Source organism: Antennarius striatus, chromosome 10 (genome assembly GCF_040054535.1).
Source record: "Antennarius striatus isolate MH-2024 chromosome 10, ASM4005453v1, whole genome shotgun sequence".
NCBI lineage: Eukaryota > Metazoa > Chordata > Actinopteri > Lophiiformes > Antennariidae > Antennarius > Antennarius striatus.
In genome coordinates, this window is record NC_090785.1 from 230,001 (window position 1) to 355,000 (window position 125,000).

The window sequence follows — 125,000 nt, forward strand, 5'->3', positions numbered from 1 at the left end:
TCTGCTGTGCTTGTTTTTACAGCAACACACAACCTGTGTGTCACCCTCCTCACCCCCTCACCCTCCTCACCCCCTCACCTTCCTCACCCCCTCACCCCCTCACCTTCCTCACCCCCTCACCCTCCTCACCTTACTCTCCCCCTCACCCTCCTCACCTTACTCTCCCCCTCACCCTCCTCACCTTCCTCACCCCCTCATCCTCCTCACCCCCTCACCTTCCTCACCCCCTCACCCTCCTCACCCCCTCACCCCGTCACCTTCCTCTCCCCCTCACCCTCCTCACCTTCCTCACCCCCTCATCCTCCTCACCTTCCTCACCCCGTCACCTTCCTCACCCCCTCACCTTCCTCACACCCTCGTCTTCCTCACCCCCTCACCTTCCTCACACCCTCACCTTCCTCACCCCCTCACCTTCCTCACCCCCTCACCTTCCTCACACCCTCACCTTCCTCACCCCCTCACCTTCCTCACACCCTCACCTTCCTCACCCCCTCACCTTCCTCACCCCCTCACCTTCCTCATCATCAGACTCGTCCCCCAGACTTCCTCCTCCTCTTCATCACCCGTCTGAATCTCAGATCTTCTCCATGACCCCCCCCCTCGCTCCAGCTGCTCCGCTGAGCGTGATTACCCATGATTCATTGCCCCATCGCTGCACGGTGGAATAATGAATATGGAGCGACTGGTTCCAGATCCTGTCTGTCTGCAGAGCGCCGTCGTCACGACGACAGGGGCCGTCTGACTGGAGCTGATGCTGACACGTCCAATCAGATGTCAGATGGGTCATGTGGTCCTGCAGAGAGGGAGGGGCTCCTCAGGGGCTCCAGAGTGACTCTAGAGGGGCTCTAGGGGGGCTCTAGGGGGGTCCAAGGGGGGCTTCAGAGGGGTTCTAGAGGGGCTCCAGAGGGCCGACAGGGGGACTCCAGAGGGGCGGGTTCTAGAGGGGCTCCAGAGTGACTCTAGAGGGGCTCTAGGGGGGCTCTAGGGGGGTCCAAGGGGGGCTCCAGAGGGGTTCTAGAGGTGCTCCAGAGGGGCTCAAGGGGGGCGACAGGGGGGCTCCAGAGGGGCTCTAGCAGGGCTCCAGAGGGGCTCCAGAGGGGCTCCAGAGGGGCGACAGGGGGGCTCCAGAGGGGCTCCAGAGGGGCGACAGGGGGGCTCCAGAGGGGCTCCAGAGGGGCGACAGGGGGGCTCCAGAGTGGTTCTGCTCAGGATGTTCTTTTGATTTGTGTGTGTATGGGGGGGGGGGGGCTGTGTGTGTGTGTGTGTGTGTGTGTGTGTGGGGGGGGGGGGCTGTGTGTGTGTGTGTGTGTGGGGGGGGGGGGGCTGTGTGTGTGTGGGAGGGGGCTGTGTGTGTGTGTGTTTGTGTGTGTGGGGGGGGCTGTGTGTGTGTGTGGGGGGGAATGTGTGTGTGTGGGGGGGTGTGAACAATGTCTCCACTGGTCGGGGGGACGTGAGCGGGACGCCCCTCCCCGTGTGAGCCCCTCCCATCATGTTGTGAACGGTAACCCCGCCCCCCCATCTCCTCCTCCCTCCTAGGCGCGTGCGTGTCTGAGTGTGTGCGCGTGCAGGAGGCGGCAGCAGCGGGGGGGGGCACCAAGGACGTCCTCTCAGCCCCGCGAACCGGAGATGCGACGGAGCGGTTAGAGCCGCCGCTGCCGTTACCGGGACTTCATCGGTGTCTCCGCTCCGGTCCGCTCGGCGCGCGTGAGGACGAGGTAACCGGAGCTCGATGCGGGGGGGGGGGGGGGGCTCTCCAGCCGCCGCGGTGCTGGAACCGGTCGCACCGGGACGCGCATCCCGGTGCAGCCCGTTCGCGCTACCGGAGGCTGTCCGTGACAAACTGCCGCAGCGGGACCGGAGCGGGACGGCTCGGGCCCCCCCGCGGGGGGCGGAAAGTTTGATCCGGGATCCGGTCCGGTCCGGTCCGGTCCGGTGCTGACCGACCGGACCGGACCGGACCGGACCACTTTATGAAAAGTCGCCGCTCGCGCGTCTGCCGGTGCCGGTGACAGGGACCACCGGGACCACCGGGACCACCGGGACCACCGGGACCACCGGGACCACCGGGACCACCGGGACCACCGGGGCTACCGCGGGGGGTCTGCGGTGAACTGTAGTGACCTTGGTGTCCTTCAGTTGACGCATTGACGGAACCCCCCCCCCCCCCGGAACGTGACCGGTCCCGCTCCTCCGATGTGTTGTGACTGTTTGACAGTTTGTGTGTTACCGTACCGGAACCGGTCCGGTCGGTGCTGATCGGTGTTCTGCCCCCCCCCAGATCCACAAAGGACTTCCACTTCCGCCTCCACCGAATGTGACATCGCTCCGACCGGAAGGAGGAATCAAAGCCATCAGCATGAATTTCGTGATGAAACAGGCGCTGGGAGGTAAGACCGACCGGGACACGCTCCGGTGCCCCGCCCCCCTCCCGTCCTCCGGTTCTCCTCTGGTTCTCCTCCGGTTCTCCTCTGGTTCTCCTCCGGTTCTCCTCCGGTTCTCCTCCGCTCCGCCGCAACTCAAATAGTTGTCAGAGGGGCTCCATCAATCATCCATCCATCATCCATCCATCATCCATCATCCATCCATCATCCATCATCCATCCATCATCCATTCATCCATCCATCATCCATCCATCCATCCATCCATCATCCATCCATCATCCATTCATCATCCATCCATCCATTCATCATCCATCCATCATCCATCCATCCATCATCCATCCATCATCCATCCATCATCCATTCATCCATCCATCCACCATCCATCCATCATCCATCCATCATCCATCCATCCATCATCCATCCATCATCCAACGATCATCAGGTCAATCTAATTGTGATACAGACTACCCAAACAGGTGGGGGGGTTCTGCTGCTGTCACGGTGGTCCAGTCTGGTCCTCCTCCTTCCTTTGGGGCTTCTGATTGGTCCATCCAGCCCATCTGGTCAGTAGAAACAACATCATCCCATCTGCCCTCGATGCTGGTCGTGTAACGGTCGTGTAATGATCGTGATGCAGGTCGTGTAATGGTTGGATGCTGGTGGTGTAACGGTTGGATGCTGGTTGTGTAACAGTTGGATGATGTTCGTGTAACAGTCGGATGCTGGCCGTGTGACGGTGGATGCTGGTCGTGTGACGGTTGGATGCTGGTCGTGTAACAGTTGGATGCTGGTCGTGTGACAGTTGGATGCTGGTTGTGTGACGGTTGGATGATGTTCGTGTAACAGTCGGATGCTGGTCGTGTGACGGTTGGATGCTGGTCATGTAAAAGTTGGATGCTGGTCGTGTAACAGTTGGATGCTGGTCGTTTGACGGTTGGATGCTGGTCGTGTGACAGTTGGATGCTGGTCATGTAACAGTCGGATGCTGGTTGTGTGACGGTTGGATGCTTGTATGTGTGACGGATGCTGGTTGTTTACACTCCACTCAGGAGTGGAATCAATAACTGCTATTGATCGGTCGACAGGAAGCAGCTAAACGCTGGTCACACACTTTGTTGATGCTCCATGATGTACTGAGGTGTGTGTGTGTGTGTGTGTGTGTGTGTGTGTGTGTGTGTGTGTGTGTGTGTGTGTGTGTGCGTGTAGGTGTGTGTGTGTGTAGGTGTGTGTGTGTGTGTGTGTGTGTGTGTAGGTCTGTGTGTGTGTGTGTGTGTGTGTGTGTGTGTGTAGGTCTGTGTGTGTGTGTGTGTGTGTGTGTGAGGGTCTCACTTTGTCAGGGGGCGGAGTCTCTTCTGCTCTTGATCTCCTGCCGGCTTCAAACAGTCAGGAAGTCACCCTCCTCTTCATCACTGAATAAAACTCTGAGGAAGAGGAGCAGAGTCGTGGTGGTGTGGGGTCCATCACCCCCCCCCCTTCTCTCCACTCCCTAGATTACAGTAAATCTAAAGGGTGAGGCTCAGCCAGGCTGTCAGGGGAGTGTGTGTGTGTGTGTGTGTGTGTGTGTGTGTGTGTGTGTGTGTGTGTGTGTGTGTGTGTGTGTGTGTGGGATGGAGGACTGGTGGTTTTTTTTGGTCAGTTTTCTTTTTTAAGGAAAGACAGAAACTTGTGCACGCTGACATTCTGATATCCAACACACACACACACACACACACACACACACACACACACACACACACACACACACACACACACACACACACGCAGGAGCTTCTACGGACGGGGTCTAAACAGTTAAATTAATCTATAATAATCATGAGCTCTAAATATCATTTAAATCATTAAAATCTCATCAATCAGAATTCATCAATATATCAATGTAGCAAAACTACAGCTCCCAAGATGCCCAGCGGTGAACCAGGAAGTACAGTGTCAATTCAAACCAATCAAACATGATTTAACCAGACGGTGACGGGTCGCGTGTTCGGTGTCTTGAACCGGTACGAGTTTACCGGAACAACGCGTTATGACGTCACAGACGACTGACGACCGGAAGCAGATGTAGCAGCGACAGACATGACGTAAACAAACAACGAGCAGCACTCACCGGCCACCTGCAACCTTACAGCCAAACCGCTTCCTGGTGACGTGACAGGGATCACGTGACATAGCCTCACTGCGCACCGCTGTCTTAAAGGGACAGTACCTAAACTACTAAATCACCGCTCACGCATGCTGATTGGTCAGTCATGGATTCCCAACTGAGAGCCCCTCCCCTCGGGTTTTTAATATTTTTTTATCAATACTTTCCTTTGTGAAGTATTTTTAGAACCTTTTTTTAGAATCACAAACAGCTCCGCTCTCTGAAGCGTCTCTTTTGTAGATGGTCTATTATTTATATCTCATGTACGTCCAACCGCTAGCCCCGAAAGTCTTTATGCCCCGCCCCCAATGGGGTGTGTCATCAATGTTGTAGTCATGGCAACATGACAGCCGTCAGCTCGCAGCAATATGGGTCAAGTCTGGGTTAGGTTAGAGTTAGGGTTAGGATTAGGCTTTAGGTTAGGATAGGGTTAGGGTTAGGATTAGATTAGAGTTAGAGTTAGGATTAGGCTAGGTTAGAGTTAGGGTTAGGCTTCAGGTTAGGGTTAGGTTAGAGTTAGGGTTAGGATTAGGCTTTAGGTTAGGATTAGGTTAGGGTTAGGATTAGATTAGAGTTAGGGTTAGGATTAGGCTAGGTTAGAGTTAGGGTTAGGGTTCGGCTTTAGGTTAGGGTTAGGTTAGGGTTAGGATTAGATTAGAGTTAGGGTTAGGATTAGGCTAGGTTAGAGTTAGGGTTAGGTTAAATTAGGATTAGGTTAGGTTAGAGTTGGGGTTAGGATTAGGCTTTAGGTTAGGGTTAGGTTAGGGTTAGGTTTAGGATTAGGATTAGATTAGGTTAGAGTTAGGGTTAGGATTACGATAGGTTAGAGTTAGGGTTAGGTTAAATTAGGATTAGGTTAGGTTAGAGTTAGGGTTAGGCTTTAGGTTAGGATAGGGTTAGGGTTAGGATTAGATTAGAGTTAGGGTTAGGATTAGGCTAGATTAGAGTTAGGGTTAGGGTTAGGCTTTAGGTTAGGGTTAGGATTAGGCTAGGTTAGAGTTAGGGTTAGGCTTTGGGTTAGGATTAGGTTATGTTACAATTAGGTTTAGGATTAGGTTAGAGTTAGGGTTAGGTTAAATTAGGATTAGGTTAGGTTAGAGTTAGGTTAGGGTTAGGACCTCTGACTGAACCGGACCAGCACCCTCGTGGTGGAGCTGGACTGGAGGAGATGAGACGATCAAGAGATGTTGACACCGAGCAGACACTAGCAGCACACACACACACACACACACACACACACACACACACACACACACACACACACACACACACACACACACACACACACACACACACACACACACACACACACACACACTCCTCCTGGGGGGTTGAGGGAACCTTGACGGTCTACCGACACCGCCGGCTGCTGAGCGGCGGTGTGCTGCTCATGTCATCACACATTCACGCCTGTGACCTAGAAAGCAGCAGCTTCACACACACACACACACACACACACACACACACACACACACACACACACACACACACACACACACACACACACACACATAAACACACACACACACACACACACACACACACACACACCCACACACACACACACACACACACACACACAGACACATAAACACACACACACACACACACACACACACACACACACACACACACACACACACACACACACACACATAAACACACATAAACACACACACACACACACACACACACAGACACATAAACACACACATAAACACACACACACACACAGACACATAAACACACACACACACACACAGACACATAAACACACACATAAACACACACACACACACAGACACATAAACATACACACACACACACACACACACACACACACACACACACACACACACACACACACACACACATAAACACACACACACACACACACACACACACCCACACACACACACACACACACACACAGACACATAAACACACACATAAACACACACACAGACACATAAACACACACACACACACACACACACACACACTCCGGTGAGAGGGTTGACTGGATAGCACACATTAGCATCATGGAGTACCCTCTGCTGTTGTTACTCTGTGTGTGTGTGTGTGTGTGTGTGTGTGTCTGTGTGTGTGTTTATGTGTCTGTGTGTGTGTGTGTTTATGTGTCTGTGTGTGTGTGTGTGTTTATGTGTCTGTGTGTGTGTGTGTGTTTATGTGTCTGTGTGTGTGTGTGTGTGTGTGTTTATGTGTCTGTGTGTGTGTGTGTGTTTATGTGTCTGTGTGTGTGTGTGTGTTTATGTGTGTGTGTGTGTGTGTGTGTGTGTGTGTGTGTGTGAGTGTTTTATTTGCTCCGGGTCTCAGCAGACTGTTTTAATAGAAAGCACGTCCATAAATGTACTTCCTGCGTGTGTACACAATTCTGTGCTCTGTGTGTGTGTGTGTGGGGTGTTCCTCCAGCCACGCCCACCATATGGGTGGGCGTGGCCAATGGGAAGATGGGAAGTGCTTGAAGATACATGGGTTGGCTGGTTTTTAATGATGCTGGTGTGAACCTGTTTGTAGGATCATTAATCACCGATCAATACAGCTACTGGGATCAGATCAATAACACACACACACACACACTCACACACACTAACACACACACACACACACCAGTGTGAGGGATCATTGATTGGCTCCTGAGCCATTGGGCGGATCGGATTCAGAGACTCCACCCCCTGCTTTGACACCTGACCACCTGTCCCAGGTGTGAATTAGCCTGTGGGTGTGGGGGGCGGGGCCACGGTCTGGTACGGCCCCTACCGATCAGGTGTTTGTGTCTCTCCAATCCGGGCCCAGCCCCCCGCCCCACCCCGCTGGTTCTGATTGGCTCAGGTTCTGTTCACCCTGGAACCCAGACGCTGCCAAGGTTTCCATGGCGACATCCCCGCTGGGCCAAGCCAAGGTGAAAACAAGCTCGGTCACGATGCTGGGGGGGTCGCTGGACTACTGGCTCTGGGTGTAGGTCCCCGTGTCCCTCAACATCCGGGGGGGGGACTTGTCCGGGGGCGGGGCTCAGCTCAGGGGTCAGGACCACGCCGTGCAGCACCTGCCTCAGGCCCCGCCCACACGCTGACGGATCTTTTTGAGAGTTTTCAAAATGATCTGGCAGCGTGTGGGCGGGGCCTCAGGGCAGGACCCCCGCTAACATGCTAATGGTAGCTGCTAGCGGTTTGGCTGGGATCCTGTTCGGCAGGTGATCAAACAGGAGGAGATAACCCCTCCCCTGTTCTGAACCCCCCCCCCCCCCGGTAGAACGCTGAGCTAACAGATCATCATCACTCTATGTGTGATGGTGAGCCGGAGCTACGGTTGCCATGGTTACCGGATTCTAATATTTGGGTTATTTGTTTGTTCATCCGTCATTCAGGCTGCTGGTTGGGCTGCGTTCCATTTCGCTTCCAGCAGCTTCCTGTGTGAAGGCTTTCCCTCTGGGCTTCAGGACCTTCAGCCACGTCCTCGTTAGGCCACGTCCTTGTTAGGCCCCGCCTCCTGTCTCACCTGATTGGACCCATTTTATCATTAAGCAGAAAACAGGAAGTCAGTGCCGCGTGAAAGCAGAATGTGTTCTCAAACATGCTAATGTAGCTTAACACCCAGACAGCTAGCCTGCCGTTAGCCTCGTTGCTAGCATTAGCGCTGCTTCTGCTTCCATACCTGTCGGTGCTCAACTTCCTGCTGCAGCCCTGCTGGTTGCCTGGCAACAGGAGATGTGACAGAACATGTTGAGAGTGTTGGTGATGAAACACTGCTGATGTTCATCACGTGTGTGCGTGTGCATGTATGTGCGTGTGTGTGTGTGTGTGTGTCTGTGTGTGTGTCCAGCTTCTGTTGGGCTCCAAACAGGCTTCTAGGTCCTTGAATGAAGCTCCGCCCCCCACGCCTTTTGAATAAAAAGAAAGAAATCAGATCAGAGCTTCTCCACGCCGCCGAGGTTAACCGTACTGCTAATAGAACGCTAACTGAACGCTAACAAAACGCTAATGTTAGCTAACAAGAGCGGGAGTCACACCAGTCCCAACCACAGGTGGCGCCACTGATGTCGACGCAGACGTACACTTAGTGATTGTGTGAATCAGACCCCATGTGATCAATGGCCACCCCATGTGATCGATGCCCCCCCCATGTGCTTGATGCCCCCCATGTGATCGATGAGCTCGTGGAGGAGAGGCTGATGATGCGCAGCAGGAAGCCGTGGATCCTCTGATCCAAACGCCTCGGGGCAGGTGGGGGGGGGGGGGGCATGATGCTGGGAAAAAACACCAGAGAGGATCTCAGCCAGCTTTGCTGGGGGGGGGGGGGGGCAGAGGGGGCTGTTCACCTCTTCTGGTTGAAGTAAAAATCCATCCTGAGGCTCCTCAGTTCACTTCCTGTGATGAGTGGGGCTCCACCTACAGCATCCAATCAGATCATTGATTCTGAGATGATGAACATCAGGCTCAGGTTTAGGTTCTGGCTCAGGTTCAGGTTCAGGTTCAGGGTTCAGGCTCAGGTTTAGGTTCTGGCTCAGGTTCAGGTTTAGGTTCAGGGTTCAGGCTCAGGTTTAGGTTCTGGCTCGGGTTCAGGCTCAGGTTCAGGTTCAGGTTCGGGTTCAGGCTCAGGTTCAGGTTTAGGTTCAAGCTCAGGTTTAGGTTCAAGCTCAGGTTCAGGTTTAGGTTTAGGCTCAGGTTCAGGTTTAGGTTAAGGCTCAGGTTCAGGTTTAGGTTCAGGGTTCAGGCTCAGGCTCAGGCTCAGGTTCGGGTTCAGGCTCAGGTTCAGGTTCAGGTTTAGGTTCAAGCTCAGGTTTAGGTTCAAGCTCAGGTTCAGGTTTAGGTTTAGGCTCAGGTTTAGGTTAAGGCTCAGGTTCAGGTTTAGGTTCAGGGTTCAGGCTCAGGTTTAGGTTCTGGCTCAGGTTCAGGTTTAGGTTCAGGGTTCAGGGTTCAGGCTCAGGTTTAGGTTCTGGCTCGGGTTCAGGCTCAGGTTCAGGCTCAGGTTCAGGCTCAGGCTCAGGCTCAGGCTCAGGTTCAGGTTCAGGTTCAGGTTCAGGTTCAGGCTCAGGTTCAGGTTTAGGTTCAAGTTCAGGTTTAGGTTCAGGCTCAGGTTTAGGTTCAGGTTTAGGTCCAGGCTCAGGTTCAGGTGCAGGCTCAGGTTTAGGTTCAAGCTCAGGTTCAGGTTTAGGTTTAGGCTCAGGTTCAGGTTTAGGTTAAGGCTCAGGTTCAGGCTCAGGTTTAGGTGCAGGTTTAGGTTCAGGCTCAGCTTTAGGTTTAGGTTCAGGCTCAGGTTCAAGTAGACCTGACCCGTGTTCAGACTGTCCTCTTGTGCGTCAGGAGGAGACGTGGTGTCCTGCTTCCTGTGTCGGCGGCGGTTCGTGTTTCAGCCTCAGTGGTGATGAATGTTTCGTGTCCCAGCATGCTCAGCGGCGGGGCCAGGCTGTCCTCCAGTGATAATGGGTCCCAGCAGGAGATAACGCCGTGATGGATGGAGCTCTGCCCCCCCAGACCCTCCCCCATCCCATCAAGTCCTCCAGAGAGAACGTCCAAACACCTGGAGCTGCTGTTTGCTCTGCCACACACACACACACACACACACACACACACACACACACACACACACACACACACACACACACACACACACACACACACACACACAAACACACACATACACACACACACACACACACACACACACACACACACACACACACAAACACACACATACACACACACACACACACACACAGACACACACACACACACACACACACATACAAATACACACACACACAGACACACACACACACACACACACACACACACACACACACACACACACACACACACACACACACACACACACACACACACACAGACACACACACACACACACACACACACACACATACAAATACACACACACACAGACACACACACACACACACACACACACACACACACACACAAACTGTTCAGTCATTTCTGTCCACGTCAGTAACTCAGACAGACGTCGGTGTCAGTGGTTTCTACGGTAACGACCTTCAGGGGTTTTAGAACGCAGACGAGAAAGAAAAACATTGAGGACGAAGCAGCAGCTCCACACCATCATCATCATCATCATCTGGTGTGTGTGTGTGTGTGTGTGTGGGGGGGGGGGGGCTGAGGGGTGCAGCTCCATAGGCTCAGGACTCGTCGGGGTCACGTCCACATTTGACCTTTGTCACCTGTTGTCTTGGGTTCACACCCCCCCTTCACCTTGTTTTTTCAGGTGCCACCAAAGACATGGGGAAGATGCTGGGGGGGGAGGAGGAGAAGGACCCCGACGCCCAGAAGAAGGAGGAGGAGCGGCAGGAGGCGCTGAGGCAGCAGGAGGAGGAGAGGAAGGCCAAGTACGCCAAGATGGAGGCCGAGAGGGAGAACATCCGCCAGGGAATCAGGGACAAGGTACCCCACACCAGGTCACAGCCAGAACACGAGTCACAACCAGAACCGGGGTCAGATCCAGAACCCAGGTCAGAACCAGCACTAAACCACATCCCATCAGAACCAAATCAGAACCAGCATCCGTCAGCTCTGTTCAGGGCACACATCGAACCGCGTTGGTTTCTGTTCTCATTCTAACTCCAGTCTAACTCCAGTCTAACTACAGACTAACTCCAGTCTAACTCCAGTCTAACTCCCGTCTAACTCCCGTCTAACTCCAGTGTAACTCCAGGCTAACTCCAGGCTAACTCCAGTCTTAGTCCAGGCTAACTCCAGTCTAACTCCAGGCTATCTCCAGTCTAACACCAGTCTAACTCCAGGCTAACTCCAGTCTAACTCCGGTCTAACTCCGGTCTAACTCTTGGCTAACTCCAGTCTAACTCCAGGCTAACTCCAGTCTAACTCCAGGCTAACTCCAGTCTAGCTCCAGTCTAACTCCAGGCTAACTCCAGTCTAACTCCAGTCTAACTCCAGTCTAACTCCAGGCTATCTCCAGTCTAACTCCGGTCTAACTCCGGTCTAACTCTTGGCTAACTCCAGGCTAACTCCAGTCTAACTCCAGGCTAACTCCAGTCTAACTCCAGTCTAACTCCAGTCTAACTCCAGGCTAACTCCAGGCTAACTCCAGTCTAACTCCAGGCTAACTCCAGGCTAACTCCAGTCTAACTCCAGTCTAACTCCAGGCTAACTCCAGTCTAACTCCAGTCTAACTCCAGTCTAACTCCGGTCTAACTCCGGTCTAACTCCAGGCTAACTCCAGTCTAACTCCAGGCTAACTCCAGTCTAACTCCAGGCTAACTCCAGTCTAACTCCAGGCGAACTCCTGGCTAACTCCAGTCTAACTCTTGGCTAACTCCTGGCTAACTCTAGTCTAACTCTAGTCTAACTCCAGTCTAACTCCAGTCTAATTCACTGGGAACAATTGTTTTTGCAGTGGCTGATCAAGCTGCATCCAAACGTTCCTCTGGAGAACATTTGATGGAGCTGATTAAAACCTGTTTTTGGGGATCAGCTATTCCCACAAACATTCCTGGAACAAATGTGATGAAACTGAGAGGAAGCAGGCGGTGCCAGAGGCGGAGCCAGAGGCGGAGCCAGAAGACGTAAGAGGAAGTAGCTCAGACAGTTTGTAGAAGAAGACACGACGTCTAAGAAGCTGCAACTTCCTGTTGACCAGGAATGACTTCCTGTGACTCTGTTCTGTTCACCAAAGTGGACAACAGTCCTCTGACCCTAACCTAACCCAATCTAACCCTAACCTAAACCTAAACCTAACCCTAAACTAACCTAAACCTAAACTAACCTAAACCTAAACTAACCCTAACTTAACCTAACCCTAACCTAGACCTAACCTAAACCTAACCTCTAACCCCTAACCTAAACCTACCCTCTAAACCTAATCACTAACCTAAACCGAACCTAAACCTAACCTAACAGTTTGGACAGCCAATCAATGAGGTTCCATTTTCTGGTGATCACTAAACAGATTTTGCATCCTTCCTGGTCAATGTTTAGAATTTATAGCGACAGGCCACGCCCCCTAAAGGATGCGCGTCAGGTTGTCAGAGGAGGTGTGTTGTTGCCGTGGAAACACAGACAGATGGGTGGAGTGGTGATGACCTTCCTCTTGATGAGGAGTCAGAAGGTGTTTCAGGTAGAAGCTCTGAGGTGGAAACCGTTGGCGTGACCGAACCCCCGGGGGGGCCTCACACCCCCCTCCTCTCTCTTCCAGTACGGCATCAAGAAGAAGGAGGAGAAGGAGGCGGAGGCAGCAGCGGCGATGGAGCAGGCGTCGGAGGGCAGCCTGACGCGGCCCAAGAAGGCGGTTCCCACCGGCTGCGGCGACGAGGAGGAGGAGGAGAGCATCGTGGACACGGTGATGAAGTTCATCCCCACCCCCCTGATGGATATGTTCAACAAGAAGTAACGGCGTGACCCCCATCCAGCCACACATCGCTCCGCCCACGACTCCGCCCACCCGTCGGCCCGTCTTCTACGTGTTGGGACCTGAGCGGCGGCGTCCGGTCGGCCTCCATCGTGGGGGTGTGTCCGCTGGCGCGCGCTGGGGGTGTTCCCTTCATGTCTGACACCTGGAAGACAAGCCGACGCCCCCCTCATCCTCACCTCTGATTGGTTAACAGCCTCTGGATATTAAAGAGGATTATTTAGAGTAACATGTGACCAAGAGTATAAGCCATATTTTTATCCAATCATATCAGAGTTTAGACTTCCTGTTGTGTTCTTGATCTGTGATCAGCTGTACAGGAACCTGTCTGTCTGTCACACGCAGGGCGACGGGTTCACGTGTTGGTGTTCTTTACTTTAGCATGCAGTAACGTGACGTGACGTTCGCTCACGGGTCCGTGTTTGAGGCCAAAACCGCTTCCCATTGGTTCAAACAATGTTTGTTCTGATTGGCTCAAAGCAGTGTGACTTCATTTAGGCTCATGAACGGTCGGCGCCCCAAACCGTGTTGTGATCATACGTGAACAGACGTGACGATAGTGCAATATACCCCGTGTGAAGTTGTCCTGACGGGAACAAAGTCCCGACTCAGCAATAACAGACAATCTTCATCGTTGTGTGTTCACACTTACTCTATCTGTGTCGCCTTAGCAACAGTGTAAATCCAACACTTTTGATTTAAATAGAGACGAGGGGGAACAATTTGTTCCACGTTGTAAAAACACGTTTCACGTTGCTTAAAACAGGAAGTAGAAGGAAATCAGCTGTCAGCACAGGAAGTGACACGAGGGAACCTTTGACCCGAACCCAACGGCACAAATTTACACGGATGGAATCACGTTTTACAGTCTTTCCAAACATTCCAGAGATTCCAGACATTCCACCAGACGCGTCGCTAATGCTAAACGTGACGCAGAAGCGAGTCTGTTAGCCTAGCCTACGACTGCATCACTAGTAGACACAAAAATATTAATAAATATATTACAGAAACATTTAAAGCTCATCAAACTCATGATGCTGCTAATGACGCTAGCTAAATGCTAAATCTAAACCTGTTCCTGTTAGCGCCGCTTCTTGAGCTCAGACTAGTGGTGGAGATAGTTAGACCACCTCCTGTAATCTGAATGTGCTTCTGGATGGCTAATGCTAGCCAGCTTTCAAACTCTGTGTTAGCTTAAAAGTTAGCACCTGAAGTTTACTGTCGTGGTGCCGCACAGACAACCATCAGAGCAGTCGTCCAATCAAACCAGTCGTCCAATCAAACCAGTCGTCCAATCAAACCAAAGACTCGTGTTGGCGTCCATCCACTCACACAGGAAGTGTCGTTCTATCTTAATTTGAGATTCTCAGGTGTTATTTAGGTAGAACCCAAACCCACACGTCGTCTTAGCATCACTAGCCTTCTCTGCCAAAACCTGACCAATCTCCTTCCCGGCAACGCCGACCTCCTGCTGGGGCCAATGATATTCCAGAAGCTACGGTTACTGCCCAGTCCGCTCAGCGCGACGCGTTCTTAGTAAATATTAACATTAATGTCATCAGGAACATCCTCCACCATCAGACCCTCCATCAGCTCCATCAGCTCCATCAGACCCTCCATCAGCTCCATCAGACCCTCCATCAGCTCCATCAGACCCACCATCAGACCCTCCAGCTCCATCAGACCCTCCATCAGACCCTCCATCAGCTCCATCAGAACCTCCATCAGCTCCATCAGACCCTCCATCAGCTCCATCAGACCCTCCATCAGCTCCATCAGAACCTCCATCAGCTCCATCAGACCCTCCATCAGCTCCATCAGACCCTCCATCAGACCCTCCAGCTCCATCAGACCCTCCATCAGACCCTCCATCAGCTCCATCAGCCCCATCAGATCCTCCATCAGCTCCTAAATGCCAGGATGATGGCGCTCTAAACGTTTCCAGACCACTGCACCAACAAACTACCCAGTTCCTGGTGGTCCTGGTGGTGCTGGTGGACCTGGTGGTTTTAGTGGTCCTGGTGGTCCTTTTGGTGCTGATGGTCCTGGTGGTTTTAGTGGTCCTGGTGGTTTTAGTGGTCCTGGTGGTCCTGGTGGTCCTGGTGGTGCTGGTGGTGCTGGTGGTCCTGGTGGTGCTGGTGGTCCTGGTGGTGCTGGTGGTCCTGGTGGTGCTGGTGGTCCTGGTGTTGCTGGTGGTCCTGGTGGTGCTGGTGGTCCTGGTGGTCCTGGTGGTGCTGGTGGTCCTGGTGGTCCTGGTGGTGCTGGTGGTCCTGGTGGTCCTGGTGGTGCTGGTGGTCCTGGTGGTGCTGGTGGTCCTGGTGGTGCTGGTGGTCCTGGTGGTGCTGGTGGTCCTGGTGGTGCTGGTGGTCCTGGTGGTCCTGGTGGTGCTGGTGGTCCTGGTGGTCCTGGTGGTGCTGGTGGTCCTGGTGGTTTTAGTGGTCCTGTTGGCTGATGGAGCGTTTGCTGGAAGCGGCTCATCTGTGCTGATGCTAAACTGCCTAATGGTTCTAACGAGCTCCTTCGATGTTCGTCTCGTCCTCGGTCCGTTCTCCGGTGTCGTGTTGGTGTCCCCCCCCCGTCTGGTCCGTAGCGTCCTGTCCCGTCCCGGTGGGGTAATGTTTTAATATTCTGTGCTTTCTTCCTCCTTGTTGTTTGCATGCTGGTGGCGTGTCGTCTCCGTGTTCAGAGCTCCACCTGTTAGCGTGTTAGCTCCACCTGTTAGCCTCACTGTTAGCCTCACTGCATGCCGTTGGACAGATGTCCCGTCTGTAAATGGAATCACCAAACACTGAATAAAGTGATTTCATACGATTTCTGCTCGTCTTGTGTTTCTGCATTCGAGCTGCGGCTGGAATGCGTTTCCTGATGGGGGGGCGTCATGGCCGACGCGTGACCGTGTGCATCACGTGCTGCTGCTGCCATCAGTCAATCCTGCGTCTCACTGATTGTTTCTCTCTGGATGAGAGCGAACGGCGCTGCAAACACTCGGCGCCGTGTCTCCCGTCCTGATTGGAGCGTTTCTCTGAAGCTCCGCCGGGACATGAAAGCAATGCAAACAGCGTCTCTCTGGCGGCCCCGGGGCCCCGAGTGCTGCTGTGATTTCTGCACCAACAAACCTTTTACATGGAGAGGATGGAGCGACGCCAGCAGAGGATTACTGGCAGCGACTTCAGAGCCGATCCCAGCTTCCAACCAAAGAGCCTCATTGTGTGACTTCTGGCTTCTTAAATGATCCACCTTCAAGGGGCTCCCCCCCCCCCTTTTATTTACCGTCAGCTCATTCATCACCAGAATCCACTTTCAACGCGTCGCTGCCAGATCCTGTTTGCAGAGCAGCTCAAAGATGAACGGCTTGTTTTTTATGAATAATTGAACATAACAATTTATTTAGAGAGGCAGCCGGCGCATGAAGGAGTGTTCCCTTCACTGGGTGGTGTGCCGTCACGCTGCAATGAGCTCATGTGCTATAGACCTGGGGGGAGGAGGGTAGCATCTTTCTCACTGTGTTGCAACAGATGTTGATTTACGTTCCGCAAGCTCCGAGGAAACGCCGACGTCTGAGACTCATGTTATTTACCAGGAGCTAAAGCAGAAGCAGAGCGTCAGAACCAGAACCCTAACCCTAGACCTAACCCCGACCTAACCCCAAACCCTAAACCTAACCCTAACCAGTGACAGAGCGTCAGGACTGTAGAACCAGAGCCCAAACCCTAAGCTGTAATCCTTAAACTAACCCAAACCAGAGGCAGAGCATCAATACTGTAGCTATAACCAACCCTAACCCTAACCAGTCCAGTCTCTGCTCTAACCACTGGTTTCTCTCCGTTGAACTGGTTCAGGTTCTGGTCTTCTCAAAGCTCTGCAGGCTCCCTGTGAATCGATGCCATTAGCATTCATGCTCTGAGCTAGCCTTTTCATACACACCGTCTTTGTTCTCTCTGAAAGCCGCTCGGCCTTCTGGAGGCGTTGGCTCTGCTGGTGTCCTGCAGACGCGATGCAGTCGATGTCAATTACCCAGCATGCACTGGGCAGCGAACCCACCACCAGCCGGTCCGCTCAGCAGAGCAGAGGAGTCTGGTGCTCAAAGGCGGACAGACTGGTTTATTTTTGGAGGATGTGGAAAATCTGGAACGACTGAAGGAACGACTGTTCTGTCAGACCGACTGAAGGAACGACTGTTCTGTCAGACCGACTGATGGAACGACTGTTCTGTCAGACCGACTGATGGAACGACTGTTCTGTCAGACCGACAGTAGAACGACTGTTCTGTTAGACCGACTGAAGGAACGACTGTTCTGTCAGACCGACAGTAGAACGACTGTTCTGTTAGACCGACTGATGGAACGACTGTTCTGTTAGACCGACAGTAGAACGACTGTTCTGTCAGACCGACTGAAGGAACGACTGTTCTGTTAGACCGACTGAAGGAACGACTGTTCTGTCAGACCGACTAAAAGAACGACTGTTCTGTCAGACCGACTGATGGAACGACTGTTCTGTTAGACCGACTGAAGGAACGACTGTTCTGTTAGACCGACAGTAGAACGACTGTTCTGTCAGACCGACTGAAGGAACGACTGTTCTGTTAGACCGACTGAAGGAACGACTGTTCTGTCAGACCGACTAAAAGAACGACTGTTCTGTCAGACCGACTGATGGAACGACTGTTCTGTTAGACCGACTGAAGGAACGACTGTTCTGTTAGACCGACAGTAGAACGACTGTTCTGTCAGACCGATTGATGGAACGACTGTTCTGTCAGACCGACTGATGGAACGACTGTTCTGTCAGACCGACTGAAGGAACGACTGTTCTGTCAGACCGACTGATGGAACGACTGTTCTGTCAGACCGACTGAAGGAACGACTGTTCTGTCAGACCGACTGATGGAACGACTGTTCTGTCAGACCGACTGATGGAACGACTGTTCTGTCAGACCGACTGATGGAACGACTGTTCTGTCAGACCGACTGAAGGAACGACTGTTCTGTCAGACCGACTGAAGGAACGACTGTTCTGTCAGACCGACTGATGGAACGACTGTTCTGTCAGACCGACTGATGGAACGACTGTTCTGTCAGACCGACTGATGGAACGACTGTTCTGTCAGACCGACTGATGGAACGACTGTTCTGTTAGACCGACTGAAGGAACGACTGTTCTGTTAGACCGACAGTAGAACGACTGTTCTGTTAGACCGACAGTAGAACGACTGTTCTGTTAGACCGACAGTAGAACGACTGTTCTGTCAGACCGACTGATGGAACGACTGTTCTGTCAGACCGACTGAAGGAACGACTGTTCTGTCTGGGGGGGGGTATCACCGGCCCGTTTAATGAATAAAAATCGCCCTGAGAGCGACTGGAGGACGAGGGGGCCCCCGCCGACCTCCTGGCCTATTATACGGCGTTTAATTTGAGCGCGGGACTCCGATGGGACGCTCCTCCATTTCAGCGCGTTCAAAGGAGCAAACGGATGGGGGGGGTGAGGAGCGCTGCTGACCTCCATTAGTGCTGGGGGCCCCGCCCAGGCGATGAAGATCCATTTCTGAGCTTCATCTTGCAGTCAGGAGCAGCTGGGCTGTGACTACTTCCTGTTCCTCCGGATTGAAGGGAATAAACAGGAAGTCTGGCTCCGTCTATAAATAGAAACACTTCCTGCACCGCGCCGTTCCTACAGGTGTGAAGAGACACCGTCACCGCATCATCACGCCCAGATTATTAATAGATACGACTAACGCATTCAGATTATTATAGATACGACTAACGCATTCAGATTATTATAGATACGACTAACGCATTCAGATTATTATAGATACGACTAACGCAATCAGATTATTATAGATACGACTAACGCAATCAGATTATTATAGATACGACTAACGCAATCAGATTATTATAGATACGACTAACGCAATCAGATTATTATAGATACGACTAACGCAATCAGATTATTATAGATACGACTAACGCAATCAGATTATTATAGATACGACTAACGCAATCAGATTATTATAGATACGACTAACGCAATCAGATTATTATAGATACGACTAACGCAATCAGATTATTATAGATACGACTAACGCAATCAGATTATTATAGATACGACTAACGCAATCAGATTATTATAGATACGACTAACGCATTCAGATTATTAATAGATACGACTAACGCATTCAGATTATTATAGATACGACTAAGGCAATCAGATTATTATAGATATGACTAAAACATTCAGATTATTAAATACGACTAATGTCTGGGGGCCCCAGGGTCGAGGCCCCCACCCCAATCCGCTCGTCTCCTCTCGTCCTGCGACCGTCTGAAAACCAATGACATCCAGGAGGCGTCTGATCTTCTCCGTCTAATTTAAGGAACTCGTTTGTTCCAGAGAGATTTATGCAAATGAGGCGTTTCTGCTTCAGACCGACGGCGCTTTGAAGTCCAAACGGGCGTCGCCACGTTTACTGGAGCTGGAAGAGGAGCTAATTTAATTTATCAGCCCCCCCACCGCCGCTCAGCAAAGCGCTCCAGTCAATTAGCTGGAGAGAGATAGCGTTAGCGCCGCGTTAGCGCCGCGTTAGCGCCGCGTTAGCGCCGCGTTAGCGCCGCGGCTACATCCCTACAAACCTTCAGGCTCTCAGAACTTGAACCGGGTTCAGGAATGGGACGGACCAATCGGAGCGGCTCTGGTGTGATGACGGATCCCCACCTGATCCAGGCGTCACACGGACACAAACGCTGGACGGACCAATCAGGTCCCCCCAGAGCGACGCCACACACCAGATGAGGGACCTGAACCAGTGGAACCAGAACCAGGGGTGTGGGTGGGCACGTGTTGGGCGGGGTGGGGGTGGATCGGGGGTAAAGACGCTTCAGCAGCTGAACCGACGGTGTGGTGGAAGGAAGTGGAGATGGTTGTAATTGGGGGGTGGGGTGGGGGGGCAGAGGTGAGACAGAACATGAGATTAAACCCAGAGGGAACGAGGGGATTGGATGTTAGTGTGAACTCATTAGCATAAAGACCTGACGGTCCACTTCCTTCTCCTGTCATGGGGGGTGGATTTGCTGTTTCCAGAACCCCCTCCATGGACAGAACCATGGGGGGTGGGGGGGTTGGGGGGACAGGGTCTGGTGTGGGATCCTCCAGGTGAGTTTCTACTCTTTGCAGGTGAGGTGCTGCTATTGGCTCCGTCAGTCGGAGGGCGGGGGGCGGAGCCTCCTGCTCAGACGCCTCACTGCCCCCCGGTGGTCGAGTCCGTGTCAGCACAGAGGACAGAACCCGTTCAATACGCTCCTTAAGCTGCAGCCTTCCTGTCGTTAGCGACATGTTACCATGACGACAGAGCTGTAGTCTTTCTGCACGCAGTTCCCTGATGAAGACGGGCCTTCTGGGTATTTAATGGACGCGTGGAGCTGAACCTCATTGGCTGCTGCTGAGCGCCGCGTTCCATTTCTGAGGCCTTAAATAGTTCATCCTGATCATTGTGATTATGAACAACGGATGTAATTAAAGCTGCAGCGACGGTAATAACATAATCTCTGCTGCACGCCTCTGGATTAACGCCGCAACGCCTCGGCTCAGTCACATGATCTGGAGGCCGCGCCTCGGCTCACGTGTAGAACTTCATTTACAGTTCTGGTGGTTCTGTCAGAACACACACGGACCACACACACAACACACACACAACACACACGGAACACACACGGAACACACACGGAACACACACGGAACACACACGGAACATACACGGAACACACACGGAACATACACGGAACACACACACAACACACACGGAACACACACACAACACACACGGAACACACACACAACACACACGGAACACACACGGAACACACACGGAACACACACACAACACACACGGAACACACACACAACACACATGGAACACACACGGAACACACACGGAACACACACGGAACACACACGGAACACACACGGAACACATGTCTTTAATCTGCCTCGTCTGTTGACTCACAAAATTCAGATTTATTGTTTTAACTTTTTGTAAAAACAGAGAAAACGTTTCCCTCCAGATTAAAACGTTTCCCTCCAGATTAAAACGTTCCCTCCAGATTAAAACGTTTACCTCCAGATTAAAACGTTTACCTCCAGATTAAAACGTTTACCTCCAGATTAAAACGTTTCCCTCCAGATTAAAACGTTCCCTCCAGATTAAAACGTTTCCCTCCAGATTAAAACGTTTCCCTCCAGATTAAAACGTTTCCCTCCAGATTAAAACGTTCCCTCCAGATTAAAATGTTTACCTCCAGATTAAAACGTTTACCTCCAGATTAAAACGTTTACCTCCAGATTAAAACGTTTCCCTCCAGATTAAAACGTTTCCCTCCAGATTAAAACGTTTACCTCCAGATTAAAACGTTTCCCTCCAGATTAAAACGTTTCCCTCCAGATTAAAACGTTTCCCTCCAGATTAAATGGCATTAACTCATCTCATTAACGGATGAAGGTCTTTAAGCGTCTCATTAAATCTAATGTTTATTATTTCTAGTCTTCATCAGAATAAAGAAACTCGTGTCATCGTTCTTGTGATTCCTGTGGCGTGTTTTAATCTGGCGGGGGTTTGATCCAATCACAGTCCCTTGGGGATTATCTTAATGGTGTTAAAATCTTTTCCCGCCCACTGACGCCATCATGACACCATCAACAGCTTGAAGCAGGAACTATTAACCCTCATGAACCGCAGAACGTCTGGTTTGTGGCTCCGCCTCCTAAAAATAGTTCTTTCATCATCACGCCATCCTGAGGACATGCCTTCTCCATCATCACGCCGTCCTGAGGACACGCCTCCTCCATCAGGACACGCCTCCTCCATCATCACGCCGTCCTTGGGTGAAGCCGACATCAAAGTCGCGCCTCAGGTGGGAGGGGCTCCATGTTGGCCTACTTAAAGCCCCCCCAGGAAATAGGAGAAATCAATTATTCAGCAGACGGCTGCAGTGGAAGGAAGCCACACCCACTGCTGAGCGCCCCAGTTCCCTGGATCACCCCAGAAATCAAACCACGCCCACTCCTCCAGTCCTAATCGATCCATCTCCTCCAGGTGTGCAATCATCAGCTCCGCCTCCTCACCTGTGCCCCGCCCACTCCTCTCAGTGTTCATTGGGGGTCTTCACCTCCCTTTGTGTTTACTCCCAGTGATGATGTCATGGAATCAGTGATGATGTCATCAGACTCTAATCCTGAATGTTTATTACAGATGAAGGTGGCGACGACGGCCCAACACACGAAAAACCCTGAGGATCAAAGCCACTTCCTGTTCATCAAAGGGTGGCGACAGAATTCAGAGGCGAGACTCAGGAATGGGAGGAACCTGGTTCTCATCTACCCACAATGCTTTGCACCAGGTGTCACACTCAGACAGGAAGCTTCAATTATTCATGAAGCCGTGAGGAGATAATGAGGAAGAGATGAATGATCAGCACCTTCATCTTCATCACTTTGTCCCCATCAATAATGAACCAACCCCCCCAGAGGCGTTCAGGGTGGGGGGGGGGGAAATGAACGCTCCGCCGCCTCCAAGTGTGTGTGTCAAGTGTGTGTGTGTGTGTGTGTGTGTGTGTGTGTGTCAAGTGTGTGTGTGTGTGTGTGTGTGTGTGTGTGTGTGTGTGTGTGTGTGTGTGTGTGTCAAGTGTGTGTGTGTGTGTGTGTGTGTGTGTGTGTGTGTGTGTGTGTGTCAAGTGTGTGTGTCAAGTGTGTGTGTGTGTGTGTGTGTGTGTCAAGTGTGTGTGTGTGTCAAGTGTGTGTGTGTGTGTGTGTGTGTGTGTGTGAAATGTGTGTGTGTCAAGTGTGTGTGTGTGTGTGTGTGTGTGTGTGTGTGTGTGTGTGTGTGTGTGTGTGTGTGTGTGTGTGTGTGAAATGTGTGTGTGTCAAGTGTGTGTGTCAAGTGTGTGTGTGTGTGTGTGTGTCAAGTGTGTGTGTGTGTGTGTGTGTGAAATGTGTGTGTGTCAAGTGTGTGTGTCAAGTGTGTGTGTGTGTCAAGTGTGTCAAGTGTGTGCGTGTGTCAAGTGTGTGTGTGTGTCAAGTGTGTCAAGTGTGTGTGTGTGTCAAGTGTGTGTGTGTGTGTGTGTGTGTGTGTGTGTGTGTGTGTGTGTGTGTGTGTGTGTGTGTGTGTGTGTGTGTGTGTCAAGTGTGTGTGTGTGTGTGTGTGTGTGTGTGTGTGTGTGTGTGTGTGTGTCAAGTGTGTGTGTGTGTGTGTGTCAAGTGCGTGTGTGTCAAGTGTGTGTGTGTGTGTGTGTGTGTGTGTGTGTGTGTCAAGTGTGTGTGTCAAGTGTGTGTGTGTGTGTGTGTGTGTGTCAAGTGTGTGTGTGTGTCAAGTGTGTGTGTGTGTGTGTGTGTGTGTGTGAAATGTGTGTGTGTCAAGTGTGTGTGTGTGTGTGTGTGTGTGTGTGTGTGTGTGTGTGTGTGTGTGTGTGTGTGTGTGAAATGTGTGTGTGTCAAGTGTGTGTGTGTGTGTGTGTGTGTGTGTGTGTGTGTGTGTGTGTGTGTGTGTGTGTGTGTGTGTGTGTGTGTGTGTGTGTTGTGAAGTAAGGTTTAGTTAGGGTTAGGTTAGGTTAGGGTTAGATTAGGGTTAGGGTCCTTGTCCAACACGTCTTGGATTAAACCCCTGAGGAGCTGGGATTGATCTCCTGTGGTCCATCGGGTCAGAAGATCATGTAGAGGATCTGGATCAGAGCAGTGGCTGAGGGGGGAATGGCTGAGGGGGGGTTATGGCTGAGGGGGGTATGGATTTAAATTTTAATGTGTTCATTAGGCTCCTAAAATAGTCTGAGAGCTTCAGGCAGTCTGCCCCCCCCCAGGACTCTTCTTTCTTCTCCTTCCTCTCCTGAACACCGGATCAGCCAGAGGCGGAGGGGGCAGTGGTGGAGGGGGGGGGGTTGTTCTGCCTCGTCTTTGTGCTTCTGGTAAATAACGTCAGAAAAATTTCTCCTGGGGGGGCAGAACCAGGAAGTAACGGGAGGGGTTCTCATTGGTGGTGGGTCTATCATTGGTGGGGGGGCCACTCACTGGTGGGGGGGCCGCTCACTGGTGGGGGGGCCGCTCATTGGTGGGGGGTTGTCTGCCCCCTGGGGGGGCAGCTTCTGACTGTCGAACTTGTAAACATAACGTCTCCCTGACGACTGGATGCTGATGGCCATCAGAAGCTCCCCCCTCCCCGCCCAGTTGAATTATGGGTAATTATGGCGCTGCTCACTGAGATGGTTCTGGTCTGGCTCTGGTCTGGTTCTGATCTGGTTCTGGACTGGTTCTGGTCTGGTTCTGGTCTGGTTCTGAACTGGTTCTGGTCCTGAACTGGTTCTGGTCTGGTTCTGGTCCTGAACTGGTTCTGGTCTGGTTCTGAACTGGTTCTGGTCCTGAACTGGTCCTGAACTGGTTCTGGACAGGTTCTGGACTGGTTCTGGTCTGGTTCTGGTCCTGAACTGGTTCTGGTCTGGTTCTGGTCCTGAACTGGTTGTGGTCTGGTTCTGGTCCTGAACTGGTTCTGGTCTGGTTCTGGTCCTGAACTGGTTCTGGTCTGGTTCTGGTCCTGAACTGGTTGTGGTCTGGTTCTGGACCGGTCACTGGTTGGTAACCAGGATCAGGAGAAGTGTTGGTGTTGATGAAGCGGCGCAGGAGGAGGAGTGTTCCCTGTGTTGTGTGTGTGGGTGGGGTGACGTGTGGCCCCTGAGGGCCCCGCAGCCGTTAGCATTAGCATCATTCCAGCAGCAGAACTTCCTGCAGGAGCCGGATGCTGATTGGACCAGAGAAGCATCCCAGTCAAAGACCACGCCACCTGTTGCCCCTCTGCGGGGGCAGTTCTTCCTGACACCTCCTGTTGCCCTTCTGGGGGTGCAGTTGTTGCTGATGCCTCCTGCTGCCCCTCTGCGGGGCAGTTGTTGCTGATGCGGCCTGCTGCCCCTCTGTGGGGCAGTTGTTGCTGATGCCTCCTCATTCACAGCTGATGGGGTAACTGGAGCTGCTGACGCTCGGCTCTGCCTGTCACGAGCACTGGGAGCTAATTTGACCCCCTGCTGATGATGATGGGGTGGGGGTGGGGGGGCACTGAGGACCTGATTATGACAGCACATTAGCACATTAGCGCTAGCGGCTAGCGCCCAGCGCCCAGAGCTACTTCATTAGCGGTCATTAAATGTGCTGAAACCATGGCGACGCAGACGGAACCTCGTCAGCGAATCAGATCAGATCATTAAGACATTCAGACCCGACAGGAAAGTCAACCGAAAACGAGAGAATTCATCGGTTTGTTTTGATTGATTTAATTTATTCATTTTCGGACATGTTACTATAACAGACGTCACTCCATCACTTCAACATCCCATAATAAGGGGCTGACGGTAGAGGACATTAGGTTAGTGAAATCCCCCCAGAACCAACAACCATCTCTCGTCACGACATGTCAACCAATCAGACGTTAGACGTCTTCGACCAGTTTAGTTCATAGTCTGATCCACTTCCAGACATTAGCCTCGTCCCGGATAGGACCTGGAGCAGATCCACGTTCACGTTCTTCCTGGAACGAGAAGGTTTGTTAACAGAGAAGTCAGACAGGAAGTTGATCTAACGATCGTCTGAACCTCAGCAGACAGTTTCTCCTAGAAGGAACCAGTTAGTCAGACGTTCTGTTCTATTAACAGATTCCTTCAGCACCACTTTTAGCTCTTCTGCCAACTTTTATGGACGTCACTCCTTAACTTAACAAAGTCACTCCTTAACTTAACAAAGTCACTCCTTAACTTAACAAAGTCACTCCTTAACTTAACAAAGTCACTCTTTAACTCCTTCAGGGACGAGACCGTCTGGTCCAGAGTTCCTCCTTCACTTTCCCTCTTCCTGGTTTTGCAGAGAATCAGTGAGATTCAGCATCCGTTTAGTTATCCAACTACCTACCCCGACTAATGAAATACACTAACACAAGTACAAATACTAGTGTTAATACCAATACTAGTACTAACACTAGTATTAACACTAACACTGGTACTAATACTAACACCAATACTAACACTACTACCAATACTAGCACTAATACTAATAAAACTAACACTGACACTAGTAGTAGTACGAACACTAGCTCTTATACTAATACTAGTATGAATACTAGGAGGCGGGGCTTCTGCTTTGACAGATAGGAGCCCAGAATGAGAGGAGATCAAGGAGCCGTGATCCTGGCTTCCTCCCGCGGGGGTGGGGGGGCTGCGTTAAATCACAGGGGGGTTTTACTGGTTCTATCTCCTCCTCCTCTCGGCTGGTGTCGCATTGGGGATCCTGTTTGTCTCCTTGAATAAACTAAAGAGTCTCTGTGGCTGTTTGCTGTCCAATCAGAGCTCGTCTGTCTGTTCCAATCACCTCCTGCACCTCCTTAGATCTCCCTCCGTTACATCACTTCCTGTCTGCAGCTGGTGCTGAGACGCTGCTGGAAGAATCCTGTTTCACATGAAAGCAGCGTCCATCAATCTGGACCAATCAGCTCTGGTCCTGGACGGACCAATCAGCTCTGGTCCTGGACGGACCAATCAGCTCTGGTCCTGGACGGACCAATCAGCTCTGGTCCTGGACGGACCAATCAGCTGCGGTCCTGGACGGACCAATCAGCTGCGGTCCTGGACGGACCAATCAGCTGCGGTCCTGTCTGGCAGCTGCTTCCTGCAGGTCCCCATTACAGGAAATGAACGTCCATTAAGTCGCGTCACAAACAATTATGTTCAGCATCATCGCCTCTAATTGCATTCTGCCCGGCAACATCCTGCCCCCTCCTGCGCCCCCCCATCATGAGCATCACAGCTCATTTGATCAGTGGGGCCCAGAATGAAGGTTCTAAAAGCAGCCCCCCCCTGGGGGGGGGGTTCTGGTGAACTGAGTTCCATCACCGGACCTCTGGTGGTCTCTGTGTGAGGACGCGTTCTCTAGGTTCAACCGGTGACGTCTGCACTTAGTTAGTAGTTTAACTAGTAGTAGTGTAGTTTAACTAGCTGTAGTTTACTTTACCGGTGATAGTTTAGTTTAACTAGTTGTCGTTTAGTTTAACCAGTAGTAGCTTACTTTAATGAGTATTAGTTTAGTATTAACTAGTAGTAGTTCAGTCTAGCTAGCTGTAGTTTAGTTTAACCAACACTAGTTTAGTTAACTAGTGTTCCAGCGTTGCAGGTCTCCACTGGTCCTTACACACGCTCTGAGTTGCGTCTCCCTGACGGCTCGTCAGATTTCCCAGCATGCTCTCTGGTCCGTGGACCATCTGCTGTTGGACGAGTCGCTGGAACAGAACATCTCTGATTGGCCGTCCCTCCGTCTATTAACGCAGAACCAGAAGTCGTCCTGCAGTGGGGGCTGAACGGCGTCTCCAAATAGAAGCTCCAGGATCCCTGAAGGCCCCCACCATCTGCATCACCCCCCAGCACCCGCCAGAGGGGCGGGGCCTCCTTAATGCAGCCCAGAATAGCCACGCATGCATTAATCATCTCATCTATATTTAATATGCAATCACACACCCCCCATGCAAAGCAACAACACCACAAACACCTGTTGGGGCACCTGCTGTCGGGGTGACTCGACTCCGCCCCTGGCTGTGGGCGTGGCAGTCAGGTGACATCACTGACCTCTCTGACGAGCTCTGACCGCTAACGACACACAGGGGTCACCATGGTGTGGTGTGGTGGTGCTAGGGGGTAAATCACGAGGGGGGGTTCGTGGTGCTTGGGGGTAAATCACGAGGGGGGGTTCGTGGTGCTTGGGGGTAAATAACGAGGGGGGTCTTCGGAGCGGATCAGCGCCGGAGGACTCTCCGTTTAATCGGGGGGGGTTCTTTCCGATCCGGCCCCCGCTTCCTGTCATGTTTCCTGTGAGGAGCCTTCTGAGGATTGAGGGATTAGCGACCCCCCCCCCCCGCCCCCGGGAACGTCTCCCCGCCGGTAGACAGGGCTCTCATCTCAGGAAAACACGTCCGCACTCGGCGCCCCCTCCCTGGGGAATTCCTCCTGGGGGGCTGACGAGCGGCAAACGAGACCCGACGAGCCGATCAGGATTTACGGAGCGTCTCGTTGATCTGGGATCAGCTCTGCTCACGCGTTCCCATGGCGACGCCTCACAAGGTGTGAAAGGTCCCCAGGTCGTCTGAAGACGCACGTCCACCAAGAAACAAACAATACCATCACTCAGGGAGGGGGTTAGACGTGAGATCAGCTCCACCGGTTCCCTCCATCGCGCTTCAGGCGGGTTCTTCTCGCCGCCGCCCCCTGCTGTCAGGAGGCTCTCAGGAGGCCCAGGGGACAGGAAGCCGGGGTGTCAGGTGACCTCCAAGAGACGTCTGGATTGGCCAGACCCGCCGTGTTCCACCGTGTGGTTCTACATCCCCGTGTGCGCCGGTGCGATCAGGCTGAACGAACGAAGCCCACCCGACGCCGGTCACCGCCAGAGGTGAGTCGACCTCCTGCAGCCTATTACAGAGATAATGAGGGGGGGGGCGTGTTCAGAACCCCCCCCCCCGTGAGCAGTGGAATACAAACCGCTGCTGGTAAAGATAAAAGTCAAGGCATCGCCCCCAGGACAAGGAACCGCCCCCAGGAAGAGGAACTGCCCCCAGGTCAAAAGACCGCCCCAGGATGAGGGACCACCCCCAGGACCTGTGGCGCCGCCCTCCTCGTCCAGCGGGGCGTCATTGATCATCAAGGAGCGCCAGGATCACAGTCTGTGTGAATGCACTACATGTTTTACACACCGCGTGTGAATGCACCGCATGAATTACACACACCGCGTGTGAATGCACTACATGAAACACACATCGCGTGTGAACGCACCGCATGAAATACACACTTTGTGAATGCACCGCATGAAATACACACTGCGTATGAATGCACCGTGTGAAATACACACTGCATGTGGATCTTCTTCTTTTCCTTTCGGCTTTTCCCTTCAGGGGTCTCCACAGCGAATCAATTTCCTCCGTCTAACCCTGTCTTCTCATCCTCTTCTCTCACACCAACTACCTTCATGTCCTCTTTCACTACATCCATAAACCTCCTCTTTGGTCTTCCTCTAGGCCTCCTGCCTGGCAGTTCAGAACTCAGCATCCTTCTACCAATATATTCACTATCTCTCCTCTGGACATGTCCAAACCATCTCAGTCTGGCCTCTCTGACTTTATCTCCAGAACCTCTAACATGTGCTGTCCCTCTGATGTACTCATTCCTGATCCTATCCATCCTGGTCACTCCCAGAGAGAACCTCAGCATCTTCATCTCTGCTACCTCCAGCTCTGTCTCCTGTCTTTTCCTCAGGGACACTGTCTCTAGACCAAACAGCATCGCTGGTCTCACCACAGTTTTGTACACCTTTCCTTTCATTTTAGCTGAAACTCTTCTATCACACATCACACCTGACACTTTGCTCTGCCCTTAGTCTAGCTTCCACTACTCTTTCCCATAACTTCATTGTATGGCTCATCAGCTTTATTCCTCTGTAGTTGCCACAACTCTGCACATCTCCCTTGTTCTTAAAAATGGGCACCAGCACACTTCTCCTCCATTCCTCAGGCATCTTCTCACTATCTAAGATCCTGTTGAACAACCCAGTCAGAAACTCTACTCCACCTCTCCTAGACACTTCCATACCTCTACAGGTATATCATCAGGACCGACTGCCTTTCCACTCTTCATCCTCTTCAGTGCCCTCCTCACTTCATCCTGACTAATCTTTGCTACTTCCTGGTCCACAACAGTCACATCTTCTAGTCTTTGTTCTCTCTCATTTTCCACATTCATCAACTCTTCAAAGTACTCTTTCCAGATGCACCGCATGAAAATACACCACATAAAATACACACTGCGTGTGAAAGCACCGCATGAAATACACACTGCATGTGGATGCACCGCATGAAATACACCACATAAAATACACACTGTGTGAATGCACCGCATGAAATACACACTGCATGTGGATGCACCGCATGAAATACACCACATAAAATACACTGTGTGTGAATGCACCGCATGAATTACACACTGCGTGTGAATGCACAACATGGAATACACACTGTGTGTGAATGCACCACAACAAATGCACACTGCATGTGAATGCACCACATGAAATACACAACATGAAATACACACTGCATGTAGATGCACCGCATGAAACACACCACATAAAATACACTCCGTGTGAATGTACCACATGAAATACACATTGCATGTGAATGCACCGCATGAAATACACACTACGTGTGAATACACCGCATGACATACACAATATGTGTAAATGAACCACACGAAATACACGCTGCGTGTTAATACATCACATGAAATACACGCTGCATGTTAATACATCACATGAAATACACGCTGCATGTTAATACATCACATGAAATACACACTGCGTGTTAATACATCACATGAAATACACGCTGCATGTTAATACATCACATGAAATACACACTGCGTATTAATACATCACATAAAATACACACTGCGTGTTAATACACCACATGAAATACACCACATGACATACACACTGCATGTGAATGCAACACATGAAATACACCACATGAAATACACACTGCGTGCTAATACGCCAAATGAAATACACCACATGAAATACAAACTGCGTGTGAATGCACCACATGAAATACTCACTGCGTGTTAATACATCACATGAAATAAACACTGCCTGTTAATACAACACATGAAATACACACTGCGTGTTAATACACCACATGAATTACATACTGCATGTGAATGCACTGCATGAAATACACCACATAAAACACTCTCCGTGTGAATGCACCACATGAGAAACACACTGTGTGTGAATGCACCGCATGAAAAACACACTGCATGTTAATACACCACATGAAATACACACTGCGTGTTAATACACAACATGAAATACACACTGCGTGTTAATACACCACATGAAATACACACTGTGTGTAAATGAAAAACATGAAATACACACTAAATGTGAATGCACAACATGAAATACACACTGTGTGTGAATGAAAAACATGAAATACACACTAAATGTGAATGCACAACATGAAATACACACTAAATGTGAATGCAACGCATAAAATACACACTGCGTGTGAATGCACCACATGAAATACAAACTGTGTGTTAATACACCACATAAAATACACACTGCGTGTTAATACACCACATGAAATACACCACATGAAATACACACTGCGTGCTAATACGCCAAATGAAATACACCACATGAAATACACACTGCGTGTGAATGAAAAACATGAAATACACACTAAATGTGAATGCACAACATGAAATACACACTAAATGTGAATGCAACGCATAAAGTACACACTGCATGTGAATGCACCACATGAAATACACACTGTGTGTTAATACACCACATGACATACACACTGCATGTGAATGCAACACATGAAATACACCACATGAAATACACACTGCGTGCTAATACGCCAAATGAAATACACCACATGAAATACACACTGCGTGTGAATGCACCACATGAAATACTCCATGCGTGTTAATACATCACATGAAATAAACACTGCGTGTTAATACAACACATGAAATACACACTGCGTGTTAATACACCACATGAAATACACACTGTGTGTAAATGAAAAACATGAAATACACACTAAATGTGAATGCACAACATGAAATACACACTGTGTGTAAATGAAAAACATGAAATACACACTAAATGTGAATGCACAACATGAAATACACACTGCGTGTGAATGCAACGCATAAAATACACACTGCCTGTGAATGCACTGCATGACATACACACTACGTGTGAATGAACCACATGAAATGCACAATGCATGTTAATACACCACATGAAATGCACTGTGTGTGAATGAAAAACATGAAATACACACTAAATGTGAATGCACAACATGAAATACACACTAAATGTGAATGCAATGCATAAAATACACACTGCGTGTGAATGCACCACATGAAATACAAACTGTGTGTTAATACACCACATAAAATACACACTGCGTCTTAATACACCACATGAAATACACCACATGAAATACACACTGCGTGCTAATACGCCAAATGAAATACACCACATGAAATACACACTGCGTGTGAATGCACCACATGCAATACTCACTGCGTGTTAATACACATCACATGAAATACACACTGCGTGTTAATACACCACATGAATTACACACTGCATGTGAATGCACTGCATGAAATACACCACATAAAAGACACTCCATGTGAATGCACCACATGAGAAAAACACTGTGTGTAAATGTACCGCATGAAAAACACACTGCATGTGAATACACCGCATGAAATACACACTACGTGTGAATGCGCTGCATAAACTACACACTACGTGTGAATGGAAAACATGAAATACACACTAAATGTGAAGGCACAACATGAAATACACACTAAATGTGAATGCAACGCCTAAAATACACACTGCGTGTGAATGCACCACATGAAATACACACTGTGTGTTAATACACCACATAAAATACACACTGCGTGTTAATACACCACATGAAATACACCACATGACATACACACTGCATGTGAATGCACCACATGAAATACACCACATGAAATACACACTGCGTGATAATACGCCAAATGAAATACACCACACGAAATACACACTGCGTGTGAATGCACCACGTGAAATACTCACTGCGTGTTAATACACATCACATGAAATACACACTGCGTGTTAATACATCACATGAAATACACCACATGAAATACCTACTGCGTGCTAATATGCCAAATGAAATACACCACATGAAATACACACTGCGTGTGAATGCACCACATGAAATACACATTGCGTGTTAATACATCACATGAAATACACGCTGCGTGTTAATACATCACATGAAATACACACTGCGTGTTAATACATCACATGAAATACACAATGCGTGTTAATACATCACATGAAATACACACTGCGTGTTAATACACCACATGAATTACACACTGCATGTGAATGCACTGCATGAAATACACCTCATAAAACACACTCCGTGTGAGTGCACCACATGAGAAACATACTGTGTGTGAATGCACCGCATGAAATACACACTACATGTGAATGCACTGCATGAAATACACACTACGTGTAAATGGAAAACATGAAATACACATTAAATGTGAATGCACAACATGAAATACACACTAAATGTGAATGCAACGCATAAAATACACACTGCATGTGAATGCACCACATGAAATACACACTGTGTGTTAATACACCACATAAAATACACACTGCGTGTTAATACACCACATGAAATACACCACATGACATACACACTGCATGTGAATGCACCACATGAAATACACCACATGAAATACACACTGCATGCTAATACGCAAAATGAAATACACCACATGAAATACACACTGCGTGTGAATGCACCACATGAAATACTCACTGCGTGTTAATACACATCACATGAAATACACACTGCATGTTAATACATCACATGAAATACACCACATGAAATACCCACTGCGTGCTAATATGCCAAATGAAATACACCACATGAAATACACACTGCGTGTGAATGCACCACATGAAATACACACTGCGTGTTAATACATCACATGAAATACACGCTGCGTGTTAATACATCACATGAAATACACACTGCGTGTTAATACATCACATGAAATACACACTGCGTGTTAATACATCACATGAAATACACACTGCGTGTTAATACACCACATGAATTACACAGTGCATGTGAATGCACTGCATGAAATACACCTCATAAAACACACTCCGTGTGAGTGCACCACATGAGAAACATACTGTGTGTGAATGCACCGCGTGAAAAACACACTGTATGTGAATACACCGCATGAAATACACACTACGTGTGAATGCACTGCATGAAATACACACTACGTGTAAATGGAAAACATGAAATACACACTAAATGTGAATGCACAACATGAAATACACACTAAATGTGAATGCAACGCATAAAATACACACTGCATGTGAATGCACCACATGAAATACACACTGTGTGTTAATACACCACATAAAATACACACTGCGTGTTAATACACCACATGAAATACACCACATCACATACACACTGCATGTGAATGCACCACATGAAATACACCACATGAAATACACACTGCGTGCTAATACGCCAAATGAAATACACCACATGAAATACATACTGCATGTGAATGCACTGCATGAAATACACCACATAAAACACACTCCGTGTGAATGCACCACATGAGAAACACACTGTGTGTGAATGCACCGCATGAAAAACACACTGCATGTTAATACACCACATGAAATACACACTGCGTGTTAATACACAACATGAAATACACACTGCGTGTTAATACACCACATGAAATACACACTGTGTGTAAATGAAAAACATGAAATACACACTAAATGTGAATGCACAACATGAAATACACACTGCGTGTGAATGCACCGTATAAAATACACACTGCCTGTGAATGCACTGCATGACATACACACTACGTGTGAATGAACCACATGAAATGCACAATGCATGTTAATACACCACATGAAATGCACTGTGTGTGAATGAAAAACATGAAATACACACTAAATGTGAATGCACAACCTGAAATACACACTAAATGTGAATGCAACGCATAAAATACACACTGCGTGTGAATGCACCACATGAAATACAAACTGTGTGTTAATACACCACATAAAATACACACTGCGTGTTAATACACCACATGAAATACACCACATGAAATACACACTGCGTGCTAATACGCCAAATGAAATACACCACATGAAATACACACTGCTTGTGAATGCACCACATGAAATACTCACTGCGTGTTAATACACATCACATGAAATACACACTGCGTGTTAATACACCACATGAATTACACACTGCATGTGAATGCACTGCATGAAATACACCACATAAAAGACACTCCATGTGAATGCACCACATGAGAAAAACACTGTGTGTAAATGTACCGCATGAAAAACACACTGCATGTGAATACACCGCATGAAATACACACTACGTGTGAATGCGCTGCATGAACTACACACTACGTGTGAATGGAAAACATGAAATACACACTAAATGTGAAGGCACAACATGAAATACACCCAAAATATGAATGCAACGCCTAAAATACACACTGCGTGTGAATGCACCACATGAAATACACACTGTGTGTTAATACACCACATAAAATACACACTGCGTGTTAATACACCACATGAAATACACCACATGACATACACACTGCATGTGAATGCACCACATGAAATACACCACATGAAATACACACTGCGTGCTAATACGCCAAATGAAATACACCACATGAAATACACACTGCGTGTGAATGCACCACGTGAAATACTCACTGCGTGTTAATACACATCACATGAAATACACACTGCGTGTTAATACATCACATGAAATACACCACATGAAATACACACTGTGTGCTAATACGCCAAATGAAATACACCACATGAAATACACATTGCGTGTGAATGCACCACGTGAAATACTCACTGCGTGTTAACACACATTACATGAAATACACACTGCGTGTTAATACATCACATGAAATACACCACATGAAATACCCACTGCATGCTAATATGCCAAATGAAATACACCACATGAAATACACACTGCATGTGAATGCACTGCATGAAATACACACTACGTGTAAATGGAAAACATGAAATACACACTAAATGTGAATGCACAACATGAAATACACACTAAATGTGAATGCAACGCATTAAATACACACTGCATGTGAATGCACCACATGAAATACACACTGTGTGTTAATACACCACATAAAATACACACTGCGTGTTAATACACCACATGAAATACACCACATGACATACACACTGCATGTGAATGCACCACATGAAATACACCACATGAAATACACACTGCGTGCTAATACGCCAAATGAAATACACCACATGAAATACACACTGCGTGTGAATGCACCACATGAAATACTCACTGCGTGTTAATACACATCACATGAAATACACACTGCGTGTTAATACATCACATGAAATACACCACATGAAATACCCACTGCGTGCTAATATGCCAAATGAAATACACCACATGAAATACACACTGCTCGTGAATGCACCACATGAAATACACACTGCGTGTTAATACATCACATGAAATACACGCTGCGTGTTAATACATCACATGAAATACACACTGCGTGTTAATACATCACATGAAATACACACTGCGTGTAAATACATCACATGAAATACACACTGCGTGTTAATACACCACATGAATTACACACTGCATGTGAATGCACTGCATGAAATACACCTCATAAAACACACTCCGTGTGAGTGCACCACATGAGAAACATACTGTGTGTGAATGCACCGCGTGAAAAACACACTGCATGTGAATACACCGCATGAAATACACACTACGTGTGAATGCACTGCATGAAATACACACTACGTGTAAATGGAAAACATGAAATACACACTAAATGTGAATGCACAACATGAAATACACACTAAATGTGAATGCAACGCATAAAATACACACTGCATGTGAATGCACCACATGAAATACACACTGTGTGTTAATACACCACATAAAATACACACTGCGTGTTAATACGCCACATGACATACACACTGCATGTGAATGCACCACATGAAATACACCACATGAAATACACACTGCGTGCTAATACGCCAAATGAAATACACCACACGAAATACACACTGCGTGTGAATGCACCACATGAAATACTCACTGCGTGTTAATACATCACATGAAATAAACACTGCGTGTTAATACATCACATGAACTACACACTGCGTGTTAATACACAACATGAAATACACACTGCGTGTTAATACACCACATGAAATACACAGTGTGTAAATGAAAAACATGAAATACACACTAAATGTGAATGCACAACATGAAATACACACTGCGTGTGAATGCACCGCATAAAATACACATTGCGTGTGCATGCACCGCATGACATACACACTACGTGTGAATGAACCACATGAAATACACACTGCGTGTTAATATATCACATGAAATACACCACATGAAATACCCACTGCGTGCTAATATGCCAAATGAAATACACCTCATGAAATACACACTGCGTGTGAATGCACTACATGAAATACACACTGCGTGTTAATACATCACATGAAATACACACTGCGTGTTAATACACCACATGAATTACACACTGCATGTGAATGCACTGCATGAAATACACCTCATAAAACACACTCCGTGTGAGTGCACCACATGAGAAACATACTGTGTGTGAATGCACCGCGTGAAAAACACACTGCATGTGAATACACCGCATGAAATACACACTACGTGTGAATGCACTGCATGAAATACACACTACGTGTAAATGGAAAACATGAAATACACACTAAATGTGAATGCACAACATGAAATACACACTAAATGTGAATGCAACGCATAAAATACACACTGCATGTGAATGCACCACATGAAATACACACTGTGTGTTAATACACCACATAAAATACACACTGCGTGTTAATACGCCACATGACATACACACTGCATGTGAATGCACCACATGAAATACACCACATGAAATACACACTGCGTGCTAATACGCCAAATGAAATACACCACACGAAATACACACTGCGTGTGAATGCACCACATGAAATACTCACTGCGTGTTAATACATCACATGAAATAAACACTGCGTGTTAATACATCACATGAACTACACACTGCGTGTTAATACACAACATGAAATACACACTGCGTGTTAATACACCACATGAAATACACAGTGTGTAAATGAAAAACATGAAATACACACTAAATGTGAATGCACAACATGAAATACACACTGCGTGTGAATGCACCGCATAAAATACACATTGCGTGTGCATGCACCGCATGACATACACACTACGTGTGAATGAACCACATGAAATACACACTGCGTGTTAATATATCACATGAAATACACCACATGAAATACCCACTGCGTGCTAATATGCCAAATGAAATACACCTCATGAAATACACACTGCGTGTGAATGCACTACATGAAATACACACTGCGTGTTAATACATCACATGAAATACACGCTGCGTGTTAATACATCACATGAAATACACACTGCGTGTTAATACATCACATGAAATACACACTGCGTGTTAATACATCACATGAAATACACACTGCGTGTTAATACACCACATGAATTACACACTGCATGTGAATGCACTGCATGAAATACACCTCATAAAACACACTCCGTGTGAGTGCACCACATGAGAAACATACTGTGTGTGAATGCCCCGCGTGAAAAACACACTGTATGTGAATACACCGCATGAAATACACACTACGTGTGAATCCACTGCATGAAATACACACTACGTGTAAATGGAAAACATGAAATACACACTAAATGTGAATGCACAACATGAAATACACACTAAATGTGAATGCAACGCATAAAATACACACTGCATGTGAATGCACCACATGAAATACACACTGTGTGTTAATACACCACATAAAATACACACTGCGTGTTAATACACCACATGAAATACACCACATGACATACACACTGCATGTGAATGCACCACATGAAATACACCACATGAAATACACACTGCGTGCTAATACGCCAAATGAAATACACCACATGAAATACAACTCACTTCGTGTTAATACATCACATGAAATAAACACTTCGTGTTAATACATCACATGAAATAAACACTTCGTGTTAATACATCACATGAAATACACACTGCGTGTGAATGCACCGCATAAAATACACATTGCGTGTGCATGCACCGCATGACATAGACACTACGTGTGAATGAACCACATGAAATGCACACTGCATGTTAATACACCACATGAAATACACACTATGTGTGAATGAAAAACATGAAATACACACTAAATGTGAAAGCACAACATGAAATACACACTGCGTGTTAATACATCACGTGAAATACTCACTGCGTGTTAATACACATCACATGAAATACACACTGCGTGTTAATACATCACATGAAATACACCACATGAAATACCCACTGCATGCTAATATGCCAAATGAAATACACCACATGAAATACACACTGCATGTGAATGCACTGCATGAAATACAAACTACGTGTAAATGGAAAACATGAAATACACACTAAATGTGAATGCACAACATGAAATACACACTAAATGTGAATGCAACGCATTAAATACACACTGCATGTGAATGCACCACATGAAATACACACTGTGTGTTAATACACCACATAAAATACACACTGCGTGTTAATACACCACATGAAATACACCACATGACATACACACTGCATGTGAATGCACCACATGAAATACACCACATGAAATACACACTGCGTGCTAATACGCCAAATGAAATACACCACATGAAATACACACTGCGTGTGAATGCACCACATGAAATACTCACTGCGTGTTAATACACATCACATGAAATACACACTGCGTGTTAATACATCACATGAAATACACCACATGAAATACCCACTGCGTGCTAATATGCCAAATGAAATACACCACATGAAATACACACTGCGTGTGAATGCACCACATGAAATACACACTGCGTGTTAATACATCACATGAAATACACGCTGCGTGTTAATACATCACATGAAATACACACTGCGTGTTAATACATCACATGAAATACACACTGCGTGTAAATACATCACATGAAATACACACTGCGTGTTAATACACCACATGAATTACACACTGCATGTGAATGCACTGCATGAAATACACCTCATAAAACACACTCCGTGTGAGTGCACCACATGAGAAACATACTGTGTGTGAATGCACCGCGTGAAAAACACACTGCATGTGAATACACCGCATGAAATACACACTACGTGTGAATGCACTGCATGAAATACACACTACGTGTAAATGGAAAACATGAAATACACACTAAATGTGAATGCACAACATGAAATACACACTAAATGTGAATGCAACGCATAAAATACACACTGCATGTGAATGCACCACATGAAATACACACTGTGTGTTAATACACCACATAAAATACACACTGCGTGTTAATACGCCACATGACATACACACTGCATGTGAATGCACCACATGAAATACACCACATGAAATACACACTGCGTGCTAATACGCCAAATGAAATACACCACACGAAATACACACTGCGTGTGAATGCACCACATGAAATACTCACTGCGTGTTAATACATCACATGAAATAAACACTGCGTGTTAATACATCACATGAAATACACACTGCGTGTGAATGCACCACATGAAATACACACTGCGTGTTAATACATCACATGAAATACACGCTGCGTGTTAATACATCACATGAAATACACACTGCGTGTTAATACATCACATGAAATACACACTGCGTGTAAATACATCACATGAAATACACACTGCGTGTTAATACACCACATGAATTACACACTGCATGTGAATGCACTGCATGAAATACACCTCATAAAACACACTCCGTGTGAGTGCACCACATGAGAAACATACTGTGTGTGAATGCACCGCGTGAAAAACACACTGTATGTGAATACACCGCATGAAATACACACTACGTGTGAATGCACTGCATGAAATACACACTACGTGTAAATGGAAAACATGAAATACACACTAAATGTGAATGCACAACATGAAATACACACTAAATGTGAATGCAACGCATAAAATACACACTGCATGTGAATGCACCACATGAAATACACACTGTGTGTTAATACACCACATAAAATACACACTGCGTGTTAATACACCACATGAAATACACCACATCACATACACACTGCATGTGAATGCACCACATGAAATACACCACATGAAATACACACTGCGTGTTAATACATCACATGAACTACACACTGCGTGTTAATACACAACATGAAATACACACTGCGTGTTAATACACCACATGAAATACACAGTGTGTAAATGAAAAACATGAAATACACACTAAATGTGAATGCACAACATGAAATACACACTGCGTGTGAATGCACCGCATAAAATACACATTGCGTGTGCATGCACCGCATGACATACACACTACGTGTGAATGAACCACATGAAATACACACTGCGTGTTAATATATCACATGAAATACACCACATGAAATACCCACTGCGTGCTAATATGCCAAATGAAATACACCTCATGAAATACACACTGCGTGTGAATGCACTACATGAAATACACACTGCGTGTTAATACATCACATGAAATACACGCTGCGTGTTAATACATCACATGAAATACACACTGCGTGTTAATACATCACATGAAATACACACTGCGTGTTAATACATCACATGAAATACACACTGCGTGTTAATACACCACATGAATTACACACTGCATGTGAATGCACTGCATGAAATACACCTCATAAAACACACTCCGTGTGAGTGCACCACATGAGAAACATACTGTGTGTGAATGCCCCGCGTGAAAAACACACTGTATGTGAATACACCGCATGAAATACACACTACGTGTGAATCCACTGCATGAAATACACACTACGTGTAAATGGAAAACATGAAATACACACTAAATGTGAATGCACAACATGAAATACACACTAAATGTGAATGCAACGCATAAAATACACACTGCATGTGAATGCACCACATGAAATACACACTGTGTGTTAATACACCACATAAAATACACACTGCGTGTTAATACACCACATGAAATACACCACATGACATACACACTGCATGTGAATGCACCACATGAAATACACCACATGAAATACACACTGCGTGCTAATACGCCAAATGAAATACACCACATGAAATACACACTGCGTGTGAATGCACCACATGAAATACTCACTTCGTGTTAATACATCACATGAAATAAACACTTCTTGTTAATACATCACATGAAATACACACTGCGTGTTATTACACAACATGAAATACACACTGCGTGTTAATACAGCACATGAAATACACAGTGTGTAAATGAAAAACATGAAATACACACTAAATGTGAATGCACAACATGAAATACACACTGCGTGTGAATGCACCGCATAAAATACACATTGCGTGTGCATGCACCGCATGACATAGACACTACGTGTGAACCACATGAAATGCACACTGCATGTTAATACACCACATGAAATACACACTATGTGTGAATGAAAAACATGAAATACACACTAAATGTGAAAGCACAACATGAAATACACACTGCGTGTTAATACATCACATGAAATACACACTGCGTGTTAATACATCACATGAAATACACACTGCGAGTTAATACACCACATGAAAAACACCACATGACATACACACTGCATGTGAATGCACCACATGAAATACACCACATGAAATACACACTGGGTGCTAATACGCCAAAAGAAATACACCACATGAAATACACCATGCCTGTGAATGCACCACATGAAATACTCACTGCGTGTTAATACATCACATGAAATACACACTGCGAGTTAATACACCACATGAATTACATACTGCATGTGAATGCACTGCATGAAATACACCACATAAAACACACTCCGTGTGAATGCACCACATGAGAAACACACTGTGTGTGAATGCACCGCATGAAAAACACAATACGTGTGAATGCACTGCATGAAATACACACTACGTGTGAATGAACTGCATGAAATACACACTACGTGTGAATGCACCGCATGACATACACACTGTGTGAATGAACCACATGAATACACCACATGAAATACACACTGTATGTGAATGGAAAACATGAAATACACACTAAATGTGAATGCACAACATGAAATACACACTAAATGTGAATGCAACGCATGAAATACACACTGTGTGTTAATACATCACATGAAATACACACTGCGTGTTAATACACAACATGAAATACACACTGCGTGTTAATACACCACATGAAATACACAGTGTGTAAATGAAAAACATGAAATACACACTAAATGTGAATGCACAACATGAAATACACACTAAATGTGAATGCACAACATGAAATACACACTAAATGTGAATGCAACGCATGAAATACACACTGCGTGTTAATACATAACATGAAATACACACTGCGTGTTAATACACAACATGAAATACACACTGCGAGTTAATACACACATGAAATACACACTGCGTGTTAATACACCACATGAAATACACAGTGTGTAAATGAAAAACATGAAATACACACTAAATGTGATTGCACAACATGAAATACACACTAAATGTGAATGCACAATATGAAATACACACTAAATGTGAATGCAACGCATGAAATACACACTGCGTGTTAATACATCACATGAAATACACACTGCGTGTTAATACACAACATGAAATACACACTGCGAGTTAATACACCACATGAATTACATACTGCATGTGAATGCACTGCATGAAATACACCACATAAAACACACTCCGTGTGAATGCACCACATGAGAAACACACTGTGTGTGAATGCACCGCATGAAAAACACAATACGTGTGAATGCACTGCATGAAATACACACTACGTGTGAATAAACTGCATGAAATACACACTACGTGTGAATGCACCGCATGACATACACACTATGTGTGAATGAACCACATGAATACACCACATGAAATACACACTGTATGTGAATGGAAAACATGAAATACACACTAAATGTGAATGCACAACATGAAATACACACTAAATGTGAATGCAACGCATGAAATACACACTGTGTGTTAATACACCACATAAAATACGCACCGCGTGTTAATACACCACATGAAATACACCACATGACATACACACTGCATGTGAATGCACCACATGAAATACACACTATGTGTGAATGAACCACATGAATACACCACATGAAATACACACTGTATGTGAATGGAAAAGATGAAATACACACTGTGTGTTAATACACCACATAAAATACACACTGCGTTTTAATACACCACATCAAGTACACCACATGAAATACACCACATAAAACACACTCCGTGTGAATGCACCACATGAAATACACACTGCGTGTGAATGCACCACATGAAGTACACCACATGAAATACACCCTGCATGTTATTACACCACATGAAGTACACCACATGAAATACACACTGTGTGTGAATGTACCACAAGAAATACACCACATGAAATACACAATATGACATAACCACTCTGTGTTATGCACCACATGAAATGTACACTGTTAATACACCACATGAAATACAAACTGCCTGTGAATGCACCAAAAGCAGACCAGAGCTGCTATCAGGTGAAACAAACCTCAGGTGTCAGGTAGTCTGGGATCTGTGGTCCTGAGAGTGGAGTGAGTCTTGAATATCGAGGAGGAACCAGGTGCAGAGGCTGGAGACCAGGTCTAGCTGAAGACCAGGTCTAGCTGAAGACCAGGTCTAGCTGAAGACCAGGTCTAGCTGAAGACCAGGACTAGCTGAAGACCAGGTCTAGCTGAAGACCAGGTCTAGCTGAAGACCAGGTCTAGCTGAAGACCAGGACTAGCTGGAGAACAGGACCAGCTGGAGGACAGGTCCATTGACCACAGATTGGTGACAGGTGTGAAGGGAGGCGGAGTGACAACCCTCCACAGCAAAGCCACGCCCAGAACAGAGACACGTTCCCACAGGAAACACAGGCCCTTCCATAATAAAACGAGGAAGCCAGCACAAACCACAGTCAGGGCTTCAAAATAAAAGTCACATGATCACCAGAGTGAATGCACCACATGGAAACCAGGGTTCATGTGACTGAACACGCGTGTTTGTTGTTTGATGTTCTCTGTGTGTGTGTGTGTGTGTGTGTGTGTGTGTGTGTGCGTGCGTGTGGGTGTGCGTGCGTGCGTGCGTGTGCGTGTGTGTGTGTGTGTGTGTGTGTGTGTGTGCGTGTGCGTGTGCGTGTGCGTGTGCGTGTGCGTGTGCGTGTGTGTGTGTGTGTGTGTGTAGGGGAGGGTAGAACAGGGTTTGGTTCTGCTTCAGAAGCAATTCGGAAACTGCATACTGAATATTAAACCCCCCCCCCTTCCGGATCCGTCCGTGTTGAGCGAGCGTTGATGTGTAGATACAAGGGGGGGGAGGACTCCGGGGGGGGCTCCTCTTCATCATGCAGCCAGCGGTTCACCGGGGGCGGGGCAGCGGCGCACATCAAACACTGGACAAGCATGAACAGCTCCAATCCCAGGGTTTATGCAAATCAGCCCTCAAGGCTTTACGCCCCCCTCCACCCCCACCCCAGAACGCCAGAGAAGATGTGAGCAGGACGACGGAACATTTGGAGGAAAACCCACGCTTGAAAAGACGGGTTTCAGTCCCACGGGTCCAAACGTCCTCAGAACCACCGCCTTGGTCCTGAACTTTGACATTTAAACTGGGACTGTGAGACGATCTGATTGGTTCTGGTGATGATGACCAGGTGGACCCCTGGACTCCGGGGACTTGAGCCTGGCTGCTGGGTCGGAGCCCGTCATGATGCTCGGGTCAAATTGTGTTCCATTCCAAGTGGTTGCTAGGCAACCGGATGATCGGATGCCTGAAGACCTGAAGAAAACAAGCTGCATCCCATCTTCCAGTGATGGGTCTGAGGAGCTGGAGCGTCAGGAGAACCAGGAGAACTCCACCAGAACCTTCACGGGGCGACACAAAAAGCCTCCTGAGAGCAGAGACCCGCCTCCTGGCACCCCCTAGTGGAACGCCGGCTCCAGGTCCTGCTGGTGAGTCAGGATCTGATTCTGGTCTGGTTTCACACTCCGCCCACAGACCGGACTGAAATAGCTGCTTGGAACCGACCTGAGAAACAAACACATCAAAAATTCTCCTCCAACGCTGAGCAGCAGAGAAAACCAGGAGAACCTGGAGAAGAGAACCTGAGGCCTGTTCCATGAAGCTGGATCCCAGTTTAGCCAGATAACTTCAGGCTTAACCCTGGCTTTTCGGTACCATAAAGGTGGCTGACTTTCTATCAGGCTGCGTTGTCGCGGTAACCTATGCTGAACACCTAACCTGCTCCAGAGCAGGATAAGTTCAGGATAAGAGCTCAGCAGGTATAACAGCCCCACCTACTGACCAATCAGAGCTCAGCAGGTATAACAGCCCCACCTACTGACCAATCAGAGCTCAGCAGGTATAACAGCCCCACCTACTGACCAATCAGAGCTCAGCAGGTATAACAGCCCCACCTACTGACCAATCAGAGCTCAGCAGGTATAACAGCCCCACCTACTGACCAATCAGAGCTCAGCAGGTATAACAGCCCCACCTACTGACCAATCAGAGCTCAGCAGGTATAACAGCCCCACCTACTGACCAATCGGTTCTCCTGAAAACGGGCCGTCCGTTCCCTGAGAACCCGGTGGATCTCGGGTCACAGCTTGTGTGCAGAGCGCTCAGGCAGAGAGAATATTTAGGGATGGCTGTAATCCGGTGGGATTGGCTGAACAATGACTGTAGAAAGGTAGAGGTTTTGGGGGGAGGGGTTACATTACATCTGTCAGCTGCTGGAGCCTCACATCAGGAATGGAACGCACCCCAACCCCGCGCTGACAGCCCCCCACAGTGTGCATTGACCTGAGGGTCTTTGAGACAGTTCATATATTTCTGAGTGATGTTGGTAATTATTATGATGTCCTGAAATCCCTCGTTGGACGGGTTACAAGCAAGACAGATAGAATGTCATTGATCAATGATTTGTTTCAGTAAATCATGGATTGATTGATTGATTGATTGATTGATCGGTACTTTAATGTATTGTGTTGGCGATGCTGAAAACCTGTGAAGAACACAGTACGTAGAGCTGTTCATAAGGTCACGGGGCTACGATCACATGTCATAACCAAACATGTGGTTCACACACACATGTATGAACACACACATGTTACTGTAGTCAGATACACAAGTGCATCATAGTGGGGCAGTAATATTATAATGAACACTAACTTCCTCATTGACGCAGTCGGCCATGTTTTCCCAGAGATCCTTGCTCCGTTTGGCAGCTGCAGCTGTGTTGCTGATTGCTGGATTATTGATTTGTATTGATCGTATTTATAGATTATTATTGTTTGCTCCTCCGTTGTGAAATATGCGTCTCGGGCCGGTTTGTTGCATGTTTGTGATTGGTCGCATGCAGCAAACTCCGCCCTTTTTATGTGAGTGCGCACAGATCTAGAGTGGACAAGTCTGGATTGAATTAGTGAGTTGATAGCCGGCTTTATGGGACCGAAAATCTGGAGGGTGGATGTCTGGGTAAGTGAAGCCAGATAAGTAGGAGGAAGCCTGACTAGGTTAATCCAGCTTTGTGGGACAGGACTCGGGGCTTCACTCATTTGGCTTCGGGTTTGGTTACGGGTAAAGTTTAGGGTTGGGATAGAGGTTTAGGTTTGGGTCAGGGATTGGTTAAAGTTTCAGTTTGGTTTTGGGTAGATTTTGGGTTGGTCTTGGTTTAGGGTTAGTTTTAGTTTGGTTTAGTTTTGGGTTTAGTTCTGGCTTAGGATTAGGTTTTGATTTGGGTCAGAGTGTGGGTTTAGTTTTGGGATAGCCCGGCTTGAATCAGCGTCACAGGAAGGTTTCGACAGCATCTTTTTCACACATAACAGCCACGGAAGAGATTCTATGTGATCCTGTGGAGAACCGCCCACGTGTCCAGGGAGACCCTGCCCCTCTGGGATAGGCTCCACCCCCAGGACGCAGTGCAGAAGCAGAACACGTGAGCTGGGTTGAAGAAACGAGTGGCGGCTCCAGAGCTTTTAAAGGCATTTATTGATGAAATACACACTTAAGTCTTGACAAAAGCTTCTGTAGTTTGTAGGTAAGAAAATTCCAGCCCCCCCCAGACACAAAAACGCCTTGACTTCAATGTGGATGGACCCGGTTCAGTTCATGTGCAATAAATAACAATACAAAAGTAGGCAAGGAGACGGCTCTGGAGACCTGGTAACCTGAAAATGAAACGCCGTCAGACTCCAGACGGGCGGTAAGGGACGCCTAAACAGAGTCCAGTCACTGTGGGCTGGGGGGGGGCATTAGTGTGTCTGAGGTTCTGGTCGCCTCAGGACCAGAAGAACCAGAAGGACCAGAAGGCAGTGAGTGACCTGAGGACCGACTGGAACCCGGAACCGTCTGAGAACCGTATATTGCACGTTTAACGATGAACACACAGCTGTCCGTTAGCGTGATCAGAGATAGAGACGCCTCGCTGCACGGGGGCGGAGCTTAGTGACCACATGAAGGTCCACACGTTCAGGCCGTGTGAAGAAGAGTTCGTCTCAACGATACAAAACGAAACGCGAATCTCTTTGAAAAAGCCGAGTTGAGAAAATACTGGAGGTAAAAAACCAGCTTGTCCAGCGGTTCTGCTTGGCCCCGCCCTCTACTGGCCCCGCCCTCTGCTGGCCCCGCCCCTGCCAGGAGCACAAGTAGTTCACGGTCAACACAGACGAGGCTGGGAAGAGCTGCCCCCCCCCGCCTCAGAGTGGTGTCACTGACCCCTGACCTGCAGCGGGGTGGGGCAGCATCAGGAGGCGGGGTTTAGTAATGACACGCCCCCTGCGTCGCTCACAGCTGGTTAGCACCATAGAGAGCTCCGGGAGACCAGCATTCTAGCATCACCATGGAAACACGAACCCACCTCCACCCACCCCCAACAGATCCAGGCGGCTAAGAGGTCACAGTTCTGTCTACCCAGGATGCATTGAGGCGCGGCGTCCAGAACAAGTCAGGTTCTCAGGGTTGATCATGAAAGTATGGGTCACATGACTGACAGTAAAGTAGCACCTTGTTGGGGGGGGGGCTACATCACCTGAGGAAAAGCTTCTTTATTCACAGGCAGCGCGTCAGAACCAGTTCTGAGCTAACGGCTAACAGCTGAGCTAACAGCTGAGCTAACAGTTGAACTAACAGCTAACAGCTGAGCTAATAGCTAACGCTGGTTTTGTTGAGTGGGTGTCGGTCTGCGTCGTCATAGTAACAGCAGAATCGTTTAGAAGCACCAAAAACAACGAGGTCTCCGCCTCACGCAGGTGAGAGAAGACTCCACCCCCCGGCAGTAAGACCACACCCCCTGGCTCTGAATGCTGGACGGAGTCAAGAACTACAACTACCAGACACCCTCTGTAGTTTGTCCCGTGTTTGGACAACGGGCGACAGGATTGGTTGGTGGTTAAACAATGAAATAAAAGGCGGGATGAGGAGCGTGGGGGCGGGGCTTGGAAGCTGTGTCTGTCCACTCTGGTGGCGTGGAGGCGGGGCCTACATTCAGTCAGGATGTGTGTGACGCTCTAACAGTCTGCACGCCGCTCTGTACAACATCAAGTAACACACACACGTTCAGCCTCACACACCCGACGGGAACGCCATGACATCATCAGGAACCAGATGACATCATCGTTAACCGCTAACAGAATGCAGACGTGTTGATCGATAGATTTCTTTCTCTTATAGAACTTTTCATAAACTTTCTGTTCTCCCTCTGGGGGGAGTGTCTTCTGGGGGGCGGGGCTCCTCCTCCTGGCGCCGCGTTGGGGGTGTAGCACCTGTAGCGTCTTCTGTACAAAAGTATAAATATATGTTCTCTGTTCACATGAGGAGGAACAACCAGACGTCGTTCAGTCTGTGTGTGTGTGTGTGTGTGTGTGTCTGTCTGTGTGTGTGTGTGTGTGTGTGTGTGTGTGTGTGTCTGTGTGTGTGTGTCTGTGTGTGTGTGTCTGTGTGTGTGTGTCTGTGTGTGTGTGTCTGTGTGTGTGTGTCTGTGTGTGTGTGTGTGTGTGTGTGTCTGTGTGTGTGTGTCTGTGTGTGTGTGTGTGTGTGTGTGTGTCTGTGTGTGTGTGTGTGTGTGTGTGTGATGGGGGCCGAGCCGGTCCCTCCCTGGAACCCGTGCTGCTGGCTGTGTGGGCGTGGCCTCCTGCTGGCTGTGTGGGCGTGGCCTCCTGCTGGCTGTGTGGGCGTGGCCTCCAGCTTGTCTTTGCATAAATCAAAGGTTCAGCGGTCCGAAGGCTCCCCAGGAGCTACAGGAGGTCCAGGAGCTACAGGAGGTCCATCTTGGGTCTGTAGTGGAGCAGGAGGGGCGACTTCTGGGGGGGGGGGGCAGAGTGGAGCACCATCAGGGCAACAGCATAGCGTTTAGCTTAGCATTTAGCCTCAGAACAAGAGTGGGCAGGGTTTTGTGAGGCGTGGGGGGGAGTTTGGGGTAATGGGTCTCAGTTGACACACCCATCCAGGGTGTGACGTGGGGGGAGGGGCAGCGGTGATGTCATCACTCACCTTGAATCTCCATCGGGTCACCACCACGAACTTCAGCGTGTGGTCCTTCCCCAGGATCTCCTCGTTGCATAAGATGTCCAGCTGTGGAGAGGGAGAGGGTGAACACAGGTGGCCCCGCCCCGCCCCGCCCCGCCCCCATCACTCATACGGATCAGCATGGTGAGCAGCGAGGCGTTCTGGCAGATGGACGGCGCCACACTGCCCCCTGCTGGCAGTGACTGGAAGGACGTGTAGCTGCTAAAAACAACCTGACCAGGTAGTCACCGCCAGCAGGGGGCAGTGTGGCCCCATCCGTCTGCTCCAGAACCCGTGTGTTCAGGACCGGTCCTGGACGCCACTCTGATGGACAGGAAGTGTCCTGGACGCCACTCTGATGGACAGGAAGTGTCCTGGACGAACCTATTGTGATGACTGCCATGCGGCTGCTTGCAGTGCAGCGGGTTGCTAGGCGTTAGCGTGTCAGGCTAGCTGCTGGCATGTGCTCAGCGCGACACACGCATGTCTTTACCTCGTTGAAGGACGTCAGGTTGAGCTTCTTGGCGATGAACTTCTTGAGGTGCAGGACGGTGGCCTGAGCCGAGCAGCGGATCCACTTACGCTTCAGGCCGCGCAGCTTGCTGCTGTTGCACTCCAGGCAGATGCTAACCTGTTAGCCACGACACAGCATGAGCAGTCACATGTTCATCACAGGTTCATCACAGGTTCTGTCACAAGAGCTCCGCCCCAAACACCTGGCAGAGCTCCGTGACCCGCTGACGCCCTGCGGGCCTGAACGCATCAGCGCCGGTCGCTAACGCTCACCTGCTCGTCGCTACGGTGATAGTCGTTGTCCTCCTCTGGCTTCTCCTCTCCTGCCTCCTTATTGGTCACCTCCTCTGATTTGGCGTCGCCTGTGCAGAGACCAAAAAGGGGAGGAGTCAGCGTGGAGAACGCTCAGAGGCTTCACCCGGGGGCAGCTGTGAAAAGGGGCGTGGCACGGAGGAGAACCTGGAGGGTAATCCAGTCCGTGGAACTCCGCCCCCTTATAGCCTCAGATAGCTGATAGCATCTTAGCACGTCGCTGCCTGGTTATGTGCGTGGCCCTGTTGCTAGGTTACCTGATGCTACTAGGTGACGAGTATGGTGACTAGTGATCAGTAACTTGTGACTAGTGACCAGTTACTAGTGACTATTAATTATTAACAAGTGACTAGTGACCAGTTTCTAATGACTAGTGGTCAGTGACTAGTGACCAGTAACTAGTTTCTAGATAAGATAAACCTTAAATAGTCCCACAGTGGGGGAATTCGTAGTGACCAGTAACTACTGACTAGTGACCAGTTACTAGTGATCAGTAACTAGTGACTAGTGGTCAGTGACTAGTAACTACTGGTCGGGGGCCAGTCTCTAGCGGTTGTTTGAGGTGTGTTGGTTGGGGGTTAGTTAGTTAGTTGGTTGGAGTTGTGTTGGTTAGTTAGGAGCGTGTTGGTTGGCTGGGGTCTGTTGGTTGGGGGTTAGTCGGTTGGGGGTTAGGGTTGGTTGGGGGTACGTGGGGTGGTACCATTGCGTTGGTCCAGGTGGGTCTTCATGCTGCACAGCTCTCCTTTAACGTCTCCAGGAACCTCCATCCCCAACTTCTGGTAGAACTCCCTCTGCTTCTTTATCTCCGCTGCAGGAGGACAACAGCAATTAGTCAGGGCCTGAGTCCCCGGGTCAGGGCCCCGCTCAGGGCCCGGGTCAGGGCCCAGGTCAAGACCCAAGGCTGGGCCCAGGTCATGTCCCTGGTCTGGGTCCAGGTCAATGGAGGAAGTGATTATTTGGGGTCAGAGTGAGTTGGAGTGAGTGAGTTGGGGTTAGGGTTGAGCTTATGTTTAACATTAAGTCAGGTGTAGGTTTAGGTTCAGGTTCAGGGGTCGGATTTGGGGTTAAGGTTAGTGGCTAGGGGTTCAGGACGGTGTAAGGTTCAGGGTTAGGGTTATAGTTAGGGTTAAGGTCAGGTTTGGATTCAGGGTTAGGTGTTAGAGGTGGGGTTAGAGATTAGAGTTAGGGGTGGAGTTAGGGGTTAGAGTTAGGGTTGGGGTCAGGTTAGGGTTATAGTTTGGGTTAGGCTTATGGGATAGGGGTCAGGGGTCAGGGTGGGGTCCCACACACTCACCCTCCTGCAGTCCCGGCACCAGCTTGTAGACAATGTCCTGCATTGTTCTGTCATGACTGCAGGTTAGAGAAAACCAGACGTTAGTGAACACAACTAGTGATCAGCTGAGGAGTCCCAGTGTCACGTCATTCACTAGTGAATCACTAGTGAATCACTAGTGATTCACTAGTGATTCACTAGTGATTCACTAGTGAATCAGGAGGAGCTTTGGTCCCAGAATGCTGCCCTCTGCTGGACAGGCTGGACTAGTTAAATCTGACCCGTAGTGTGTGTGTGTGTGTGTGTGTGTGTGTGTGTGTGTGTGTGTGTGTGTGTGTGTGTGTGTGTGTGTGTGTGTGTGTGTGTGTGTGTGTGTGTGTGTCTCACCCTATGTACTGCAGGGGGTGACTCTGGTGGATGACGATCCTACAGGTGGGACAGGTGTTGTTCTCCTCCAGGTATTTCACCAGACAGCTCCTGCAGACTGGAGGGAGAACGGGTGAGACTAGAACCAATGACCTACAAGCAGACCCTAACCCTAACACTGACCCCTAACCCTAACCCCTGACCTCTAAACCTGAGTCTGGGTGGACTCAAACCCTGTTCCTGTCCTTCTGGGTCTGGTTGTTTGTAGATTCTGCTTCTGGAGTTGGGATGAAAGCTGACTTCAATGTTCTGACAGAAATAAAGACACTACAACCACATTAGAACCACATTAGAACCAAACTAAACTAGAACCAAACTACAACCACATTAGAACCAAACTACAACCATATTAGAACCACATTAGAACCAAACTAGAACAACATTAGAACCAAACTAGAACCACATTAGAACCAAACTAGAACCACATTAGAACCATATTAAACGTCTGTTCATCTGCAAGAAACCATCACAACCCACTGTCCAACCCATCACTCTGTCACGGTGTGACCTTTCACCTCTGGAAACACACACACACACAGGGGTCGTGACCCCTCCTCCTCTCTGTCTCACTGCAGCAGCTCAGACGTGATGTGAATGTCTGTCCTCATTGAGCCTCCCCAGTGCAACAGCCCCCCCCGGTGGAGGCAGGAGGCTCCGTCCCTAGTGGAACACCCCCCCCTGGTGGAGACAGGGGGGCTGCACCCTCCCCTCTGGGAGCAGGAACATGTTCCTCTGCTCCAGAGGTTTAAAGGAAACCACTCCACACACGAGTGGAGCCCCTGGGAGCACTGGTGGGGGCCCCGTTGGACAGATTCTAGAGGAGGGACTCCTGACAAACTTCCTCTGTTGATCGTCATGAAGCAGCTCTGGTTTCATGTCGCTGTCCATCATCTGACCTCTGGTAGTCACCACACACACACACACACACACACACACACACACCCACCCACACACACACACACACACACACACACACACACACACACACACACACACACACACTTCAGACATCCACCAACACACACTACGAGTAGAAATGAATCCACGGTGACCCCAAGCATGAGAATTCAATAATAATACTATTAATAATAACAATATTAATAATAATAATCATAAATAATCATAAATAACAACAATAATCCATAATGATCATAATTAATAATAATAATAATAATATAATAATACTCATCCATAATTCCAGGTGCTGTGGAGCCGCTGCTGGTCTGACATGAACCAATGAGCTCCTGTTTGACTCAAACCCAGCAGGTGTCACACCACGACCTGAACCTCATGTCGACCTGGTTCCAGGTGGTGACCTTTGACCTCACCGTGTCTCTACCTCTGACCCCTCAAGACAGATTTACATGACCGCGCGTGTGTGTGTGTGTGTGGACCTACAGGTGTGTAAGCACTCGGTGACGGTGGTGGCGTCGATCAGGTAGCCCTCACACAGGCGACAGGTGATGTGGGCGTTGATGTGACACAGCTTGATCTTCCTCGTCAGCATGTCGGGGTTCTGAGGGGAGACCACACCATGAGTCAGCACGTTTCACCGTCACATGACCACGACAGCACGCACACGCCGTCCTGCACACGTGTGCTAAACAAAACTGTTAGCATGTTGCTAAGCTACAGCATTAGCATGTAACACTCTCTTGATGACAGCCACACCCAGTGAAACCATACAGCCTATTGAAGGTAAAAGGGGGCGTGGCTCTCACCCCTAATACCGCCATGCGTCGACTGTGGGTGGAGCAGCAGCCACGTTTCTTCCTGTGGGGGTGTGGCCAACAGCGTCAGCGCCGCATCACGGAGAGCCTCTCATCGGAGCCTGCAGACAGAAACATTCAGACGTCAAGACGATCAGGAGACGTTCAGGAGACGTTCAGGAGACGATCAGGAGACGTTCAGGAGACGTTTAGGAGACGTTCAGGAGACGTTCAGGAGACGTTTAGGAGACGATCAGGAGACGTTCAGGAGACGATCAGGAGACGTTCAGGAGACGTTTAGGAGACGATCAGGAGACGTTTAGGAGACGATCAGGAGACGTTCAGGAGACGTTTAGGAGACGATCAGGAGACGATCAGGAGACGTTCAGGAGACATTTAGGAGACGATCAGGAGACGTTCAGGAGACGTTTAGGAGACGATCAGGAGACGATCAGGAGACGATCAGGAGACGTTCAGGAGACGTTCAGGAGACGTTCAGGAGACGTTCAGGAGACGTTCAGGAGACGTTTAGGAGACGATTAGGAGACGTTCAGGAGACGTTTAGGAGACGATTAGGAGACGTTCAGGAGACGTTTAGGAGATGATCAGGAGACGTTCAGGAGACGATCGGAGACGTTCAGGAGACGATCAGGAGACGTTTAGGAGACGTTCAGGAGACGTTTAGGAGACAATCAGGAGACGTTCAGGAGACGTTTAGGAGACGATCAGGAGACGTTCAGGAGACGATCAGGAGACGTTTAGGAGACGATCAGGAGACGTTCAGGAGACGATCAGGAGACGTTCAGGAGACGTTTAGGAGACGATCAGGAGACGTTCAGGAGACGTTTAGGAGACGATCAGGAGACGATCAGGAGACGTTTAGGAGACGTTTAGGAGACGTTCAGGAGACGTTCAGGAGACGATCAGGAGATGTTTAGGAGATGTTTAGGAGACGATCAGGAGACGATCAGGAGACGTTTAGGAGACGTTTAGGAGACGTGTAGGAGACGATCAGGAGACGATCAGGAGATGTTTAGGAGACGTTTAGGAGACGATCAGGAGACGATCAGGAGATGTTTAGGAGACGTTTAGGAGACGATCAGGAGACGATCAGGAGACGTTTAGGAGACGTTTAGGAGACGTTCAGGAGACGTTCAGGAGACAATCAGGAGACGATCAGGAGATGTTTAGGAGACGATCAGGAGACGTTCTCCAGAGGAAGATCACAGCCATTAGCTTTAGCTTAGCAGACAGAGCGGCGTCACTGCAGGTGCAGTTCCTTCATCGGCCACTAGGGGCAGCTCAGTGGTGTTTAACACAGAGGGTAAAACCGTAAAGGAACGACCCAGAAGCAGCGGCGCTCTGATCCACAGCTGATGCATTCTGGGTCGTCTGAGGACACCAGACGGCTGAAACCCACTGCAGCGCGTCTGCTGCTCCCTCTGATTATTACCCACAATCCTCTAGTCCCACCCTCAACTAACGTCAGACGTCAAGACGTTCTGGAGACGTTCAGGAGACGTTCTGGAGACGTTCAGGAGACGTTTAGGAGACGATCAGGAGACGTTCAGGAGACGATCAGGAGACGTTCAGGAGACGTTCAGGAGACGTTCAGGAGACGTTTAGGAGACGATCAGGAGACGTTCAGGAGACGTTTAGGAGACGTTTAGGAGACGATCAGGAGACGTTTAGGAGACGTTCAGGAGACGTTCAGGAGACGTTCAGGAGACGTTTAGGAGACGATTAGGAGACGTTCAGGAGACGTTTAGGAGACGATCAGGAGACGTTCAGGAGACGATCAGGAGACGTTCAGGAGACGATCAGGAGACGTTTAGGAGACGTTCAGGAGACGTTTAGGAGACAATCAGGAGACGTTCAGGAGACGTTTAGGAGACGATCAGGAGACGTTCAGGAGACGATCAGGAGACGTTTAGGAGACGATCAGGAGACGTTCAGGAGACGATCAGGAGACGTTCAGGAGACGTTTAGGAGACGATCAGGAGACGTTCAGGAGACGTTTAGGAGACGATCAGGAGACGATCAGGAGACGTTTAGGAGACGTTTAGGAGACGATCAGGAGACGTTCAGGAGACGTTTAGGAGACGATCAGGAGACGTTCAGGAGACGATCAGGAGACGTTTAGGAGACGATCAGGAGACGTTCAGGAGACGATCAGGAGACGTTCAGGAGACGTTTAGGAGACGATCAGGAGACGTTCAGGAGACGTTTAGGAGACGATCAGGAGACGATCAGGAGACGTTTAGGAGACGTTTAGGAGACGATCAGGAGACGTTCAGGAGACGTTCAGGAGACGATCAGGAGATGTTTAGGAGACGTTTAGGAGACGATCAGGAGACGATCAGGAGACGTTTAGGAGACGTTTAGGAGACGTTTAGGAGACGATCAGGAGACGATCAGGAGACGTTTAGGAGACGTTTAGGAGACGATCGGGAGACGTTTAGGAGACGATCGGGAGATGTTTAGGAGACGATCAGGAGACATTCTCCAGAGGAAGATCACAGCCATTAGCTTTAGCTTAGCAGACAGAGCGGCGTCACTGCAGGTGCAGTTCCTTCATCGGCCACTAGGGGCAGCTCAGTGGTGTTTAACACAGAGGGTAAAACCGTAAAGGAACGACCCAGAAGCAGCGGCGCTCTGATCCACAGCTGATGCATTCTGGGTCGTCTGAGGACACCAGACGGCTGAAACCCACTGCAGCGCGTCTGCTGCTCCCTCTGATTATTACCCACAATCCTCTAGTCCCACCCTCAACTAACATCTGTCAAAGGAATCCTCCATCCATCAGCCAATGGATGACACACACACACCACACACACACACACACACCACACACACACACACACACCACACACACACACACACACACACACACACCACACACACACACACACACACACACACACACACACACACACACACCACACACACACACACACACACACACACGTGTGTTTGCTAACCAGACATGACATGAGTGTGTAAACTGCGTGGGGACCTTCTAGCGTGACGATTACTCCGTGCTAGCAGGGTGGGCCGCGGGTCAATCGTAGCTTTAGCGTGTTAGCAGCGTGTTAGTTTGTGTTTGGTGTCACATCACACCAAACACAAACATGCTTCTCAAGCTAACCAGTTGCCCCGGGACTCCTGCTGCTAGCCACATGCTATCGCTTCAGCTAACCTGAATAACATGCGGTTCAGTTCCTTGAGCAGAACCCAGAGCCAACCAATGGGAACCCAGGAGCTGCCACACGATCACCTGACCCGTCATGTGATCCATGATCACCAGGTTGGCCCCAGAGGCCCCCAGACGGGGCCGGATGACGGCCGTCAGGCTGGAAGGGGATTAGCAGCAGGAGATTAGCCAATCAGCAAACGTCCACAGATAACCCCAGTAAAAACACCTGAAAACCCATCCGACGGGGTAAAACCCATCCGACGGGGTAAAACCCATCCGACGGGGTAAAACCCATCCGACGGGGTAAAACCCATCCGACGAGTAAAACCCATCAGACGGGGTAAAACCCATCCGATGGGGTAAAACCCATCCGATGGAGTAAAAACCCATCCGACGAGTAAAACCTATCCGACGGGGTAAAACCCATCCGACAGGTTAAACTCCATCCGACAGGGAAAATCCATCCGACGGGGTAAAACCCATCCAACTGGGTAAAACCCATCCGACGGGGTAAAACCCATCCGACGGGGTAAAACCCATCCGACGGGGTAAAACCCATCCGACGAGTAAAACCCGTCCGACGGGGTAAAACCCATCCGACGGGGTAAAAACCCATCCGACGGGGTAAAAACCATCCGACGGGGTAAAACCGATCCGAAGAGTAAAACCCATCCGACGGGGCGAAAACCCATCCGACGGGTTAAAAACCATCCGACGGGGTGAAAACCAAGCCGACGGGGCGAAAACCCATCCGATGGGGCGAAAACCCATCCGACGGGGTAAAACCCATCCGACGGGGTAAAACCCATCCGACGGGGCAAAACCCATCCGACGGGGTAAAACCGATCCGAAGAGTAAAACCCATCCGACGGGGTAAACACCCATCCGACGGGTAAAACCCATCCGACGGGGTAAAAACCCGTCCGACGGGGTAAAACCCATCCGACAGGGTATAACCCATCCGACGGGTTAAACTCCATCCGACAGGGAAAACCCATCCGACGGGGTAAAACCCATCCGACGGGGTAAAACCCATCCGACGGGGTAAAAACCCATCCAACGGGGTAAAAACCCATCCGACGGAGCGAAAACCCCTCCGACGGGGCGAAAACCCATCCGACGGGGCGACAAAACCCATCCAACGGGGTAAAAACCATCCGACGGGGTAAAACCGATCCGAAGAGTAAAACCCATCCGACGGGGTAAACACCCATCCGACGGGGTGAAAACCCATCCGACGGGGCGAAAACCCATCCGACGGGGTAAAACCCATCCGTCGGGGTAAAACCGATCCGAAGAGTAAAACCCATCCGACGGGGTAAACACCCATCCGACGGGGTGAAAACCCATCCGACGGGGCGAAAACCCATCCGACAGGGGTAAAACCCATCCGACGGGGTAAAACCCATCCGACGAGTAAAACACATCCAACGGGGTAAAGCCCATCCGACGAGTAAAACCCATCCGACGGGGTGAAATCCATGCGACGGAGTAAAATCCATCCGACGGAGTAAAAACCCATCCGACGGGGTAAAAACCCATCCGACGGGGTAAAAACCCATCTGACTGAGTTAAACCCATCCGACGGGGTAAAACCCATCCGACGGGGTAAAACCCATCCGACGGGGTAAAACCCATCCGACGGGGTGAAAACCCATCCGACGGGGCGAAAACCCATCCGACGGGGCGAAAACCCATCCGACGGGTAAAACCCATCCGACGGGGTAAAAACCCGTCCGACGGGGTAAAACCCATCCGACGGGGTATAACCCATCCGACGGGTTAAACTCCAGCCGACAGGGAAAACCCATCCGACGGGGTAAAACCCATCCGACGGGGTGAAAACCCATCCGACGGGGCGAAAACCCATCCGACGGGGCGAAAACCCATCCGACGGGTAAAACCCATCCGACGGGGTAAAAACCCGTCCGACGGGGTAAAACCCATCCGACGGGGTATAACCCATCCGACGGGTTAAACTCCAGCCGACAGGGAAAACCCATCCGACGGGGTAAAACCCATCCGACGGAGCGAAAACCCCTCCGACGGGGCGAAAACCCATCCGACGGGGCGAAAACCCATCCGACGGGGCGAAAACCCATCCGACGGGGCGAAAACCCATCCGATGGGGCGAAAACCCATCCGACGGGGTAAAAACCCGTCCGACGGGGTAAAACCCATCCGACAGGGTATAACCCATCCGACGGGTTAAACTCCATCCGACAGGGAAAACACATCCGACGGGGTAAAACCCATCCGACGGGGTGAAAACCCATCCGATGGGGTGAAAACCCATCCGACGGGGTAAAACCCATCTGTCGGGGTAAAACCGATCCGAAGAGTAAAACCCATCCGACGGGGTAAACACCCATCCGACGGGGTGAAAACCCATCCGACGGGGCGAAAACCCATCCGGCAGGGGTAAAACCCATCCGACGGGGTAAAACCCATCCGACGAGTAAAACCCATCCAACGGGGTAAAGCCCATCCGACGAGTAAAACCCATCCGACGGGGTGAAATCCATCCGACGGAGTAAAATCCATCCGACGGAGTAAAAACCCATCCGACGGGGTAAAAACCCATCCGACGGGGTAAAAACCCATCTGACTGAGTTAAACCCATCCGACGGGGTAAAACCCATCCGACGAGTAAAACCCATCCGACGGGGTAAAACCCATCCGACGGGGCGAAAACCCATCCGATGGGGCGAAAACCCATCCGACGGGGTAAAACCCATCCGACGGGGTAAAACCCATCCGACGGGGCAAAACCCATCCGACGGGGTAAAACCGATCCGAAGAGTAAAACCCATCCGACGGGGTAAACACCCATCCGACGGGTAAAACCCATCCGACGGGGTAAAAACCCGTCCGACGGGGTAAAACCCATCCGACAGGGTATAACCCATCCGACGGGTTAAACTCCATCCGACAGGGAAAACCCATCCGACGGGGTAAAACCCATCCGACGGGGTAAAACCCATCCGACGGGGTAAAAACCCATCCAACGGGGTAAAAACCCATCCGACGGAGCGAAAACCCCTCCGACGGGGCGAAAACCCATCCGACAGGGCGAAAACCCATCCGACGGGGCGAAAACCCATCCGACAGGGTAAAACCGATCCGAAGAGTAAAACCCATCCGACGGGGTAAACACCCATCCGACGGGGTGAAAACCCATCCGACGGGGCGAAAACCCATCCGACAGGGGTAAAACCCATCCGACGGGGTAAAACCCCTCCGACGGGGTAAAACCCATCCGACGAGTAAAACCCATCCGACGGGGTAAAACCGATCCGAAGAGTAAAACCCATCCGACGGGGTAAACACCCATCCGACGGGGTGAAAACCCATCCATCGGGGTAAAATCCATCCGACGGGGTAAAAACCCATCCGACGGGGTAAAACCCATCCAACGGGGTAAAACCCATCCGACGAGTAAAACCCATCCGACGGGGTGAAATCCATCCGACGGAGTAAAATCCATCCGACGGAGTAAAAACCCATCCGACGGGGTAAAAACCCATCTGACTGAGTTAAACCCATCCGACGGGGTAAAATCCATCCGACGGGGTAAAATCCATCCGACGGGGTAAAATCCATCCGACGGGGTAAAATCCATCCGACGGGCTAAAAACCCATCCGACGGGGTAAAAACCCATCCGACGGGGTGAAACCCATCCGATGGGGTAAAACCCATCCTACGGGGCAAAAACCCATCTGGTGGGGCAAAAACCCATCCGATGGGGCAAAAAACCTCATCTGACCCCTGTCTGCTGATCAGCAGGAATTTCAGGACTTCCTGTTTGCAGCGGCTGGAGTAGGGTGTTGAAATCGAGCTGACAGTTAGCGCATATGATCACATGACTACATGATCACATGATCACATGACTACATGATCATATGACTACATGATCACATGACCACGTGACCACATGACCAGCCGTCACTGCACTTCTCACTTCCTGGTTCTGGCTCCACAGTCGTTCAGGATGTTCTGTTTTCTCCTACGACCCTGAAGCGTCTCCAGGTTGTCATCATCCGACCACTAGCGTCATCATCCAACCATCGGCGTTATCATCCGACCACTAGTGTCATCATCCAACCATCGGCGTTATCATCCGACCACTAGCGTCATCATCCAACCATCGGCGTTATCATCCGACCACTAGCGTCATCATCCAACCATCGGCGTTATCATCCGACCATCAGCATCATCATCCGTCAGGCGTTCCTCCTGACTTCCTGTCCCGGTCGCACACCGTCCTGACGCTGGTCCTCCGGGCGCTAGGGGGCGCCGGCGTCACACAGAGGTCTGACCAGTCAGAACCACCAGAACCTCAGTCCGTTTGCTCCTGAGGTCCAGAAACGCCTCCTGGAGAGACGCAGGAACGGGGGCTGCCCAGCAGCTGCCTGACATCACTTCCTGTCCCACAGGAAGTCCAGTGTGTCTCCAGGCTCCTGATCCATCATGAAGCAGCGTCCGTCCTCCAGAGGTCCTCCAGAGGTCCACCAGAGCTCCCATCAGAGCCCCGCCGCATCCTGGTGGTCATGGGATGAACGAAACGAGAACCTCCTGAACGTTCTCCAGGTCCTCCAGGATGGAGATCTGATAGAGCTGGAGGAGAACCAGGAGGAGAACCAGGAGGAGAACCAGGAGGAGAACCAGGAGGAGAACCAGGAGGAGAACCAGGAGAACCAGGGGGAGAACCCCACCCAGACCAGTCGGGTGTTGTTAGCGTGTCGCTAGCCTGTGTTAGCGACATGCTAAACAATTCATGGCCTGCCACCAGATCAACAAGCCTCCTGCTCGTTGTCACGGAGATTCCCGTGTGCCTGCCAACACGCACCTGATGTCACCTGCGTTAATGCTGGTTTCCCAGCATTCAAAGGGTGTTCCAGTGGCGTGTTAGCAGCATTTAACGTGTGCTTCACATGTTCTCCTGGCATGACCTCACCTGGTGCTGCTGGACTCCACCAGTGTTCTACTGACATGATCCCAGTCCATCAAGGACTCAATTACATACATGAGCGACGAACATGTGACTGATGCATGTTTATAGTATGGAGACGACCAGAGGAGCTCCCACACCTCCTTCAACCACTAATGTGTTACCGGTTACCTGTCACACTGTAGCGTGTTACCGGTTACCTGTCACACTGTAGCGTGTTACCGGTTACCTGTCACACTGTAGCGTGTTACCGGTTACCTGTCACACTGTAGCGTGTTACCGGTTACCTGTCACACTGTAGCGTGTTACCGGTTACCTGTCACACTGTAGCGTGTTACCGGTTACCTGTCACACTGTAGCGTGTTACCGGTTACCTGTCACACTGTAGCGTGTTACCGGTTACCTGTCACACTGTAGCGTGTTACCGGTTACCTGTCACACTGTAGCGTGTTACCGGTTACCTGTCACACTGTAGCGTGTTACCGGTTACCTGTCACACTGTAGCGTGTTACCGGTTACCTGTCACACTGTAGCGTGTTACCGGTTACCTGTCACACTGTAGCGTGTTACCGGTTACCTGTCACACTGTAGCGTGTTACCGGTTACCTGTCACACTGTAGCGTGTTACCGGTTACCTGTCACACTGTAGCGTGTTACCGGTTACCTGTCACACTGTAGCGTGTTACCGGTTACCTGTCACACTGTAGCGTGTTACCGGTTACCTGTCACACTGTAGCGTGTTACCGGTTACCTGTCACACTGTAGCGTGTTACCGGTTACCTGTCACACTGTAGCGTGTTACCGGTTACCTGTCACACTGTAGCGTGTTACCGGTTACCTGTCACACTGTAGCGTGTTACCGGTTACCTGTCACACTGTAGCGTGTTACCGGTTACCTGTCACACTGTAGCGTGTTACCGGTTACCTGTCACACTGTAGCGTGTTACCGGTTACCTGTCACACTGTAGCGTGTTACCGGTTACCTGTCACACTGTAGCGTGTTACCGGTTACCTGTCACACTGTAGCGTGTTACCGGTTACCTGTCACACTGTAGCGTGTTACCGGTTACCTGTCACACTGTAGCGTGTTACCGGTTACCTGTCACACTGTAGCGTGTTACCGGTTCCGTGTTACCGGCTGTCACACGGTAACATCCTCCCTGAAAAAAATGCAACAACTTTCTGTCTTCATTTAATTCAAACACACACACCTACACACACACACACACACAGAACTTCGGAGCTGGAGCCTCGTGGACCGGGAGACTTTCTAGAGATCGTCCCGGTTGGACGGGGGACCCGTTCGGTAACCGGAACGGCAGCCGTTAAACACACATGTGACGCGGGGGGCGCGCGGCACCGGAGCCCCCCCGGTTCACCGAGTGCAGCCCGGTGTCCACCGACACACGAGCCGGTGTCCACCGCAGGGCCCGGTGCCGCCACCCAACACACACACACACACACACACACACACACACACACACACACACACACACACACACACACACACACACACACACACACACACACACACACACACACACACACACACACACACACACACACACACACACACACACACACACACACACAGCCCCGTAGCAGCAGCGGAACGACAGGCGAACAACGAGGGGGGGGGCGCCGACCGGGCCGGTAGACCGGCGGCGGGCAGCGGGCGGACGGCCGCCCGGTGCCGGGAACACACTCACCGTGGCGGGAGCCGCGCGGTCCGGTGGTCGTGGGGTCGAATCCGAGTTAAATCCACTCGCAGTAAAACAAAGAGGCGAAGATGACCGAGCGGCCGCGGAACAGGCCGAAGCACACTCCTGGAGCGCTGCTGCGCATGCGCACAGCAGAACCGGAGGTGGTGGGAAACGGCGGGGCGGGGCGAGGCGGTGACGTTTACAACCGACCCGAGTGTCGTTATTCACCGGAGGAGGGGGCAGGACTCACCGGTGTGACGTGGTTGTGTTACTGTTAAGTAACTGTCGTTGTGTTACTGTTGTGTTGTTGTGTTGTCGTTGTGTTACTGTTGTCTTTTTGTTGTGTTGTTGTTGTGTTGTTGTTGTGTTGTTGTTGTGTTGTTGTTGTGTTGTTGTTGTGTTGTTGTTGTCTTTTTGTTGTGTTGTTGTTGTGTTGTTGTTGTGTTGTTGTTGTGTTACTGTTGTCTTTTTGTTGTGTTACTGTTGTGTTGTTGTGTTGTTGTTGTGTTGTTGTTGTGTTGTTGTTGTGTTGTTGTTGTGTTTCTGTTGTCTTTTTGTTGTGTTACTGTTGTGTTGTTGTGTTGTTGTTGTGTTTCTGTTGTGTTGTTGTTGTGTTGTTGTTGTGTTACTGTGGGTTACTGTGGATTTAACTTTATCTCATTAGTGATACTAGTTGAATGTTAACCCCTGACCTCTGACCCTGTAGGGATCTTCAGGGTCAGATGTCAGAGACCAGGGTTAAACGAGTCTTCAGTGAATTAACTAACATAATAAACAACTAGATCAACAAGATCTAGATCATCTAGACCAGCGTTCCCCAACCCCCGGGTCGAAGGGCATCAGGGACCGGGTCGAGGGGCATCAGGGACCGGGTCGAGGGGCATCAGGGACCGGGTCGAGGGGCATCAGGGACCGGGTCGAGGGGCATCAGGTACCGGGTCGAGGGGCATCAGGGACCGGGTCGAGGGGCATCAGGGACCGGGTCGAGGGGCATCAGGGACCGGGTCGAGGGGCATCAGGGACCGGGTCGAGGGGCATCAGGGACCGGGTCGAGGGGCATCAGGGACCGGGTCGAGGGGCATCAGGGACCGGGTCGAGGGGCATCAGGGACCAGGTGACACAGACAGTTTGACTTTCTTTTTTATTGATTACCAGACTAAAGATGTTTTATTTTTTAAAATGGCGTCTGTGCTGAAGGACACACAGACTAATGCTTCGTCTGTCCCACTGGACAGGTCTGGGTCACGTGACAGGTCACCAGCCGTTACCCCTAAACGAAGCGCCCACAACTGCCCCAGTGTTCTGGATTAGAGTCAAGACAGATTATCCTGAGATCGCCCTAAAAGTGTCTTAATCCCTGCTTCCATTTCCACCTCCTGTCTTTGTGACCGTAAAGAAATCCAACCCGGAGTAGACCGGACGTCTGAACACGCTTCAGACGTGTCAGTTCTGTGTAACTGTAATGTTTGTAACTCGCATAAGTAATAAATTCAGTTATTCAACATTAAGGACTAGTTACATTTAGTTACAGTTATTAGTTACATCTGGCCCTCTGAGTTCAGCCGGGATGCTGATGTGGCCCCCAGTAGGAATGAGTTTGACCCCCCTGATCTAGATCATCTAGATCAACCAGACAAAACAGAGCAGCAGGACAGTAGAACCAGTCCAGGAGCTGTAGTGGTTTGAAGCAGCAATGCTTTAGAACAGTGGTCCCCAACCCCCGGGCCGCGGACCGGTACCGGTCCGTGGGTCATTTGGTACCGGGCCGCTCAGAAAGAAGAACTTATTTAGTTCCGTTTTATTTATTTCGGAGTCTGAAAGACGTTAAATTTGAAAAGTGACGTCTGTGTGGAATGACCTACTGACCCTCTTGACGGGTCTCGGTCACGTGACAGGTCATCAACACACACACAATGAAGGCCCATAAACGCACCAGAGTTCTGGATTAAAGTCCAGGCAGATTATCCTGAGATCGCCCAAAAAGGATGGAAAACCCTGCTTCCATTTCAACCTCCTGTCTTTGTGAAGCGATTTTCTGCTGTGACCGAAAACCAAACCAAACTGGAGTAGAGCAGACCTATGGAACACACCTCAGGGGTCATTGTCTCCGTTACCCCTAGACCAGCGGTCCCCATCCACTAATTCTCATTAGTGTAATTACTATTATTTGATTGACTTGTTCACCTTTCTATTGGAAATGATCAATATTTCTCCTGCGTTGAATGAACTGATTGTAAGTCGCGAAATTTCTAAATAACCTCATCAGTGCCGTCACTTGAATCGAGTTTTTAATGTAATCATTTCTTATAATTATTTAGTTTACAGAGACGAAATAGAGATGTTGATTATCAATTTGTGAAAAAAGTTTGTTTATTGTCTGTTGATGTCTACATTTTACATAAAACCACTGATTTATTATTAGACTACAGCTGTCCTGGTGTCATTAACCATTATCCAGCAAATGAAGACCGGACCGTTAAATACTGTCTGAGATGAAACCGGTCCGTGGAGATAAAAAGGTTGGGGACCGCTGTTCTAGAAGACAGATGCTCCAGCTGATTGTCTAGAAGACAGATGCTCCAGCTGATGTTCTAGAAGACAGATGCTCCAGCTGATGTTCTAGAAGACAGATGCTCCAGCTGATTCTCTAGAAGACAGATGATCCAGCTGATGTTCTAGAAGACAGATGCTCCAGCTGATGTTCTAGAAGACAGATGCTCCAGCTGATGTTCTAGAAGACAGATGCTCCAGCTGATGTTCTAGAAGACAGATGCTCCAGCTGATGTTCTAGAAGACAGATGCTCCAGCTGATGTTCTAGAAGACAGATGCTCCAGCTGATGTTCTAGAAGACAGATGCTCCAGCTGATGTTCTAGAAGACAGATGCTCCAGCTGATGTTCTAGAAGACAGATGCTCCAGCTGATGTTCTAGAAGACAGATGCTCCAGCTGATGTTCTAGAAGACAGATGCTCCAGCTGATGTTCTAGAAGACAGATGCTCCAGCTGATGTTCTAGAAGACAGATGCTCCAGCGCCGCCCGTGGGCCTCTTTTCGTCAGAGTGTGAGTCCTGTCGGGAGAAGATCTTTGGAACACCCCCCGTCGGTGAAGGCGGTGCCCTCTGGATCGGTTCCCGGTGTTCATCCCGGATGAACGCGGCTCTGGAGCCGGTTCTGGAGCCAGAACCTCGGGGTTCGTGTCTTTAACGTCCAGACATGCTGTCGGTGTTTTACCGAACCCGGTTATAACGCGTTAGCTGCTTGCGGTTGTCGGTAACGTCACTGGTCAGACTGGTTGAACCGGTAATGGAGACGGACGGCGGGGACTCCGCCGCTCCTCCGCCCGCGGACGGGAGGAGGCTGCTGGGCTTTACCGTCTACCGGAGGCGGTGGTTCGTTCTGCTGCTGCTGTGTCTGCTCAACTGCTCCAACGCCACGGTGAGTGAGCCGGTTTACCGGTTTACCGGGGTCACCGGAGCCACCGGGACTGGAGTCACCGCTCCGGGTCAAACCAAGTGTTCAGAAGTAGAAGAAAAGTCTGAAACAGAAAAGCAGAAGTTCCTCACGTCCAGAAACCCTTAATAACCCTTATTAACCATTAATAACCCTTATTAACCCTTAATAACACTTAATAACAGCTATAAATAAATAAATGAAATCTTTAGTATTATTAGTAATAGTTATTAAAACTATTAGTATTATTAACCCTCACTAAGATTAAATTGTTATGGAAACAGTTTGATTCACTGCAGTTGGTTTAATCCATGGAATAGTTATAGTTATAATTATAGTTAAAGTTATAGTTATAAAGTTAAAGTTATAGTTATAATTATAGTTAAAGTTATAGTTATAAAGTTAAAGTTATAGTTATAATTATAGTTAAAGTTATAGTTAAAGTTATATAATCAACAACCCCTGAGCACACGAATGATCACAGCTCACAGCTGATTGGTTGAACTAGTTAACTAGTATCTGATTGGTTGCTAAAGTTGAACGTCTGTTTGGGTCAGGAAGACGGAAACTAGTACAGGAAATGAGGTCATCCTTATGACAGGACAGGTTAGGGGTTAAGGGGTGGGTTCAGGGGTTACAGGACTAGTTCTCCTGTTGGTTCTCTGTCCTCCAGCTAGTTTTGCTCTACTTTCCTGTTTCGTTGCTGCTCTACCAACAGGACTCTGGTCTCCCAGAATGCTTTGCAGTTTGACAAAATGACTGTTGGAATTTGGGTCACTGGTTTAACCCACTAGTAATCAGATTACTGAACAAATACTGAACACACAGGTTCACGACCCAACGGGTTCTCATTCTAGAACGTGTTAACAGACAGTCAGAGGGTTCTCATTCTAGAACATGTTGACAGACGGTCACAGGGTTCTCATTCTAGAACGTGTTAACAGACGGTCACAGGGTTCTCATTCTAGAACATGTTGACAGACAGTCAGAGGGTTCTCATTCTAGAACGGGTGAACAGACGGTCAGAGGGTTCTCATTCTAGAACGGGTGAACAGACGGTCAGAGGGTTCTCATTCTAGAACATGTTGACAGACAGTCAGAGGGTTCTCATTCTAGAACATGTTGACAGACGGTCAGAGGGTTCTCATTCTAGAACATGTTGACAGACGGTCAGAGGGTTCTCATTCTAGAACGGGTGAACAGATGGTCAGAGGGTTCTCATTCTAGAACGGGTGAACAGACGGTCACAGGGTTCTCATTCTAGAACATGTTGACAGACGGTCAGAGGGTTCTCATTCTAGAACGGGTGAACAGACGGTCAGAGGGTTCTCATTCTAGAACATGTTGACAGACGGTCACAGGGTTCTCATTCTAGAACATGTTGACAGACGGTCACAGGGTTCTCATTCTAGAACGTGTTAACAGAGGGTCACAGGGTTCTCATTCTAGAACGTGTTGACAGATGGTCAGAGGGTTCTCATTCTAGAACATGTTGACAGACGGTCACAGGGTTCTCATTCTAGAACATGTTGACAGACGGTCACAGGGTTCTCATTCTAGAACGTGTTAACAGATGGTCAGAGGGTTCTCATTCTAGAATGTGTTGACAGATGGTCACAGGGTTCTCATTCTAGAACATGTTGACAGACGGTCACAGGGTTCTCATTCTAGAACGTGTTAACAGACGGTCACAGGGTTCTCATTCTAGAACATGTTGACAGACGGTCACAGGGTTCTCATTCTAGAACGTGTTGACAGACGGTCACAGGGTTCTCATTCTAGAACGTGTTAACAGACGGTCACAGGGTTCTCATTCTAGAACATGTTGACAGACGATCACAGGGTTCTCATTCTAGAACATGTTGACAGAGGGTCACAGGGTTCTCATTCTAGAACATGTTGACAGAGGGTCAGAGGGTTCTCATTCTAGAACATGTTGACAGACGGTCACAGGGTTCTCATTCTAGAACGTGTTAACAGACGGTCACAGGGTTCTCATTCTAGAACATGTTGACAGACAGTCAGAGGGTTCTCATTCTAGAACGGGTGAACAGACGGTCAGAGGGTTCTCATTCTAGAACGGGTGAACAGACGGTCAGAGGGTTCTCATTCTAGAACATGTTGACAGACAGTCAGAGGGTTCTCATTCTAGAACATGTTGACAGACGGTCAGAGGGTTCTCATTCTAGAACATGTTGACAGACGGTCAGAGGGTTCTCATTCTAGAACGGGTGAACAGATGGTCAGAGGGTTCTCATTCTAGAACGGGTGAACAGACGGTCACAGGGTTCTCATTCTAGAACATGTTGACAGACGGTCAGAGGGTTCTCATTCTAGAACGGGTGAACAGACGGTCAGAGGGTTCTCATTCTAGAACATGTTGACAGACGGTCACAGGGTTCTCATTCTAGAACATGTTGACAGACGGTCACAGGGTTCTCATTCTAGAACGTGTTAACAGAGGGTCACAGGGTTCTCATTCTAGAACGTGTTGACAGATGGTCAGAGGGTTCTCATTCTAGAACATGTTGACAGACGGTCACAGGGTTCTCATTCTAGAACATGTTGACAGACGGTCACAGGGTTCTCATTCTAGAACGTGTTAACAGATGGTCAGAGGGTTCTCATTCTAGAATGTGTTGACAGATGGTCACAGGGTTCTCATTCTAGAACATGTTGACAGACGGTCACAGGGTTCTCATTCTAGAACGTGTTAACAGACGGTCACAGGGTTCTCATTCTAGAACATGTTGACAGACGGTCACAGGGTTCTCATTCTAGAACGTGTTGACAGACGGTCACAGGGTTCTCATTCTAGAACGTGTTAACAGACGGTCACAGGGTTCTCATTCTAGAACATGTTGACAGACGATCACAGGGTTCTCATTCTAGAACATGTTGACAGAGGGTCACAGGGTTCTCATTCTAGAACATGTTGACAGAGGGTCACAGGGTTCTCATTCTAGAACATGTTGACAGACGGTCACAGTGTTCTCATTCTAGAACATGTTGACAGACGGTCACAGGGTTCTCATTCTAGAACATGTTGACAGACGGTCACAGGGTTCTCATTCTAGAACGTGTTAACAGACGGTCACAGGGTTCTCATTCTAGAACATGTTGACAGACGGTCACAGGGTTCTCATTCTAGAACATGTTGACAGAGGGTCACAGGGTTCTCATTCTAGAACATGTTGACAGAGGATCACAGGGTTCTCATTCTAGAACGTGTTGACAGACGGTCACAGGGTTCTCATTCTAGAACGTGTTGACAGAGGGTCACAGGGTTCTCATTCTAGAACGTGTTGACAGAGGGTCACAGGGTTCTCATTCTAGAACGTGTTGACAGAGGGTCAGAGGGTTCTCATTCTAGAACGTGTTGACAGACGGTCACAGGGTTCTCATTCTAGAACATGTTGACAGAGGGTCACAGGGTTCTCATTCTAGAACATGTTGACAGAGGGTCACAGGGTTCTCATTCTAGAACGTGTTGACAGACGGTCACAGGGTTCTCATTCTAGAACGTGTTGACAGATGGTCAAAGGTTCTCATTCTAGAACATGTTGACAGAGGGTCACAGGGTTCTCATTCTAGAACATGTTGACAGAGGGTCACAGGGTTCTCATTCTAGAACGTGTTGACAGACGGTCACAGGGTTCTCATTCTAGAACATGTTGACAGACGGTCACAGGGTTCTCATTCTAGAACATGTTGACAGACGGTCACAGGGTTCTCATTCTAGAACGTGTTGACAGAGGGTCACAGGGTTCTCATTCTAGAACATGTTGACAGACGGTCACAGGGTTCTCATTCTAGAACATGTTGACAGAGGGTCAGAGGGTTCTCATTCTAGAACGTGTTGACAGAGGGTCAGAGGGTTCTCATTCTAGAACATGTTGACAGACGGTCACAGGGTTCTCATTCTAGAACATGTTGACAGATGGTCACAGGGTTCTCATTCTAGAACGTGTTGACAGACGGTCACAGGGTTCTCATTCTAGAACATGTTGACAGAGGGTCACAGGGTTCTCATTCTAGAACGTGTTGACAGACGGTCACAGGGTTCTCATTCTAGAACATGTTGACAGAGGGTCACAGGGTTCTCATTCTAGAACATGTTGACAGACGGTCACAGGGTTCTCATTCTAGAACGTGTTGACAGATGGTCACAGGGTTCTCATTCTAGAACATGTTGACAGAGGGTCACAGGGTTCTCATTCTAGAACGTGTTGACAGACGGTCACAGGGTTCTCATTCTAGAACATGTTGACAGAGGGTCACAGGGTTCTCATTCTAGAACGTGTTGACAGACGGTCACAGGGTTCTCATTCTAGAACATGTTGACAGAGGGTCACAGGGTTCTCATTCTAGAACATGTTGACAGACGGTCACAGGGTTCTCATTCTAGAACGTGTTGACAGAGGGTCACAGGGTTCTCATTCTAGAACATGTTGACAGACGGTCACAGGGTTCTCATTCTAGAACATGTTGACAGACGGTCACAGGGTTCTCATTCTAGAACATGTTGACAGACGGTCACAGGGTTCTCATTCTAGAACGTGTTGACAGACGGTCACAGGGTTCTCATTCTAGAACGGGTTAATGTGCTTTACTGGTGTTGAAGCTGCTGACAGGGAGACACGTTGACCTCGTTGTTGGCGTGTCCGTCGTCACATGATACACAAACACACAGATAAGCCACACAGTCGGTGCTGGGTCATGTGACCTGAGCCCCTTGGACCATTTCCCCTTTTTGAAGCGTCAGGTCACGTGACCCAAAGTCAGGAGGAGCCCGGTTCTGACAGACAGGAAGGAGGATAGATGAACGTCCTCTCCTCAGACGTTGACATGTGACCTTTGACCCTGTCCGTTGGTCTCCCCAGGTGTGGCTGACCTTTGCCCCCGTGGCAGTCCAGTCGGCCCAGTACCTGCAGGTGGGGCTGGAGGCCATCAACTGGTTGTCTCTGGTCTTCGTGGTGGTGGCCATCCCACTCAGCTTTGCCACCACGTGGATGCTGGACACCCTGGGGTTAAAGTTCACGGTAAGGTCGTGCTGCTGCAGGGCGAGGCTAGCATTAGCGCTGCGGGGCGGCGGCTGACGTCTGCTTTGGTCACCCCTCTGCAGCTGATCCTGGGCTCCTGGCTCAACATGCTGGGGGCCGTGACCCGGTTCTGTGGGACGCTGGGGGGCCAGCAGGGGGCGCTGTTTCCCGTCGTCATGCTGGGCCAGACGCTCGGGGCACTTGCTCAGCCGTTCATCATCTTCGCCCCCACCAAGATGGCCGCCCTGTGGTTCCATGACCAGCAGCGTGCCACAGCCAACATGATCGCCTCCATGTGTGAGTGGGAGTGGAGCGTCACGTGACGTGTGGTGTCACGTGACGTGTGGTGTCACGTGACACCACACGTCACGTGACACCACACGTCACGTGATGTATGATGTGTTGTGTCGTGACTTCAAGTGGTACTGACTGCTAGCTAATGCTGGTAGCTAACAGCTGCTAGCTAAGGGCTGCTAGCTAAGGGCTGCTAGCTAGCAGCTGCTAGCTAAGGGCTGCTAGCTAACAGCTAGCCCGTGCGTCTCCCCAGCTAACCCCCTGGGCCTCCTCCTGGCTAACATCGTGTCCCCGGCGGTGGTCCAGACGTCGGCTCAGATCCCGTCTCTGGTAGGTGACCCACAGAATGTCTTCTGTCATATGGGGGGGGGGGCACCAGGGGGGTCCCGTGGCGTGTGACGTGACATGTGACCACTGAGGTTTGCACCACTCCTTTATTTCAGCTGCTTTCCTACGCCGTCCCAACATGCATCATCTGTCTCCTAGCAACCGTGGGGATGCGCAGCAGCGTCCCCCCCACGCCGCCGTCGGCCAGCGCCGAGGCGTCCGGCTCGGAGCCGTTCCTCCAGGGGCTCAAACTGGTCAGACCTGGTCTTCAGTGCCCGTCCACACTGAGACGCCGCCGCTTCCTGTCTTGTCCACCCCCAGAGGACGCTACTTCCTGTCTGTCAGCTGACGTCCGTCTGTCCGTCTGTCCCACAGCTGCTGCGGAACAAGGCCTACCTGCTGCTGCTGCTGTGCTTCGGCGCCGGCGTCGCCCTGTTCACCGCCTTCTCCACACTGCTGGAGCAGATCCTGTGTGTCCGGGGCTACTCCAACGCAAGTACTCCCCCCAGTGCCCCGCTGGAGCCCCCTGGGTTGACCGACGGTCACAGGGGGCTCCCCTGGTGGTGACCGCGTGTGAATAAACCTAATGATCCCCGCAGGACTTCGTGGGCCTCTGCGGCGCCCTATTCATCGTGTTCGGCGTAGTGGGGGCGGGACTCGTCGGCGTCTACGTCGACAAGACCAAGAAGTTCATGGAGGTCATCAAGGTCAACTTCAGCCTGTCTGCTCTGGCCTGCATCGCCTTCTCCGTGGTGAGGAGAACATCTAGAGGAACCGTATGGTCCCTGTGGGGCTAGGGTTAGGTTAGGGTTAGGTTTAGGCTTAACCTAACCTCACTCTGTGTTAAGTCAGGTTATCTTTAGCGTTCGGTTAGGTTTATGTTAACATTAAGTTAGGGTTATGGTAGGTTTAGGTTAGGTTAGGTTTAGGTTTAGGTTAATGTTAGGTTAGGTTTAGGTTAAAATTAGGTTAGGGTTAGGTTAACGTTAGGTTAACATTAGGTTAGGGTTAGGTTAATGTTAGGTAAGGTTTAGGTTAATGTTAGGTTAGGTTTAGGTTAACGTTAGGTTAGGGTTAGGTTAACGTTAGGTTAGGGTTAGGTTAACGTTAGGTTTAGGTTAACTTTAGGTTAGTGTTAGGTTAACGTTAGGTTAGGTTTAGGTTTAGGTTTAGGTTAACGTTAGGTTAGGTTTAGGTTAACGTTAGGTTAGGTTTAGGTTAACGTTAGGTTAGGTTTAGGTTAACGTTAGGTTAGGTTTAGGTTATTAGCTTAGGCTTCATCTCTACCTGCATATTTTTTAAAGGGGGGCTGTCGTTGGAACTGGTTCTTGGTTCCAGGTCACAGCCGTGAGTCGTTGATGCTGTTTGGTCGATGTTCTCCTCTCAGGTGTCTCAGGTTCCGCATCAGAACGTTGCCGTGGCGACTGTCAGCTCTCTCTTCGGGTTGTTCGGCTTCTCCATCTATCCCGTCGCCATGGAGCTGTCGGTGGAGTGTTCCTACCCCGTGGGGGAGGCCACGTCCGCCGGGCTGGTGTTCGTGTCAGGGTAGGGGCCGCTTCCACAGACCCTCAGGGGGGGTCCAGGGTAGTCCCTCAGGGGGTCCAGGATGACCGTTGGGGGGGTCCAGGTGGATGTGACTCTTCTTGTGGTCTCCCCAGGCAGGTCCAGTCCCTCGTCTACATCGTCCTCCTGCAGGCTTTGACCACGCCCCTGGCCGACGCCCCCCTGTCCACCTGTGGGAACACAGTGAGCTGGAGGGGTAGGTCACATGACCGTTGTGTGAAAGCGTTGACGTGAGCCGTGCTCCCCCCTGATGTGGGCGTGTCCTTGCAGTGCCCATGATGGTGATGGGGGGGCTCTGCAGCGCCTTCTCCTGCTGCTTCGTCCTCTTCTTCCACACGCCGTACCGCCGGCTGGAGGCCGAGCAGCGGGCGGCGCTCCACACACGGTACGGGGCGGCGTGTGGTGGCAACACCACCATCTGTGGGGGCGTGGCCCCAGAGCAGCCAATCACAACCCAAAGGACTGGAGAGGATGAGCGAGAACCACACCCCAACAGGAAGTGAAGGACCAGAGGGTCTGATTTAGAACTATGACTCCCACCAGCTGGGGGGGGGCTTCAGGCCACGCCCCCATGTTTTGAACCTGACTCCTGCTGTGGCCTCAGACAGGAGGTTGTGGGTTCGAGTGCCGCCGGTGTGGAGCGTGTGTTCTGTCGTGTTCCAAACATGGACTGTTAGTGAATTGATCGGTTCTGATCGGTGAATTGATCGGTTCTGAATTGCCCCAAGAGCGGTTCTTTTACACTGGCGACGCGCCCGGGGTGTAGCCCGCCTCTCGACCGTAGTCAGCTGGGATTTGCTCCAGCAACGCCACCGCCGTGACCCGCAAGGCTGCAGACGAGATCGTGTGGTCGTCAGGGAGGTGGGTGTTGTTGACCATCTCAAGATCTTGAGTCTTCTACTTCATAAATTTGATTTACGTTGAAAAAATTCCAGATTTAGCAAAAAAAATTAAAGGAATTAAAGCCGATATTTACAAATTTATTTTCTTTATAAAGTTTATTGAGATGTTTCTGGTGATGACTTCATAATTCAGGCTGTAAAGGGTTAAAACCAACAGTTACTGCAGTTTGTCCAGAAGATCAATAAAACATTGGTTCACGTCCTGGTTCTGGATCTGTTGGAACAGAATCTGGAACCTTGTCACGCTACGTTCACGTCCCCTCGGGTCATGTGACCTCCCTCCCGGCGTGAAGGAGAGGTTGACACAGGAAGTAGAAGAACAGGCGACAACAGTAAGTAAAGTCTGACAGGTTTACTTCTCTCCACACAGAACAAAATAAAAGAGAAGGTTCTGGAGGCGCTGGAACCAGAACCAGAACCTCCTGGAGCCATTCTCAGCTCTGCTTTAAAAAAGACGCTTCGTACGAAAAAATAAAACAAACAAAAAAACAAGGAAACTAAAGCCCCGCCCACTCAGGAGCGCTGGAAGGACGTGGGTTCAAGTCCCGCCAAATACAAAACATTAAACCAGAGTGTGTGTGTGTGTGTGTGTGTGTGTGTGTGTGACGCGTGTCTCAGAGCTGCAGGGCACAGAACTGCTGGTAGACGTTCAGGATGTGGGGGTCCAGTTCCGCCGTGAACAGAAGGTTCTCCAGGGTCCCCATGTACTGCTGGATGATCACATGATGCTGGGGGGGCATGACATCATCAATCAATCAATCAATCAACTTTGATTTGTACAGTGATTAATCATATCTGCAAATACAGCGGTACCTCTACTGACCAAACGCCTCAACAGGAAAATATTACCTCTAGTTACGAAAGAAATTAGGCTTACGAAAGGTAAAAATACAGTATGGGCTGATACTCTCAGCTCCCACAGGTTCCTGAACGCAACATTCTCATAGCTGCTCTGCCATTGGCTGTTACCTAGCATCCTGGCATCCCATTGGCTCAGAGGGACCTCTGTGTGGAGCTAGATAGGTGTCTATGCAGCGTCCTCGTCATTCACCCCTCGACCCCTGAGGTGTTCTGATAGTTTTAGGTAAATATATTAACTTTTAGAGTATTCACTATGGACCCCAAGAAAGTGACGGAGAAAAGAGGAAAAGAAAAGATGAAGAAAAGAGTTTTTTTGTCCGTACAAACAAAGCAAGAGATGATAGAAAAGCCTGAAAAAGGGATGCGTTTGGTTGATCTCTCCAAAGAATATGGCCGTAATGCATCTACAATCACCACGTTATTAAAACTAAAGGAAGTTTAAGGAGTTTAAGGCGTCGCGTGGGTGGTTGGAGAAGTTCAGAAGGAGGACTGGAATTCACTCTGTTGTTCATGGTGGGGCAAGAGGGCATGAACCAAAGAGGGCAAAAAACAATGAGGACAGCAGTTAAAAGGAAAATGACCGTCATTATTATTCTTTGTTTTTTACGTTATACACAACTCTCATTTATTGTGTAATAATCTAATCGTAACATGTATTTGTTACATGTTTTGATGCATTTTTATGTTTTATAAAACATTTAAGTCTGAATGTTGGGGGGCTTGGGACGGATCAGGGTGTTTGGATGGAAAACGTGTCTCTACTACAAAATTTTCTACTTAGGTAAGTTCTTCTGAAACCAATTAATTTAGTAAGTAGAGGTACCGCTGTACTTGGATCAGAGTGTGTGTGTGTGTGTGTGTGTGTGTGTGTGTGTGTGTGTGTGTGTGTGTGTACCGTCAGGAACACCTGCTGCAGTCTCTCGGTACAGTTCTTGTACCAGGGCGTCCTGAAGTCCAGACTGCTGGTCTCACAGCGAACCAGATGCTCCGTCAGCAGCATGATGAACCGCTGTGGGGGGGACAGCGGTGAGTCTGGGTCCACGCCCCTAACCCCTCCCCCTAACCCCACCCCCCCCACCTGGAAGATGACCAGGAACAGGTTCTTCTGCTGGCTCTGGGCGGCCTCCACCTTCTCCTGCAGCCGGTCGATCTGCTCCTCCAGCCCCTCCTCCTCCTCGCTGCTCCTCTTGGCTCTGGAGCGGCTCTTGGCCCCGCCCCCCTCCTCGTCCTCCTCACTGCTCCTGTCCCCGTCCTCCTCGTCCTCACTGGCCTTCTCCATGTCCTCCTCGTTCCCGCTGTTCCTCTGCAGGGGGAAGCAGCACCGTGAAGACCCAGCAGAACCCCCCAGGCCCAGCGTTTGGTGCGCTGTGATTGGACGGCTCACCCTGCGGTGCTGCTGCTTCTCCAGACGGTCCTTGGCCCGCTCCAGCTCCTCCTGGATCTTCTGGACATGTTTGTCCATCTTCCTGACGGTGGAGTGGAGCACCTCCCACACGAACAGCCTGGAGGGGGGGGACAGTGTTGCTGAGGGTCGTCATGGAGACAGGGGTCGCGGTGATGGGGGGGGGGGCCCACCTGGTGAACTCGTGGGCCAGGTCCTGGGAGAAGAGCCAGTTGGCCACGGTGGCACAGTCCACGATCTGGGTCCGGATCAGCTTGTCCACCAGAACCGCCATCATCTGGGGGGTGGGGGGAACGGGGTTAACGGCTGACGTCCTCCCCGTCGGGCTGACGACAGGCGGGTCGCCCTGATGGGCAGGGTCACCTCACCTGTGGGTGGTTCCTCCACACCTCGTACACCACCTTTAGGACGTGCAGCTTCCCCTCGTCGCTCTCCGTCAGGTTCTTCAGGATCTCGTGGAACCTGGGGGGGGGTGTTCATTAGTCACGTGGTCCACCTGGGGGGGGTCAAACCAACCTCCACCTGGTCTTACTTTCCCAGGGCGCTGAAGGAGTGGCTGAAGGACTTGGCCGCCAGGTGGAGCAACGTCTGGAGGAAGACGTCCACCTTCAGGGGGTTGAAGGTCTCGCCTTCATCTAGAGGTGTGGGGGGGCATCATCATCATCATCATCATCAAAGGGAACAGATCAAAGGGAGCAGATCAAAGGGAACAGGATCAGAGAGAACAGATCAAAGGTGACAGATCAAAGGGAACAGATCAAAGGGAACAGATCAAAGGGAACAGATCAAAGGGAACAGGATCAGAGAGAACAGATCAAAGGTGACAGATCAAAGGGAACAGATCAAAGGTGACAGATCAAAGGGAACAGATCAAAGGGGAAAGATCAAAGAACAGATCAGAGAGGACAGATCAAAGGGGACAGATCAAAGGGGACGGGGGAACTGGGGGGACAGACCGTCGTCGTCCTCCTGGTTGGGGTTGGGGACGTCCTTCAGGATGGTCAGGATCTCCTCATTGGACGCTCGGTTCTTGATGGCGTTTCCTATGGTGATGGACATGGCGTAACCCGGCAACGAGGCTGGGGGGGGGGAGAGAGGGGGGTCAGTGCCCACACACAGAGACACACACACACACACACACACACACACACTCACAGTTCTCCTCGGTGTACTTGTAGATGAAGATGGGGGGGGCTGGGATGAGACCAGAGAAGGTGGGGGGAACCAGATCCACGATCCTCTGGTGGTATGACAGTCTGGACCAGAAGAGAACAGTCAACCGGAACCCCCCCAAGACCCCCAACCAGAACCCCCCAGGACCCCTGACCCCCCAGGACCCCTGACCCCCCAGGACCCCTGACCCCCCAGGACCCCTGACCCCCCAGGACCCGCCCTCACCTCATGCATTTCTCCAGAACCTCTTTGACAAACTTGGGTTTGGGTTTCTCTGGATCCCCAGCCAGACAGTCCGACCTGGAACCAGAACACCAGTAACACCAGTCAGACTGGGACCAGTCACCACTGGCACCAGGCTGGACCGGCACCGAAATGTCACCGGTACCAGTCCAACCAGCACCCTGACGTCACCGGCACCCGTGACATGAGGGTGCTGGTTGGACTGGTACCGGTCTGTTGAGGACAAACCCTACCAGTCGTCCCAGCTCCAGCGGAACTGGAAGTTACTCAGATGGTGAGAAAACCAGTTGATCAACCTGGAAGAGAAGCAGAGGAGTCGGGTCAGAACCAGGTCAGAACCGGGTCAGAACCAGGTCAGAACCAGGTCAGAACCAGGTCAGAACCTGGTCAGAACCCCCCGTTGCTCACCTGTCTACACAGGTGGTGTTCATGGAGTCCAGCCTCATGTAGAGCATCTCTGTGGCCTGGGCCAGCTGTCAGGGGGTCAAGGCTAACTCCACGGGGGGGCCACAGAGGGGGGTCACCCCACTGACTGGCACCTGACCTGAACACATCCCCCCCCCCCCCGTGGCTCTGATTGGACCAGACATGAAGGATACGACCTGAGGCAGGGAGCCGGGCTGCAGCTTGCAGAGCTCGATCAGGAGGGTGGTGTACAGAACGTCAATGTGGGGGGGCGCCGGCAGGCGGAACAGCTCCCCAAAGATCACCTGACACGAACACAGGTAGTGAGTGGGTGTGGCTGCGTGAGTGGGCGTGGCTGCGTGAGTGGGCGTGGCCTTACCTCCACAATGTGGTAGTTGAGAGGGATGTTGTTCTTCCCCGGGTAGCTGAGCAGCTGGGCGGCGCTGGGGGGGAAACAACACAGGTCAGACATGGGGCTTCAGGGCCACGCCCCCACGGGGCCACGCCCCCACGGGGCCACGCCCCCACACCCACCAGGTCTTCCTCTCCCTCCAGTGGGTCTTGATGATGCAGTGCAGGTTCTCCTCTATGACGAACCTCTCCACTGAGTGGCTGCCGGGCATCACGGGGCCCTGGGGGGGCAGGGGGGTAAGAGAGGAGGGGTTACTGAGGGGGAGGGGTCAGAGGCCGGGCATCTCTCCCCGTAGCACGGCGCCAGTGCCAACGTACCTCGGGGGCGTCGGTGTAGTCGAAAATGCGGAACACCACCTGTGGCATGGGGTAGTTCGCGTGGGGCATGTGACCTGGGGGGGTGAAGGGGGGCAGGTTGTGCTGCAGCGCCTCACACAGGACGCTGTCGAAGGCGATGTAGGGGCGCAGGATGTGGCGCTCCTGCCAGCGGTCCTTCTTCAGCTTCTGCACCTGAGCCCACAGGCAGTCCAGGTACTGGGGGGACACAACCAGTCAGTCATATGGGGGGTGGGGGGCAAACCAGGGTCAGAGCGGTCATACGGGGGGGGGGGTCTTACCTCTTCCTGGGGGTGTGGCTTCTCTGCTGTCCACACCTGCAGCATGGGAACGTGTGTCTTTACCCGCCTCCTGGAAACAACAGCAGGATTACAACACGCAACAGAACACGGAAACATGAAACAGGAACAGAAACAGGAACATGGAACAGAAACACGAAACAGAAACACGAAACACGGAACAGAAACATGGAACAGAAACACGAAACAGAAACATGGAACAGAAACATGGAACAGAAACAGAAACATGGAACAGAAACACAAAAACATGAAAAAGGAACAGAAACAAACAGGAAAAGGACCACTGAACAGAAACACGGAACACAAACAGGAAAAGGAAGAGGAAAACAGAACAGAAACATGGAACAGGAACAGAAACATGGAACAAAAACAGGAACACTGAACAGCAAAATGGAACAGAAACACGAAACACAAAAATGGAACAGAAACAGGACCAAAAACAGGAAGAGGAACACTGAACAGAAACATGGAACAGAAACATGGAAACATGAAACAGGAACAGAAACATGGAACAGAAACAGGAACACTGAACAGAAACACGGAACAGAAACAGGAACACGGAAGAGAAACAGGAAGAGAAACAGGAACAAAAACAGGAACAAAAACAGGAACATGGAACAGAAACACGAAACAGAAACAGCAACAGAAACATGAAACAGAAACATGGAACATAAACATGGAACAGAAACATAAACATGGAACAGGAACATGGAACAGAAACAGAAATATGGAACAGAAACATGAAACAAACATGGAACAGAAACATGGAACAGAAACAGGAACAGAAACATGAAACAGAAACGTGGAACAGAAACATGGAACAGAAACAGGAACAGGAACAGAAACATGGAACAGGAAGACGGAACAGAAACGGTAACACGGAACACAAACACGGAACAGGAACACGTCTGACTTGAGGTAGCCGTCGATCTGGCTGAGCAGACGCTCCATCTCCACATCCTTCTTCTCGTGGAGCTCCTTCCCCACCCAGGGCAGACAGGACAGCACCACGTACACGAACCAATCAGAGCGCACCTGAGGACACACGCCCCCTCCTAGAGATTAACCAATGACTGGCCCCTGCTAAATGTGTAGGTGGGGGAGCGTAGATTCACATGTTCACAGCCCCGGGTTCAGCCCTCATGGGGGCACCAGCCAGTCCCAAACTTGGGGCAATGAAGAGGGGCGTGGCAGGGAGGGCATCCAGCACACAAAACTTAAAAAAAACAACCCAGCCTTCATCTAAAATGGAAACAAGATGAGAAGCTGTGGCGACGCCTACCAAGACACGCCCACAGGAAGTAGTCCTTTTAGAGCCACACCCCCTTCCTTTACATGAACAGGTTTCACCAGAATGTGGGGAGGTCACATGTCCTCTACCTGAGGCACGTCTTCCTCCTGAGTAACACTGATGAAGTTCTCGAACATGGCCACCATGGAAGGAGCAGCGATCACATGACAGTTCACCAGGTCCGACAGGAAACGCACCTACACAAACAAACCACACGGGGTTAAACAACCAGCGCCCCCAGCTGGACCTCCTGCTACTGCTGGACCCACCAGGTAGACGGCCTCCTGGTACAGGTTGTTCTTCAGCGTCTCCTTCAGCTGGCGGATCATGGCCTCCACAAACTCCCCGCCAAAGTTGTAGTTCCTGGCGTTGAGGAGGCCGACCAGCGTGGTGTAGACCGTCAGCTTCTCCGGCAGCAGGCGGGCGCTGTGGAGACATGCCCAAGTCAGAACGCAGCACAGCACAACACAGCAGGGGGGTCGGGGGCGCGTGGGGACGTACACACAACACAAGATGCGCAGGATCTTGTTCTTGTAGTTTGGAAGGTCGGCCTCCAACACGCCGGCCAGCCCCTCCAGGTTGCTCTCCAGGGACGACGTGCTCTGCAGGAAGTCACAGCGTTTAGAGCCGGTCATCTGGTCCTTTACAGGATCTACTACACGATAAGGCGCAACTAAAGACTTTAATGTCCTCAAAAACCACAGCGCACTTTATAATCCAGGGCGCCTTGTAATCCAGGGCGTTTTATAATCCAGGGCGCCTTGTTGTGCAGAGAACACTGATTCAATAGAGCGTGTGTCTGTCAGAGGGAACCAGCTCACCTTCTCCCCCACGCGTATTATCAGAGACTCCAGTCGGTCTTCGATCTCAATGGGCTCTGATGTTCTCCTCCGTTTGTGGCCCCGCCCACCTGGAAGAGGAAACAACGTCACAGGCTGGGGGGGGGGGGCAGGCTAGAGGTGACCAGCTGGTCGGGGGTCACATGCTGTGAATTCGAAAACACACTGCCTGGTCTTGCGCTAGCCATTCTCCGCTTCGCCATAGGCGAAGTAAATTCTAGATTGGCTACAAGGTTTCTAGACTGTAGCCACAGTGGTGTTCTTATTTTTACAGAAAAAAGGCTAAAACTTAACAACTTTTTCACTCGCTATTTCCGCTAGTGAACGGCGCTAGCGCCTGTACTTCTGCTAGCGAGCGGCGCTAGCGCCGCTATTTCCGCATGCCGACGGAAATAGCCGAAGTGACCCGAACGCTCCCGATCATTAAATATGCACTGGGGTCATGACCTCTCGTCCAATGAAAAACAAAATATTGTTTTTTACAAGCTGAACCCGTGAATTGGTGTAAGACAAGGAGAGGACCATCGATCAAAAGAATCCAGTGTTTTCTAGTAGAGTTTGTGTTAAAGTCCTCATTAATAAACAAATGGTGAATGCTGAGGGGGGGGGGGGGTGGAGACAGACCGATCAGAAGGTCAATGAAAGATATTATCAATACTTGTTTGTAGTCTTAGACTTTTGTTCCCTCTGACCAGCAGGAATAACCAGCGATGATGTAAATGTGTTTTCACCTCACTTGATGTTTTATGTCTTTTTAAATTGAAATGAAAAATCATGTTATTGAATTAAATAAACTAAACTAAACTAAACTAAACTCTGACATACCAATGGTGTTGGTGGTGGTCAGAGTTCAAATGTCTTCTAGTCTCAGTAAACTACCAGTAAACACTGAGTAATATTTAGTCTGACTGTATCTTCAGAGTGAATGAAGTTTTCAATGGTTGAATCTCACATTCATTCCTGCATCAAGTAGGACAGAAATAAAGAGAGTTCAGCTCCAGCTGCTGGCTTTAGGGGGTTTTTGGAGGGAAACTGAACACAAGATTTTGCCCTCAGAATGCAGGAAAACAACCCCATTTTCTAAAACATTTCCTGGGGGAGGCCCCCGGACCCCCCACAACCCCCTGCGACGAGCGTTGGTCGTCCGCCCGTGCGCCACTGTCTGGGACACAGTGTGTGTCTTTTTGTGTCTTACTCAATTCTTTTACACTGAGCCACAGTGGTTAGTCACACTAGCTCCCGGTTCAAGCCCACACTGCGCCAACGACAACACCGTGGACCTACATCCACTCAGCACAATGACGTCACCGACGAGCAACACAGCTGCTGGATTATAATCTGATTCACACAAGAAATGTATTTTCATGACTGTTTCCATTCAATCCGTCCTTCAAAGCGTGATGTGTTGTAACTGTCAGAGTTCGTCCGTTAGTCCACCAAATATCTTCAGAACCGTTCAGATAGAAAGATGAAACAAAAAGCACATTACTCAGGCAGCAGAGGGGATGAAATTGAGATGATGACCTTGAGAAAATTAGGTCAAGGTCAAATTTTCACTTTTATACATTTTTTGCACATATCTCAGGAACCGTATAAAATAGAAAGACGAAACAAAAGGCGTTATATTCAGGGAGGTAAGATGATGGAAATTAGATCACAACCTTGACCTTGAAAAACTAGGTCAAGGTCAAATTTTTTTTTATACCTTTTTAGCTACACATCTCTGAAATCTGATGAGATAGAATCACAAAACAAAAAACAACATTTTCAGGAAGCCAGAGGCGCAAACGTGTAGGTCAGGGGAAAACGTTGATTCAGGGGTGTCGCGGGATGTTGTCGTCTCTGACTGCCTCGTTTCCGTTTGGCTGGACTACTCTTACGTCACGAGTAACACAATGACGTCACGAACGAGCAGTAAGGATGGTGGATAACGATGCTGGAATATAATCTGGTTCATCCAGGAAACTTTTATTTTCGTGACTGTTTCCGTGGGTCACAGTTGATGCTGCAGCTCCGGTACCGCCTCCGGTACCGCCTCCGGTACCAGCCGCTAGCTCTAACCGGGTACCGGGTGCTGTTAGCGCGTTAGCTCTCAGGCGATCACCGCGAAAGCAAAGGACGAACCGAGCAGGAACACCGATCACCGCCCGACCCGGGAACCGGGAACAGAACCGAACCCCGCGCCGGGATCCACGCAGTGGATTAGCGGGACGAGCTAACGCGGCTAGCCGCCGCGGCTCGCTCCCGGTCGGCTCTCCGGGCCGGTCTTACCGTCGTACTCGTCGCTGTGTCGTCGCCTCCGCGGCATTTTCCCGGTGATCGTCCGACCGAAGGGCTGAAGCTCCGTTAAGGCGGTACCGCTGCTCCCGAGCCGCTCAGCCGCGACGCCTCACCGCTCAGGCAGAAGAATAGCGGTCCGATTCAAGAGGAGCACTTCCGGGGCAGGCTGTGGTCACCGGAAGTGTAACCTTCTTTTTCTTCCGGGCTTTCATCTTGCTCCGCTACATCCGGGTTCACTGCGTTAACAATAAGTTGATGTTTTTAGTCTGTTGCTATGAACTATTTCAGCTCTGGTAAGGACTTGTTTTACTCTTTAGAGTATTGTTAGTATTTCAGGTTGGTGACGTCAAACCAGCGCACGTTCCAGAGCGGATGGCGGCGGCCACGCGCCCACATAGAACCGGAAGTAGTTCAACCGTAGCGCGTTAGAACCGGACTAGACCGGACCTACCGGCTACACTCAGGTGTACTCTGTGGAACCTGCTGACTAAGTTGGAGTGTGTCCCCGGGGGTCCGTCACTGACCGTCACTGACCGTTACTGACCGTTAGTGACCGTTAGTGACCGTTAGTGACCGTTAGTGACCGTTAGTAACCGTTAGTAACCGTTAGTAACCGTTAGTAAGGATGGATGACACGCTGGCCTCGGGTTTCGCGGACCTGGAGGTGGACGCTCCCGAGTCCCGTGAACCCAGAGGGGAGGAGCAGCTGAGTTCGACCCAGAGGAGGACCCACAGCCTCTGCAGGAGGAAGGCAGGTGTTACCAGGCTGAAAATCGATCAGAGTGATCAGTGCATTGAACAGCCTCGTGTCATGTGTATCACCTACTGACCTCTGCTCCACAGTCCATGTTTAATAGTCTGGGCTCACGCCTGCACACGCCTTTAAACATGGCACTCAACGCGTTGTTGATGAAGTTATTTGAATTTCAATCTGTTTCCTGTCTCCAGTCGTTTGCTGCCTTCGTGGCCTCCAGGAGGGGCGGCGGTCCGGAGGAGGGGGCAGCGTCCTGCTGCGGGCAGACCTTCAGGGGGCGCTCTGCCCTCCACAGACACGTCGCCCGGTCACATGACACTGAGATACAGCAGCTCACGCAGGAGGCGTACCAGCGTGTGTTACGGCGGCAGGAGGAGGAAGCTGGACACCGGCGGCCGGACGGCGGCGAGGCGGGGCAGGTGGACGTTTCTGCGTGGATACCTGAGATGGGTCACATCTCTGAGGAGCAGCTCCTGACGTAGGGTCAAGGGTCAAAGGTCAGGTTTTAGTCCCTGGTCTAGAGCTCTAGTCCAGAACGCTGATGGTCTCCATCTGCCCCCCAGGGGTCCAGGCCGGGTCTTGCTCTACTACCACTACTGCAAGGTGGACGACCCCCACCTCGTCTGTGATTGGCAGAGAGCTCTGTGTGAGAAGCTGCACCTGACCGGCAAGGTGAGAACACCCTCTGGTGGGGGGTGGGGGGGCAGAGCATCCACCTGTCCCTCTACAACCTCTAAAACATTCCGTGATGCTCTCCTCCAGGTGAGGGTGGCGACCGAGGGCATCAACGGGACGGTGGGGGGCACCAGCATGGCCACTGACCTCTACGTCGTCGCCATGCGTTCACATCCCATCTTCAGGATGGAGGAGGAGGAGTTTAAGGTCAGCATAGCGTTTAGGGTTAGCGTTAGCATTAGCATTTGAACTCCCAGCCGCTGCAGCAGAGACTTCCTGTTGTTGGGTTGGTGCTTCCTGTTGGTGTTGTTCTGAACCGTTCTGTGTTGTCAGTCCAGCGATGGGGGAGCAGAGTGTTTCACTGACCTGAGGGTGGGGGTCCACAAGGAGATCGTCCCGATGGGCGTCGACCCGGACGTCATTCCCTATCAGCTAGCAGGTAAGACCCGTAAGACCCGCCCTCACCTGAGCTGCTGGGATCCGTCTGGGTTCTAGGTTCTCTCCAGGTTCTGTTGGGGTTCTGGGTTCTACCCTGGTTCTATCCGGGTTCTGTGGGTCTGTCTGGTAGAACCTTGAAGGTGTTCCTTCCTGCTCAGGTGTCCGTTTGGAGCCAGAAGACTTCCACAGAGAAGTCCAGGCTCTGGTGGCTGGGGGGGGTCCGAGCCCCGACACCGTCCTCCTGGACTGCCGCAACTTCTATGAGAGTAAAATAGTAAGTACCCCCCCCCCCCCAAAAAAAAACCCCCCCGCCCCTAAAGGAGGGATCCCTACCGATGTGAAATGACCTCGGGTTATATCTGGACCCGGGTCGTGGTTGTGTTGTTCTGGGAGAACACCAACAGGGGGCTCTGGACCAGCTTCCTGTTGGGGTCGACCTTTGACCCCCCCACACGGGCTGACGATGGTGTCCCCCCAGGGCCGGTTCCGTCGCTGTCTGGCTCCAGACATCAGGAAGTTCAGCTACTTCCCAGCCTACGTGGACCAGAACCTGGATCTGTTCCGGGACAAGCGGGTCCTGATGTACTGCACCGGGGGGGTCCGCTGCGAGCGTGGCTCCGCCTACCTGCGCTCCAAAGTAGGTTCAGGAAGTCTGCGTGTGCTGGGGTGGGCGGGCTGTGGGCGGGCCTGTAACGGGACTTCCTGTCTGCAGGGGGTGTGTAAGGAGGTGCTCCAGCTGAAGGGGGGGGTCCACCGCTACCTGGAGCGCTACCCCGACGGCTTCTACCGGGGAAAGCTCTTCGTCTTCGACGAGCGCTACGCCATCTCCTCCAACGATGATGTCATCTCAGGTGAGCCGCTCAGAGCCGCTGGTCCCACAGGAAGTCAGGAGTCCTGACGCCGCTGCACTTCCTGTCCAGCCTGCAGGTACTGCGGCGCCCCCTGGGACCGCTACCGGCTCTGCTCCAGCCGCCCCTGCTGCCAGCTGGTTCTGTCCTGCCCCCGCTGCAGACAGGAGGGGCACACGGCCTGCTGCTCCCGCTGCCACGCCAAGGGAGGGGCGACGGGCGCAGCCGCCGGGCCGCCCCCCAAAGAAGAGTGTGACTGCACCGGTGGACGTCCCAGAATCCCTCAGGACGTGCAGCGGTAGGGAGCCAGGACAGGAAGCCACGTGTAACGGTCAGAAAGGTCCAGAGGGAACCAGGAAGTGAAGCCCTGATCGGCTCCTTCAAATGAAAAGACGGTCACGTCGGCCGAGTCCTTCCTGTTGGTGTTTGGGTCCAGTCCCGTCTCACCAGCTGGAGAAGTCCTGACTCCTGTTGTCATGACGCTTCTTCCTGATTGGTCAGCACTGAAAAACATGAACTCTGACCCCAGAGACAAGAGTCTTAACAGCCTGTTAGCTTCACTTCCTGTCCAGTCACCTTTCACAATAAAATCAAAGCACATCAACACTGAAGTCAACTTTATTATTATTTATTATCATTGTTGTTATTACTATCATTAATATCATTATTATTACTGTTGTTGTTATCTAAGCGTTGTGTGAGACTACAAACGGGACTCTTCACACAGGTGAGCGTTTACCTAATAAATCACGTGACCTTCCAGGTGTGGCTCGTGAACGCGGACTGAATTGATTTCCGGTGTGGAAACGCGGTGACGTTATTGCATTGACCGCTCTTCACCGGTAGGTGGCGGTGTGAGCACCGGAGGCGTTGATTAGCCTGAAGGAATCAACCAATGAAGTAGAAGAACACCAGGCGGAAAAGGAAGTGGCAGCAGGACGCTGGTTTTTGTTTTTTAATTATCTAAAGAAAAAAACAAAAAAACCATTCAGACTGAGGAACATTTCGTACTTTGGACAGATCTGCTTTAGAAGTGAGTGGGTTTGCTTTTTTATAACAGATTCAAAGTTGAGTTGTTCTGTATCTTTTAAATCTTTTGTGATTATTACTCCAAGATATGTAACTTCATTTCTTACAGGAATGTTATACAGCTCAGTCAATGGGTGGTTATGAATTGACATTAACTCACATTTTTTAAAATTCAAATGTAACCCACATGCTTCTGAAAACGTTCCCACAGTTGTGATCATCAGTGGGACCAGAGGCCTGTTCCATAAAGCTGGATTACGGCTTAGCCAGATAACTTCAGGCTTAACCCTGGCTTTTCAGTACCATAAAGGTGGCTGACTTTTTATCGGGGCGGACCCGGGTCTGTGCGGAGTTCTCATGTTCTCCCTGTGTCTGCATGGGTTCTCTCTGGGATCTCCGGCTTCCTCCCCCCTCCAGAAACATGCGCTTCAGGTTGATTGGCCGTTCCTAATTGCCCGTAGGAATGAGTGTGTGTGTGCGTGGTTGTGTGTCTTGGTGTGTGGCTCCGTGGTGCACTGGCGTCGTGTCCGGAGTGTCCCCCGCCTCAAGTCCTTTGCCGCCGAGATAGGCTCCGGCTCCCCGTGACCCACTGCGGCGGATACAGCGGGGGTGATCTGAAGATGACTGACTGACTGACTTTCTGTCAGGCTACGTTGTCGCGGTAACCTATGCTGAACACCTAACCTGCTCTGGAGCAGGATAAGTTCAGGATAAGAGCTCAGCAGGTATAACAGCCCCACCTACTGACCAATCAGAGCTCAGCAGGTATAACAGCCCCACCTACTGACCAATCAGAGCTCAGCAGGTATAACAGCCCCACCTACTGACCAATCAGAGCTCAGCAGGTATAACAGCCCCACCTACTGACCAATCAGAGCTCAGCAGGTATAACAGCCCCACCTACTGACCAATCAGAGCTCAGCAGGTATAACAGCCCCACCTACTGACCAATCAGAGCTCAGCAGGTATAACAGCCCCACCTACTGACCAATCAGAGCTCAGCAGGTATAACAGCCCCACCTACTGACCAATCAGAGCTCAGCAGGTATAACAGCCCCACCTACTGACCAATCAGAGCTCAGCAGGTATAACAGCCCCACCTACTGACCAATCAGAGCTCAGCAGGTATAACAGCCCCACCCACTGACCAATCAGAGCTCAGCAGGTATAACAGCCCCACCTACTGACCAATCAGAGCTCAGCAGGTATAACAGCCCCACCTACTGACCAATCAGAGCTCAGCAGGTATAACAGCCCCACCTACTGACCAATCGGTTCTCCTGAAAACGGGCCGTCCGTTCCCTGAGAACCCGGTGGAACCGGGTCACAGCTTGTGTGCAGAGCGCTCAGGCAGAGAGAATATTTAGGGATGGCTGTAATCCGGTGGGATTACCTGAACAATGACTGTAGAAAGGTAGAGGTTTTGGGGGGAGGGGTTACATTACATCTGTCAGCTGCTGGAGCCTCACATCAGGAATGGAACGCACCCCAACCCCGCGCTGACAGCCCCCCACAGTGTGCATTGACCTGAGGGTCTTTGAGACAGTTCATATATTTCTGAGTGATGTTGGTAATTATTATGATGTCCTGAAATCCCTCGTTGGACGGGTTACAAGCAAGACAGATAGAATGTCATTGATCAATGATTTGTTTCAGTAAATCATGGATTGATTGATTGATTGATTGATTGATCGGTACTTTAATGTATTCTGCTGGCGATGCTGAAAACCTGTGAAGAACACAGTACGTAGAGCTGTTCATAAAGTCACGGGGCTACGATCACATGTCATAACCAAACATGTGGTTCACACACACATGTATGAACACACACATGTTACTGTAGTCAGATACACAAGTGCATCATAGTGGGGCAGTAATATTATAATGGCACTAACTTCCTCATTGACGCAGTCGGCCATGTTTTCCCAGAGATCCTTGCTCCGTTTGGCAGCTGCAGCTGTGTTGCTGATTGCTGGATTATTGATTTGTATTGATCGTATTTATTAATTATTATTGTTTGCTCCTCCGTTGTGAAATATGCGTCTCGGGCCGGTTTGTTGCATGTTTGTGATTGGTCGCATGCAGCAAACTCCGCCCTTTTTATGTGAGCGCGCACAGATCTAGAGTGGACAAGTCTGGATTGAATTAGTGAGTTGATAGCCGGCTTTATGGGACCGAAAATCTGGAGGGTGGATGTCTGGGTAAGTGAAGCCAGATAAGTAGGAGGAAGCCTGACTAGGTTAATCCAGCTTTGTGGGACAGGACTCGGGGCTTCACTCATTTGGCTTCGGGTTTGGTTACGGGTAAAGTTTAGGGTTGGGATAGAGGTTTAGGTTTGGGTCAGGGATTGGTTAAAGTTTCAGTTTGGTTTTGGGTAGATTTTGGGTTGGTCTTGGTTTAGGGTTAGTTTTAGTTTGGTTTAGTTTTGGGTTTAGTTCTGGCTTAGGATTAGGTTTTGATTTGGGTCAGAGTGTGGGTTTAGTTTTGGGATAGCCCGGCTTGAATCAGCGTCACAGGAAGGTTTCGACAGCATCTTTTTCACACATAACAGCCACGGAAGAGATTCTATGTGATCCTGTGGAGAACCGCCCACGTGTCCAGGGAGACCCTGCCCCTCTGGGATAGGCTCCACCCCCAGGACGCAGTGCAGAAGCAGAACACGTGAGCTGGGTTGAAGAAACGAGTGGCGGCTCCAGAGCTTTTAAAGGCATTTATTGATGAAATACACACTTAAGTCTTGACAAAAGCTTCTGTAGTTTGTAGGTAAGAAAATTCCAGCCCCCCCCAGACACAAAAACGCCTTGACTTCAATGTGGATGGACCCGGTTCAGTTCATGTGCAATAAATAGCAATACAAAAGTAGGCAAGGAGACGGCTCTGGAGACCTGGTAACCTGAAAATGAAACGCCGTCAGACTCCAGACGGGCGGTAAGGGACGCCTAAACAGAGTCCAGTCACTGTGGGCTGGGGGGGGGCATTAGTGTGTCTGAGGTTCTGGTCGCCTCAGGACCAGAAGAACCAGAAGGACCAGAAGGCAGTGAGTGACCTGAGGACCGACTGGAACCCGGAACCGTCTGAGAACCGTATATTGCACGTTTAACGATGAACACACAGCTGTCCGTTAGCGTGATCAGAGATAGAGACGCCTCGCTGCACGGGGGCGGAGCTTAGTGACCACATGAAGGTCCACACGTTCAGGCCGTGTGAAGAAGAGTTCGTCTCAACGATACAAAACGAAACGCGAATCTCTTTGAAAAAGCCGAGTTGAGAAAATACTGGAGGTAAAAAACCAGCTTGTCCAGCGGTTCTGCTTGGCCCCGCCCTCTACTGGCCCCGCCCTCTGCTGGCCCCGCCCCTGCCAGGAGCACAAGTAGTTCACGGTCAACACAGACGAGGCTAGGAAGAGCTGCCCCCCCCCGCCTCAGAGTGGTGTCGTTAACCCTTGACCTGCAGTGGGGTGGGGCAGCATCAGGAGGCGGGGTTTAGTAATGATAGAACATTAATAGAACATTACTTTAGTACTTACAGTAGTAATGACATTACTTTAGTACTTACAGTAGTAATGACATTACTTTAGTACTTACAGTAGTAATGACATTACTTTAGTACTTACAGTAGTAATGACATTACTTTAGTACTTACAGTAGTAATAACATTACTTTAGTACTTACACTGGTAATAACATTACTTTAGTACTTACAGTAGTAATGACATTACTTTAGTACTTACAGTAGTAGTAACATTACTTTAGTACTTACAGTAGTAATAACATTACTTTCGTACTTACAGTAGTAATGACATTACTTTAGTACTTACAGTAGTAATAACATTACTTTAGTACTTACAGTAGTAATAACATTACTTTAGTACTTACAGTAGTAATAACATTACTTTAGTACTTACAGTAGTAATAACATTACTTTAGTACTTACAGTAGTAATAACATTACTTTAGTACTTACAGTAGTAATAACATTACTTTAGTACTTACAGTAGTAATAACATTACTTTAGTACTTACAGTAGTAATAACATTACTTTAGTACTTACACTAGTAATAACATTACTTTAGTACTTACACTAGTAATAACATTACTTTAGTACTTACAGTAGTAATAACATTACTTTAGTACTTACAGTAGTGATGACATCTATTATTAAGAGACTTCCCGTTGGTAGTCTGAGGACTTCCTGTTGGGTTGAAGACTTCCTGTTGGTAGGTGGAGGCCTTCCTGTTGGTGTTGACCTCCTGATGAACTTCTTGTATGTGCAGACGCTCCATCTGGACGTCCAGGTGGGGGGTCGCTCCAGGAACTCCCCTGAGGTTGCTGTCCGGGACCAACAGACCAGGATGGAGCTGCGAGTCTGACGGCTGCAGCAGCAACTCCAGCGAATCCTGACGGAGCAGGAGTTCCAGAAGGTGTGTGTCACTGGTACTGGGAGGTGGTCCTGGTACTCAGGGTGTCACCAGCTTCTGTTCTGCTCGCAGCTCGGTGAGGAACGGATCCGTGAGATCCACCTCAGCACCGGTGCCTGGATGTTCTGGTGGCCCATGGTGTGCTCGCTCTACGTGGTGACCTTCATCATCTTCATCACCCGCTCCTGGTAGGATGTCCAATCCTCCAGCGTCTCTATGGCAACCAAATCAGCTCATGGACACGTAGAGATCAAACTGTTTTACCTGGATTGGACCCGGTAGAGTCCAAAATCCAGAACCTCAAAGGCCCTGAAGTTAAAAGTGTTTTACTGTCATGAAACGGGACGTTTTAATTCGCTCCACGTGGCTTTAATTACAGTAGTAACGTGAAGCGCCTCTAACGCTTGTTAGAGGCGCTTCACGTTACTACTGCCCCTGGAAGGCCAAGCTGAGGGCAAAATAACCAAGCTGCAAGCCCAGCGTGAGAGATCTACCAGACTCATCACACATACGTTTACAGCCCAGCCACGTGCAAACCAACGTTCACTAAAGGTATCGAGAATTTTGGGGCAGCATAAAAAACTTTTATTGATGGGACAGTTGTGAAGGAGAGCTTAAACACAGTTGAGAGAAAACAGATTTAAGGTGAGATGTGTAAACGTCAGCTTCAACAGCAACCGGAAAATCAGAACTATTAACAGCTTGATGCTCTATTTAGAGTTCACCACGTATGTCTGTGGACACTAGTCCGTCCACAGGTGTGACCGGTAACGCCCAGCTTGTGGTGTGTGTCAGGTCCTTCACTAATACATTTGAACAGACACTCAAGTGGACACACGTAGGATCTCATTGATCTGTAAGGAAATGCTGCGTCAAGAGACCATTTTGAGTCACCTGACCTGTTAGACCGAGTGTTCCCTGGTCTAACCACAGTAACACTACACACCTTCACCGTTTGGACCGACTAACAGCTGTGAGTCAGCTTTTTTCACCATGAACGTTATCAGTTCTAGGTTCACCAATGAACACCTCCTGAATGGCACGGAGTCCATTCCAACCAAGATTTAAAAGCCTGGCAGACAGTCACATGTCCGTTTCTTTAAGGAAGCTGTTTGCGTTTTTCTTGGCTTTCTGAAGATGTGAATGTTGTTTTACTTGAAGTGTAGACCTTCAGTTCTTTAGGTTTAATTCACAAGAAAAAAGGATTATTCAGCTACGTTTGAACTTTGTAATTTTTTTTTAAATTCTGAGGTTTGTGTGTTATTCAATCACACATAAAGGTTTTAACTTTATTCTCCTGGATCTACTTTTCTTTACTGTAAAGAGCTGTTCACTCAGTGAAACATCCTGCACTGAAAATGACAATATTGTTGAAATCATTAAAATGTGGACATAAGACACAAACTGGACTTGGGTTCAGACCTTCATCTAAGAGGAAATTTTAATAACTGGACCGCCATGAGTTTTAATTGATAACCCTGGGTTTGGGTCAGGGGTCAGGGTCAGGGGTCAGGGTGAACTGAATACATTCATCAGATTTAGTGAACAAAAGTCATCAAGCAGAACAGAAACATTCACCAGACATGACTAACCCCCCCACCCAATGCAGGCGACCCGGCCCTGATAGACCTTTACAGTTGTTTTCTGCACGTGACCCAAAGTCCCCTCATCACCATGGCAACCAGAGCAAACGGTGAAAAAATACAAAAAATGATGTCAAGATTAGGTGTGGCTCCTTCGTCTTCAGATTACTGGAGGCGGGACTTCTGGAGGATGTGACGGGTTCGTGTATGCCGTAAAGAAATAACTTGATGGTGCAGCCGCAAAAGTTCAATTTTTGGTGGGGTTTTTATTCACACCACAATAACTCGTGAAAAAATATTTACAGTGCAAATAAAATGTCCCAAACCAAAAACCCAGTGCAACAAAAATAAGTATCTACAGAGGAAATCCACAACAATAACCATTTACCAATCGCTCTACTATCGCTCCTTTCAACTCTCCGACTCTTACCAATCCCTATTCCGACTCCAACTACCACACCTATGAAACAAAAATGCAGCCCTTAAATAACCCCATACCCCTCCCCTGGCATACCAACATTAATTGAATGGGGTTGTTCTTACAATAGCTAATATAATAATCTACAAACAGAAAAACCTCTTACAAAATAAAACCAGAACAGAATAAAACATAAATGCCCCTCATATGGCCGTTTACATAAAGCAAAATGTCGACAAAATACAGATCAGTTCCACAACGTACCAAATGGTACAGTCCTGTCTGAATAGCGCGCCACAATGCGCTATTTAAGGCTCACCTCCGTAGAGCCTCGGTTTGGCCCACTCCAGGGGCGGAGCAACACCGCATCCACAGGTGAGCATTTGTATTTAGGAGCACGCATGGGCGCCGGGTGTGCACCCCCGACAGTTTGGTGGACAACTCACCCGCGAATGTACCATAGGTAAACCAGTGAGCGGGACCGCGCTCCTGCGGTCCTGCCAGAAAAAAATGACAGCTCCGCTGCAGCCGCTCTCCTGCGCGAGAGAGAGGCGCGCGGAGCGAAGATGAACGGTGATGGACGGCGCGGTCTCTACCGCTCCATCACAGAGGAACACAACCGTCATTGGTTCTGATCCTGGTGGGTTTGCTTTTACTTTGAAAGAAAGAAGACGATAAAGCCTGTCCACAGGTGGACTTTTATTGTGAAAATCCAAACAGGGCTTCGTCTCGGTCGGTTCCTTCCTGCTGCTGTGTTTCAGGTGAAACGGGTTCTGCTTCAGAACACTTTGGACCTGCAGGAACATCAGGGACACGATGAAGACGAGTAACCCCCCCCCACCTGAAGCCCCCCCGTTTCCTGTCTCACCTGGAGAAGGCCAACACCGAGAAGCCCCCCAGCAGGAACTCCAGGCTGTAGAAGCAGAGCAGGACGGCGCTGAGGACGACCTCCAGCCGCAGGACGAAGGTCTGCAGCAGCAGGTAGTAGATGGCCAGCGAGGCACAGGCGCCCAGGAGGAAGAGCGACACACAGGAGGCCAGCGAGCGCTCGCACAGGTTCCCCCTCCAGCCTGATGACACACACCAGGTCACACACCCGTCCTCACCGCTGTCTCACACACCCGTCCTCACCGCTGTCTCACACACCCGTCCTCACCGCTGTCTCACACACCCGTCCTCACCGCTGTCTCACACACCCATCCTCACCGCTGTCTCACACCCGTCCTCACCGCTGTCTCACACACCCATCCTCACCGCTGTCTCACACAGCCGTCCTCACCGCTGTCTCACACACCCGTCCTCATCGCTGTCTCACACCCGTCCTCACCGCTGTCTCACACACCCGTCCTCACCACTGTCTCACACACCCGTCTTCACCACTGTCTCACACACACCCTGTCTCACACACCCGTCCTCACCACTGTCTCACACACCCGTCTTCACCACTGTCTCACACACACCCTGTCTCACACACCCGTCCTCACCACTGTCTCACACACACCCTGTCTCACACACCCGTCTTCACCACTGTCTCACACACACCCTGTCTCACACACCCGTCCTCACCGCTGTCTCACACACCCGTCTTCACCACTGTCTCACACACCCGTCTTCACCACTGTCTCACACACCCGTCCTCACCCCTGTCTCACACACCAGTCTTCACCACTGTCTCTAATCTCTAATGTGTCCCTAATCTCTAATCTGTTTCTAATCTCTAATCTGTCTCTAATCCTGTTTTCCTCTTTGTTTGGTGAAGTTTTTTCTGCTGGATGCCCTTCCTCCACGCCCTGTGCTTTATCCTGGTGAACGTTCTGGAACGTTCCGTGTTCCTGTTCTTCCTGTGAGAACATTTGTCGACTGACTCACCATAAAAGATCCTGAGAGTCTCCAGACCGAGGAAGAGGAGCAGCAGAACCACATCCAGAACCAGAGTGTGTGACGGGTAGGGCAGCAGGATCCCTGCAGGGACACAGCAGGACCGCTGAGTCATGACTCAACGCAATAGGACCGCTGAGTCATGACTAACACAGCAGGACCGCTGAGTCATGACTAACACAGCAGGACCGCTGAGTCATGACTAACACAGCAGGACCGCTGAGTCATGACTCAACGCAATAGGACCGCTGAGTCATGACTAACACAGCAGGACCGCTGAGTCATGACTAACACAGCAGGACCGCTGAGTCATGACTCATCACCAGGCTGAGGTCCTCCTTCGTGCCATCAGGGTGTACAATGACTCTCTCAGGAGGAGCGGGGGGGGGGGGTGGTGAGGTCAGCACGGGGTTGAATATGGATTTAATTTAATTTAAATTTAATTTTATACTGTTGTATATATATATATATATATGTATAATTTTTTTATTTTTTATACTGTTTTATATTTTAATTCAATTTTATACTGTTTAGATTTTATTTTATACTGTTTATATTTTAGTTATAGTTTAGTATATAAGTCCTGTTAGTGCTGCATGTGTCTGTCTGTTAGTGTAATGTATGTCTTGTGGTATGTCCTGTGATGTCAGTGTTTCCTTTTCTCCTGGTGTTTATCCAGTATTATTTGTTATTTAATGCCTGAGCAGTGGATATATGCAATTTCCTCCGGGATTAATAAAGTATCTATCTATCTATCTATCTATCTATCTATCTATCTATCTATCTATCTATCTATCTATCTATCACCACAATCCCTTCATCCCTTCACTCTGATTGGTTGCAGCATGGAGACCCACACACCTTTATAGAGGAACATCAGGATCTCTGCCAGGTAGAACGCTGCAAAGTAGACGCTGTTGAGGAGGAGGAGAACCTGCAGAGCGACGGAGGAACGCCGAGGAAGACGAGTGGAGGACGACATCACGGACGGACCCGCCCCCGCTTCAGGACCACGATCCGATTGGCCGGCTGCCTGCAGGTGAGAGACGTCAGGTGGAACCAATCAGAACTCACATCATCACGGGTCAGAACGTGTTCTCCAACGCAACATTTAGCAGGAACCAGCAACGAGGTCCTCGTTAGATTCTTGAACCTGAAAGTGTGTCGTGGATCTAGAAGCTCCAGTAGACCGTGGGTCCATCCCTGGGGCTACACCTCCAGCTAACAGAATGAGCGCTATCTAGAGTTAGCCTAGCATGGACTGATCAGATCGATGGATCAGACAGAGAACACGTCAATAAACGTCCCGTCCTGGTGTTAGAACCGTAAATATTACCGGGCATTAAGACGGAGTGACGTCATTCAAGCAGAAGCGGCTGTTAGCATCGGGCTAGCCAGCTAGCATCCGACGCGTTCATTCCCACTGATGTTGGACGGAACCTTTCAGAGCGGAACCTTTGTTCCGGTTCGGTGTCCGGGGGGAATCCGCGTCACACGGGTTCTCCAGCAGCTAGCAAGTAGCTTAGCAGCTAGCAGGGACTTACCGGCAGTGTTTCTCTGTGTCCGGTGAAACCAGGAGGGGGTCTCCATCACGTCCGCTGTCAACTGGAGCCATGAAGGGAGGACACGCCCCCTGTCGTCACCATGGCAGCGCTGGTTCCTAAACGCAATAACCGTGTCTATCACTTCCGTCATCTAACACTTCCGGTGATAGACACTGCGCGTCAACCGGAAATGATTCTTTTAACTTCCTGAACGTCTTGATTTGTTTTTATTGATCTAATCGATCAAAAATTTATTATTTTGCAAAAATATGAGGAAAGCGCTTGAAGAAGAAGTGACACTAAGACAAAAAACAAAATATATCCGAATTATTCTTTTAAGATAAATATGTTTATACAGTAAATGTGTAAAATGTGGTTTTGTATGAGATTCGTGTCTTTATGAATCATTTCTGACGGAAAACATGGGAGAGATTTGGGAGAAAACCAGGTAAATGTTCTGTTTTTCTCCTGCTGTTTCTGGTGACTTTATCAGTTCATTTTATTACAAATATATATTAAAAGCATTACAAATTCGTTCACATACAATAGGTGGCAATGCATATTTGTAAATGGGACACCCTTGAAGCAGCATTTAGCTAATGTATGGGGCCCACATCAGTAAACAATATTTAATACAAACATACAGTGCTTATCTAACCTGTACCAACCTAAGCTTACCTACCGACTAAAACATACCTATCTTCCCTACATACATTTTAATTACTACTTTACTTTAGCTATCATGTGTCTCCTATGTAATTTATAAAAGTACACATTTTGTTGTAGACATTATACTACTTTTTAAAAAAAATATTATTCCCAAGTTAACACTTTGACTTATGAATGTTTGAAGTATTAAATTTGACCATTCAAAGTAAATACTTTGAATGGTCAAAGCATCACCTCGACCCTTCAAAGCTACTGGTCAAAGCAACAGCTACTGTTTATTATAGTTTCCTAAGAGCTCCATTTTTAATGTCTTTTTAAAAATGAGCAGAGATGATGCAGCTTTAATGTCCGTGTTCAGCTCGCTCCAAACCCGTGGGCCTTTACACGTCACACCAAAGCTTGTGCACTTTAGTTTTCTCATTGTTCCCTTCAAGAGGGTTTTACGTCTGGTGGTGTGGGCATGAGCAGGTGTAGAGACAGGAATGAGCCGAGCCAGTCTGTCCTCAGGTCGATTAACTACAATCTACATCATACACGCATTTTGAAATAAGTTGTACTCAGTGAGTTTCAGAAGCCTATATTTACAGAACAGGGAATCAGTGGGGCTGTTAAACTCAGCCCAAGAGATCACTCCAATGGCCTTTTTTTGAAGGTCTTGTAATATGGAAAGATGGCTGGGGAATGTATTGCACCAGACCACATTACAGTAATTTAGATGAGGTTCGAAAAGGGATCGGTACAAAATTAAAAGTGCTTCAAGGGGAAGAAAGTGTCTCAACTTATAAAATAAACCAACATATTTGGATAATTTCTTCACCAGGTGATCAATATGATTTTTAAAGTTGAGGTGTTCGTCAATTTTAATTCCAAGAAATGTGGTACAATTTAATCTTTCAATGTTTTTACCATTTATTGAGATGAGCAAGTTTTCAAGATTGTTTTTGCTTCTATTTGAGCTGAAATGGATGAATTTAGTTTTATTTATATTTAGTGATAATTTATTGGAATTAAACTACTTGTCCACTTTTTTTAGTTCCTCATTTATAGTATTCTGTAGAAATGTGGGGTCTTTATGGGATAGAAATAGGTTTGTATCGTCTGTAAAGATTACTTTATGAAGGACTTGAGACGATTTGTGAAGTCATTTATATAAATAATAAATAATAATGGGCCTAGGATTGAGCCCAGTGGGACCCCACAATTAATAATTAATAACGGTGTGATTGCTGATTATTGATGTGCACACATTGTTCCCTTTCATATAAGTAGCTTCTGAACCAACTGAGTGCTGAACCTCTGACACCATAATGTTCCAACTTGCCAAGGAGTATTTCAAAATCAATAGTATCAAACGCTTTCGATAGATCAAGGAAAACGCCTATTCCACATTCACCTTTATCGATAGCGTCATTTATTTTTTCTACCAGATCCAAGATTGCCATGCATGTGGTGTTCTTCTCTCTGTAGCCATATTGTGATGGTGTAAGAATATTGAATTTGTTTACATAGTCCATTAGCCTCTTATATACAACTTTTTCATTTATTTTCGAAAGTGTTGGTAGAATGGATATTGGTCGGTAATTTTGAGCATCGTTTTTGTCACCAGATTTAAAAATAGGGAGAATTTTGGAAATTTTTGTCATTCTTGGTACTATTCCATATTGGAGTGAGAGGTTAATACAATAAACTAGCGGGTCGACGATTTCACATACTATAGAGTTTGCTATTTTCTTATTTATATTGTCAATACCAAGTGTGTTTGAGCTTTTCAAACTCATAATTAAATTAGTGATTTCATATTTATCAGTTGGTGAGAGATAGAGAGTTTGGGTAATTTCCTTTTAAATATTGTTTGTAATCGGCACCATTTGTTGGGCTTATATTTTTTTGACAAGGTTTCACCTATTGAATTAAAATACTCATTAAAACAGTTTGCAAGATTATTTTCGGTGGAGTCATTTGTTGTATTCATCATGGTGTCAGGTAATGTGTTTGCTTCTTGACCGCGGCTGAGGACCTCATTTACCACTTTCATGCACTGCTTCTGGTTGCCACGAGTAGCCTTTGATTGTTCAGAATAGTACATTTGTTTGCTTTTACGATTTTTATCAATTTATTCTTATATGTAATACATTTCATTTTATTTCCTTCAGTAGATACATTTTTGAGCTGATGATACAGGGCATTTTTCTTTTTAATTGATTTCAAAATTCCTTGTGTAAGCCACTTTTTCCCCTCTATTTTCCTTTTTAGACTTTTTTCAGATATACATAGATTTATACTTTATTTTATTATTATTATTTATTAGTTATTCCATGAACCAGAGCATTATATGCTGCATCTGGACATTTACAGTAGTAGACCGAAGTTCCATGACTGTTTTCTTAGATATTCAGATAATTTATATAAATTCTTTTCATTAAAAACTTTCATTTTAGTTTAGTTTCAGTTGGTTCAATCTTTTCAAAACAGTGCTGTTCCAGTACTTCATCATTGATTTCATTTGTCATCACATTGAAAATCATTCAGTATAGACAAGGCATCTTAGGGAACTAATGTGTACAACAGGCATTGATACCATGATGAGATGAAGCATTTTGTAGGCAATGTCCTAAATCTAAACCTAAACCTAAACTACCTTAAGCAGATGCTGTACAATGAAACAAAGTCAAAAGTAAAGGCAAGAAGATAAAATATGTGAAGGCAACAGAAAATCCCTTTGGAGGATCAGGCCAACTTGTAAACAAAGTATTTCTAAAAAAGGAGAATGAGTCTTATGATCCATGGTTAAGTACTTCCACATTTGGGTAGAGTGACACTTAATCCAAAGTCAACGAATCCGTAGTTTTTTGGCATCAGATAGTTTATTTGAAACGTGACGTTGGTTTGCATTAGTAAGAAGGTAGAGGCGACCATCCTGGGTCCAGCTCGCAGCAGCTTGGCCTTATAGCTTTTGTGTAAATCATCCAGTAGTTTTGCGCGTCTAGCTGTCAAACTTTCCAGAATGTGCATCTTTGGTGTAACTCCCTTCAGATGTTTTTTTGCCCTGTAAACTTTGTCTCTGAGGCCATAGTGGGCAAACTTGATGATAATCCCCCGTGGTTTGACCCGTGGCGTGGTGGATTTAGGACCGAGCCGATGGGTCCTGTCAGTATCACCACTACGTTAAGGTTGTTTTTCAAGACGTTCAAGACGACTTCATTTACATTTTCACGGTCGTTTTCTGGGACCCCGAAAAGAATAAGACAGTTCAGCCTCGAAAACTGTTCCTGTTCATCAAGCGAGTCCTCGATGTTACTATATTTGTCTTTTAGTTCTTTCAGCGGGTCAGTCGTGTTCTGTAGCTCAGACTTCAGGGAAGTTCTTCCTGAGTCCGTGATCGACTCGGTAAGAGCCCTTTTAATTGGTTCAATGAGGACGTCCACCAGTGTCTGCGTGATTTTACCTATGAAATCATTATCTTGGAAAAGTGTGTCCATTTGTTTGCTTACTGTGTTTTGGACGTCTCCCGGTGTTAGCACGTCTCCAGGTGTTAGCACGTCTCCAGGTGTTAGCACGTCTCCAGGTGTTAGCACGTCTCCAGGTGTTAGCACGTCTCCAGGTGTAAGCACGTCTCCAGGTGTTAGCACGTCTCCAGGTGTTAGCACGTCTCCAGGTGTTAGCACGTCTCCAGGTGTTAGCACGTCTCCAGGTGTTAGCACGTCTCCAGGTGTTAGCACGTCTCCAGGTGTTAGCACGTCTCCAGGTGTTAGCACGTCTCCAGGCGTGTTGCTCCACCGCGGGAGAGAGCAGCTCTTTGTTACAATGAAGTCTGATGTCAGCAAGCAGCGGTCAGAAGTGATGCTGGACGTTTCCTCACACCGTATTATCCACAGCAGAGGCAAAGAGTCAGGAGGATCATAGTCCAATCATGTGTGAGTCGGCCGACCCACACGGCGTCTAGCAACACATGCGTCGTGCTGATGACTCCTCCTCAGGTCTTTGCAATCAAGTCCAGTTTCGAATCCAATTTGAAATTCTCCTCCTCACTTTCAAGGTCATCCACAACCTCCTCAAGGTCGTCCACAACCTCCTCAAGGTCGTCCACAACCTCCTCAAGGCCATCCACAACCTCCTCAAGGCCATCCACAACCTCCTCAAGGTCGTCCACAACCTCCTCAAGGTCGTCCACAACCTCCTCAAGGTCGTCCACAGTTGTGTCGGTAAAACACTTTGTGCTCTTATAACTCTGCATAGTTCTCTACTTCATATCTCCCTGCGTCCTGGAAATAAATACTGCCCTTAAAAATAAAAAAGATACAAAAATGAAATGGCCAGATTATTTAATGAACATCATGGCTTCCGTGAGATTTTTTCATACCTTAAACACTATAATTTATATTAAATGACAAGTAAACCTTCATATCTTTGCCTGTTAAATCATTTTAAATCAGTTCTGAAGAGATGAAAAGTGTGAAGGAACATTTTTACAGGAGGAGGAAACAAATCTTCAGAATCTATTAGTCGATCAATAACAACAATACATTTATTTTGAAAAAAGATTTAGGACGTGGGTCTGACATCATCAACAGGAAGTGAGAATCAGCTGGCAGAGACAAACAAGTCAGGCGTCAGTGATGACAAAGTCAGGTGGAGGTGATCAGGTGATCGTCTGTCAGCCTGTCCATCACCATAGCAACAAGAAGGGGCTCAGAGCTGATCCCTGATGCAGTCCCATCTCCACCTTGAACTAGGTCAAGGCGGATGACCCCCCTCCAGAGTCTGGGTCCTGGCTGGAGTTTCTTCCTCAATGAGGACTCTGAGTCCCCCCCACCCCCACTGTCACTTCTGCTGCTCTGGAGGACATTGTTGGCTTTCTGTCTGTAAAGCACTTTGAAATGTCTTCAGATGTGATTAAGTGCTGTATAAATAAAAGCTGATTGATGATTGATTGGGGGCGGCACGGTGGCGCAGCGGTTATATATATATATATATAAGGGCGGCACGGTGGCGCAGTGGTTAGCGCTGCTGCCTCACAACACGGCGGACCCGGGTTCGAGTCCCGCTCTGTGCGGAGTTCGCATGCTCTCCCCGTGTCTGCGTGGGTTCTCTCCGGGTTCTCCGGCTTCCTCCCACCTCCAAAAGCATGCGCTTCAGGTTGATTGGCCGGTCCCAAATTGACCATAGGAGTGTGTGTGTGTGTGAATGTATGTTTGTTTCTATGTGGCTCCGCGGTACACTGGCGTTTTGCCCGGAGTGTCCCCCGCCTCACGCCCTGAGACTGCCAGGATAGGCACTGGCTACACCGCGACCTGCGTTAGCGGATTAAGCGGGTTGGAAGATGAATGAATGAATGATGATTGATTGATCAGGACAGTCAGATGGAATGCTCAGCAAGAGGCGGAGCTTGCCTGATGGCCCACCCCCTGTTGTGCTGACATGTCGCCCTGGATCTTCTCAAAGTCGTGGACTAGTGGCGCCTCCGTCAGCAGCGACGCCGACACCTGCTCATTGGTGATGGACCAATCAACATCCAGCACGCCTGCAGGCCTCCGCTCGCCGCTGCCAATCAGCATCGGTGACGGCCTCCAACCGCAGCGAACCGCAGCTCACACACCTGAGCCTCACCTGACATCAGTGAATATCTGTGATCAATGACAGATTCACAGCTGCTCTTTGAAAACATGTTGACAAATTTTTGTAAAAAATACAATCAATAATTTAAAATTCCCACAATTATCGTGCAATTTGAAATGAAACGTCACCAGAATCCACAGACGTTTTCTGACATTCAGTGATTCTGAGTCACTTCAACCCTCAGCGATCCAGCTGGTCTCAGAAACCCGTTGGAGTTTAGAACGAACTATCAGTTGTGGGTCACAAACCAAAGCACATCATCACGTCAGTCAGTGGAACGCAGTACCTGAGCAGGTCAGTGGGGGGCGCAAGGGATTGAACTCAGTACCTGAGGGGGGTCAGTGTCGGGAGGTGGAGGAGCCCGTAAGGATATTGTGTTCTAATTAGCCTTCTGGGTAATTCTGGCTTTAATAACCACCTTTAATTTTGTGTTTTATTAAAGTATTTTGTCTCCTTTCAAATCAACTAAAATAAGAAAAGCTCAAAAACCTCAGACGGGTGTGGGAATCGAACCCACAACCTCCTGAGCCAGAAAGAACCAATGGGAAGCAGCCTCTCTACCCACTGAGCTACTCAGACTGAACTCCTTCTCCAGGGGGGGGACACGACTCACTTTAGCTGCTCTTCCAGCCCGTCCACCAGGGGGCGCTGTTGCCTAGCAACATCATCAGCTGGAGCTGATCAGTATTGATTAGTAAAGGTCCTTCCAGTCAAAGCAGAATCAATGATGGGAAAAAGTGTGTCTGAAGGAGGAACAGAACCAGACGTTTATTAAAGTTTTATTTTTATCACCAGAGTGCATTCTGGGACGGGAGCGCCCACCAGAGGAGAAGGTTAACCCTCACCTCGACGCCTCGTCACACACCAGACGGCTGAAGCCGTTTCCTGCAGGCCGTTCCTCCAGACGCTCTTCCTCCCTCTGGTCTCCGTCGCTCCTCAGCGCTGAAGACGGCTCAGTGGGTAAAGACGGCGCCTCGCTGCCGGGAGACGTGGGATCGAATCCCGGCCTGGACCACAGGTAGGACACCGAACCGTGTGTGTGGGCGGGGCCAAACAAAACCAGGAAGCTTCACAAAACAAACACAAACAACTTCAAACAAAAGCGATTTCCGGGCATTTCCGTCGCGAATTTCCAAATTTCATCTGCGAATTTCATCTCTGAATTTACGAATTTCTGAATTTCATCTGCGAATTTCTGAATTTCCGCCGATTTCAACACGCTGGACGTCGAGGGAACGAAGAACACAGAAGGTAAGTGAACTTTCATTTTTGACTGTGTGTGACTCCATATTTTACATCTAAATCAGGCCTTCTGTCTCCCCCAGGTGTAAAAACTATCAATCTGAACTCAGTCTGAACCTGAAGGAGGGACTCGTCCGGTTCAGAGGCGTTCTCTGCTGAACAGAAACCTTCTTTCTGGTTTATTTCCTTTTCTTCATCAGGATGGAACGTCGCCTGGCTCCAGACTGACCTCAGGTCAGCTGACTGATCACACAGGAAGTCCTCCGTCTCTTCTTCTGCTGTAGCGTCCGGCGTGAACCTTTGTGTCGATGGACGGATGCGTGCGTCTGTCCAGGTCTGGGTCATGTGACAGGTCACCAGCCGTTACCCCTAAATGAAGCGCCCACAACTGCTCCCGTGTTGTGGATTAAAGTCAAACCAGATTATCCTGAGACCCAAAAAGTATCTTAATCCCTGCTTCCATTCCCACCTCCCGTCTCTGTGAAGTGGAATTTTCTGCAGTGACTAAAGAAAACCAAACTGGAGTAGACCGGACCAGAACACACTCCAGGTGTCATTGTCTCCGTTACCCCGAGATCAGAGGCCCCCCACCACTGATTCATTATTGTAATGATTATTATTGATTGATTGTTCACCCTTTGACTGAAATGATCAGTATTTCTCCTACGTTGAATGAACTGATGGTAAGTCACTATATTTAAAATAAACCTCATCAGTTCAGTCACTTCAATCCAGTTTTTAATAGAATTATTTCTTACAATTATTTTGTTCAGAGATATTGATTATCAATTTATGAAAAAAAGGTTGTTTATTGTCTGTTGATGTCTGGGTTTACATCAAACCACTGATTTATCGTTAGGCTCCAGCTGTCCTGGTGTGTTAACGGTTGTTGAGCAAATGAAGGCGGTCTGTTAAATATTGTCTTGATGAAAGCGGTCTGTGGAGATAAAGAGGGTGGGGACCGCTGGATCTCCTGTCCCAGTATGAAGCAGTGGATGAGCAGTGAGGTGGAACAGCTGCTGAGGGAACCACACCCTGCCTTCAGGTCTGGAGATGTGGGGCTTTACAGCTCAGCCAGATCAAACCTGAAGAGAGGCATCAAGCGGGCGAAGGCAGCTTACGGCAGAAAGATTGAGGGACACCTCAGCGACGCAAACCCCCGACGTGTTTGGCAGGGCACCCGTGAACTCCTCAATATGAACCGCTCCAGTGCTCCCACCACCAGCACCAGCTCAGACCTAGCGGAGGAGGCAAATTTATTTTTACTAGGTTTGACGTTGGAGAGGAGCAGGATGCCCCCACGCTGCTGCCCGCTGATACCCTAACCCTCACTGTGAACACAGAGGAGGTCAGGAAGGTGCTCCGGTGTGAACCCAGCGCGTTGCCTAGGAATAAACACATCAAAGACACTAAGATCACATGATTTTACCGTGTCTTCAAAGGATCAGAACTCTCACTGCTAACAAAATTAGCATGTACCTGTCCTTGGTTCAAAGACACACCCTTTCTTGTGGATCAAAGGGATTCATTCTTTTGATGTATCCTATATATATATATAATATATATATACACGTCAGTAACGGTCTGGCGTTACAATCGATGACAACATGTCACGACGTAGTTCTCGTTTGCAGGGCAATGGTTACTATGGCAGCGATGGTAATCCTGTCATTTCATACAAATGCAACCCCATCAGGTAGAGTAGATGATGTTAGTGTGATGTCATGTTAGTGATAGGCTGGCGACTCGTCCAGGGAGTACCCTGCTTGTTGCATGTAGCCAGCTAGGATAGGCCGAACCTTAATCCACCAAATAAATAAGCGACTCCCTTGTCAGCCACGGTTTATACTGGAGCCTATCCCAGCTGGCTACATGCTACAAGCAGGGTACACCCTGGAGAAGTCGCCAGCGCATCACAGAGGAAATATATTGTGATCTTCAGCTGTCGTCTTCATCACATTCAAATTTCATTCTATCCTAAAGTTTTTCTCTGAGGAGAGGCTGTTTTGAGGAAGTCAACTATGTCCCCGTTAACACAATGTCTGACCATGAACACAACTATGAACAAAACTATGAAGAACACGATGAGGAACACGACCTGAACAGCAGGACGGACACCAACAAAGGGAGTACTTGTAGTTCTCGTGGGCGACGTTCCTTCTGGATCGGCATCACAGTGCTGCTATTGGTGTCAGGTAGTTGATACCCTTTAATTCTGATCAGAGCAGAGATGTTTGTCCTCTCAAGTCTTGTCCTGGTCTGACGGAAGGCTTTGTGCCTACAGGTGTAGTCGTGTTCAGCATTGTGGGTGAAACACACCTGATGAACGTGAAGCCACAGCAGCAGCCAGTGGTTGACTCAGAACTAATGGAGACCAAGCTCCTGATGAGAGAGATGGAAAAGAAGGTGACGCAGATGTTGGACTACGTTCAGAGGAAGGTTTCTCCTCTGGTAGACAATTTACCCAACTTTGCTTTAGAAAGTCAAGGTATGTCTTCATCTCAGTTGATAAGATTTTGTCTTTGTATTTCTGATTGCAATGACCTGTAACGTTCATGACAAAGACGAAGTTCTGGATTTACCGGTCCATCTACGTTCCTACTCTCACCTATGGTCAGGAGCTTTGGGTCGTGACCCAAAGGACAAGATCCCGGATACAAGCGGCTGAAATGAGTTTCCTTCGTAGAGTGGGGGGGGCGCACCCTTAGAGATAGGGTGAGGAGCTCAGTCATCAGGGAGGGGCTCGGAGTCGAGCCGCTGCTCCTCCACCTCCAGTGGAGCCAGATGAGGTGGCTCGGGCATCTGTTCAGGATGCCTCCTGGACGCCTCCCTGGGGAGGTGTTCCAGGCATGTCCTACCGGGGGGAGACCTCAGGGAAGACCTAGGACACGCTGGAGGGACTATGTCTCTCGGCTGGCCTGGGAACACCTCGGGCTCCCCCCAGAGGAGCTGGAGGAGGTGTCTTGGGATTGATAGACAGACAGACAGACAGACAGACAGACAGACAGACAGACAGACAGACAGACAGACAGACAGACAGACAGACAGACAGACAGACAGACAGACAGACAGACAGACAGACAGACAGACAGACAGACAGACAGACAGACAGACAGACAGACAGACAGACAGACAGACAGACAGACAGACAGACAGACAGACAGACAGACAGACCATTACATTACATTACATTACATTACATTACATTACATTACATTATGAATAAATAGTGGATAAACACCAGGAGAAAAAGAAACACTGACATCACAGGACAGACACTACACTAACAGACACATGCAGCACTAACAGGACTTATATACTAAACTATAACTAAAATATAAACAGTATAAAATTAAATTAAATCCATTTAACCCCGTGCTGACCTCCCACCTCCCCCCCTCTCCTCCTGAGAGAGTCATTGTCATTGGAGTCATTGGGGCCAGGAAAAGAGATATGGACCATCTGAACAGACTCATCCCCTGAGCCCGCTCTGTGGATGAGTCTGTTCAGACGGTCCATATCTCTTTTCCTGGCCCCCCCACCCCAACACACAATGGCGTATGACAGCACACTGGAGACTACGGAGAGAGGGAAGTATGGGCATTCCTTCGGACACTGTTGCCCCTGTGACCCAGCGGTCGAAGATGAATGGATGGATGGACGGATGAAATGTAAAGACATTTTACCCATTTCTGAGTGTTGAACGTGTGTTTCTTTGTAGGTGCATCACTCATTAAAGATTTGAGCTCAAACAACTACGACTGGCTTCCCTGGTGGCTTCCTGCAAAATATGTCACAAACAGTCCCCGAATTGTTATTCAGGTATGAGCATCGAACCCTAACCCCAACCCTAACCCTAAACCCTGACCCTGACCCTGACCCGGAACATAACCCGGAATCTAACCCCTAACCCTAACCCCTGACTCTAACCCTAACCCTAACTCTAACCCTAACCCCTAACCCTTACCTCTAACCCTAACTCCTAACCTCTAACCCTAACTCTAACTTTAACCCCTAACCCCTAAACCTGATTCTAACCCCTAACCCTAACCTCTAACCCTAACCCCTAACCCTCACTCATACAAACTTTCTCCGAACATCCTCTCGATGTTTTTCTATGGCTTTCTGTCTTTATGAACAGGCGCATTCACTACCTTTGGTTCCGGGTGAATGCTGGTCCTTTGCAGGAGACCGTGGTCATCTCACGATCTCCTTGAGTCACCCAGTAGCTATTACCCATGTTTCACTGGGTCACATCACCAAAGATCAGAGCCCTTCCCACTCCATCAGCGGTGCTCCAAGGTCCTTTTCTGTCTATGTGAGTACTGGATTGGTCACAGTTTGACCAGAACTGCTCTTCAGACCACTTTGCTGGTGTAGCAGTGAAGCGTAGAAGCGTAACATCCACAGGTCGTTCATTGTTATTTGTCTCTCTGCAGGGAATGAGTACACTGGACGGGGGTGACATGACGTTACTGCAGGACTTCACCTATGACGACAATGGAGACTCCATCCAGACCTTCGAAGTCGTTGTGAGTATTAAACCTAGAGTCCAAATTCAAACCAAGCAGTCTGCCGGCGGCAACCTGGTGGCCCCCATCCCTCTCCAGGTTGGATGCAGATTAACATCATACCCACCTCTAAATCTTTTCTCCTTTGTGTCTCACCAGGGTCATGAAGAGAAGGTCTTCAAATATGTGAAGCTACAAATTGAGAGCAACTGGGGAGATCCAACTTACACTTGCCTGTACAGCTTCAGGGTACATGGTAAGAGGTCACCAGTGATTGAAGCCTGAAGACAGAGGTCCCCGTTGTTCCTGGCTTGTACCCTACGGAACAATCACGGAACACGAGCTGCTCTACATTCTCCATCGAGTACTTGAGGCTTCGTTGGAGTTTGCCCAACCACTTCAGGGTGGCAGTGGCTCAGTGGTAGAGCAGGTCGTCCAATGATTTAAGGATTGGCGTTCGATTCCTGCTCCCGCCTTGCCATTTGTTGTTGTGTCCTTGGGCAAGACACTTTACCCTCTTTGCCTCCAGTGAGGCACTCGCTGGTGTGTGAATGTGTGTGATTGTTCTGATGGTGGTCGAAGGGGCCATAGGGGCAGATAGGCAGCCACGCTTCCGTCAGTGTGCCCCAGGGCAGCTGTGGCTACATACATATCTTAGCGTCACAAAGTATGAATGAGGAGTGATTGAATAACGGATCCACTATGAAGCGTCTTTGAGTGTCCAGAAAAGCGCTATATGAATCTCATCCATTATTATCATCATTATTATTGTTATTATTATTATCATTACTATTATTACTATTATTATTACTATTATTACTATTAGTACTATTATTACTATTATTATTACTATTATTACTATTATTACTATTATTACTATTATTACTATTATTACTATTATTACTATTATTATTAGTATTATTCCATCCGTCAAACGTCCGTTGTTGTAAACACCAGGCTTGTCCTGGCAACATGAGTGTTCCATCCGACCGGTCAAGGAAGTTGTCTGCCCTCCAGAGTCAAGGTCCTGTCCGGGGTTTCTTCCTCCATGAAGGAGTTTCCCCCCCCTGCTGTTGCTCATGCTTGCTCTGGAGGGTTCTGTTGGGTTTCTCTTCCTGAAAAAGCGCCTCAACATGTCTGCTGATGTGATGAACTCATTGGTTGCCAGCGCTTTGTACCGATCGATCTCCTTCGGCAGACTTTCCCAGACGCTGGACTTTTATCGGTGTTTTCTTTCTATTCGTGAGCGACCCAGGATGCTAGTCGGAGCGACACCGTGTTCTCTGAAATATGCAAACGTTGCTGCAACTTCTACGTCTTCCTCTGAATGGCCATCCTCTGTTCCGTGATTGGACCAGTCGTCATGACACTAAATTCCATGTCTCACGTATTCCCTGACTAACGTCTAGGGGGGTTTACTCTGGGTGCTCCAGTTTGCCTATTTTAAAAACACTAAAGCAGGGATTTTATCCCACATCTCTCAGTGGATTTTCAGAGCAGTAACGCTGAAAACTTGCATTTCAGACAACTTCTTGTCCATGAAAGCATTGTCTGTCTTTTTCTTTCTAAAGTGTATAGAAGTAAGACATAAATCAACAGTTGTTCCTGGTGTGAATCTTTTTTTTCATCACCTTCTTTAACTTTTTTCTTCCCTTAGTTGTTCTTTAAGTCATAAACGTTCTTTGAATCATTAAACTGAAAGTCCAGATGAACCCCGGGTTCGATCGTATGTTCACGTGACCATCACCAACATGTTGATGAGAGTTTCAGCAACCTCTTTACTGGGATTGCAAATTATCCATCAATCCATCCATCTTTTTGTAGCTACCAGGATATGGATGGATTGGACCTTGGCGTTGGTTAACAGTTAACAATTTTACCGACTTCCTGTCAGAAAATCTGAAGAGATTAGAGATTGGATTTTGGCCTTCCCTTATTTCCTGCTTCGGTCTTAAGTATTGTAGATGGATCTAAAAGGGGAAGTGGTTTCCTGTTACCACTAGGGGGCAACATCAACATGGACAATGTGGAGAAGAATCCAGGGTGTCTTAAAACCTGCAAATCTATGATGGAGTTGCTGAGCTGGTCATTGAATACGATTGATAGAATATTCTCTACCAGACAATCGATCCTGGTGAGCGTTCATGCTGCATGATGGGAAGAGACTGCAAAGGATGACCAAACATCAGCGGACACTGTTTCCTTCAAAGGAAACAAGTGCTCAAAGTTCAATGTATGAATATGTTCAATAGATTTTGTGATGAGAAAAGGGTTTAAATAGAATTTTGGGGACAGGGACGATGCAACTCAGACGGATTCTACCCGTCAACCCAGGTTTTTTTGGATGTTGATTTTGTAATTGAAATGAAGGTAATGAAGACTGTTCTAATGACATGCAACCAAAAAAGATTAAAAAAATAAAACTCCTTTTCAAAGGTGACTTTGGTTCTAAATTTTACATATGGATTGATGACCTTGAGAAATAAAATGGAAAACAATTTCAGGACAAAGCACCATGAGTGAAGCAGCTGTTCAGGAAGTTGTAGAAAATGTTTAATTCAAGACTATTAAAGGAGGATCTAGACGCAAACAACACCAAGGTCTTTTTATTAAAGTCCTTCTGGATCATTTCATTTTTTCATTCATTGTCAGTACCCGGTTCTTCCACTGTCGTGGGTTGCAGAGTTGCTGGAGCCTATCTTAGTTGAATTGGGTTGTAAGGCAGGGTAAACTCCAGGTGCAACGCCGGTGCATTGCTGCGTTATGAAAGACACACAAATACACACCAACCAATTCACCTAAAGTGGAGGCTTCTGTTTCAGGGGCGGTCTCTTCTGTTTCAGGGGCGGTCTCTTCTGTTTCAGGGGCGGTCTCTTCTGTTTCAGGGGTGGAGACTTCAGTCTCTGGGATGGAGATGTCTATCTCAGGGGCAGACACTTCTGTCTCAGGGACAAAGACTTCTATGTCAGGGGCAGAGACTTCTGTCCAGGAGTGGAGACTTGTTTTCAGGGGTGGAGACTTCTGTTTCAGAGACATCAGTGGAGGCTTTCGCGTTCTTAATCTGGTTTCTGTGATGGCGACGGCAATAGCACTGATGGTGATGGCAGCTTTTCCTGTTTGAGGTCAGCGAAAGACAACAAAAAGACTAGCACTCGCAAAAACAGTATGGAAAGATTTTTGTTGCGATGTGCTATCTGAATAGTAAAAGCTCTTGAGCTATTAAATGAGCACACAAGCCAGGGTTTTTCAAACGAGTGCACTGAGAATTGAATTTAAAGGTACCGAGAGGGAGCTATACGCTCCAGGGTGTGGTTTAGTCTACAGGAAGACAGGAAGTATGTATATGAGGAACTCTAACCCTAACCATGAGCACACACACGGGCCAGAGTGCACGCACACACACACACACACACACACACACACACACACACACACACACACACACACACACACACACACACACACACACACACACACACACACACACACACACACACACACACACACACACACACACACACACACACACACACACACACACACACACACACACACACACACACACACACACACACACATTCCTCACTGAGGTAGTTAGTTAGCTAGTTAGTATGTACACCTGTAACAAAGACTAAATAAAAGCACAGGAGCAAACAAAGAGTATTAACTGTGTGATTGTACAGTACGTACGATCAAAGGAGAGTAGGTCAAAGGTCAGAATGGCCAGACATAAAAGCTAAATCAAGAGAGCAGAACTTTATTGATCCCTTAAGGAGGGACTCCCTTAAGAATCAAGAATAAAGAATCAGTTTAATTGTTGTTGTTAAATCCAACAGCAAAATTGGTTGTTCTCCTTCAGTTCAGATACATTTAAGGAAAATCTATCTATCTATCTATGAGACAAAGTAAAAACAAATAGATAATAATAGAGACAATAGACAAGAACATTTGCCTCCACTTACCCCAAGTGGAGGGGTTTGAGTATCTTGGGGTCTTGTTGACGAGTGAGGGAAGGATGGAACGTGAGACTGACAGACGGATCGGTGCAGCTTCTGCAGTGATGCAGTCGCTGTAGGTCTGTGGTGGTGAAGAAGGAGCTGAGTCGTAGGACGAAGCTCTGGATTTACCGGTCAATCTACGTTCCTACTCTCACCTATGGTCAGGAGCTTTGGGTCGTGACCCAAAGGACAAGATCCCGGGTACAAGCGGCTGAAATGAGTTTCCTCCGTAGAGTGGGGGGGCGCACCCTTAGAGATAGTGTGAGGAGCTCAGTCACCAGGGAGGAGCTCGGAGTAGAGCCGCTGCTCCTCCACCTCCAGCGGAGCCAGCTGAGGTGGCTCGGGCATCTGTTCAGGATGTCTCCTGGACGCCTCCCTGGGGAGGTGTTTCAGGCACGTCCTACCGGGGGGAGACCTCAGGGAAGACCTAGGACACACTGGAGGGACTATGTCTCTGGGCTGGCCTGGGAACGCCTCGGGCTCCCCCCAGAGGAGCTGGAGGAGGTGTCTGGGGAGAGGGAAGTATGGGCATCTCTGCTGAGACTGTTGCCCCTGCGACCTGGCCCCGGATAAGAGGTTGAAGATGGAGGGATGTTTGGAGACAAGATCACAAAGGAAACAGGGCAAAAGGGCAGAATGAAGACTATCAAATGTACAATCAAATTCTGCTAGCAGAATTAGCATGTATGTCTGAATTGTTCTTTGTTCAAAGACACGCCCTTTCCTGTGGATCAAAGGGATTTGTTCTTTTGATGTATTTTATATATGGTTGTAATGATCTGGTGTTACAGCAACTGACGACAACATGTCACGACGTAGTTCTCGTTTGCAGGGCAATGGTTACTATGGCAGCGATGGTAATCCTGTCATTTCATACAAAATCCAACCCTTCAGGTAGAGTAGATTATGTTAGTGTCCCGTGATATGCTGGTGACTCGTCCAGGGAGTACCCTGCCTGTTGAATGTAGTCTACAAGGCAGTCGTTTAATTACCTGGTGAGTCACAGTTAGGCCTATCCCAGCTGCAACAGCCAGGTTACACCCTGGACAAGTCGCCAGCGCATCACAGGCAATATATTGTTATCTTCAGCTGTCGTCTTCATCACATTCAAATTTCATTGTATCTTTAAGGTTTTATATGAGGAGGAGCCGTTTTGTGGAAGTCAACTATGTCCCCGTTAACACAATGTCTGACCATGAACACAACTATGAACAAAACTATGAAGAACACGATGAGGAACACGACCTGAACAGCAGGACGGACACCAACAAAGGGAGTACTTGTAGTTCTCGTGGGCGACGTTCCTTCTGGATCGGCATCACAGTGCTGCTATTGGTGTCAGGTAGTTGATACCCTTTAATTCTGATCAGAGCAGAGATGTTTGTCCTCTCAAGTCTTGTCCTGGTCTGACGGAAGGCTTTGTGCCTACAGGTGTAGTCGTGTTCAGCATTGTGGGTGAAACACACCTGATGAACGTGAAGACACAGCAGCAGCCAGTGGTTGACTCAGAACTAATGGAGACCAAGCTCCTGATGAGAGAGATGGAAAAGAAGGTGACGCAGATGTTGGACTACGTTCAGAGGAAGGTTTCTCCTCTGGTAGACAATTTACCCAACTTTGCTTTAGAAAGTCAAGGTATGTCTTCATCTCAGTTGATAAGATTTTGTCTTTGTATTTTTTGATTGTCAGGAACTGTAAAGACATTTTAACTATTTCTGTGTTGCTGAACTTGTTCGTGTGTTTCTTTGTAGGTGCATCACTCATTAAAGATTTAAGATCAAACAACTACGACTGGCTTCCCTGGTGGCTTCCTGTAAAATATGTCACAAACAGTCCCCGAATTGTTATTCAGGTATGAGCATCGAACCCTAATCCTGACGCTAACCCCATGACCCTGACAATAACCCCCTACCCGAACCCTAACCCCTAACCCCTAACCCTAACCCTAAGTCCTAACCTCTAACCCTAACCTCTAACCACTAACCCCTTACCCTAACCCCCAACCCTGGACTCCTAACCCCAAACCACAAACCCCTAACCACAAACCCTTGACCCTAACCCCAGACCCTACCCCTAACTCCTAACCCCTGACCTCTACCCTAACTCCTAACCTCTAACCCTAACTCTAACTTTAACCCCTAACCCCTAAACCTGACTCTAACCTCTAACCCTAACCTCTAACCCTAACCCCTAACCCTCACTCATACAAACTTTCTCCGAACATCCTCTCGATGTTTTTCTATGGCTTTCTGTCTTTATGAACAGGCGCATTCACTACCTTTGGTTCCGGGTGAATGCTGGTCCTTTGCAGGAGACCGTGGTCATCTCACAATCTCCTTGAGTCACCCAGTAGCTATTACCCATGTTTCACTGGGTCACATCACCAAAGATCAGAGCCCTTCCCACTCCATCAGCGGTGCTCCAAGGTCCTTTTCTGTCTATGTGAGTACTGGATTGGTCACAGTTTGACCAGAACTGCTCTTCAGACCACTTTGCTGGTGTAGCAGTGAAGCGTAGAAGCGTAACATCCACAGGTCGTTCATTGGTATTTGTCTCTCTGCAGGGAATGAGTACACTGGACGGGGGTGACATGACGTTACTGCAGGACTTCACCTATGACGACAATGGAGACTCCATCCAGACCTTCGAAGTCGTTGTGAGTATTAAACCTAGAGTCCAAATTCAAACCAAGCAGTCTGCCGGCGGCAACCTGGTGGCCCCCATCCCTCTCCAGGTTGGATGCAGATTAACATCATACCCACCTCTAAATCTTTTCTCCTTTGTGTCTCACCAGGGTCATGAAGAGAAGGTCTTCAAATATGTGAAGCTACAAATTGAGAGCAACTGGGGAGATCCAACTTACACTTGCCTGTACAGCTTCAGGGTACATGGTAAGAGGTCACCAGTGATTGAAGCCTGAAGACAGAGGTCCCCGTTGTTCCTGGCTTGTACCCTACGGAACAATCACGGAACACGAGCTGCTCTACATTCTCCATCGAGTGCTTGAGGGTTCGTTGGAGTTTGCCCAACCACCTTTTAAAACACCAGGCTTCTTGGCAACAAGGCGGTCCTGACTGGTCAAGGCAGATATCCAACCTCCAGAGTCTGGCTCCGCCCTCCAGAGTGTGGCTCCGCCCTTAAGAATTGGGGACCCGCCCTCCAAAGTCAGGGTCCCGCCCTCCAGAGTCTGGCTCCGCCCTTAAGAATTGGGGGCCCGCCCTCCAAAGTCAGGGTCCCGCCCTCCAGAGTCTGGCTCCGCCCTCCAGAGTCTGGCTACGCCCTTAAGGGTTGGGAGCCCGGCCCCCAAAGTCAGGGTCCTGCCCTCCAGAGTCTGGCTCCGCCCTCCAGAGTCAAGGTCCTGTCCGGGGTTTCTTCCTCCATGAAGGAGTTTCCCCCCCCTGCTGTTGCTCATGCTTGCTCTGGAGGGTTCTGTTGGGTTTCTCTTCCTGAAAAAGCGCCTCAACATGTCTGCTGATGTGATGAACTCATTGGTTGCCAGCGCTTTGTACCGATCGATCTCCTTCGGCAGACTTTCCCAGACGCTGGACTTTTATCGGTGTTTTCTTTCTATTCGTGAGCGACCCAGGATGCTAGTCGGAGCGACACCGTGTTCTCTGAAATATGCAAACGTTGCTGCAACTTCTACGTCTTCCTCTGAATGGCCATCCTCTGTTCCGTGATTGGACCAGTCGTCATGACACTAAATTCCATGACTACAAGCCGGATTTTCACTAACAAGCTCCGCCAGAGCATCCCCCCCATGAAAAACAGGACTGACGTCTACAGACATCAGCAGCCAGTTGGTTCAGCGCTTTACAAATAATAGTTGATTGGTTGATTGACAGGAGACCCAGACGATGTTGGGTTTGTATTAGTCATTTCCAGCTGGGTGTGTCTCACGTATTCCCTGACTAACGTCTAGGGGGGTTTGCTCTGGGTGCTCCAGTTTTCCTACGTAAAAAACACTGAAGGGATTTTATTCCACGCCTCTGTTGGTGGAACATTAGTACAGTAGAGATAGAGAAGCTTTCTTTGTCATCATACAACAATTCAGTGACATTACATGGTCAGGTATAGAGTTTTTCCTGAATCCTGGGCGTTCCTACGGGACAACATGACCTGAAGTTCCTTAGATCGACGTTTTTGTGATGATGGGGGGGAACCAGAGAAAACCCATTCAGACACGGTGAGAACGCGCAAACTGTACCTAGAAAGGCCGTATTGGGAATCCTGGGGTTTTAGCACAACTTCATCGATATCAGCGCTCCTCAAAGAGTGTGGTGCACCCCCCCGGGTTGATGTCAGGGGGGGCACATGTGACCCTGGGGAACATGCTGTTTTTATGCCGTACTAGAATAAAATGTAATTGCACATCCACTACAGTAGTTGGCAGTGGCGCTCCCATTGTCATGTGTGTTGGGGGTATATTAGCTCTATGGTGTCACCTAAATTTCCCAGTTTGGGATAATTAAAGTATATCTATCTATCTATCTATCTATCTATCTATCTATCTATCTATCTATCTATCTATCTATCTATCTATCTATCTATCTATCTATCTATCTATTTATATATCGTGCTCCTCAGTTAATGTTACTGAGCAGAATTTTAATTTTTCATTATTTAGAGATTTTATTTAATTTCATTTTTCATTAACAAATGGTCGAATAAGTTTAAACAAGCATTTTTTTAATCTCAAGCAAATTGATGAACCTAAAATCTTTTGTGCTATAGACTAAAAATTAATCTTAATAAAATTATTCTTCGTTTTAAATTGAACCATTTTTCTTTTGTTATCTTTAATATTAACCAGGATACAATGTTATGCAGAGGTGAACTTAACAATTTTATGGAAAACTGATATTATTTATAGTCATGGCGAAGAGTGAGGGGGGTGCAAAGTGTTTTCTTTTTGCTAAGGGGGGGCGTAACAGAAAATAATTGAGAAGCACTGATCTATATGAAGAGACTTTTTCACTATAACCTACTTCATTGATATTTTGGGCCAAAATATACGCAAACAATCAAATTCAAACTGAAAGTAAAATTGTGTTTATTGGAATAAAAACACAAACATGTTCAGTGAACTTAAAAAACTCAGTTCCACAGAACCTTCTTGTCTGCGGTGCTGTTGCTATGACACCCGGAAGCTGACAGTCCCTGGCTTTACACTAAAACGTTAAGATTAAGATAACCTGCGACCCTCAAACCAACGTGTGTTTGGAAATGTCTCATGTGATTAAGGGCTATATAAATAAAGGTTGATTGATTGATTGATTGATTGATCAAACATTTGATTCACTTGACAGAATTCCAACCGGCCAATCAGAACCCGTGAAACAGACGTGACTCTACAGGGTTCCAAGACAAATTTACCGACTCCCTCCCCTAAGGTTTGATTGAAATACAGCCCCCCCCTGTCACCCGTCCCAACCCCCTCCAATCCCATCAGCCTCCTGGTGTGAATCAGAAATAGGGCAACGCTTGGTTTCTAGAAATCCCCGAACCAGATGTCTGCATTAGAATTCACAATGAGATGAGCAAACAGTTACCCCCCCTACCCCCTTTCAAACAGTTACCCCCCCCGCCCCCTGACCCCCCCCCCCTTCAAACAGTTAACCCCCCCGGGCCCTCTCCCCACATTCAAACAGTTAACCCCCCCAGGGCCCCCCACATTCAAACAGTTAACCCACACCTCACCCTCCGCCCCCCCACCTTCAACCCGGAACCAGAACCGACCCAAAGAAACCCAAAACACACAAATGAACAACCAACAGGTGCAGCCTGCTAACACTGTTAGCCGCTAAGCTAAGTTCAATATGAAATCAATACATTGACCTCATCCGACCTCGGGGCAGTGAGGCCCCCTGGTGGACACGTGTGAGGCGTGTTGGCCCCCGTGGGTGGGGTCGGTGAACAGCCGGCGCTCAGATGTTGTAATGCCGCGGTTCAGAGGGCGAACGAAACAAACAAACCCTGTGAGGCTGAGCGGGGCTCAAACCGCCAGCCAGCGCTCACTGACCCCCCAACACACACACACACACACACACACACACACACACACACACACACACACACACACACACACACACACACAACCTGAACATGGTTCCTTAACAAAAGGAGATCGGCTCCTCCTCCTTGTCACGGCGGCTGACGGCCTTCAAACGGACCGACCGGCGTTTACATCACGGACGTGTAGAACTTACTGGACCGCGCTGAGGCAGCGCCACGTGTTTTCACACATGCACCATTAACCGTGAGAGGCATAATGATCCGGTCTGCAGCGCCAAGCCGCCGGTACCCAATCATCATCCAGAGCTGAACCCGGTGGACCCGCTGAGACGTGAGCGCCAAAGGTCACTGGTGTTCACTGATGTTCACTGGTGTTCACTGATGTTCACCGATGTTCACTGTTCACTGATGTTCACTGGTGTTCACTGATGTTCACTGGTGTTCACTGATGTTCACTGATGTTCACCGATGTTCACTGATGTTCACTGACGTTCACCGATGTTCACTGTTCACTGATGTTCACTGGTGTTCACTGATGTTCACCGATGTTCACTGATGTTCACCGATGTTCACTGGTGTTCACAGGTGTTCGCTGATGTTCACCTATGTTCACTGATGTTCACTGTTCACTGATGTTCACTGGTGTTCACTGATGTTCACTGGTGTTCACTGGTGTTCACTGATGTTCACCGATGTTCACTGATGTTCACTGACGTTCACCGATGTTCACTGTTCACTGATGTTCACTGGTGTTCACTGATTTTCACCGATGTTCACTGATGTTCACCGATGTTCACTGGTGTTCACAGGTGTTCACTGATGTTCACCTATGTTCACTGATGTTCACCGATGTTCACTGATGTTCACCGATGTTCACTGGTGTTCACAGGTGTTCACTGATGTTCACTGGTGTTCACTGGTGTTCACTGATGTTCACTGGTGTTCACCGATGTTCACTGGTGTTCACTGGTGTTCACTGGTGTTCACCGATGTTCACTGGTGTTCACTGATGTTCACTGGTGTTCACTGATGTTCACTGGTGTTCACTGGTGTTCACTGGTGTTCACCGATGTTCACTGGTGTTCACTGATGTTCACTGGTGTTCACTGGTGTTCACTGATGTTCACTGATGTTCACTGGTGTTCACTGGTGTTCACTGGTGTTCACCGATGTTCACTGGTGTTCACTGATGTTCACTGGTGTTCACTGGTGTTCACTGGTGTTCACTGGTGTTCACCGATGTTCACTGGTGTTCACTGATGTTCACTGGTGTTCACTGGTGTTCACTGGTGTTCGGGTCTCTCGCCGTGGTGACACATTGAAAGTCTGAAACGGCGTCCTGAGACATTTTCTTGTTCACTTGTAGAGGTTGGTGTCGTCTGTGTAACACTCGAGTCGTTACACCACATACACACATCCCTGGACACTGATGCATTGTGGGTCCAGGCAGAAGGACACGAGCCCCGCCCCTGTTGCTCCTCTGAAGCCTAGGCTGTCACGCCAAACGGGGATGAGCCTAACCGGGTATTACAGGGGTTAGCAACCTTTGACCCTCAAAGAACCAGTTAGGCCCGGTTTCCATGGAAACGACGACATCAGAAGCCGCAAATACTTTGACAACCAATTAACATTGTGTTTACTGTTTCTGAGAAAACAAATAGTTTGTTGTTTTCATGAAATCCATGAAAAACCATTTTATTATGAAAACATTTTGAACTTTTATAATAATAATTTTCTCACTTCTGGGCTGACGACTTAAAAACACGTTAAAAAATAGCATCGTCTCACTGAACAGTGGAAAACAGAAAATATCACTAAATATTGATTTTACCAGAATCACTTCTGCTCCGACGAAAAATAGATATTTTAATGATTCAAGATCCCGAGAAATCATCAAATTGATGACAATAAAAATCAGTTAACACATCATCGTCATCACCATCATCATCATCATCATTATCATCATCATCATTATCATCATCACCATCACCATCATCATCACCATTACCACCATCACCATCACCATCACCACCATCATCATCATCATCACCATCATCATCACCATTACCACCATCATCATCACCATTATCACCATCATCATCATCATCATCACCATCACCATCATCATCATCATCATCATCATCACCATCACCATCATCATCATCACCATCACCATCATCATCACCATCATCATCATCATCATCACCATCATCATCACCATTACCACCATCATCATCACCATTATCACCATCATCATCATCATCATCACCATCACCATCATCATCATCATCATCATCATCACCATCACCATCATCATCATCACCATCATCATCATCACCATCACCATCATCACCATCATCACCATCACCATCATCACCATCATCATCACCATCACCATCACCATCATCATCATCACCATCATCACAATCACCATCATCATCATCACCATCATCACAATCATCATCATCATCATCATCATCACCATCATCATCACCATTACCACCATCATCATCACCATTATCACCATCATCATCATCATCATCACCATCAGCATCATCATCACCATCATCATCATCACCATCACCATCACCATCATCATCATCACCATCACCATCACCATCATCATCATCACCATCACCATCATCACCATCATCATCACCATCATCATCATCACCATCACCATCACCATCACCATCATCATCATCACCATCATCACAATCATAATCATCATCATCATCATCATCATCATCATCATCATCATCATCATCATGAGGGTCCAGCGTCAGCCTGCTGTCAGCCTGAAGGTCGCTCCAGTGACTCGTATTGACATGGGGGGCCAGTCGGGGGGCGTCCTCATTAACTCATGGAAACACTCATCCGACCATAAATCAGTCGTTGCCCCGAGCGACAACAGCAAAGAGGAGGGGTCCAATTCTTCCTGGGGGGTCGCGGTTGTGCTCTCATCAGTGTTTTTGGAAAAACACTGATTAGAGCAGCGCCACCTGGTGGAGAGAGAGGAGAATGAAATGAGAGAGACAGACAGACAGACAGACAGACAGACAGACAGACAGACAGACAGACAGACAGACAGACAGACTCCCCCCCTGGCACCGCCCACTGTGACCCGTCACAGAGGTGTGAACACATCAGGATCCAGATCAGGTGTGAACACATCAGGATCCAGATCAGGTGTGAACACATCAGGATCCAGATCAGGTGTGAACACACCCCTGAAGGAGCCCAGCTCCCATCTGGTCATGTGATCACAGCCTGGAATAGATGCAAAAATGCCCCACCATGCTTCGGGTTGAGTTTAGTCACTTCCTGTTTTGTCACTTCCTGTTTTGTCACTTCCTGTCTTCTTCATGTCGTCTTTGCTGCCATTGGCTGAGAGCTCTCTGCAGACGGTTCTAGTCTCCACCCACAGACCTGATTAAGCCAATCAGATCACACCCAGGATGCACGCTAACTCCGTTAGCTTAAAGGCTAATGCGTTACAAAGTCTTTACGGTACTTTATTTTGAAAGGTCGTTTGTTTGTGTCGCTGCTTCCTGTTTTATTTTGAAAGCGTCTCCTTTGATCTCAGATCTGCTACAACTGTTTGAAGCCCCGGGGGGGCGGGGCGTGTTCTGGCTCCGCCCTCCTCCTGGTGGAGGTGGAGTCTGAGGAGGGTGGGCAGTACCTGTGCAGGTGGAGCAGAGCGCCCCCCCTCTCTATTCACACCACTTGTGGGGGGGGAGGGGGGCTTGGC

The 125,000-nt window shown here is 48.8% G+C and overlaps 7 protein-coding genes and 1 long non-coding RNA gene across 13 annotated transcripts; 5 read left to right on the top strand and 3 right to left on the bottom strand.

Annotated features, from left to right (window-relative positions):
* Nucleotides 1-1,545: 1,545 nt before the first annotated feature.
* On the top strand, nt 1,546-12,925 carry LOC137603031 (complexin-2-like). Its single transcript, XM_068326213.1, has 4 exons — nt 1,546-1,715; nt 2,279-2,387; nt 10,783-10,958; nt 12,730-12,925. The coding sequence occupies exons 2-4, from the start codon at nt 2,357-2,359 to the stop codon at nt 12,922-12,924; spliced, it is 402 nt and encodes a 133-aa protein (XP_068182314.1). The 5' UTR covers nt 1,546-1,715; nt 2,279-2,356; the 3' UTR covers nt 12,925.
* Nucleotides 12,926-47,888: 34,963 nt separating this feature from the next.
* Nucleotides 47,889-64,640, bottom strand: LOC137602559 (polycomb group RING finger protein 3). The gene is made up of 10 exons (XM_068325401.1): nt 64,505-64,640; nt 54,660-54,769; nt 54,337-54,454; nt 52,900-52,996; nt 52,534-52,589; nt 51,940-52,047; nt 51,201-51,289; nt 50,908-51,045; nt 50,400-50,480; nt 47,889-50,209 (listed from the first exon to the last, which is right to left on the bottom strand). Exons 2-10 carry the CDS (start codon nt 54,672-54,674, stop codon nt 50,162-50,164), a joined length of 750 nt encoding a protein of 249 aa, XP_068181502.1. The 5' UTR covers nt 54,675-54,769; nt 64,505-64,640; the 3' UTR covers nt 47,889-50,161.
* A 2,259-nt stretch (nt 64,641-66,899) lies between these two features.
* Nucleotides 66,900-76,277, top strand: slc49a3 (solute carrier family 49 member 3). Of its 3 annotated transcripts, XM_068324943.1 has the most exons (10): nt 66,902-67,933; nt 72,832-72,990; nt 73,074-73,287; nt 73,538-73,614; nt 73,728-73,865; nt 73,987-74,103; nt 74,211-74,363; nt 74,999-75,156; nt 75,270-75,370; nt 75,445-76,277. In XM_068324943.1, exons 1-10 carry the CDS (start codon nt 67,802-67,804, stop codon nt 75,675-75,677), a joined length of 1,482 nt encoding a protein of 493 aa, XP_068181044.1. In that variant the 5' UTR covers nt 66,902-67,801; the 3' UTR covers nt 75,678-76,277. The 3 variants fall into 3 exon arrangements, with proteins under 3 accessions (XP_068181045.1, XP_068181044.1, XP_068181046.1); XM_068324944.1 differs by lacking the exon at nt 73,538-73,614 and having other exon boundaries at nt 66,900-67,933; nt 73,771-73,865; XM_068324945.1 differs by lacking the exons at nt 73,538-73,614; nt 73,728-73,865.
* Nucleotides 76,146-85,780, bottom strand: LOC137602337 (nuclear cap-binding protein subunit 1). The gene is made up of 23 exons (XM_068324942.1): nt 85,608-85,780; nt 83,319-83,407; nt 82,999-83,099; nt 82,767-82,923; nt 82,587-82,694; nt 82,120-82,241; nt 81,189-81,258; nt 80,890-81,105; nt 80,695-80,792; nt 80,540-80,603; nt 80,355-80,465; nt 80,164-80,228; nt 79,989-80,051; nt 79,738-79,812; nt 79,495-79,595; nt 79,296-79,418; nt 78,872-78,974; nt 78,708-78,801; nt 78,513-78,616; nt 78,322-78,439; nt 78,016-78,240; nt 77,833-77,946; nt 76,146-76,804 (listed from the first exon to the last, which is right to left on the bottom strand). The coding sequence occupies exons 1-23, from the start codon at nt 85,642-85,644 to the stop codon at nt 76,691-76,693; spliced, it is 2,472 nt and encodes an 823-aa protein (XP_068181043.1). The 5' UTR covers nt 85,645-85,780; the 3' UTR covers nt 76,146-76,690.
* A 140-nt stretch (nt 85,781-85,920) lies between these two features.
* On the top strand, nt 85,921-88,931 carry LOC137602339 (thiosulfate sulfurtransferase/rhodanese-like domain-containing protein 2). Its single transcript, XM_068324946.1, has 9 exons — nt 85,921-86,367; nt 86,565-86,848; nt 86,934-87,042; nt 87,133-87,252; nt 87,379-87,484; nt 87,642-87,757; nt 87,962-88,120; nt 88,196-88,334; nt 88,404-88,931. Exons 1-9 carry the CDS (start codon nt 86,242-86,244, stop codon nt 88,631-88,633), a joined length of 1,389 nt encoding a protein of 462 aa, XP_068181047.1. The 5' UTR covers nt 85,921-86,241; the 3' UTR covers nt 88,634-88,931.
* A 314-nt stretch (nt 88,932-89,245) lies between these two features.
* On the top strand, nt 89,246-94,136 carry LOC137603247 (uncharacterized). Its single transcript, XR_011037239.1, has 3 exons — nt 89,246-89,364; nt 93,632-93,778; nt 93,848-94,136. It is a non-coding gene; the product is annotated as an uncharacterized lncRNA (long non-coding RNA).
* Nucleotides 94,137-96,455: 2,319 nt separating this feature from the next.
* Nucleotides 96,456-99,357, bottom strand: tmem216 (transmembrane protein 216). 3 transcript variants are annotated; one of them, XM_068325440.1, is made up of 5 exons: nt 99,199-99,357; nt 98,516-98,687; nt 97,646-97,738; nt 96,645-96,846; nt 96,456-96,570 (listed from the first exon to the last, which is right to left on the bottom strand). In XM_068325440.1, exons 2-5 carry the CDS (start codon nt 98,634-98,636, stop codon nt 96,555-96,557), a joined length of 432 nt encoding a protein of 143 aa, XP_068181541.1. In that variant the 5' UTR covers nt 98,637-98,687; nt 99,199-99,357; the 3' UTR covers nt 96,456-96,554. The 3 variants fall into 3 exon arrangements, with proteins under 3 accessions (XP_068181541.1, XP_068181542.1, XP_068181543.1); XM_068325441.1 differs by lacking the exon at nt 99,199-99,357 and adding an exon at nt 98,991-99,144; XM_068325442.1 differs by lacking the exon at nt 96,456-96,570 and having other exon boundaries at nt 96,641-96,846.
* An 11,113-nt stretch (nt 99,358-110,470) lies between these two features.
* LOC137603248 (SUN domain-containing protein 3-like) lies at nt 110,471-118,322 on the top strand. Of its 2 annotated transcripts, XM_068326497.1 has the most exons (10): nt 110,471-110,547; nt 110,867-111,043; nt 111,165-111,257; nt 111,396-111,492; nt 116,365-116,576; nt 116,666-116,869; nt 116,986-117,086; nt 117,500-117,676; nt 117,798-117,890; nt 118,029-118,322. In XM_068326497.1, the coding sequence occupies exons 5-10, from the start codon at nt 116,372-116,374 to the stop codon at nt 118,152-118,154; spliced, it is 906 nt and encodes a 301-aa protein (XP_068182598.1). In that variant the 5' UTR covers nt 110,471-110,547; nt 110,867-111,043; nt 111,165-111,257; nt 111,396-111,492; nt 116,365-116,371; the 3' UTR covers nt 118,155-118,322. The 2 variants fall into 2 exon arrangements, with proteins under 2 accessions (XP_068182598.1, XP_068182600.1); XM_068326499.1 differs by lacking the exons at nt 110,471-110,547; nt 110,867-111,043; nt 111,165-111,257; nt 111,396-111,492 and adding an exon at nt 114,277-114,358.
* The last annotated feature ends 6,678 nt before the right edge of the window (nt 118,323-125,000 follow it).

What these genes read in the sequence shown, in the direction of transcription:
- LOC137603031 (XM_068326213.1), top strand. Translation starts at nt 2,357, where the DNA reads ATGAATTTCGTGATGAAACAGGCGCTGGGAG. An exon ending in GATGAAACAGGCGCTGGGAG is followed by an intron (nt 2,388 to 10,782) that starts GTAAGACCGACC and finishes TTGTTTTTTCAG; the next exon opens with GTGCCACCAAAGACATGGGG. An exon ending in GCCAGGGAATCAGGGACAAG is followed by an intron (nt 10,959 to 12,729) that starts GTACCCCACACC and finishes TCTCTCTTCCAG; the next exon opens with TACGGCATCAAGAAGAAGGA.
- LOC137602559 (XM_068325401.1), bottom strand. An exon ending in GGTGCCGGGACTGCAGGAGG is followed by an intron (nt 52,048 to 52,533) that starts GTGAGTGTGTGG and finishes GTCCTCCTGCAG; the next exon opens with CGGAGATAAAGAAGCAGAGG. An exon ending in CCACCTGGACCAACGCAATG is followed by an intron (nt 51,290 to 51,939) that starts GTACCACCCCAC and finishes GTCTCTGCACAG; the next exon opens with GCGACGCCAAATCAGAGGAG.
- slc49a3 (XM_068324943.1), top strand. Translation starts at nt 67,802, where the DNA reads ATGGAGACGGACGGCGGGGACTCCGCCGCTCCTCCGCCCGCGGACGGG. An exon ending in CAACATGATCGCCTCCATGT is followed by an intron (nt 73,288 to 73,537) that starts GTGAGTGGGAGT and finishes GCGTCTCCCCAG; the next exon opens with CTAACCCCCTGGGCCTCCTC. An exon ending in GTGTCCGGGGCTACTCCAAC is followed by an intron (nt 74,104 to 74,210) that starts GCAAGTACTCCC and finishes TGATCCCCGCAG; the next exon opens with GACTTCGTGGGCCTCTGCGG.
- LOC137602337 (XM_068324942.1), bottom strand. Translation starts at nt 85,644, where the DNA reads ATGCCGCGGAGGCGACGACACAGCGACGAGTACGACG. An exon ending in ACCAGGAGGCCGTCTACCTG is followed by an intron (nt 82,695 to 82,766) that starts GTGGGTCCAGCA and finishes TTGTTTGTGTAG; the next exon opens with GTGCGTTTCCTGTCGGACCT. An exon ending in GTTCTGGAGAAATGCATGAG is followed by an intron (nt 79,596 to 79,737) that starts GTGAGGGCGGGT and finishes CTTCTGGTCCAG; the next exon opens with ACTGTCATACCACCAGAGGA.
- LOC137602339 (XM_068324946.1), top strand. Translation starts at nt 86,242, where the DNA reads ATGGATGACACGCTGGCCTCGGGTTTCGCGGACCTGGAGGTGGACGCT. An exon ending in ACAGCCTCTGCAGGAGGAAG is followed by an intron (nt 86,368 to 86,564) that starts GCAGGTGTTACC and finishes TCCTGTCTCCAG; the next exon opens with TCGTTTGCTGCCTTCGTGGC. An exon ending in AGCTGCACCTGACCGGCAAG is followed by an intron (nt 87,043 to 87,132) that starts GTGAGAACACCC and finishes GCTCTCCTCCAG; the next exon opens with GTGAGGGTGGCGACCGAGGG.
- tmem216 (XM_068325440.1), bottom strand. Translation starts at nt 98,636, where the DNA reads ATGTCGTCCTCCACTCGTCTTCCTCGGCGTTCCTCCGTCGCTCTGCAG. An exon ending in CCTGATGTTCCTCTATAAAG is followed by an intron (nt 97,739 to 98,515) that starts GTGTGTGGGTCT and finishes GTGTCCCTGCAG; the next exon opens with GGATCCTGCTGCCCTACCCG. An exon ending in GACTCTCAGGATCTTTTATG is followed by an intron (nt 96,847 to 97,645) that starts GTGAGTCAGTCG and finishes GTGTGTCATCAG; the next exon opens with GCTGGAGGGGGAACCTGTGC.
- LOC137603248 (XM_068326497.1), top strand. Translation starts at nt 116,372, where the DNA reads ATGAGGAGGAGCCGTTTTGTGGAAGTCAACTATGTCCCCGTTAACACA. An exon ending in GTCCCCGAATTGTTATTCAG is followed by an intron (nt 117,087 to 117,499) that starts GTATGAGCATCG and finishes CTTTATGAACAG; the next exon opens with GCGCATTCACTACCTTTGGT. An exon ending in CAAGGTCCTTTTCTGTCTAT is followed by an intron (nt 117,677 to 117,797) that starts GTGAGTACTGGA and finishes GTCTCTCTGCAG; the next exon opens with GGAATGAGTACACTGGACGG.